At 44.5% G+C, this 130,300-nt stretch overlaps 1 protein-coding gene across 2 annotated transcripts; it reads left to right on the top strand.

The window, feature by feature from the left end:
* The first annotated feature begins 46,489 nt into the window (after window positions 1–46,489).
* SCARF1 (scavenger receptor class F member 1) lies at window positions 46,490–129,439 on the top strand. Of its 2 annotated transcripts, XM_044286986.1 has the most exons (11): window positions 46,490–46,740; window positions 64,160–64,221; window positions 85,735–85,836; window positions 94,208–94,733; window positions 97,307–97,525; window positions 102,246–102,374; window positions 104,030–104,133; window positions 114,511–114,631; window positions 122,366–122,490; window positions 126,556–126,693; window positions 128,266–129,439. In XM_044286986.1, exons 1-11 carry the CDS (start codon window positions 46,628–46,630, stop codon window positions 129,303–129,305), a joined length of 2,679 nt encoding a protein of 892 aa, XP_044142921.1. In that variant the 5' UTR covers window positions 46,490–46,627; the 3' UTR covers window positions 129,306–129,439. The 2 variants fall into 2 exon arrangements, with proteins under 2 accessions (XP_044142921.1, XP_044142922.1); XM_044286987.1 differs by lacking the exon at window positions 126,556–126,693.
* Window positions 129,440–130,300: the final 861 nt, after the last annotated feature.

Genomic DNA, 130,300 nt, shown 5'->3' with positions numbered 1-130,300 from the left:
TATACATCAGATAGTCCGAGAAGCTGTGTGGCCATCTTGGCTGACAGAAGAGGAACCTGGCTGATCTGCAGCAGAAAAGATGAAAAGGAGGGCACCAGGTAAGTGTTCTGTTTGTTCTCCAGTTAGTGTGATATATATATTTTTTTCACTTCGAGTCTTAATCATTTGATTATTCCTTTATAATGGAGAAGTTGTGGCCACATGTGAACCGCTATTGGGCTATCACAATGTTTTGTTGACAGAACTGTACAGGTGAAACTCAAAAAATTTGAATATTGTGCAAAAGTCCATTTATTTCAGTAATGCAAATTAAAAGGAATTGCATTAATGCAGCTTAAAATTAGAGTTTTGTGAAAAAGTTCAATATTCTAGGCTCAAAGTGTCACACTCTAGTCAGGTAATTAATCCATACTCACTGAGCAAAGGGTACCTGAGATTGTGACTTTGGGGTTTCATAAGCGGTAAGCCATAATCATCCAAATTATACCAAATAAAGCCTTAAAATATCTCGCTTTCCATGTACGGAGTCTATCTCATATGTTAGTTTCACCTTTTAAGTTGCATTACTGAAATAAACGAACTTTGCACGATAGTCACATTTTTCGAGTTTCACCTGTATATGTGCAAGTGGTGACCAAAATAATGTCCAAAGTCTGATAAAGGCTAGATCATCAATATCTGATCGGTGGGGGTCCGTCTCCCAGCACTCCCATAGATCAGCTGTTTTTTTTGTTTTTTTTTTTGTTTTTTTTTTGCTTTCAAAAAAATTATTGGGAAAACTACAAAACATTTGCAATAACAAGTTTTTACAATCTCTCAATTCTTAGTGACCCAACTAATTATATATAAATATAAATATATTCAACTCGTCTTTTCATAACATTTAGAAAAACCCTCCCCTCCCTCCCCCCCGATTTGTGGTGCGTCAAAGTAGGACCCCTATATATAAAACAACTTGACCTCAGCTAATCAGACCTCCAACCACCCCATATCCTACTCCATTGGTATTCAATTTCTCTCCGTCTATATATAATTTTCTCGTAGTTCTTTACCTTATCAATTAAATTTATCCATGTATTTATGTCTGGAGTGGATCGGGCAAACCAGGTCCGACTGATCAAAACTCTAGCCAACATCAGTATTCTACTCAGGAAGATCTTTTGATACTTGTGATTTTTTAGTTTGGAAAGATCATTAAGAACAAATACTTGTGGTTCAAAAGGAATTCGAATTTTTAGTTTATACATAATACAATTATTGATACTATTCCAGTAATGTATAAGTTCTGGACAGGTCCATATCATATGGAGAAAGTCTGCTCCTACAGTGTCACATTTGGGACAGTTGGACGTGTCTCTTAACCCGCATTTATTCATCCATAGGGGAGTAATATATAATCTGTGGCAAATATAGAATTGTATTAGAACATGGTTAAAGTTCTGGGATAATAAAGATAAATTCCCAAAAATATTCTCCCACCCTTCTATTTGTAAATTCGGACAATCCACATCCCACGCTTTTTGTCCTGGTGAGTGTATATCACTAAACCGTACCTTAAGTAATAACTTATATATATATTAAATTTTTATTCTAGAAAGTGTACCCCCTACCCAATCATTCAGAAAAGATGAATTATCTATATCCAACAACCGCTTATCATCCAAACTAGATAATACAGATCGCAATTGAAAATACCTAAACCATGAAAGATTTTTTTATATTATGTGTCATTTCTATAAAGGGTTTAATTTCTCTATCTTTAACTACCTGTGAAATATATAAAATTTTATTCTTCTGCCAAAATGTGTCAGCTGCAATTTCATCCAGCCTTTGTAAATACACATTATGCCAAAGAGGCGTAAATGTAAGTGAACCCTTAACCTTCAACCATGTCCTAGTTGTAGCCCACACCTTGAGGAGTAGTTTTATAGTCTCTTTATAGCCTTGCTCGTAACTCTTCAATAGGCCGGATTCCAACAAGGTAAAAATATTATTGTGAGCGTGACTAGATACCAACTTCCCCAGTAGTGCACTGTTCTCTGATTCATAGCACATCAATAACTGGGCTGCAATAAAATACCCCTTAAAGTAGGGGAGATTTAAACCCCCGCACTCCACTGATTTATACAAATATTCCAACTTAATTCGAACTCGCTTTCTTCCCCATATTAAATCATTAATTATTCTTTCCATAAGTTTAAAATGTTTGTCTTGTATCCAAATAGGTGTATTCCTGAGCACATAAAGAAATTGTGGTAATATCACCATTTTAACTAGTGAAACTCGATCAGCTCTAGATAGGGGAAGTTTCAGCCAGATTCCTATTTTAGCTCTAATCTTTACCATTATGGGGATCAAATTAAGTTCTAAAAATTTTTCGACCCGAGGCGATATAGTCAAACCCAAGTATTGAAAAGTATCAACAATATCCAACTGTGTAACAGGAACCTCTTTCTGTGGCAGGGGGTCTATTGGGAGCAGACTGGTCTTGGCCCAGTTTATAAGAAGACCAGACACCTCACCAAATACTTTAACCATTTGAATAACCCTAGGGAGAGTAGTTTCCGTATGATCTATAAAAAACAGAACATCATCTGCATATAATGAGATACGGTCTTGTATTCCTAGCGTACCAAATCCTTTAACCTGATCGTCCTGCCTGATGGCCATCGCAAGGGGTTCGATATACATATCGAATAATAAGGGAGATAGTGGGCAACCCTGACGGGTGCCTCTGTTTAAATCGATACTACTACTCAGAATTCCATTAAGACTCAATTTAGCCCTTGGGGATCTATACCACAACTTAAGAGTGCGTATAAACCTCTCTCCAAAGCCCATCCTAGCAAGAACCTTCCAGAGGAAACGCCACTCCACCCTGTCAAAGGCCTTAGAGGCATCCAATGACAGGATGGAGCGGGCGGTCCCCCCAGGGGCCTGGATATTAGAAAAGAGCCGCTGTAAATTATGATGTGTACCCTTGTTTTGAATAAAACCGCTCTGATCTGGATGGACAATGGAGGAGATGACCCTAGAAAGCCTTGTAGCAAGGACCCTCGCAAAAAGCTTTACATCTGCATTGAGCAGTGAAATTGGTCTATAAGATTCTAAATCTAAAGGGTCCTTGCCTTTTTTTGGAATTAATATTATTGTGGCCTCCATCATTGAATCCGGCAGCATCCCATCCTCCATTGATTCAGCAAAGACCTCCAATAATCTAGGAAAGATACAGTCCCCGTATTTACTATAAAATTCATATGGAAGCCCGTCTGAACCCGGAGTAGAATTGGCTGAACATAGTTTAATGGCTCCCTCAAGTTCCTGAATTGAGACCTCCAATTCTAGTGCTTTCTTTTGCGTCTCAGAAATAGTTGAAAAGTTGATCCTATCTAGATAGAGATCTATCTTATCATCTGTAATATTAGAATCAGCCTTATACAGATCAAGAAAGGCCTTCTCCACCGGGCCCTGTCTAGTGACTATCCTACCATCCCTCACTCGAACCTTGTCTATATGTTTTTTAGGTTGTTGATTGGAGATTACTCTAGAGAGGAGTTTACCAGGTCGCCCAGACTCTGTGAAATATTTTTGCCCTTTAAAAAAAAGGTTCTGTTGGGCCTTATCCAATAAAAACTTAGCATATATTTGTGTGGCTTTTTGCATATTTTCCCTATTCTTCTCCGTCTTGTTTGTGTGGAAGGATTCTGTCGCCAACACTACCTGTTTTTCTAGATTTTTCAGTTTTTTTCCATATTCCCTTCTAAGGTTCGTGATATTGCTAACCATCAATCCCCTCATGTATGCCTTAAAGGTATCCCATACCACTTGAATTTTTGCTGAACCATAATTAATATCCCAGAATCGGCCTATTTCATTTCGAATTATTTCATGTGTCTTTATAACTGATAGCCAATAAGGGTTTAGTCTAAAGGAAGGTTTTGGTGTATATCTTTCCTGAGATAAGCATAATTCAAGTAATAGCGGAGAATGGTCAGATATTGACCTTGTTTCATATTTCATTCGCTTTATCAGTTTCACATATTTACTATTTATCAGTACAAGATCTATTCTGGACAACGATTTACCTGCTTTGCTAAAGCATGAAAAAACCCTTTTCCCCTGTCCCAGATGTTCCCAAGCGTCCTCAAATCCAGCCTCCAGGCAAAACCGTGCGAGGGGAGACCCCTGGACCGGACAGTCTCTCCCGGCACTCATAGAAACCCTGTCACGTAAAGGATCGATTACACAGTTAAAATCGCCAATAATCAATGTTGGACATTCTGGCCATTTATCCATGAATAATAGAAGAGAATTAAGAACCGAAAAGGAAAATGGCGGTGGGATATAGACAAAGGCCAAAATACATAGCTTTCCCCCTAACCTACAGTATAAAAAAATAAATCTCCCCTGTTGGTCGTCAGAGGATGCCTCACAAACGAAGTCGATAAGTCTATGTATCAACACCGTAACACCTCTTGAATAATTGGAGAGGGTAGAATGATACGTATGCGCAGCCCATCCCCTGTCGACCACTCTAGTGGTCTCCTCAGTAAGGTGGGTCTCTAACAGACATACTATTGCTGGTAGATGGGCCTGAGTCAGGTCAAGAACCGCTGGTCTCTTACCTCCTTCTCCCAAACCACGTACATTCCAAGCAAAAATTCTAATCATCGTCATCAACAATGGTTAAATGGAGAAACAGGAGAGAGAAAGAAGAGAAAAAAGAAAAAAGTAATAAACTAAAAAAAAGGGAAACCACACCTACTTTGACGCACCACAACCCAACCCCACCCCTCACCCCCCTCCCACAGGCAATCCACCACATATTGTAGTAGATTTCTTTCCTATGACCAACCCTCCACACTCCCCCCACTCAGCCACCCCCATTAAGAAGCAAAGAGAACTACATTTAGGGGTATAAGCCCCTTATAGTACAAGTTGTTCCCGCCAAATCATAACTCAATTGAATTATCGATTATTTCGGTCAAGCCAGTCCGCGGCTTCTTCTGAAGTGTCAAAAAAAAGGATTTTATCCTCAAAAACAATCCGCAATTTGGCTGGGAATATAAGAGAATATTTTATATCCCTTTCTCTTAGCCTCTTTTTAACAATCATAAATGTGCGTCTCTTTTCTTGTATTTCTTTCGAGAAATCGGGAAAAAAGGCCAGTCTAATCCCGTTGTACACAACCGGTGAGGATTCCCTCGCCCTTCTCAAGAGGACATCTCTGTCCCCTGTGGTCAATAACTTAGCAAGGAATGTCCGAGGTTGTCTCCCTGGAATTGGTTTTCCTCCTGGGACCCGATGAGCTCTTTCAATCATAAAAAGAGGAGAAAATGACTCTTTCCCAAAGTTCTCAAGAATTAATTTCTGTACAAATTGGGTTGGATTTTTCTCTTCCACACCCTCTGGAATCCCAATTATTCTCACATTGTATCTTCGTGACCTATCCTCAAGGTCCACTACCTTTTTCTTCAAGAGATTATATTCTGCTTTAAATGTGGAGACTTCCGTATTTATTTTTTTGGATTCATTCTGTATAAGGGTGACGGAACTTTCAAGGTTGTGGACTCTGTCTCGCATTTTTGACAAATCATCTTTTATTAGTCCCACATCAACTTGAATAAACCCAAGTTGGGTTGTGACCGCCTGTATTAAATCCCCGTTCTGTTTAACCGCTAGGAGTATTTCTTCTAGCGGAGAAGAATTGTCATTAGGGATAACTTCCCCCATTATGCCGTCTTCTTCTTCGGGGTATCTAGCGACTTTTTGTGTTTCTAAGTCAGTTATCTCTGAGTCATCGTTTTTTTTTGCGAAAAATTCCTTTTGTCCGCCCCTCGTATTGACCCTAGGAGACCTCAGGAACTGGTCCAGTTTTGTTGGTTCAGCAGTTTTGGACCCGTGTTTCTGACCTGATAGATCAGTCGAGTGCCTAGGAGCTTTTGGGCCCATGTCTTATTCCTTTTTTTTTTTTTTTTTTTCTCCTCTCCTTTTTTCTTTCTTGCCCCTTATTCCGCCTCTTTCTCTCCTTTTAAGTATATATCTTTTCTTCTTTGCTCTCCTTCTTTCTCTTTTTTCTTTTATTTATTTATTTATTTATTTATTTATTTTATTTTTTCTTTTCTTTTTTCTTTTCTTTTTTTCTTATCCCCCTTTTATTTTTATTTTTATTTTTTTCCACTCCTTTCTTGTTTATTCTTGTTTTCTTTTCTTCTCTCTTTTCCTTTTCTCCCCTTCCCTCCCTTCCTTTTTCCCTTTTCTCTATTATGTCCCCTCTTCTTTATACTCTTTCTCCTCTCTTTTTTTCCCTTCTTTCTTTCTCCTCCCTCCCCTTCTCCACCTTATGCTTTAGACTCTATAGTTCACTTTCTTATAATCATAGGCACCTCATTTTTTATTTTATCTTTTTCCCCTAAGGTATTAACACCAGCAGCCTATCAGAGTAGGATCAACAGAATTAGTCCCAGCAGTATAGAGGGGAAAAAAAAAAAAAAGGAAAAGGGGAAAACAATAATCAGGAGGGGAAAAAAAAATAAAAAATACTGGACAGAATCCAGAGACCCAAAACGGAATTAGTTGTATCTTAGACTTCATACATACAGGCCCCTTGAAGAGTCCTCCAACAAGTTATCAATCTCCAGCCCGGGTTAGTTAGAATCAGCAATCACAGCAATCACAGGGAGGTTAATCACCGCAGCATCAAAGAGAAGAGGGGGCAAGTCGGTAAAGGCTAAAAACACGAGGGAAGGACCAGATCATGTGGAAAAACGTAAGGAGAGAGCAAGCAAGGAGAATCGGCAACGGTCCTAAATATGTTTCTTCAGCTTGTCCAGAAAATCATCGAGTAAGGGAAACACAGGAGGGGAACAGCGGATCAACGGAAACCGGAGACACACTCCACAAAAGAACTCCACATACCGACCTGTTCACGACGGCACAGAAGGTAGGAGAGGAGGAAGCGGCAGGAGCGGCAGGAACGGCAAGATCGAAAACAGGCAGAAAAGCTGGCCCCACGTCCGAGCACAACAATAGCAGTAGCAGTGGAAATAGCGTCATAGGCTGTAGCTGAGAGGCAGTAGAGCTGTAACGTGATAGCGCTTAACCCACGATCATGGAGAGGGTGCGGGAAGGGTTCGGCACAAAGACGCCAACATATTCTAAGCAGCGAGACAGCTGAGCCGGGGGGGAGGCGGGGAGCGCGACGTCCTCTACGTCATCACGTCATCACCCTTCGACTCCCTAGATCAGCTGTTTGAAGTGGAGGCGGCACTCGTACAACTTCTACTTCCTCTTTAACCACTTCAGCCCCGCTAGGTGAAACCCCCTTCATGACCAGGCCACTTTTTACACTTCGGCACTACACTCCTTTCACCGTTTATCGCTCGGTCATGCAACTTACCACCCAAATGAATTTTACCTCCTTTTCTTCTCACTAATAGAGCTTTCATTTGGTGGTATTTTATTGCTGCTGACATTTTTACTTTTTTTGTTATTAATCAAAATGTAACTATTTTTTTGCAAAAAAATGACATTTTTCACTTTCAGCTGTGAAATTTTGCAAAAAAAAACGACATCCATATATAAATTTTTCGCTAAATTTATAGTTCTACATGTCTTTGATTAAAAAAAAATGTTTGGGCAAAAAAAAAAAATGGTTTGGGTAAAAGTTATAGCATTTACAAACTATGGTACAAAAATGTGAATTTCCGCTTTTTGAAACGGCTCTGATTTTCTGAGCACCTGTCATGTTTCCTGAGGTTCTACAATGCCCAGACAGTAGAAAACCCCCACAAATGACCCCATTTCGGAAAGTAGACACCCTAAGGTATTCGCTGATGGGCATAGTGAGTTCATAGAACTTTTTATTTTTTGTCACAAGTTAGCGGAAAATGATGATTTTTTATTTTATTTTTTTCTTACAAAGTCTCATATTGCACTAACTTGCGACAAAAAATAAAAAATTCTAGGAACTCACCATGCCCCTCACAGAATACCTTGGGGTGTCTTCTTTCCAAAATGGGGTCACTTGTGGGGTAGTTATACTGCCCTGGCAATTTAGGGGCCCAAATGTGTGAGAAGAACTTTGCAATCAAAATGTGTAAGAAATGACCGGTGAAATCCGAAAGGTGCACTTTGGAATATGCGCCCCTTTGCCCACCTTGGCAGCAAAAAAGTGTCACACATGTGGTATCGCCGTACTCAGGAGAAGTTGGGGAATGTGTTTTGGGGTGTCATTTTACATATACCCATGCTGGGTGAGAGAAATATCTTGGCAAAAGACAACTTTTCCCATTTTTTTATACAAAGTTGGCATTTGACCAAGATATTTTTCTCACCCAGCATGGGTATATGTAAAATGACCCCCCAAAACACATTCCCCAACTTCTCCTGAGTACGGCGATACCACATGTGTGACACTTTTTTGATGCCAAGGTGAGCAAAGGGGCGCATATTCCAAAGTGCACCTTTCGGATTTCACCGGTCATTTTTTACAGATTTTGATTGCAAAGTACTTCTCACACATATGGGCCTCTAAATTGCCAGGGCAGTATAACTACCCCACAAGTGACCCCATTTTGGAAAGAAGACACCCCAAGGTATTCCGTGAGGGGCACTGCGAGTTCCTAGAATTTTTTTTTTTTTGTCACAAGTTAGCGGAAAATGATGATGTTTTTTTTTTTTTTTTCTTACAAAGTCTCATATTCCACTAACTTGCGACAAAAAATAAAAAATTCTAGGAACTCACCATGCCCCTCACAGAATACCTTGGGGTGTCTTCTTTCCAAAATGGGGTCACTTGTGGGGTAGTTATACTGCCCTGGCAATTTAGGGGCCCATATGTGTGAGAAGTACTTTGCAATCAAAATGTGTAAAAAATGGCCTGCAAAATCCGAAAGGTGCACTTTGGAATATGTGCCCCTTTGCCCACCTTGGCATCAAAAAAGTGTCACACATCTGGTATCGCCGTACTCAGGAGAAGTTGGGGAATGTGTTTTGGGGTGCCATTTTACATATACCCATGCTGGGTGAGAGAAATATGTTGGCAAAAGACAACTTTTCCCATTTTTTTATACAAAGTTGGCATTTGACCAAGATATTTATCTCACCCAGCATGGGTATATGTAAAATGACACCCCAAAACACATTCCCCAACTTCTCCTGAGTACGGCGATACCAGATGTGTCACACTTTTTTGCAGCCTAGATGCGCAAAGGTGCCCAAATTCCTTTTAGGAGGGCATTTTTAGACATTTGGATCCCAGACTTCTTCTCACGCTTTAGGGCCCCTAAAAAGCCAGGGCAGTATAAATACCCCACATGTGACCCCACTTTGGAAAGAAGACACCCCAAGGTATCCAATGAGGGGCCTGGCAAGTTCATAGAATTTTTTTTTTTTTCGCATAAGTTAGCGGAAATTGATTTTTTTTTGTTTTTTCTCACAAAGTCTCACTTTCCGCTAACTTAGGACAAAAATTTCAATCTTTCATGGACTCAATATGCCCCTCAGCAAATACCTTGGGGTGTCTTCTTTCCAAAATGGGGTCAGTTGTGGGGTGTTTGTACTGCCCTGGCATTTGAGGGTCTCCGCAATCATTACATGTATGGCCAGCATTAGGAGTTTCTGCTATTCTCCTTATATTGAGCATACAGGTAATGAGATTTTTTTTTTCCGTTCAGCCTCTGGGCTGAAAGAAAAAAATGAACGGCACAGATTTCTTCATTCGCATCGATCAATGTGGATGAAAAAATCTCTGCCCAAAAAAAAAAATGGAGGGGAAAGGCGTCTGCCAGGACATAGGAGCTCCGCCCTACATCCATACCCACTTAGCTCGTATGCCCTGGCAAACCAGATTTCTCCATTCGCATCAATCGATGTGGATGAATAAATCATTGCCGGGATTTTTTTTATATATATATATATATATATATATATATATATATATACATACAAAGTGCTTGCCAAAGCATAGGAACGCCGCCTCCTCCTCAGCTCGTATGCCTCGGCAAACGTATCTGTCACTGCAGAGGAGAAAATCCCGTCTTGCAGCGCCGCATACACCGACTTGCGTGTAATCTGACAGCAGCGCAATGCTTCTGTCAGAATGCACATCGGTGCTGCAGCTAGTAGATCGGTTGGTCCACCTGGAAGGTAAAAAGACAAAAAAAAAAAAGAAAAAACCAGGCCACAACGCAATAATTTTATTAACTTTGGAACAGAACATGTAACTTTAACTTTTGGAACTAAACATTAACCTGTTTGCTTACCTGTTTTTTTTTTTTTGGTTTTTTTTTTGTTTTTTTTACCTTTATAGAACAAACCTCTCCTTCCCCATGGGTCAATGTGCAAAGCGCAAATCGCCCAAAGATGTGGCGAAGTGCGTTATGCACTTTGTCCCATGTGAAAGGAGACGTTTGCAGCAGCTGTGAGTGAATGGGCCCTAATAGCCCTGTGTGCCTATCCTGGTGAGATGATCCCTATGCTAATAGTGTACCTGTGAGTGGTACTTCCGGAAACACTCTCCAAAGCATAGGGCAGGGTGGTCCGGACAGTCAGGACAGAAATAGCGGGTGTCGCGCCTTATTCCACTCCTGCTACAGACACGACATTTTTTTCGGGGTGGCGGTCGGTTTGAGGTACCAGCAACGACACTGGGGAAGTGTCGCTCGTGTAGACGGCTAACTACACTGGTGGATGGGGCCACGGAACCTCCTGGATACAGGAGGTTCGCGATGATCTCTTCCTGAAATTTGAGGAAGGATCCAGTTCTCCCAGCCTTACTGTAGAGAACAAAACTATTGTACAGAGCCAATTTTCAATTAAATATACAGACACCTTCTTATACCAGCGTCTGGTGCGTCGGGAAACTAAATACGGAGCCAACATCTGGTCATTGAAGTCGACCCCTCCCATGTGGAGGTTATAGTCGTGGACTGAGAGGGGCTTTTCAATGACACGGGTTGCTCGCTCAATTTGGATTGTCGTGTCTGCGTGAATGGAGGAGAGCATGTAAACGTCACGCTTGTCTCTCCATTTCACCGCGAGCAGTTCTTCGTTACACAGTGCGGCCCTCTGCCCCCTTGCAAGACGGGTGGTAACGAGCCGTTGGGGGAAGCCCGCGCGACTAGTTCGCGCGGTACCACAGGCGCCAATCCGTTCTAGAAACAAATGCCTAAAGAGGGCCACACTTGTGTAAAAATTGTCCACATAAAGATGGTACCCCTTGCCGAATAAGGGTGACACCAAGTCCCAAACTGTCTTCCCACTGCTCCCCAGGTAGTCAGGGCAACCGACCGGCTCCAGGGTCTGATCTTTTCCCTCATAGACCCGAAATTTGTGGGTATAGCCTGTGGCCCTTTCACAGAGCTTATACAATTTGACCCCATACCGGGCGCGCTTGCTTGGGATGTATTGTTTGAAGCCAAGGCGCCCGGTAAAATGTATTAGGGACTCGTCTATGCAGATGTTTTGCTCTGGGGTATAAATATCTGCAAATTTCAGGTTGAAATGGTCTATGAGGGGCCGAATTTTGTGGAGCCGGTCAAAAGCAGGGTGGCCTCTGGGACGGGAGGTGCTGTTATCACTAAAGTGCAGGAAACGCAGGATGGTCTCAAATCGTGTCCTGGACATAGCAGCAGAGAACATGGGCATGTGATGAATTGGGTTCGTGGACCAATATGACCGCAATTCATGCTTTTTTGTCAGGCCCATGTTGAGGAGGAGGCCCAGAAAAGTTTTAATTTCGGAAACTTGGACTGGTTTCCACCGGAAAGACTGGGCATAAGAGCTTCCCGGGTTAGCGGTTATAAATTGTGTGGCATATCTGTTTGTTTCGGCCACAACTAAGTCTAAAAGCTCCGCAGTCAAGAACAGCTCATAAAATCCCAGGGCCGAACCGATCTGAGATGTCTCAACCCGAACTCCAGACTGGGCAGTGAAAGGGAAAACTACGGGTGCGGCGGAAGTTGGGGACTGCCAATCAGGGTTTGCCAGCACCTCTGGGATTCTAGGGGCTCTACGGGCACGTCTTTGCGGTGGCTGCGACGGGGTCACTACTGCACGTTCCACCGTACCAGCTTCAACTGCCCTTCTGGTGCTCGCTACTTCACCAGGTTGTACGGCAGTGCTGGTACTAGGTCCAGGAAGGGCTGGGCTGCTGGTGTATGCCTCACCATGTAATCCGACAGCACCAGCCCCACTCTGCTGCTCTTGAAGCGGATCCTGCTCAACCTGCGGTCTAGCGACACAGGGCCGGGTACGCCTGCTGCCATCAGGGACCTCAGCCTCCTCGTCCGAACTTTGGGTCAGAGAGCCACTGCTTTCTACAGGTTCGTATTCTGACCCGCTGGATTCATCAGATGAGGGTTCCCACTCCTCATCCGACTGGGTCAGAAGCCTGTAGGCCTCTTCAGAAGAATACCCCCTGTTAGACATGTGGGCAACTAAATTTCGGGGTATTCCCTGAGACTACCCAAGAAAAAAAAAGCAAGCCTGTCTTACAAAGGGGAGCCTAGCGAAGTACCGGAGGCCGCTGCGGTTGATAAAAAATATCAAAACTGATTTTTTTTATCGCCGCAGTGCGTGTAAAGTGAATGTGCAGTGATCAAAAAAAAAATATTTTTTTGTCACTGCAGTGGGGCGGGCGTGGGCAAACGCACGTGTGGGCGACCGATCAGGCCTGATCGGGCAAACACTGCGTTTTGGGTGGAGGGCGAACTAAAGTGACACTAGTACTATTATAGATCTGACCGTGATCAGTTTTGATCACTTTCAGATACTATAAAAGTACAAATGCTGATTAGCGATACGCTAATCAGCGAATAACGGACTGCGGTGCGGTGGGCTGGGCGCTAACTGATCGCTAACTACCTAACCAAGGGACCTAAACTATACCTAAAACCTAACGGTCAATACCAGTGAAAAAAAAAAAAGTGACAGTTTGCACTGATCACTTTTTTTCCTTTTCACTAGTGATTGACAGGGGCAAGAAGGGGTGATCAAAGGGTTAATTGGGTGCTGGGAGGTGATCTGGGGGCTAAGTGTAGTGTAGTGGGTACTCACAGTAATGATGTGCTCCTCTGCTCCTCTCCTGGAACCAACCGACCAAAAGAAGGAGCAGAGGAGCACAGCAGCCAGATAACCCCATCATATTTACTAATATGATGGGTTATCTGGCTGCTGATTCGTTTTTTTGAAAATCATCAACCTGCCAGCCAATGATCGTGGCCGGCAGGTTGATGACGAACTTCTTCTTTGAATTTTTCCGGCCCGCGATGCGCATGCGCGGGCCGGCATACCCGGAAATCTCGCGTCTCGCGAGAGGACGCACCGGCGCGTCCAGCCAGAACAGCACGACCGCCGCGAAGACTCAATCCTGCGTACGGCGGTCGTGAGGAGGTTAACATTACACTGCGCCTCGTCTCACTTGCAGTGGCGGCACAGTGAAATTACAAGTACTTGTTCTATTCAAGTGAATGGAACAAGCATTTGTAATTACACTGCACCTCCGAGACAACTTGCAGGGGGTCTGGTCAGTAAAAAAAAAAAAAATATTGCATGTCACACTGCAGACCTCCCACTCCCATTATAAAATAATGCCAAGAACTGAACTTCCCTCAGTGATTGTGTGACATAAACTAAATTGGCTTGACAGTAAGGTCCTGTTAACCTCATGTTACTGATTAACTCTTTAACATGTCTACACTGGAAAAAATGTTCAGTGTAGACACTAAGGCCCCTTTCACACGGGCGAGTTTTCCGTGCGGGTGCGATCTGTGCGGCGAACGTATGGCACCCGCACTAAATCCTGACCCATTCATTTCTATGGGGCTGTGCACATGAGTGATGTTTTTAATGCATCACTTGTGCGTTCAGTTGAAATCGCAGCATGCTCTATATTGTCCGATTTTGACGTGACGCAGGCCCCATAGAAGTGAATGGGGTGTGTGAAAATCGGATGGCATCCGCAAGCAAGTACGGATGCCGTGCGATTTGCACGCATGGTTGCTAGGAGACCATCGGGATGGAGACCCGATCATTATTATTTTCCCTTATAACATGGTTATAAGGGAAAATAATAGCATTCTGAATACAGACTGCATAGTAAAACAGCGCTTGAGGGGTTAAAAAAATAAATAAATAATTTAACTCACCTTAGTCCACTTGCTCGCGAAGCCCGGCATCTCCTTGTGTCTCCGCTGCTGATGAACAGGACCTGGGGTGAGCTGCTCCATTAAATAGAGCTTAAGGACCTTCGATGACGTCACTCCGGTCATCACATGGTCTTTTACCATGGTGAATCACCATGGTAAAAGATCATGTGATGTACCATGTGATGACCGGAGTGACGTCATCGAAGGTCCTTAACCTGTATTTAATGGAGCAGCTCACCCCAGGTCCTGTTCATCAGCAGCGGAGACACAAGGAGATGCCAGCTTCGCGAGCAAGTGGACTAATGTGAGTTAAATTATTTATTATTTTTTAACCCCTCTAGCGCTGTTTTACTATGCATTCTGTATTCAGAATGCTATTATTTTCCCTTATAACCATGTTATAAGGGAAAATAATACAGTCTTCAGAACATCAATCCCAAGCCCGAACTTCTATGAAGAAGTTTGGGTACCAAACATGCGCGATTTTTCTCACGCGAGTGCAACGCATGACAATGTTTTGCACTCGCGCGGGAAAATCGCGCATTTTCCCGCAACGCACCCGGCTCTTATCCGGGCAAAAAAACTGCGCCCGTGTGAAAGAGGCCTAAGAGTATCTGTAATGTTCCATTCATCTGAAAGAGGTAAAAAAAAAAAAAGTTTCTTTTCGGCCTCTGGTGGACTAGGATACAACATTACACCCTAGAAAATGGTAAACTACACTATTCCCTAGAAATGTATACAATGCATATAAAGCATGCCCAATGAAGAGAATTTCAAGAGTAACTAAACTTTTATAATTTAATGTTATCCCTAATCCCCTAAATAAAATTTTTCTAATATACTTTATTTTATTTAGTATTTTTACTGTACTGTTCCATCCCTAAAGCGCACCATTCAGTGTGCGCTTGAAACGTAGTTCTCCCTACACCGCTGACAGCTCAGCGCTGTACTGAGTACTCATTTTATGAATGGGGCTGAGCGGAGTGGGCTCCTGCCTGTGCGTGCTCTGCTCAGCTAATCCTGGCATAGTACACGGGTACAGGGTTTAGTTACTTTTTAAGTACTCTTCTATTTGCCAATCTTTTCAGTCGGCCATTCAAAGGTATCAGAACCCCAGTTGGTATCTTCCCTGCCTCTAGAAATCTCAACCTCATAGCTGAGACTTCAGTAGCATTCACTGCTTCACCTTTCCCCTTCCATTTTCTTAAGAGAAACAGGAAGAGATGGCTGGCGGATGGGAAAAATAACTCTTTCCTTCCTCTTCTGATCCATTTCCTGGAACGGAATCAAATATGAAGCCAAGCATCTTCTACAATTAATTTCGCATTGTGCCACCAGATGGCGCTACAAGACGTGGAATCTATACTCCTTTTCTAAAAAATTCTTCAGCACCTTGTACAGATACTTTACCTTGTGTCCTACAGCTTATTGTGATTATTACTGTTAGGGTAAATGCACATGTTTAGGATTTATGTGAAGACAATCCGCACTGAAATACGCTGGTGTTCGCAGGGAAATCTGTGCAGTCAATCCGCATCAATTGGTACGGAATTTACTCTCCCCATTGATGTGAATGGTGAAAACCCGGTCAGAAAAAATAAAAAAAATTGCATTGTGTGCATGAGAATTTAAAATTCTCATAGAATACAATGTACATGACCTACGATGCAGATTTTCTGCACGAAATTCTGACGAAATAGGATACCAGAAGCTAAGTCAGTAGTCACAAAGCCAAATTCCGGAATCCAAAGCCAGGCAAGTTATAATAGAAGAAACCAGTAGGGGGAGACAGAGGACAGAAATTCACCAACACCTGCAAAATGCAGGAAGCGGCCTTTTATACTAGAAAAAGGGCAGTTCATGCCAGTGTGCCTGCACGCCCTTATGTTCGAGGGCAGTCCTGGGTCCAGGAACCATAACAGGGGTATAATATATATATATATATATATATATATATATATATTTTTTTTTTTTTTTTAAAAGACAGATTTTTTTTTTATTGTGACATCTGTCTATATACAGAGTATTTCCATTGTACAACCATGATACATAGCAAAAGTATACAGGCATATATCCATTAGTCACAATCAGAGATATTTTCCAACTTATATCCCACCCTTCCCTCATCCCAACTCCCCCCTACCCTTTCCCAACCCCACCTCTTCTCATTCTGGTCTCAGGTGCAAGCGTCCATCCCAGTCTCCTCTGTCCCACACCTAAGTAACTCTCAGAGTACTATTGGTTATCCATGGCAACCATAATTTGTCAAATTTAGACGCCACTCCCCTCTTGTGGAATACCGCCCTTTCTTGTATGAGCATAGAGTTCACCTTCCTCACAAACTGAACCTGTTAATGGTGGAAATGGTTGTATCCAGTGGTATGCAATGAGCTTCCTAGCAACATCGAGTAGTCTTCCTACAGCCATTTTCTCGTGTTCTGTCAAATGTAGATCCTCCACCAAACCTAGTATACATATCTTAGGGTCTCCATAACAGTCAGAGATTATCTTTAACACTGAATCCCAGTAAGAGATAAGCATTCAACATTGTCAGATCATGTGTATCATCCCTGCCCCCTTCTCCCCACACCTAGGGCAGCAATCGTCCGACCAAACACCTATCTTACGTAAATGGTGTCTTGTACACTCGGTGTATGATATACAATTGATACAGCTTGGCGCCTTCACACAGAGACATTTTGGGGACGGCTTCCCAAATATCCGACCGTTCAGCCTCCGTTATGCCTCGTACCTACTGCTCCTATTTTGTCATCCTGGATAATGGGTGTTTTATGAGAAACCGATCTAAAAGTAGTCAGTATACCAACAAAATCATTCCTCGGTTTACTGCACCTGCGCTCAACAATTTGAGGAAGGCATCCTCCGAGCACCTCACAGGGGGACTTCATGCATGGTGTCAAAAGCGTGCCTGAATTGCAAATACTAAGGCCCCTTTCATACGTCCGCAATTTCGTTCCACATTTTGCGGAACGGAATTGCGGACCCATTCATTTCTATGGGACCGCACGATGTGCAGCCCGGATCCGGAATTGCGGATCCGCACTTCCAGGTCTGCAATTCCGATCCTGAAAAAAATAGAACATGTCCTATTCTTGTCCGCAATAGCAGACAAGAATAGGCATATTCTATTAGTGTCGGCGATGTGCGGTTCGCAAAATGCGGAACGCAAAACATACACGGATGTGTGAATGGACCCTAATAGAAGCATATATGAGGCAGATGGAATTCCTCCTGCAACTTAGGCTACATGCACACGACCGCTGCGCATCCGCAAAACACGGATGGCGTCCTTGTGCGGTCCGCAATTTGTGGAACGGTGCGGACAGCCATTAATATAACTGCCTATTCTTTTTGATAAAACGGGCAAGAATAGGACAGGTTATATTTTTTTTTTTTTGCGGACCACGGAACGGAGCAACGGATGTGGAAAGCACTCTGTGCGCTTTCCGCATCTTTTGCGGACTCATTGAAGTGAATGGGTCCGCATCCAAGCCGCAAATAATGCGGCTCAGATGCGGACCAAAACAACGGTCGTGTGCAGGTAGCCTTACTGAAAGCTTTAAGGACATTATTCTCCAATACGTGACCCAGTCTAGTTATTCCACTTTTCTCCTACGCCTCAACTCTCTAGTACCTTAAATTCTGGGAGCTTATCATTCCTCCATAAAGGAGAGAAAATAGTATACATTGATATATCTCGAATCTGTCGTATTTTCCCCCATACCTTACCTAACAACTCAACAATTGCGGGTCTTCGACCTCCAGTAACTCCTTCCCCCCGCTCCTCCAGCCAACCCACTAGATCCTTGCAACCCAAGATAGGACATAGTATCTGAATGGAAACATCCCGTCTACTGGGGTTGCTCCAATATTGCATATGTTGACTTTGTGCTGCCAAATAATAAATCCAGGGGTTTGGCAGGGTTACGCCCCCCTCCGTCTTGTTATACTGCAAAGTTTCCAGTTTAATTCTGGCTTGTCCCTTTTTCCACACTAAGTCTCTGAAGATGGCATTAATCTTATGAAACCTATCCAGGGGAATCCATATGGGGGCATTGTGGAGCACATAAAGTAGCTGGGGCATCTTTACCAGGTTTGCCCTGCCTCTGACCGAGAGAAAAAGTTTACACCAGGCAGATACCTTCTCCTTAAAAGTTGTTAGTAAAGGAAGAAGGTTTAGTTTTTCATAATTATATACTGATGGAGAGACCTCTATCCCAAGGTACTTGAATTGGGGCACGCATGGAATGGACACTTCTCGGTGAGTGGAGACAGTGGACTGCCCATCTATCAACATCAAGATGGACTTACCCCAGTTAATGGTGAGGCCAGACAGGTTATGTCCATTGCTGCTGTCAAGGAAGTTGCCGTATTACCCAGAAATAGGGTATCATCTGCATACAGTGCTGCCTTACACTCCAGCCCCCCAGTTTTAAACCCCTGTAAACTCTGAGAGCATTGGATATATGCAGCCAGAGGCTCTATTGCTATGGCAAACAACAGGGGAGACAGAGGGCATCCTTCTCTCATTCCCCTTTCCAGAAAAAACTCTCACTCAGGCCGAGGGTCTAGAATAGAGAACCTTAACCCAGGATACAAAGCGGTCTCCAAAGCCAAAAGACCCCATCATTTGCCACAAGTACCTCCACTCTACACCATCAAACACCTTGGCGGTGTCTAGTGATAAGATTGCCCCGTCTCCGACTATACTTGCAAATTCATAAATACTCATAAATATTTATGGAGGTAGATTTGCCAGGCATGAGGCCCGTTTGATCTTCATGGATAATAGACAGGAGCACTCTAGCCAATCTATTGAGGAGTATTTTGGGCAGGATATTGATATCAGTGGTTAGGAGAGAGATAGGCCTATAGGAGTCTGCTAACTGAGGGTCTTTCCCTGGCTTAGAGAGAACCACTATCAGCGCCTCATGCATTGAGGATGGCAAAGAGCCCACCTCCAGAGAATAGTTAAATACATTCAGGAGATGAGAGGATAAAGAATTCCTATATGTTTTGTAGATCTCTATGGGCAACGCATCTAACCCCATCAGCCATCTCTTGTATTGCCAAATTTACCTCTTCAATAGTAATAGGGGCATCAATCATATCTCTGCTTTCCATCAATAGAGTAGGGAGTTGCACCTTAGTCAAAAAAACTGATATCTCTGCATCAGAGGGGAAAACTTTAGAGGTTTATAGTGTGGAGTAGAAATCTGCCAGTACTGTCAAGACACCCTCCTGATTAGATACCACCATACCTGACTGTCCGGAGCGAGGTTATATAGTTTGATTCCTGCTGCGCCCTTACCACAATAGCAAGCATATGTCCTGCCCGTTCTCCCTTTTCAAAGTGTTGTTGCCTATAGAACTGCCGCTTCCTATTTGCCATTAAAAGTAAATGATCATTCCAGTCATCTTGAGCCACCTTTAATCTTCCTCCATTATCAGACGAGGGGAGCTGAACAAAGGCCTCTTCTGCCTCACACAATGACTGTTGTAGCGCCCTATCTTTCTCTCTGGACTTCGACTTTAATTTATGTATGGCGCCTATATACAGCCTTCTGAGATATACCTTAATGGCATCCCACCCCATATGGGGTGAGGCAGTTCCCTTGTTGGTTTGGAAAAACTCCACCAGGCCCTCCCTAATTCGATCCTCGCCCCGTACTACCTTTATCAGCAAAGAATGCAGAAGCCATATTGACAGACCACAGGGCCCCTGCTCTCCCACCGACAATCTCAAGCTCATAGGAGTATGATCCAACAGGGACCTAGGTAAGTATTCCATAGTCCGCACCACAGGTAGAAAGCGCTTATTGGTCAAGGCAAGGTCAATGTGGGACAAGGAAGAATACTAGAGGAACAACAGGAGTACTGGTGTTCGTCACCTTGCTCTCCAGACATCTATTAAACCCACTTCAGCTACCAAGCATCCAAATGCGGTGTGCCCCACTGCCGCTACCCCATGTCTGTCCAAGGAGGTACTAATTACATTATTAAAGTCTCCCACAATCAGACAGAATACCTATGAATATTGAGCTATGAATGCCAGCACCCTTTTGGAGAGGCACACTAGTATACTGTGGGGAAATATATATATTGGCTAGTATCATCTGCACATCCTGTACAATACATAGCATACATATAAACTGACCCTCCGGATCCACCTCTACCCTCAAGCATTTAAACAGTATATTCTTGTGCACCAGCACGCTGACTCCTCTAGAATGACTAGTGTGCATAGCATGAAGAGCAAAGCCCTGCCAGTTTTTGTGCATTAAGTGTACCCTATCTGTTGCCATATGAGTCTCCTGAAGACAATATATTGCAGGAGCGCTGCGCAGCAGGAATTGAAAAATTCCCATCTGCTTTGTTGGGTCAGCCATCCCCTGGACAGTCCGACTAACAATTGATACCTGAGGCACCATAATGTCCTATAATGTAGTAACAGTACCATGTAGTTTTTCCCCCTAACCCCCCACCTCCCCATAGCAATCGCAACGAACCGAGACCAGAATGAGAATACCACCCACCCTCCCCCACAACAACTACAAAATTAGGTATGCGCTATCCATCAATGGGTGAGTACTAAATACCCAACTCATAGCGCAACACAAGTCCATAAACTGGAACCTTTAAGTCCAAAATAAACTGCAGAGTGAACTATATAAGGCACTGTCACTCCCCCGCTCCTTGCCATGCTATCCTCTTTCGAAACTAAAGAAGGCTAGCACGATATGTGTTGTAGTGCTGCACACCTCCCAAGCAGTAATGTAAAACATCAAATGTAACATAAAAGGATATGCTCTGTCCTTTCAGGTAGAGTCCACTCAGTGTCTAATTTGTGTCTCATGCTGATCCAACCGTTGCAGCTCCGACACTGGATCCTCGAAGAAATGTATTCCTCCCAACGTCACTATCCTCAGCTTGGCGGGAAAAAGCATGGGTATTGTATCTGTAAGGCCCTCAGCCGCTTCTTGATGTCAAGAAATTTTGCCCGTCGCTTTTGCACCTCCGTGGAGTAGGCCTCTATAGCCACCTCTTTGTTATCTTAGTAAGGGGGGCAATCGCATCCTCCATGTTTGAGACCCTTTTCTCCACCTCCTTGGTACTCTCTGCCACCTTGTGCAGATCATGTCGGATAAGAGACAAGTCCACCTTCAGCCCCCCCCCCATCTGTGCAGTGAGTAGTGACAAGGAGGGATTACATGTTGTCAGCGCCGCCATTATATCAGCGAAGGGGCAGAGAAGGGAGCGTGGTTACCTTGACTTGAAGCAAGGAGGCCGCTGCCCCCTTGACTTCAAGCATGTCTAGAAAGGCGCACTGGCAGGGGATAAAGGAACGTTTTCAGAGCTTTTGCCGCATCTGCATTTAGGAACAAAACAATCGTCAGAAACACACTGCTGGCTACTCTCAGGTACTGCTGGCAGCTTCAGATGGTTTATGGAGGTGACAGGTTCCCTTTAAATGCCAGGAATATAAATTTGTGAAATAGCTGCTGGGTCCCAGCAACAATTAATAATACTAAAATCCCACCATATAACTATTCCTTGTTTTGTAACTAATACTTATGGGTATGAATATAAGATTGTGTTCCAATAGTCTGCTCAAATAGTAGGCAATTGTAGTCTCATGACGCACCAATTAGGTACAAAATAAAATGCAACGCATCAATTAGGTAAAATGTGTGCTATAAAATACAGTATACCCCTACTAGCCAACTACTATGAATTTTTTACATTTTTTTGTTACATTTTTAGTTTTGTACAAAAAAAAGGTAAAGTGTTAAATCGATCGCAAGTGACCACAAATCATTTTATTTTTTTACAGCATAATAGCACAGTATTTCTGAGCTCACTCTCAAATCACCCCATGCAGGCATGAGGCGGTCAGAGCATAGGTACAAAAGAAAAACAGCCTTTTTTCTGCTACATCGTTCCTATTGGTCCTTCAGCTTTAAATGTCCAATGGCAGTGATCACCGGTACGGGACCACTGTGGTTTGTCCGGCGGCAGCAGTTCATAACAGGAGCCATCAGTGAATTATCACTCGTCACGCTTAATATGCCGTAAATATACAGCATGGGGCTCGAACATTCTGGTTGCCATGCCACCCATTTATGGCATAGTGCGGGAAGGGGTTAAACATGTGCATTGTATCTACTGTGCCTTTTAATTTGCTGAAAACGTTAATGCATGTGTTAAATGCGTTGCAGTGTTTTGCTTTGGCCACTAGATGCCCCTGTTTGAGCAGCAGCCAGGAGGAGATGAGGCAAGCGGCTGCTAGACAGGAAGTGGGGCTAGTGTGTGAGTTATGCTGCTGTGTATAGGTTAACTGGGTCACTGTGTCAGCACAAGGGGACAGAGGTCCCACAGTTTGTAGACACTGTAGTGGAGCATCACACCGCTCTTTCCTAGGGGAAGAGCCTAATTGATAAAAGGAGAGTTTTCACGCCACTGGGTGGGGATGACTGAGCACATGTAGTAGGATTTCTGGGCATCTGCACAATTGCAGGCGTAACTGCTGACATTAATGCTTTGTGCATCTTGGTCTTCAGTGACTCATTACCCAGCACCCAACAATTTAACGCTCTCACATTATAACAAAAGCTAATGGTAGTCACTTCCTGATGAGTGACACACTTCCTGTGCTTTCCCTAAAGTCTCCTTGGACCATTAAATAAAACAAGAGATCTCCCAGTGAATTTAATTTCCTTAGACGCACAGCTGACTATCCAAACTATATTTAGACTGCAATTTATTTTCTTTGCGATTTCATAATTTGTGTTCTTTAGAAGTAAGATGTGAGTTTTGGATCATTCTGAAGACTGGAGGGACTAGAAGAAATAATCTTATGTGCAAAGCTCAAAGAACAGAGTCCGGCTGCCAGGAAGACCCAGCCTGATCTGCTGATGTACGCAGGAAAAAGGTGCTTCCTACAAAACTGCTGACTACTGGGGCAGTAAAACCTGACAAGGAGAAGGAGTGGTAACAGCAATGATAGAAACATACAAAGCACATCAGGGAAATCCAGAGCTTTAATGGAACTATCCTGGGTCTGCACACATGTACTGACTGAAGTCTGGGCAGCTTGATGGAATCATAAAAAACTATGTGTGGGCACCTGACTTGAACCTAAATAAGCTTGTTGGACATTCCAGTCTAAGGCTACTTTCACATCTCCGGTTTTAATTCCAGCAGGCTGTTCTGGCAGAGAGTAGCGGACGGAATGTCCACCGGCCCCATTGGGTAGAATAAGGTCCGGCGGAGGTCCATACTTATTCTGGCAGACTAGTGAAGACGTGTCTGTGGTAATTTGTGCCCATTCATCCAAAAGATCATTTGTGAGGTCAGACACTGTTGTTAGATGTGAAGTTATGGCTTTGAATCAGCGTTTCTAGTCAAACATGTTGTTTCACCTGAAGTCACGTGAGACTTTGGTGAATTAATTCAGTATTAATTTCTGCAACTTTAAAAACATTTAAAATTAGGAATCCGAAGCCGGGTTTTGTACCGGCTGGTACCTCCGTACCAAACCCAACTTCAGATTCCTAATTTTAAATGTTTTTAAAGATGCAGAAATGAATACTCAATTCACCAAAGTCTTGCGCGACTTCAGGTGAAACTTATTTTGCCTACACGGAGGCAATGCATTTTAATGCTGTACAGAGACAGGTCTCAGACAGCATTAAAACCAGTGTGTTGAATGAATCGACTTCGTATCTCTGAAGCCTCATCTGGACAACCATTCAAGTTCCTCCACAACACAATTTTTCCCGTCATGTCTTCCTGATCTGTGCTTGGCACACAAGGATCGCAGTCATGCTGGGATAGGAAAGGGCCTTCCCCAAACTGTTTCCACAAAGCAACAATTGTGTAAAACACCTGTCTAGGCTGAAGCTATGCTGCTAATATTATGCTTTACTCAAAAATAAAGTGCCTATCACAAACCCTGAAAAACAGACTTCCTCATTGTCCATCCTCCAGCAAATTTAACAATTTTAATGAGGCACCTTGGGTTATGGTAAGTGGCATTCTCTTGGCATCTGTCAAACCCAGATTGTTACATAAGGTCATCGAGAAAATCACAAAATGTGATTTGTGACATATTTTCATGTCTCTTTCATTTTCATGTCTCTTTCATGTGCCCAGCTGAGGAGTATTATACATCATTTTCAACTGATGCTTGGCACTGTACACAGTGATCTTAGGCACAGAAACCCATTTCATGAAGACCCTGATGCACAGTTCCTGTTCTGATTTCACTTCCAGGGGCAGTTTGGATAAGTTTAGATGCATGAGAAGATCTTGCAATTCAGATCTATAACGTTGACCCAGTAACATTAAATCCATATTTCACTGCTCATACGGTATATTGTACAAATCTATTAATATAAATGTACCTGGCCTCTTTGTAATATTAACACTCTATGGGTATGGGATAATGTAGTTATTCTAGCCAGTGAACAGGATGAAGCTGCAATATCCTGCACTGACACTACCAAGTAGACAAGGTGCAGGGATGTAAAAAATGAAGAGGCCTCACGACTCACTTGGTCACAATGGCACCTGCAAAGAGCTGGGGGTGCCAAGAGTCAGACCCAAGCCAATATAATATTGATGGCCTAGCCGGATGATAAGTGTATTACCGTGAATTCTGAGATCTGGAAATAAATAGGCTTAACATGACTTAGTTGCATAAAAAGTTTACTAAACTATGATAAAAATCCATACAAAATATAACTAATGCAGAGTAAAGTAACAGCCACTAAAGCTGTGAACAAATGAGTGATGTCTCGACCAGTTCCCAAGATGGCATCTGAACGGCCAGAGCAAAGCGAGCTTCGGATCCTAGATGAATGCTGTATGGAGATCCATCTCCGTAGAGCATTAAAATGTACGGCCTATGATGAGACGAAGGTCAGGCTTCAGTTCTGATTGGTAGCTCGGAACCAAAGCCGAGTTGGGATCCAGGTTTTAAAATGGTTTTCCAGTTTAAAAATCAAATACCGAATTTATTCACCAAAGTCTTGCAACATTTTTGGGAATGACTGACTTTGCCTTATCAGAGGCTGTACATTTTAATGCTATACGGAGATGGGGAGGGAGTGGACAGCCAATAGCAGGCCGTGACGGGAACGAGCCTCCCTAGTCACCCACGATGCTAGGAAAGCTCGTCCCCGTCGCAGCCTGCTATTGACTGACCCTCTCCAGTCGCCGGATGTTTTGATGGGAGATGGAGCAGCGGCCGCGAGGGCATCAGGAGCGACGCGGGTGCCGAGGAGTGGGTAGGTATAACCTGTATGAGGTGCCCGGGCATTTTGGGGGGCATTTTGGATAACCCCTTTAAGGTCTTAAGTGTACAGCATACATATACAGTTACTTCAGACCCCAGGAACGTGGCTTGGTATCACTAACCGACTACATTACAAAGAATTAAAGGGAAAGAACCACTAAAAAAAATAAACCTTGGGCCACTAATATACCCTGAAAAAAAAAAAAAATTTAAGATTGCATTCACATAGACATGTCTAATGATGGGTCTAAGGCCCCTTTCACACGGGCGAGTATTCCGCACGGATGCGATGCGTGAGTTGAACGCATTGCACCCACACTGAATACCGACCCATTCATTTCTATGGGGCTGTTCACATGAGAGGTGATATTCACGCATCACTTATGCATTGGATGAAAATCGCAGCATGCTCCTCTTTGTGCATTGCGGTGCGATAATCCACGCAACGCAGGCCCCATAGAAGTGAATGGGGTTGCGTGAAAATCGCAAGCAAGTGCGGATGCGGTGCGATTTTCACGCACGGTTGCTAGGAGACGATCGGGATGGAGACCCGATCATTATTATTTTCCCCTATAACATGGTTATAAGGGAAAATAATAGCATTCTGAATACAGAATGCATAGTCAAATAGCGCTGGAGGGGTTAAAAAAATAAATAAAATTATTTAACTCACCTTAGTCCACTTGTTCGCGTAGCCCGGCATCTCCTTCTGTCTCCTTTGCTGAACAGGACCTGGGGTGAGCATTAATTACATTAACAGGACCTGTGATGACGTCACGCCGGTCATCACATGTTCCATCACATGATCCATCACCATGGTAAAAGATCATGTGATGGATCATGTGATGACCGGAGTGACATCATCACAGGTCCTGTTCATGTAATGAATGCTCACCCCAGGTCCTGTTCAGCAAAGGAGACAGAAGGAGATGCCGGGTTACGCGAACAAGTGAACTAAGGTGAGTTAATCATTTATTTTATTTTTTTAACCCCTCCAGCGCTATTTGACTATGCATTCTGTATTCAGAATGCTATTATTTTCCCTTACAATCTACAGAACACCAATCCCAAGCCCGAACTTCTGTAAAGAAGTTCGGGTTTGGGTACCAAACATGCGCAATTTTTTTCACGCAAGTGCAAAACGCATTACAATGTTTTGCACTCGCGTAGAAAAATCGTGGGTGTTCCCGTAACGCACCCGCACATTTTCCCGCAACGCCCGTGTGAAAGGCGCCTAAGTCTATAGGTCAGAACTGTCTGATTAGTTCCCAGTGTTTCTATACTGAGTAAATAGCACCAACATATTCTGCATCGCTTTACAGACATTTATTGCTCAGCAGCACATCTACACAATGGGGACTATTTTCATAGGAAGTCAATTATTCTATCTGTATGTTTTGGGATTGTGTGTGTGGGGGGAGGGGGAAACTGGAGTAACTAGAGGATATCTATTTATATACAGAGAGAACATACAGTATCTCACAAAAGTGAGTACACCCCTCACATTTTTGTATATATTTTATTCTATCTTTTCCTGGTACAACACTGAAGATAAGACACTTTGATACAATGTAAAGTAGTCAGTGTACAGCGTACAACAGCTTATAACAGTGGAAATTTGGTGTGCCCTCAAAATAACTCACAGCCATTAATGTCTAAACCGCTGACAACAAAAGTGAGTACACCCCTGCGCTCCCTCCCCCCTCGTGTGTGATGGGTAGCGGCGTCTGAGCGTCCGAGCAGGAGCGGAGCAGAGCCTTACCGTGGTGTTCTCCCAGAGGGCGCCCTGGAGCCATGCCTGGTGGTGAGATGCCTGATACAGCCGCGGTCGGACAGGACGTGAGCGGCGACATGCAGTGAGCAGCGTGAGCGGCGATATGCAGTGATCTCCCCGCTTCCCATGAAATGAAATGAGAAGACCGGTGCTGCTTCCCCCCCCCCCCCCCCCCCCTGCTGGAGCGAGGATCTGGACGTGAGACGGTCGGAGGCGCCTCTCTACAGGCTTTACAGGCTCGTATTAAGTGTTATGTTGGTGATCTACGGCTGTGTATGTGGAGAACTGGCCATATAGGTGCCGAAGTCATTGAGTTGTATGGGGTACCTGCAGGGGGGTCAGAGTTGCAGTGCTAGAGGGTAACCCCTGGTGGTATACCGCTGCGGATCTGAGTTGGAGAAGAAGGGGTTAAGTGGTTAAGCAGCACCGCAGCATTGCAGGAGTACAAGGTGAACCTGTGAGGTTCTTCATTAGCCGTAAAGTGGTGCAGCCCTTAAGTCCACACAAAAACGGTGGGGTATGCATATCTGAAGAACTGAGTACCGCGGTTAAAGAAGCTAAAGAAGTAGTATATTCGACCGAAAACGGGCTGGGGGCTGTGTCATTTGTTTGTACTCAATCTCATCCACAGCACCATTGAGTGGGACTCTGTACTGTACTGGGAGGATTTCGGACTGTACTTCGGGACTCAGCAGTTGCATCTTGGCTTATAAGTTTGATCTACTCTTTTTTTTTGCCCTTCCTCTCACCGCGGGAGTGAGAGCGCTTTTTGCACTATCAGAGTTGGGAAGGAGGTTAAATAGGAATGGACATTTTTGGTTCGGTTGATGAGTTGGACTGATAACGGAGAAGTGTCATCTGGATTGGAAGGAAAAAGGAGAGAGAACTAACTGGGTTTTCCCTCTTACTTATTTTTTTTTTTTTTTTTTCTTTTTTGGGGGGGTGAACCCACGGCACTCTTTGATTGTCCATTTTTTTGTTTATTCTGTTTGTTGTTTCAGGTTCTGGGTATAGCTCTGGGGTACTGTGTTGTAATTATGCCACCCAAAACATATAATAGAAAATCAGTGGGTACATCCTCGCCGGGAGGAGGAAAGGGAAATAATACGATGACAGGTTTAGAAAAATTCCTCAAATCCCCCCCAAAGAGTAGAGGTACGCTTCGGGGAAACAAGGAAAGTCAGAGAGAAGTTGGTGACGTACAGATCTCGGATAAAGGCATGGGGGTGGATAGGGGGACAGATAGCGGAGAGGGGATGGAAGAAAGAATAAACTCAGTGGATAGGAAACTGGTTGAAATATTGGGGGCAGTAAAACAGTCCAATCACAGTCTAGAGGAACTGACCTTAAAGATCGCATCAGCACAGGTGGACCTCTCCCTTATTAAAGAAGAGATGAACAAAGTCAGGGAAAAGGTGAAAGAGCTTCAGATTTCCTCAGGTGGAATGAAAAAGGATATGGAAGGAATAAAGAAAAGAGTTGAAGGTATAGACTGGGAAAAGAAAATCTTGGTAGATAGAATTACTGTAATGGAGGATATGTCACGCAGAACGAATATCAGATTAGTGGGATTCCCAGAGGGTGTGGAAGGAGAGGATACAACGGGATTTATTCAGCAGTGGCTGCGAGATAGTTTTGATAAAGAGATTTTCTCTCCATGGTTCCTAGTGGAGAGAGCACATAGGATACCAGGGAAACCGCCTCCGAAAGGGAGCCCGCCTAGGGCAATTCTAGCCAGAATCCTATGTTCCAAGGATAGAGATGCAATAATGAGGACTAAAAGGAAAATGCAAACTATAGAGTATAATGGAACAAATATAGAGCTTTACCCAGATTACTCTAGGGCAACACAGGCAAAAAGACGTGAGTTTAAAGAAGTAAAAAAAAGGTTAGCAGCTGCACAGATACAATACTCATTGATATATCCTACTAAGCTGCGTGTAATATATCGCGAACAAGTTAGCTTTTTTGGCTCCCCAGAGGAAGCGGTGGAATGGTTGGATGCCAAGGGAATAGGATTATGAATTAAGGTGAAACACGCGAGGGGGGGGGAGGTGAGGGGGGAGGGAAGGGGTATAGTGTAAGAGGTGGGGGGGATCTTCGATCTCGCCGATCAGTTGGGGGTAGAGGGGGGGGGGAGTATGGGAGGGGGAGGTGGGTGGGTGAAGCGTGGGCTGGTTGTCTTGGCGGGTCTAGTGGGGAGAGAGGGGGAAAATATGATATCACAGGTGGGAGGTACACATGAGTAGGATTGTGACATGGAATGTACGAGGTCTGGGAGACAGGATTAAGAGGGTTATGGTTTTTGACTTGGTCACTAGACATCTCCCGGCAATCGTGGGATTATTGGAGACACACAATACAAAGGATAAGACAAATTTATTTATGAAGAAATGGGCGAAGTACCAGTATCATTCATGTTTCTCTACCTACTCATGTGGAGTTAGTGTATATATCCATCATAAAGTAGACTTCCTCCCACTTGATCAGAAGATAGACGATAGGGGTAAATATGTTTTTTTACATTGTCAATGGAATGGGATAGTCTGTATTTTGGCCTTTGTGTATATACCACCGCCTTTCTCCCCATGCGTAATTCACCGTTTGGTGGAATTTGCTGACTCTCGAGGTAAATGCCCCATACTTATTATGGGAGATTTTAACAATGTCATGAACAGTAGGTTGGATAGATATTCAGTGCTCCCAAATGATAAATATGACACAAGTCAACCAACACTCCTTAAAAGAATATCCCAGGAATTGTTATTAATAGATGTGTGGAGGTATCTATACGAAGACAAGCGAGTGTATTCATGTTTCAGCCGCGGGAGTAAAATAATGTCAAGAATAGACATGGCATTAGCCAGTCCGGAACTGGTAGAGCAGATAGCAAGAATGAGGTATGAGGCTAATAGTATCTCTGATCACTCGCCAATTAGCCTGGCATTGAAAACGAATGCAGGGTTAAAAAGTCGAGAGTTTCGGTTAAATCCGCACTGGCTGAATCTACTAGACAAGGATGAAAGTATTATGGAAGACATTTCGGAGTATTGGAAAATTAACTTGGGATCTACACAAATAGGGTATGTATGGGATGCATTTAAAGCATACCTACGGGGCATCCTTGTTGGCAGAATAAAGGGGTTAAAAAGGGAATTTGCTAAAAAGGAGAAAGAGTTGGAAGAGAATATAAAGGAAATAGAGGAGACTCTCCAGGTAAAAAACCTCCCCGAAATGGTGGGCCAGTTAGAAGAGGCTAAGACTTTATTAAAAGACTATCTGATGGATAAGGCACAACAAAAAGTGTTTTTTGAGGGGGCACGATATTTCAGGGAGTCGGGGAAATCTGGGAGACTGTTGTCCTCACTTATACAGAATCAAAAGGGGGGCTGTAGAATCAAGAGTGTTGAGAGGAGAGATGGGGGGATGACATCCAATCTGGGAGAAATGGAGAAGGAATTTGTTAATTACTACAAGGACCTCTACTCCTCGGAGGGAGTGGGGGGGTCCGGAGATATTGAACTGTTTCTGGAGGGAGTGTCGCTCCCTAGACTCTCCGGGGAGGAGAGGGAATTGTTGAATGGCCCTATTAAATTGGAGGAATTATGGGAAACTTTGAAATCTATACAGGGGAATTCTAGTCCCGGGTTGGATGGCCTCCCCTTTGAGATATATAGAAGATATGGAAAGGTTATCCTCCCAGTCTTCCTGCAGGTTCTCAATGAATCAATGGATAGGGGTGAACTCCCGGCCTCTCTATCGGAGGCTGTAATAACCCTGATAGGGAAGAAGGGGAAGGATGAGAGCAAGGTGGAGTCGTATCGCCCCATCTCTCTTCTCAACACTGATTTTAAAATATGTGCCAAATTATTGGCAAATCGTTTGAAAAGAGTTATAGAAAAAATAATACACCCAGATCAATCAGGGTTTGTTCCAAAACGTCAGGCCCAAACTAATATTCGCCGGACCCTGTTGAACATCCAGATGAGCGGGGAGGGTGCCCATTCCATCCTGTCCTTGGACGCGGAAAAAGCATTTGACAGGGTGGAGTGGGCCTATCTCTGGAAGATAATGCACAAACTGAACTTAGGGGAAAAATTTATTAGCTGGGTACAGGTGCTTTATCGTCATTCGAAAGTGAGGGTTAAAATTAACGGTCAGATATCCGACTCGGTAATGCTACAGAGGGGAACTAGACAGGGGTGCCCACTTTCCCCACTGCTGTTTGCCTTATTTGTTGAACCATTGGCGTGTAAGATAAGAGCAGATGACAAAATCAGGGGGTTTGGGGGAAGGGGTGCATCAGACAAAATATGTTTATATGCGGACGACATTCTGTTTTTTCTGGAAGGAGACGTGTCGATAGTCCCATATCTGATGGGGATAGTAGAACAGTTTGGACAGATTTCTGGCTTTAGGGTCAACTGGACAAAGTCTGTTCTGCTCCCAATCGGATATGAAATAACGCGGAAGGATATAAATATCAAAACTTTGAAACCCACAGAAACATTTGATTATCTCGGAATAAAAATCAGTTCCAGGATTCAGGAATATATAGAATTTAATATCACCCCACTGATTAAAAAGGTTAAAAATAAAATAAGCACATGGCAAAGGTTATTGATTCGTCAGGCAGATCGAATTGCTATTGTTAAGATGGTTGTGTTACCGCAGATTCTATATGTTCTCTCCTCTTGTCCGATATGGATAGACGATCATTTCTTTAATGTACTGGAGGGATTGATAAATGATCTCATATGGGGGAGAAAAAGGGTAAGGCTGAAACAAAAATATTTATGGTTAGATGAAGAAGATGGTGGTCTGTCCGTTCCCTGTTTTCGTGGCTATTACTACGCATCCCAGCTGCAATGGTTAATGACGGAAGATGACAGACTGCGACGTTTTCTGCTGGATAAGCGGGAAGGTACACATTATAACATGGTTAGTGTCTTAGAGACAGGGATGTTAAAAATAAAGGGCAGGAGGTGCCCAATTAGCAATATGATATATTTAATATGGGTTAAAGTTAAGAAATTATTGGGTATAAACTACTCATCAAGGATTACCCCTATATGGGGAAATATACATTTAGGTGAGTTTCAGAGGTTAGATGATTATTTATTTTGGGAAAGAAATGGTATAAAGTTTATTTCACAGATTGAGGTGGAAGGAAAGATGAAGACACTAGAAGAAATTGGGCTTAGTATAGAGGTAGACACCCTTACACGATTTAGATATTACCGATTAAAACATGCATTTGAGTCAACTAAAAATAAAGAATATTTAATCACAAAATATTCAGAATTTGTAGAATTCTGTTATTATCGTAATGGGACTAAAATATCAATTTCACAGATATATAAAAAAAATCAAGAAGGGGTTAGGTGGGGTGATCAAATTTAAAAGTGAGAGTAAATGGGCACAGGAAGTGGAGTCTAATACTTTAGATTGGGGTGTTATTTATAAAAGTATAAAGAGGTGCACTATATCGAGTAATTTTCGGCTGATACAGTTTTTCATTCTCCATCGAACCTATATAACTCCCTGGGTGGTGAGCAGGATGTATAAAACCAACGATTCCAGATGTTGGAAGTGTAGAATGTACAATGCAGATTTCATTCATGTGATCTGGCACTGTCCTCGAATGCAGGTTTATTGGACCCGGGTATTCCAGGAGCTTACTGGAGTAACCGGGTGTAGTGTGCCACTGGAGATCTCGACGGCGGTGCTGGGCTACATTAAGGAAATTGGTTTGGATAGAAAAAGTGAAAGTAAATGGGAAAAGGGTCTAATGCTGGCGCGGGTTGTGGTGGCCAGAGAGTGGGGGGCGGATAGACCACCAAATATTGAAGAGTGGAAGAAGTTATGTGAGAGGGTGCAGAGATACGAATATGCCTGCAAGAAAACGAAATAGGAAACTTAATAGTATGAAAGGTAGGAAGAGTTTAAATCTGGAAAACCCAAATCCCCGATATGAGATCACGAACTCAAACTCTCTATAGAAACCACCAAGACAACCACGGGTGGGGGGGAGGGGGGGAGGGATAGGGTGGGGACACAGATGCTTTGTATATGAAATGAGAACTGTGTACTAAATATGCGAGCATATTTTTTTGCTGCATGATCAATTATCTTGTTCATGTTCGTTTGTATTTTTATATGTTGAAAATAATAAAAAATTAATTTAAAAAAAAAAAAAGTGAAAATTGCAAAACTGTGCCAAAAGTGTCAATTTTTGTGTGGTCACCATTATTTTCCAGCACTGCCTTTACTCTCTTGGGCATTGAGCTTCACAGGTTGCACTGGAATCCTCTTCTACTCCCCCATGAAGACATCACAGGGCTGGTGGATGTTAGAGGCCTTGTGCTCCTCCATCTTCGATTTCAGGACATCCCACAGATGCTCAATAGGGTTTAGGTCTGGAGACATGCTTGGCCAGTCCAGCACCTTTACCCTCAGTTTGTTTAGCAAGGCAGTGCTCATCTTGGAGGTGTGTTTGGGGTTGTTATTATGTTGGAATACTGCCCTACGGCCCAGTATCCGATGGGTGGGGATCATGCTCTGCTTCAGTATGTCACACTATATGTTGGCACTACAAGAAAATTTAGACTAACACAATCATGGTCACAGGTGCATATCCATCAAGCAAGCATATAGAGAACTAATAAAAGCATGGCTGCACAACATTTCACATGCAAACAATAGAACTGAGAAATGGGGGTCATTCAAAATGAATGTGGTATATTGCCATTCATGGTTCCCTCAATGAACTGTAGCTCCCCACAGCCGGCAGCACTCGTATATCCCCAAACCATGACACTCCCACCATCAGGCTTGACTGTAGGCAAGACACACTTGTCTTTGTACTCCTCACCTGGTTTCCACCACACACGATTGACACCATCTGAACCAAATAAGTTTATCTTGGTCTCTTCAGACCACAGGACATGTTTCCAGTAATCCATGTCCTTAGTCTGCTTGTCTTCAGCAAACTGTTTGCAGGATTTCTTGCACAGAGAAGAGGCTTCCTTCTTGGACGACAGCCAGGCAGACCAACTTGATGCAGTGTGCGACGTATGGTCTGAGCACTGACAGGCTGACCTCCCCCCACCCCTGTAACCTCTGCAGCAATGCTGGCAGCGCTCATATGTCTATTTTGAAAAGACAACCTTAGGATATGACACAGAGCACATGCACTCAATTTCTTTGGTCGACCATAGGGAGTGTCTTGTTAAACCACTGTATGGTCTTGGCCACCGTGCAACAGCTCAATTTCAGGGTGTTGGCAATCTTCTTATAGCCTAGGCCATCCTTATGTAGAGCATCAATTCTTTTAGTCAGATCCTCAGAGAGTTAATTGCCATGAGGTACCATGTTGTACTTCCAGTGACCAGTACGAGAGAGTGTGAGAGCGATAACACCAAATTTAACACATCTGAGACCTTGTAAGACTAATGAATCACATGACACCGGGGAGGCAAATGGCTAATTGAGCACAATTTGGCAGTTTCCACTTTTGTTGCCAGCGGTTTAGACATTAATGGCTGTGTTTTGATTTATTTTGAGGGCACACCATATTTACACTGGTATACAAGCTGTAAACTGACTGCTTTACATTGTATCAAAGTGTCACATCTTCAGTGTTGTCCCATGAAAAGATAGAATAAAATATTTACAAACATGTGAGGGGTGAACTCACTTTTGTGAGATACTGTACAAACAACATGCAGATCTGTAGTCTTTGAACACAGGACCCCTGTCTAACAGTGTCCACCAAAGATTGATTTTTTTATAATAATACTAGATGTGATTTAAGGTACGTTTACACGAGGCGATGAACATGTAAATTATTGTTAAATCGAGAGAAACTGCGCGATTATCGAGCAGTGTAAAAGCAATGAACGATAGAGCGAAAACTGACAATTGGTAGATTTCTTGTTGGTTCGCTCTTTTTTTGTGGGCACAAAAATCATCCGATCGCAATAACGGTTTTGTGAACGATAATTGGCGCGTCCAAAGGGTAATTGTTGAAACTTTCACTACACCAAGAAACGACTAGTTCCTCACTCAATCGTACCGATCATCGCCTTGTGTAAAGGTACCTTTACTCCTTTCTTTCTAAGACAAAAACGTTTAGGTTTTAATTTTAAGACTAGGGTGCCAAGGTTGTGGGTATTCCTAGCCTCACATGGTAGTACACAACATCTTACATACTTCAAAGCAGGGAAAACCATTGTAAGAAATGATAGAATTATACTTTCTAGGGTCAGGTTCACAAAGTACAGTTTAAGTTTTTTTTAAACTGATGACATCACGTTTGAGTCATCCTTCAGAGGTATATGCTGGTGAATGAGGGCCTATTGATAAGTTCAGTATCGGCACCGGGATCTTTCTTGGTGGACATGCCGAACTTATGGCATAAAAGGTATGTTTTATTCAGTTATGTAAGGTTATGTTTTATTTTTTTACTGGTGTAGAAAAAAAAAAGCCAAAAACAGCATCAGATTGAAGATGTTTCTTGTTTGTATCAGAAACAAGACTGTCTATTTCCAGCATGCTTTACACAGCCACAAAGCCCCCCCAAACACATTTTAGACAGTGGGATACTTTTAATGGGGGCAGACCACACAGCCGCTATGGGCCCCCAAGAGGGGGGGCCTGGAGTTGAACTTTTCCTTTTCTTCCTCATGTGAAAACACTGAATTTTCATGCAGCCTCCACTAGGAGCAGCGCAGTGCCAAAAAGATGACTGCAGCTTCTAATTCAGTCACTTGTAATTGCATTTATTCCCATGCCCTGAGCTCCCCCTAGTGGTGGCTGCAGGCAGACAACTTTTTAATAGAAGGGAAACAGGAGATTTGTCAGTGTATTTAAGCTAGTTGTCTGATGTTTATACATGGAGAAATATAGTGCTCAGAACAAGCATCATTTTTATGGAGCACCTGTTTCACTTTTTCCAACAAGTTGGATAAAGTGCATGAGATCAGGTGTGAATTTTTTATTACAGTTTTTTTTATTGGAATTTCCTTAGCTTCAAAAAACAAACACATTTATCAGAAATCTGGAGCATTGCACTTTGCATTCTGCAATGCCTCCCTGGAGTGATTGACCCATACATACTGGCATGGGTCAATCACTTTTCTATGCGGTATTATGAGATCTGTGTACACCCCTGATTTTAGATAATTTCAACCTTCGATGAGGATTCCAGTCCTACCACTGAGTACCCGGTTTGTTTACTTGCTGCACTTCTGGTCTGCAATGCAGCATTTCCGGATCACCCATCTTACTGTATATATCTCAGCCTGCAAAGCCTTGGCTTCTCAACCACCACCAGACCTGCCTACGATTGTACATTATAATAATCAAGCACCACCCATAATATGTTTTCCATGCAGTGATTGGGTAGACTCCACAGACTGGAAGAGCAAGCTAGAATGTGTGAATAGAACATCACCAGAAGTACCAAATTCCTCTGGAGACACGTTCATGTCACCAGCTTGGGGATCAACAATTTGCCTCATTATAGGTGTTGCAATTGAATATTCTTCCTATGTGAGAGAGCATGGCCATTATTTGATAGTTCCCAGAAAGCCCCTTTAATGCAGGCGTATGTTAGCATCCAAATTAAGTCCACAATACTTCCATGGTACTAGAAACATATAACTGTGAGACATCCAGATAATTTGGCCAAAAAAATGTTTCTTTTAGAATAATTGATAATTTCCAAAATACTAATATTATATAAACAAAAAGTGTTTATTATCCCACATTCCAAAATCCTGGTTACAGGTCATAAACAACCATATGGCAGCTAGTCTGTGAGAAGGTTAATGGACATCACTGTGGCCTCAAATTCCAGGACTTGAAGTCGCATTGATCTGATCATGCTGCTCAGTAGACTGAAGCCTTCCATTGTATTCTTATCTCTCATCCCTTGAACCCATTACACTTAGGTTCATACATTTAACTTGTGTTTCACTAGGGGAAACAAGCAGTAGAGGTCCTCCATTTCAGTGTATGGGGAGAACAGTATTATGTTATATGAATCTGGACAAGTTGGAGGCTTGAACACAAAAGTGGCAAATTAGGTTTTACACTTATAAATGTTTTACGCTAATTGGTAAAATGCTGGGTAACACTGACATGGAAAAGGACTCAGAAATTTTAGATGACAATAAACTTAAAGGGAACCTGTCATCAACTTTATGCTGCCCATACTAACGGCAGCATATAGTAGGGACTGGTGAGTTAATTTCAGCGGTCTGTCATTTATAAGTTAAAAGTAAGTGGTTACCGAGAACCAACATCACAATCCTTGCAGACTGGGCCTTCAAAAGAGTCACAGCCACCTGAGAAGAGTCCTGGTTATTCATGAATTCCTGCTCTCCCTGCCCAGCTGCAACGATTATGATCCCGGTTCTCGGCAAGCACTTACATTTAGCTTATGATTGAGCATAAACTTGATGACAGGTTCCCTTTAACTGTAGTAACCAGTGTCAGGCAACTGCTGCCAAGGCTAATAAGATAATGAGGTGCATCAAAAGGGTCATAGATGCACATATCCACATATTACGCAGTACTGTAGCTATAACAAAAGGGCATTCATAATGTGTAGAGAAGAGAACCTACATCACATTGGTGGAGATTCGTTACTGTAAGAGCAGTGAGACGATGAAGTTTGCTGCCAGGGAAGGTTTAATTCAAAGAGTTGATGTGTTTGGATGCCTTTTATGGGTGTAGTAATATTCAGAAGTTATGGTCACTAGATGACTTCAGTCAGGTTACTTATTCAGACTGCCATACAGCAGGAGCTGGAAAGGATTTTTTTTTTTAGGTAAAATTTGTTTGTGCTTTTCACTAGATAAATATTGCAGGATAATGGGTTGAGCTGGGACTTTTTTTCTGTCTGAAATAACTGATCTCTGACGGAAATGGATCAGACGGATGCCAAATGTGTTTAACTGATGCACAGGATCTGTTTTTGTTTTTTTACAGGATCTGTTTTTTTTTCGGATCAGAAAAACCGAAAAATAGTGGTGATATAAACTCTCCTTAGGATGCTACATATCAATAATACTAAGTTCACATCTCAATTAGTAGTCCAACAGGATGTTCCCCCTGGTTTCTGAGGGATTGCACCCACATCTACGCGGACTGTGCTGCTGTTTTTTTCTAGATAGATAGATACAAAAAACAACAGCAGCACAGTTAGAAAAAAGTCAATCGGGTGCAAGTCCTCAGGGAAGGTAGGCAACCATTCCACATTGTACAATATTTTAAAAAAAATGAGGCAGCACTCCAAATCAAGGTGAAAGGTGGTGACCCAATTTATTCTCAGGCAGCGTTTAAGACCACTCAATGAGGCCTTTGTCAAGCAAAACAATAGTGCCACACATGAGTATATATACCCAAAATTGATCACATGATACATAAGTGAATAATTGAGCATATGGTACATCAAAACAATTGGTCACATGATTATACACATTAGAGAAGTGAAGTCTGCATAACGAGAGATACATATTATACCTCTGCTGCGGTTTCGCTATCCCTTTCTGGATACATATCTGCTTTTAAGACATGCATATGTGCCTTGTCGGTATACTCGTACCGTATACTGACAATAGCCGTAGCAATGTCTCGCAGATAATCTCAAACCTATAAGAACCAGTAGAATGATCTTCACTAGATACTGGTCACTTTGAGCAGTACTGAATGTGATCCATGCTGACAGTGATGGGGGATGGGCGGCCACCTGGCTGATCAGACAATGGACATGACTCATCCTTCCTTATACAGGGATAGGGTGTGTGCATTGCACTGTTCGGCCATGTTGATGCCCTCCCCTGTCCTTTGACAAGTACCTGAACTTTCTCATCTTCCTGTATCCTTGTTGCATGAAGTAAGTGGTCGGGTGACTGGCCAGCCCCTTTTCTATTGTTACTGTGACTAAATAAAAGGTGAGCAGACTGCGGAGGATGGGCAGTTGCTCAGCAGAACATGAAAACACCTTTGTCTGACTGCGGTTGAGGGATTTTTACCTTTCCTTACACAAAGTTTGATGAGAGCGGATTTCAAATATTAATATTTCTACAACATACTCATGTGTGGCACTATTGTTTTGATTGACAAAGGCCTCATTGAGTTGGCTGAAACTAGTTAGATAGATAGATAGATAGATAGATAATGGAGAGAGAGAGATTTTGTAGGCCAAGGCCCAGTGAGGCAAGTCTGGTAGTGTAGGTTCCCATCTAAATAAACCACGTTGCCTTTGGTAGATTTACACAAAGAGCTTCAGATCTTCATGTATAGTGAGTATAGCAGTGACGCAATTCAGAATAAGCCATGTTTTCAGTATTTGCATTTGTCTTTGCACAGATAGATAATTAATAGGTAATCCTGTAAAATACTGTAGATCTATTTCCACAAATACTTGAAGGAACAGTCTCAGTCTTCTATAGTGTCAAATCTACAGAGTCATATATGATTGTTACAACAAGGGCATGAAATTGGTTGGCAACTTTTTCTTCTTGAACTCAGATACATTTTCATAAATTAAAATCTCGGTTACAGATATTGATAACCGATTCTCTGGGTAGGTCATAGGTCATGGGGAGTCTGACACTCAGCACCTCCACTGATCAGCTGTTCTGGGCAGCAGCAGCACCAGAAGCTATACAGTGTATTGAGCAGAAGCAGAAGGCCCCAGCATGTCCACTATACAATGTACAAAGACATCTGCTTCCATCTCTGTACACTGTATAGTTTCCTGCACAGTGGCTCCCAGAAACAACTGATCTGTAGGGGAGCCAGGTGTTTGACCCCCATCGACCTGATATTTTTGACCTATACTGAGAATAGGTCCTCAATATATATATATATATATATATATATACACATACAATCACCTAAAGAATTATTAGGAACACCATCCTAATACGGTGTTGGACCCCCTTTTGCCTTCAGAACTGCCTTAATTCTACGTGGCATTGATTCAACAAGGTGCTGATAGCATTCTTTAGAAATGTTGGCCCATATTGATAGGATAGCATCTTGCAGTTGATGGAGATTTGAGGGATGCACATCCAGGGCACGAAGCTCCCGTTCCACCACATCCCAAAGATGCTCTATTGGGTTGAGATCTGGTGACTGTGGGGGCCATTTTAGTACAGTGAACTCATTGTCATGTTCAAGAAACCATTTTTCCAGTCTTCAACAGTCCAATTTTGGTGAGCTCGTGCAAATTGTAACCTCTTTTTCCTATTTGTAGTGGAGATGAGTGGTACCCGGTGGGGTCTTCTGCTGTTGTAGCCCATCCACCTAAAGGTTGTGCGTGTTGTGGCTTCACAAATGCTTTGCTGCATACCTCGGTTGTAACGAGTGGTTATTTCAGTCAACGTTGCTCTTCTATCAGCTTGAATCATCTGATAGCATCAACAAGGCATTTTCGCCCACAGGACTGCCGCATACTGGATGTTTTTCCCTTTTCACACCATTCTTTGTAAACCCAAAAAAATGGTTGTGCGTGAAAATCCCAGTAACTGAGCAGATTGTGAAATACTCAGACCGGCCCGTCTGGCACCAACAACCATGCCACGCTCAAAATTGCTTAAATCACCTTTCTTTCCCATTCTGACATTCAGTTTGGAGTTCAGGAGATTGTCTTCACCAGGACCACAACCCTACATGCATTGAAGCAACTGCCATGTGATTGGTTGACTAGATAATCGCATTAATGAGAAATAGAACAGGTGTTCCTAATAATTCTTTAGGTGAGTGTAAATATATAGTAGAAACAGGTAAAAGGAAGCACTCCAGACTTGTAAGTGAAAAACAGATCCTTTTATTACACCATATGCAACGTTTCAGCTCATCTCATTGGAGCCTTTGTCAAGCAGTGGAAACAGTGCTCTTTACAAGTTTATATAGGTGAATTCAATAGATACATAATTGTTACCAAATAAAATCAATTTTTCAAAAACCATGATTAATACTCTGCCCCGGAATATTAGGTCAATTCACAACTTCTCCACCTTCAAACGTGCCTTAAAAACACATCTTTTCAGGCAGGATTATCAAGCTACCTAAAATGACTTTTCCCAGACTAAACCTCTCCCCCACCAACTCCTCTGGCCTAAACTCGATCCTCTAGCAGTCCCAAACCCGAAGCAGATCGGCCGACACCACTCCTGTCAGTTCAATAATGGCTCAAATCCTACTTATCACAATCGACTACCTTATGTGTCACTCACTTTTAACAAACAATTGTGCACTGTCTAGTGTAAGTTCAGCATTAGTAACAGCGCGAGTAACAGTATTTAGAGTAGGTATATTCTGCAGTTTTTCAAACATCACCTTCAATTTCACTAACCTAAAAAATCTATGTAAGTCAAGTTCTGCCAGGAACCAATCAATGTCTTTAGTAGGACAGAATGACAAGCCTTTTACAAGGACTGCAGTCTGTGCAGGTGAAAGTGGGAAAGAAGAGATATTTACCACTATGGTTTCTTTCTTTGTTTCATGTTTCTCTGGGGTTTCCCTTGTTTGTTTCTTCCGCCACTTTTGTTGTCGGCGGCCTCCTTCTCTGGGCCGGCTGGATCTAGACCTCGGCCTAAAAAATGGTTGGTGGAAATAGAAGTGTTAGTTTCTCCTGCTGATTTGTTTTGTATTAGTGATCCTGTTGTCACTTCTGTATTGGTCGCATGTCCCATATTTTTTGCTGCCCTTGGCTCATTTTTTAACAACATCGATCCTGAGGTCAAATTCACACTGGTATCATCATATAGTGAGATCCAGTTCCTAGATGTGACTGTAAAGAGAGTGGGTTCCCAACTGCATACAGCTTTATTTGTAAAAGCAACCGTCCTTGTCCTGCACTATCCATACTGTCTGTCCTTGTACTGTTCTGTTTGTGTCTGTCAAGCAACTGCCAAGTCAAATTCCTTGTCAATGCAAACTCATTTGGCCAAATAAATTGATTCTGAAATTGATTCTGAACAGATAGAAATACATTGCTGAGATAGAATAGCAACCATTCTAAACCCATATTGAGGTCCTTACCTTTTAGCCAATTACTCAGGGTAAAAAAAATTGTCAAATATACAGGGAATTTAGAGAAGAGAGTATTTGAGATGGTAAATACATTTTCCAAGAGGGGTTACCCGCGAAAATTAATACAGACACGCATGGATAAGGTTCGTTCCCTTCCCAGGGACACCCTTTAAAAAAAATTATAAAACCCAGAAAGTACGAACAAAACATATTCCATTTGTCGCCTGTTACACACCTATAAGCACTAAAATAGTTGATATTCTTAAAAAACATTGATCTTGGGAAGCAACTTCAGACAGATACCGGAGTTGAGTGTACCACTTCTGATGTCCTTTCGACGCACCCAGAATACTAATGACCAATTTATCCGAGTCGATATAGGCACTAAAAAACAAACGGTCCGTTCATATTTTGGTTCTACCAGAACAGGTAGTTTCCCCTGCCATAACTGTGTAAATTGTGCACTAATGTTGAGAGGTCCTACTTTTACACATCCAGATACAGGGGTTGAGATCAGGATTAAACATTACTTAACATGCGATTCATCATACTTTATTTATTTACTTGAATGCCCATGCCACCTCTACTATGTTGGGGAAACTACATGGGATGTAAAGACCACACTCAAGCAACATAGGTATAGTATCCGGGAAAAGAAACGTGATTTGCCAGTGTCTAAACACTTTACAGAGAAAAAAACACACAAAGAGGGACTTACGCTTTGGAGTGATAGATCAGGTTGCCATGCCCAGACGTGGAGGTGACAGGACAGCTTTACTAAAAAAAACTGGAACTTTATTGGATATACCATTTACAAACATTGAAACCAAAGATACTTAAAGTTGACTTTATAGTAATATAGCTGCTGGGGCCCTCTGGATGCACCCCGATAACTCCTGTATTGTAGAAATAAGACCAGTGCTTTTTCACCCCCTTTTCAATCCTTTATCCTTAATTTATTTTGTTTTTGTTTTATCCTAGGAAAACTTGAAGAAACTACAGAGAATGATCGTGAAATCGCCACCCATTATGAGGTCCTCCATGTGGGTCTATAACAAAAATAGTTTTGTCCTAACACTACTAATGTTTGTTAATCACTGTGCCTGTAATTGCAGGTCTGCAATTGGTTTCACACACCCCTAATGATAGTCCTTGGTTTCTCCCTCAATTCGACTTGGAGGGCGGACGACACTTAAATGTGCCGCCGGCCTTTCTTTTCGATAACTGGAGGGGAGGATCCTCCATTGAGGGGGGATCCTTACCCCTCTTGGGATTAACTCGGACGGTTTTTCCTGTACTCCCCTTCACTTGTGTGTATGGGGGATGCATGGAATGAAGAGTGGGGAAATTAGCGTGCCCCCATCTGCAGCCCCTAAAGGGTTAAGGCAAGGATCCTAAGTTAACTTGGGATTGGGAGCCATCCTGCAGCATCCAGACCCTACATAGTGAACCATGTTATTAATCCCTTATAAAATACAGTTAGTTATCACTTACGGAACCAGTTGTTTACTTGGTAGCCATGGCTACCTGTAGAATACATGGATGCCACACAGAAATGCGCACTGCAGGACTTAACAACAGCAAACTTTATTGTAACTTCCAGCGAGAGACATCGCACCGCTCCGTTTGCATAAGCACACAAACGATGCGCTGATCTTGCGGGATTTACACTGTGCCGACTCAGGCGCAGTTGTACTTACGATACCCCGAACTTAGGCCACATGGAGTCCAGATAAATAGGGTGAGCACACCACGATCATTAATTTTTAATGTGTCACAATTAATTCACTAATGTTCACTAAATTCACATCTGTACACAATATGTTTATTAATTGCACATAAACAAGTATTATACAATATCACGCATGTATGAAATATACACATGAATTTAATAACGGATTCTCAAAGATTATTGTTTGGAGACTAATACATGAAATTGTAAAAAAATGTATTCATATATCCTTTCTTAATAATCATGTTATTTAAAAATGTATTTTATTTGGTAACAATTATGTATCTACTGAATTCACCTATATAAAAAGCACTGTTTCCACTGCTTGACAAAGACTACAACGAGATGAGCTGAAACGTTGCATATGGTGTAATAAAAGGATCCGCTTTTGCACCTGGCACGTGTGTGCTGCTTACAGTATGTACCTTATCTTGTCTATATATATATATATACAGTTGCAAGAAAAAGTATGTGAACCCTTTGGAATGATATGGATTTCTGCACAAATTGGGCATAAAATGTGATCTGATCTTCATCTAAGTCACAACAATAGACAATCGCAGTCTGCTTAAACTAATAACACACAAAGAGTTAAATGTTACCATGTTTTTATTGAACACTCCAAGTAAACGTTCACAGTGCAGGTGGAAAAAGTATGTGAACCCTAGGATTTAATAACTGCTTGAACCTCCTTTGGCAGCAATAACTTCAACCAAACGTTTCCTGTAGTTGCAGATCAGTCGTGCACAACGGTCAGGAGTAATTCTTGACCATTCCTCTTTACAGAACTGTTTCAGTTCAGCAATATTCTTGGGATGTCTGGTGTGAATCGCTTTCTTGAAGTCATGCCGCAGCATCTCAATCGGGTTGAGGTCAGGACTCTGACTGCGCCACTCCAGAAGGCGTATTTTCTTCTGTTTAAGCTACCCAGTTGTTGATTTACCTCTATGCTTTGAGTCGTTGTCCTGTTGCAACATCCATCTTCTGTTGAGCTTCAGCTGGTGGACAGATGGCTTTAAGTTCTCCTGCAAAATGTCTTGATAAACTTGGAAATTAATTTTTCCTTCGATGATAGCAATCCGTCCAGGCCCTGACGCAGCAAAGGGCCATTCTTGTTTAGGTTTTTATGTATCGTAGATTCGCTAACAGAGATGTTAGCATATGCCAGAGACTTTTGTAAGTCTTTAGCTGACACTCTAGGATTCTTCTTCACTTCATTGAGCAGTCTGCACTGTGCTCTTGCAGTCATCTTTACAGGACGGCCACTCCTAGGGAGAGTAGCAGCAGTGCTGAACTTTCTCCATTTATACACAATTTGTCTTACCGTGGACTGATGAACAGCAAGGCTTTTGGAGAAACTTTTATAACCCTTTCCAGCTTTATGCAAGTCAACAATTCTTAATTGTAGGTCTTCTGAGAGCTCTTTTGTGTGAGGCATCATTCACATCAGGCAATGCTTCTTGTGAAAAGCAAACCCAGAACTGGTTTGTGTTTTTTATAGGGCAGGGTAGCTGTAACCAACACCTCCAATTGGACTCTGGTTGGCTGACACCTCACTCCAATTAGCTCTTGGAGATGTCATTAGTCTAGGGGTTCACATACTTTTTCCACCTGCACTGTGAATGTTTACATGGTGTGTTCAATAAAAACATGGTAACATTTAATTCTTTGTGTGTTATTAGTTTAAGCAGACTGTGATTGTCTATTGTTGTGACTTAGATGAAGATCAGATCAAATTTTATTACCAATTTGTGCAGAAATCCATATTCCAAAGGGTTCACATACTTTTTCTTGCAACTGTATATCTCCCAAACAACTTGTCCTTCTGTGATCCCTTAAACAAGTCTTCATACATGACCCCTCGTATCAGTGTACCTAAAAATGCTCAGTTACACTTAACCCAAATATCTACAGGTGAAACTCGAAAAATTTGAATATGGTGCAAAAGTCCATTTATTTCAGTAATGCAAATTAAAATGAATTGCATTAATGCAGCTGAAAATTAGAATTTTGTGAAAAGGTTTAATATTCTAGGCTCAAAGTGTCACACTGTAGTCAGCTAATTAATCCGTACCCCCTGAGCAAAGGGTACCTCGAAATTGTGACTTTGGGGTTTCATAAGCTGTAAGCCATAATCATCCAAATTATAACAAATACAGGCTTGAAATATCTCGCTTTGCATGTAACGAGTCTCATATGTTAGTTTCACCTTTTAAGTTGCATTACTGAAATTAATGAAGTTTGCATGATATTCTAATTTTTCGAGTTTCACCTGTATATCTGTTGCTATGTTTTGGCATTTACATTTTATTGCACTTCAAATCCTGTGTCACTTTTCCCCCTCCCAGTAGATGGATTCAATAGCAGGAATTCTGCGTCCCCTCCTTTACTTCCTCAGGAAAAAAAATCAAGAAGGAACTTGATCCCAATGATAGGGCATTCACACTGGGATGGATACTGCAGAGAAGAGTTCACTCTTAGTCACAGCCTGTGACTATGATGGAGGCATTCCATAGGCGCTCCTTGCTTGTCTACCAGCCTCTCTAGGATCTTCTTCTCCTGGCTTCTCACTTATTCCATGAAGCAGTACAAGGAAAATGACCAGTTATAGCAGAAGGCTGAAACTGATGCTGATAATGTGGACCTGGCTTCCAAGACTGAACTCTCAGGACCTGGATCCTGCTGGAAAAAATGTCTGCACATCTGACAGGTAAGCAAGCATGTTAGAGACTACACATAATTCTCCAGCTGCTCCGGCTCAGAACATGACTACTGATATAATATCATTGCAGTACTATGTTACACACAGGTTATCAGGCTGTGGTAATAGGGAAATGCTGGGGAGCAATAGTGGAGCTGTATTTTATATGTATATAAAAATAACTATATCTGCTACCATGGTTTGCTATAATATTACAGAACGTCGCATCAGGTGCATATTATACTGCCATATACTGTATATAAATATATTTCATTAATAGTTGACCCTTCATTGATTGTTTCGAACAATTGTAAAAATACCGGAAAGGCAAAATTAAAAAAATTCTTAATAGGTTAGTACTATGTGGAAACCTGTTTGCAAATTAGGTCAAATGAGACCATAGACCAGACTTCAGTCATTTTTATTAACTCCAGCGTTTCTTAGATTATTTTACAAATTAGGACCTAAGCTTTTGGGGAAGGGGGGTGTTTGACTGGCTTTAAAGGGGTTGTGAAAGAATGGGGGGTTTGGCAAACCGCCTACTCAGCCAGACTCTAAAGGAAATGGAGGATGACTTACCTGCGTCCCGGCGCTGGATCCATGCTTCTTCTCCTCCAGGCCTGCAATGCTCCACTGGGCTCCCTTGATGTCAACATCCGGTTTGACATCGCCACAGCAAATCACTAGCCATGGTGGAAACCAGATCACCATTATTTTTATGATGTAAGGGGAGCCAGTCACCGCCGCAGCTGGTGATTGGCTGCGGTGATGTGTAACCGGATGTTGACATTGAGGGAGCCCAGTGGAGCTTTAATGGGGTTGTTCAACTTTGAGGGCCTCTCAGGCAGACCCTCCCAGCATGGTCAGATCTGCGGAGTAAATTCTCACTGCTTGGTTCAGTCTCCTTTTTTCCCCCTGGGCCATGGAAACTCTCAGGTCTCTCTGCGTCAGCATCTGGTTTGATGCGGGTCACATGGGCACTCCAGCCAATGACTGGCTAAAAGAGTGAAGTGTCTCTGATGTGACCCAGTGACATGATGCATGGGACACGTCACTGCTGCAGCCAGTCATTGGCCATGTCAAACCGGATGTTGAAGCGGGGAGACCTGAAAACTGCAGCGGCCCAGGTTGAACCGGAACCAAGAAGTCAGGTACGTATGATTCCCTCTGCAGGTCCGGCCACAAGTGAGAGGTCTACCCAAGAGGCCCCCCAGGGGTGAACAACCCCTTTAAGGGGTGTCAGAATCTTTATTTTCTGCTCTGGTAGCCACTTTTGCACAGGTGACAACAGGAAGTGTAGCCATATTGGATCTCACTTTTCTATTAGCTTTCTAGGAACTGTTGATAAAACTGTGACTCTGTTTTTGATTCGACAAGAAGTCACAATGATAGTCAGTCTACAGTTGCTGAGATAATTTATGGCCGCACTTCAGTTTGTCACTTTTGATAAAATGTCCACCAAAACAAAATATAAAAATGCCAATATCTCCATTAGTAAAAACACAAACTTATAGCATAGATTGTATACCCTTGGACTCACATCCTGTTTGTGTTCAACCACATTTCCTTTCCAACAATAGGGAAATCCATTACTAGACTTTCTCAGATTTCAGAGACTGCTCAATATACAATTCTAAAGAGCTGTAAAACCAACATTCACAAACATAGATGTAGACATTGAATAAAAATACTGTCCATGAGAAAACCTCTTCCTCAACATCAAGTAGGTGTCCTGAAAGGAAGTCAGTGTTGTTTAAGACAACTACTAAAGTCAATAGTGTTGCTGTTCATCAGGGCTTCCCAAACTTGTTCCACTGGGGCCTTACTAACTAGATTCCGGGGCCTCACCATTCATTATAAACCATGGCCAAGTATCTTTAATTTGTTTAATAAACTCAGTAATTAGATGTTGTTGCACTAGATATAAAATAGTTGTCATGCTTTGTGTGTTACTTCTGATAAAATTGGCGCCATGGAAACAAAAGATTGACAGCAGAAAAAGATCACCTGGTCCATCTAATCTGCCCTTATCTTATTTATTTTCTATCTTAGGATAGAAATGTTTTTCTCAGGCATGTTTAAATTCACTTATTGTAGATTTCCCAACCACATCTGCTGGACCTGGCCAATTTTTTGTTTTTGCATTTTCGCTTTTTTCTTTCCTTCCAACATCCATAACTTTCTTATTTATTTTATTTGTTGTATATTTAAATGGTGCCATTTCAATATTTGTAACATGAAATTAAAAAAATGCATTTCTGCCATGTTTTTTTGTGGTTTTGTTTTTATGGCGTTCACTATACACTAAAAAGGACATGCTGAGTTTATTTTGCCGGTCAGTATAATTATGGTAATACCAAGTTTATGTAGTTTTTTTTTAATGATCGATGCACATATAACTTTTGTTCACTTTTTATTCAATTTTTTGGAAAGGGCAAAGTGACCAAGAAAATGGCAAATCATTCATTTTTGTTCTCCATTACGGCATTCACTGCGCAGGAAAAATATTGTTATAATTTAATACTTTGAACATTTTCAGACACAGCGATACCTATTATGTTTATTTTTATATTTGGGAAATAGAAGGTGATTTGAATATATATATTTTTTTTTACAACATTGTGTACTGTAATCTTTAGCCCCTTTGGGGGACTTGAATATGTCATCTGATCTCTTTTACCATATAGAGAAATAGAAAACTATTGCAGTCTATGTAATTTTCACTAGCTGCCTGTCAGGCCATGCTTCGGGCATGGCTTTGTAGGCAGCTCACTATGTTCAGCCTGGGAGCCTTAATAACGCCCCAGGCTGTCATAGCAACAGGTTGGAGCCTCGTGATTTCGTTGCGGGGGCTCAAATCAAAGGACAAATGGATACCCAGCTCTCTGTCTAACCACTCAGATGCTGCAGTTGCTATTGACCGGGACATGGGCTGTTTCCCACGAGCGGATGCTCGTGTGAAACGGTGACAACATGGTGACAACTTTATCTCACTGAGATTTTGTAGTAAAGAGATCACAGAGAGGCACGGAGCATTATCAATCATGTTAATTCTCCGTGCCTCTGCAGTCCGCATCGGGTCTTGGCTGTCATTCACGCAGCGGATGTCACGCACGGCATCCGCTCGTGTGAAACAGCCCTAAGAGTTATCACAGATCCAGGTCATTGTGGCTGAGTGCCAGCTGTATTATACAGCCAAAGCCCACCGCATATGGAGTGGGATTAGCTGATGACACTTCTCCATACAACTCTTTTGCCCTGCTGATGTACTATTACAGGGGTTGCAAAGAGGTTAAATTCCCTTTTCCGAAAATGTTCTCTGTCCAGAGCTTAAAGAAGTATTCCAGGATCGGGTCCTTTTTAAAGTATGACCCCTAGAGTGAGGTACCAAAGGAAAGAATTGTACTCACCTGTTCCTCAATCCTGGTCCTGCACCCTGGCTCCGTTTGGTGATCTTCCATTCTCTGGCTTGTCTATATCCGGCCAGTGCACAGATGGGGTTACATGCACCACTGCAGCCAATAACTGGTCTCAGTTGGGCCTGAAGTATCTCTCACAAAATTGTGGGTTATAAACAGTAATAATCACTATTAGTTTATTATTCCCTTGTAAATATTTGCTAATGATATAGTGTCTACTTATGACATTTTCAGCTACTTTCAAGTGAATGAGTCTGAAGGATCAGCTGACATGACCTGATATCAGATGACAAGGTTGAACAGTCAGCTGCTTAAAAAGCAGTTTGAGCTAGGGCAAGACCCCCACATTAGCAGATTATTATTACTATTATTTTTTTACCATTAATTCCATGGCAGTGTACTTTAAAGCTGTCAGCTCCTACGACCAGTGTTGAAGAAAGGCAGGGACATAACAAATTCACTTCAATCCGGTTTATTGATAATTCCAGCCAACTTACAGCGCAGCACAGCTGGGTCAGGTAGTAAGTCCACAACACAAGAACAGAGGGATACAGGCTCGGGTCTCCGTTAAGGCTCATGCACACAACAGTATTGCTTTTTCAGTGTTTTGCGGTCCGTTTTTAACGCATCCGTTGTTCCGTTTTTTGTTTCTGTTGTGTTTCCATTTCCTTTCCGTTTTTCCGTTCCATTTTTCCGTATGCCATATACAGTATACAGTAATTACATAGAAAAAATTGGGCTGGGCATAACATTTTCAATAGATGGTTCAGCAAAAACGGAACGGATACGGAAGACATACGGATGCATTTCCGTATGTGTTCCGTTTTTTTTGCGGACCCATTGACTTGAATGGAGCCAAGCACCGTGATTTGCAGGCAAGAATAGGACATGTTCTATCTTTTCACGTCACGGAAATACTGAAATACTGAAACGGAATGCACACAGAGACACTTGAAATGAATGGTTCAGTATATGTTCCTCATACTGAACTAAAAAAACGGCCAGTATACTGAACACAAAATACTGTCGTGTGCATGAGCCCTTACTCAGGCCAGTGTTGCTTCACCCATGCCTTGTGCTCTGATCTGGAAGCCTCTCACTCAGACACCTTGCTTCTGCTGCTGACTTTTGAATCAGAACCGTGGACATGGGCCACCTGTGAAACCCAGAGTGGATTGTGTGGAATAAGCACCCTGCTCTTTGCTTATTCCCAGTAAAGCCAGGCCTGGATTAGCTGATACCAGCTATACTAAGTACCAACAGCTCCACTATCTATCCTAGTGGACACACTAGCTCCTGGCTTTTTACTCCACCAAGGCCGGGCATCTTAGTGACACGTCTCAGGTGGAACACAGCAAACCATGATATGCAACTCCTCTAATAGGTTTCCTGCACCATTCTAGGAGACACATATCTTCCCTCATATATGAGGCCTGTCACTGCCTCACAGTTCATATCATAAAATTAATGAGAGCTGCAGAGTAAGTCTACTTTCACACTGGCGTTTTGGTTTCTGTTTGTGAGACCAGTTTCAGGGCTCTTACAAGCGGTCCAAAACGGATCAGTTTAGCCCCAATGCATTCTGAATGGATAAGGATCCGCTCAGAATGCATCAGTTTGGCTCCGTTCCGCCTCCATTCCGCTCAGGAGGCGGACACCAAAACGCTGGTGTCCGTCTGACGATGCGGAGGCAAACAAATTAGTCCTGACACACAATGTAAGTCAACGGGGATGGATCCGTTTTCACTGACACAATCTGGCACAATAGAAAACGGATCCGTCCCCCATTGACTTTCAGTGGTGTTCAAGACAGATCGGTCTTGGCTATGTTACAGATAATACAAACGGATCCGCACCAAACGCGAGTGTGAAAGTAGCCTAAGCTGGCATAAAGAGATTGATAGTCTCTTAGTGCAAAAGAAACAATATTCATTTTAGGATTCTATAATGATTGCTTCATAGAAAAGCAACAGACAGACGTTCTTTAGAGGCGTTGTCTCAATTCAGTAAATGGGATTTATCATGTAGATAAGGTTAAAGGGCTTCTGTCACCCCCAAAACCCTTATATAGGGATCTTACCTTTGTCTGTGGCTTCTTTTCATTAAAAAACTATCTTTTAAAATATGCAAATCGCTTCAGTAGGGCGTCTACTTGTTGGTAGCCGCTGCAAAAAACCGCCCCCTCCTCTTGTTGATTGACAGGGCCAGCAGCGATCTCCTCCTCCGGCTGGCCCTGTCAGCATTTCAAATCTTGCGCCTGTCTTCATTCGGCGCAGGCCTTTAAGAACTGGGAGCAGAAGGTCCTTTCTGACTGGCTAGCGCAGAGGGTGGGAATCATAGGTCATTCTACTCTTGAGGAACACTGAAGAGTGATGAGAGAAGGAGCCAAGCCGGTATGTATGAGGCCTTCTGCAAGTGATGGTGCCGACTGCTGACTGTACCTATTACGTATCTACTATATCTGTACTACAAATTGTATATTGTTGTGCATTGTATATGTTATTGTTATTTGGCTAAGTAATAGTTGGCAAAGGTTGGCAGGGAACAACCCTTTTCCTCCCCTCTTAAGAGTGGGCTGGAACTGCTCCCTGCCAAGAGGAGGAATCCGTGAGTAACCTCAGAGAGGAGAGGAAGGAACCTGCAAAGCTCCTGCTCCCGTTATAGATTTTCCAGAAAGAACTACTCTGATTGTCCTCAAGTAAAGCCTGGAGGTTCTAGTTGGCAGTGTGACCTGCTAACGTCAGCATTGAAGACACTGCTGCATGGTGTGGCATTACATTTTTAATGAGAATATAATTATAATAAAACACACACAACTTCTGTGTCAGAAAATGTGGAACTGGTGCTTCATAAATATGGCACTCACTCTGAACACCATTTTTCTTACACTAGACAGCTGGTATAAATGCAATGATAAATCTGCTTCCTTCCACACAGTATATTATAAAACTGTCTGTCTTCAGCCACCACTAGGGGGCAGTTTAGTGCATTGGAATGTAAACAGTTACCATTGATAACAATGGAAGTTGTTAATAATTGTTCAGTGAATCAACTATCACAGCATCCAGTGGTGGAGAGATCCATAGCCTAATAGTTACAGGTCTAGGTATGAAAAGGTCATCACAAAGATCTGTGCTTTGATATTGTTGTAGACTATAATTGATGACTTATCTTTGAACAGCAATCCACTCTTAATTAGCTTGGTCTCTCTCCTCTGCACGCGCTCCACGTATGTGGTCTGACTAGTGATTTGTAAGAGGAAAAACTTGTCATGAATATCTATGCCTCTTTCTATGCATCCAATTACGTTATTTGCCTTGGCAGCAGCTACCTGGCATTGGTTGCTAAAGTTAAAGATGACCTATCGTCTGCAGCCTTCCCAAGGCCGAGTGACGACACGTTCAACCGTCACATGGTCTAGGCGTAGCTCAGCTCCATAGCAGTTAATGGGACTAGCTGCGATACCAAGCACAGTTGCTATACAATGTACGGCACTGTGCTTGGTGAGCAAGGAAAAGGCCACGGTGCTCACAGAAGCAATGGTGCCTTCTCAAACAGCTGAGCGGCAGGGGTCCTGGGTGTCGGACCCCCACCAATCAGATACTGAAGAGGATAGGTTATTAGTATTTAAATCTCGGAAAACCCTTTTAAGTATACCCAAGGTCTTAAAGGCAGTGTTACCCTATGTTTTTCTAATAGATCATTGTAGAATTTGTTCTCTTTACCCATGTGCATAATTCCACATTTATTCATATTAAACTGAATTTGCCATTTCTTGACCCAAGACTCCAGCTTACCGAGATCTCTCTGTGATATTACATTACCCTCCTCTGTATTGATTACCTCTCAGAGCTTGGTAACATCTGCAAATATTAACTCCTTAGTGACCACCCATACGTGTCTTTACTGCGGTCACTAAGGGGCCTTAGGCTCAGTCTAAGCGCTGCACGGGTCCCCCATGCAGCCGGGAGCGGTGACCCAGCTCTTACATGCAGGGGCGTAGCTAGAAATGACTGGGCCCCATAGCTCCTCATGCACTTGCGACGGTTACGTGTAGGACTGAGCACAGACAGTTGGTCACTGGCAACACATTTGTGCCAGTGTAGGAAATGTATGAATTTAAATGTCTGTGTATTAAAGAAGATTGTTAAATTGTACAGGGGTCTGTAACACAAGAAGGTGAAAGTACATATCGTGGGGTGTGTATGCACAACCTGGCAAATTTTTTTTTTTTTAAACCTTCAGGGCCGGACCGCCGATCACCACAGGCGGCGCGGCCCTGGATGTAATTGCGGCGGCGGCAGGGGGGCCGGGGGGGCAGTAGGAGATGAGCGCTTCCATTGTGGAAGCGCTCATCTCCATATCTGTGCTGCGGCAGGGGAGGGAGAGGTGTGTCCCTCACCTGTTCTTCTGATAGGCCGCAGGCACTAATGCCTGCAGCCTATCAGAGGCCGGCTCTGGCGGCGCGATGACGTCATCATCGCGCCGCCTGAGCCGGGCAGCACACAGCAGGGACACGGGCCGGAAGAGGCTGCATCGCATCGCTGCTGGTAAGTATCGGTGTATTTTTTTATTTTTTTTTGAGGGGGGGAGCTGGCACTATGGGGGCACTAAAGGGGAGAACTGCACTATGGGGGCACTAAAGGGGAGAACTGCACTATGGGGGCACTAATGGGGAGAACTGCACTATGGGGGCACTAAAGGGGAGAACTGCACTATGGGGGCACTAAAGGGGAGAACTGCACTATGGGGGCACTAAAGGGGAGAACTGCACTATGGGGGCACTAAAGGGGAGAACTGCACTATGGGGGCACTAAAGGGGAGAACTGCACTATGGGGGCACTAAAGGGGAGAACTGCACTATGGGGGCACTAAAGGGGAGAACTGCACTATGGAGGCACTAAAGGGGAGAACTGCACTATGGAGGCACTAAAGGGGAGAACTGCACTATGGGGTGCAGTAAAAGGGAGAACGGCACTATGGGGGGCAGTAAAGGGGAGAATGGCACTATGGGGGGCAGTAAAGGGAAGAACGGCACTATGGGGGCACTAAAGGGGAGAACGGCACTATGGGGGGCAGTAAAGGGGAGAACGGCACTATGGGGGGCAGTAAAGGGGAGAACGGCACTATGGGGGGCAGTAAAGGGGAGAACGGCACTATGGGGAGCAGTAAAGGGGAGAACGGCACTATGGGGGGCAGTAAAGGGGAGAACGGCACTATGGGGGGCAGTAAAGGGGAGAACGGCACTATGGGGGGCACTAAAGGGGAGAACGGCACAATGGGGGCACTAAAGGGGAGAACGGCACTATGGGGGCATTATTTGGGGGGCACCATGGGGGAGAGGAGCACTATGGGAGCTTTAAAGGGGCTTTTTTTTTTTACACATTATGGGGGGGCACTATAGGGGAGAATGGCACTATGGGGGCACTAAAGGGGAGAACTGCACTATGGGGCACTAAAGGGAAGAACTGCACTATGGGGGCACTAAAGGGGAGAACTGCACAATGGGGGCACTAAAGGGGAGAACTGCACTATGGGGGCACTAAAGGGGAGAACTGCACTATGGGGGCACTAAAGGGGAGAACTGCACTATGGAGGCAACTAAAGGGGAGAACTTCACTATGGAGGCACTAAAGGGGAGAACTGCACTATGGGGGGCAGTAAAGGGGAGAACGGCACTATGGGGGGCAGTAAAGGGGAGAACGGCACTATGGGGGGCAGTAAAGGGGAGAACGGCACTATGGGGGGCAGTAAAGGGAAGAACAGCACTATGGGGGCACTAAAGGGGAGAACGGCACTATGGGGGGCAGTAAAGGGGAGAACGGCACTATGGGGGGCAGTAAAGGGGAGAACGGCACTATGGGGGGCAGTAAAGGGGAGAACGACACTATGGGAGGCAGTAAAGGGGAGAACGGCACTATGGGGGGCAGTAAAGGGGAGAACGGCACTATGGGGGGCAGTAAAGGGGAGAACGGCACTATGGGGGGCAGTAAAGGGGAGAACGGCACTATGGGGGCACTAAAGGGGAGAACGGCACTATGGGGGCATTATTTGGGGGGCACCATGGGGGAGAGGAGCACTATGGGGGCTCTAAAGGGGCTTTTTTTTTTTACACATTATGGGGGGCACTATAGGGGAGAATGGCACTATGGGGCATCTGGTGGCACTATAGGGGCATTATTTGGGGGCACTAAGGGGAAGTGGGGGCTCTAAAGGGGCCTTTATTCTTATTGGCACATTATGGGGGCATTATTGCATCTGGTGGCACTAAGGGGGCATTTTTTTACCGGCACATTATGGTAGGCACTATGGGGGAAAGGAGCACTATTGGGGCATATGGTGGCACTTAGAAGGGGCATTTTTTACTGGCATATTATGGGCGACACTATTGGGAAGGGGAGAGGAGCACTATGAGGGCATTTACTGGGGCACTATATAGGGGTATTTTATACTGGCATACATTATGGGGACATTAGCTCAACAGCGGGTACTAAGCGGGGGTACAATCATTTTTGGGGGACATTATCTTTATACTATTAGTGTCTGGGCGCAGTTATTTTTTTAGAGCACTGTGTGCCAATAATTGTTGAAGGGGGCACTATCTGTGTGGTAGCAGTATTTCCAGGGGGACTGTTTCTGCAGTATAGTATTGGGGGCACAGCGGGCACAGTATTGGGGCACTATCTGTGTGGTAGTAGTATTTCCAGGGGGACTGTTTCTGCAGTATAGTATTGGGGGCACAGCGGGCACAGTATTGGGGCACTATCTGTGTGGTAGTAGTATTTCCAGGGGGACTGTTTCAGCAGTATAGTATTGGGGGCACAGCGGGCACAGTATTGGGGGTGGCAGGAAAGGGGTTCAGAAGATGTGAAGATGATGGAAATGTGGGAAACTAATGTCTGTTTGTTAATCTCTGCAGAGATGGGAGATGGCTGAAAAATCATCATGGCGGTCTGGTCTGAATGGAGAAGATGAGGAAAGAGAACATCTACAACAAAGGTGACATCACTGGATGTAAGAGGTAGGGGGCGCTATGTAGGAGAGGAGATGCTCCGGCTCCTCCCCTGCCATTTGCAGAAGGAGGATTCAGAGCTGGGTGAGGACGGCCAAAGGGGGCAGCAGGCAGATGGTGGGGGGAACCACAGGCCTTGAGCAGGATCTGGGGAGGGAGGAGAGCGGAGGAGCTTCCTGGCTGCAGCCGGCTGTTTATTGTATGATGTGAAGCAGGCAGTGCAGCCAGGACAGACCCCCCTCTCTCAGTATGATGTGTAGAGACAGGCCGCAATTATAGAATGTCAGCTGTACAGTGTTTGTTGGGAGTGGCCTATTATATGTAGGAGGGGCTTTTAATAATGGGCGGGGCCGCATTGTTCTTTTCCTGCAGAACTTTTAGAATCGCCAAGTAAAAGAATCAGCGCAACACACTACACCCCCGTCCCTGCAGTTTTAAATATAAAGGGGGCTTTGAAAAATTGAATTAGCACAGCGCACTACACATGCCACATTTTTTTGCCTTTCGGACCCCCCCTAGACAAAATTCCTGGGTGCTCCCCTGTGTGTATGTGTATTAGACAGAAGGTAGGGATATGTATCTTGTGTAGTTTGGGTATTTGGGAGCGTAAGGGGTATATATCTAGTGCTGATACACGTGTAGGTGAAGAGCCGCTCTGACATAATTTGTCTCTTTCATATTATAAGCTCCCCTTATATATAATTTACTTACAGTTCTGAAGACTCAGGGGTGCTGGCAGGCTTGTCCTCTGGGGTGTTGGCAGGCTTGGCCTCAGGGGTGCTGGCAGGCTTGGCCTCAGGGGTGCTGGCAGGCTTGGCCTCAGGGGTGTTGGCAGGCTTGGCCTCAGGGGTGCTGACAGGCTTGGCCTAAGGGGTGCTGACAGGCTTGGCCAAGCAGAAGGAGTGTGGGAGACTGTGATGCCTTTTTTCTCCAAGCTGCTCGGGAAAAAATAATCATTACACCTCAGGTCAGACCCCCAATCAGACCCCCAATGTTAATCAGACCACAGCTGACAGCCCCAATAAGATCCCCAATGTAAATAAGACCCCAATAAGACCTCAGATCACACCTCAGCTCAGACCCCAATATGAATGAACCCCCAATCAGACCTCAGATAAGAGCCCCATGCCTCATAGCAGCCCTCAGTAGCTTCATAGCAGCCCTCAGTAGCCTCTCCATCAGCCCCCAGTGCCTCTCCATCAGCCCCCAGTTCCTCTCCATCAGCCCCCAGTGCCTCTCACCAGCCCCCAGTGCCTCTCTATCAGCCCTAGTGCCTCTCACCAGTCCCCAGTGCCTCTCATCAGCCCCCAGTGCATCTCCATCAGCCCCCAGTGCCTCTCACCAGCCCCCAGTGCCTCTCCATCAGCCCCCAGTGCCTCTCCATCAGCCCCCAGTGCCTCTCCATCAGCTCCAAGTGCCTCTCACTAGCCCCCAGTGCCTCTCCATCAGCCCCAGTGCTTCTCCATCAGCCCCCAGTGCCTCTCACCAGCCCCCAGTGCCTCTCCATCAGCCCCCAGTGCCTCTCACCAGCCCCCAGTACCCTCTCCATCAGCCCCCAGTGCCTCTCACCAGCCCCCAGTGCCTCTCCATCAGCCCCAAGTGCCTCTCACCAGCCCCCAGTACCCTCTCCATCAGCCCCCAGTGCACCCTCCCCGGTATTAAACTCATTGGTGGGCAGTGCACCCCACCTCGGTATTAAAATCATTGGTGGGCAGCGCACCCTCCCCCCCCCTCGGTATTAAAATCATTGGTGGGCAGTGCACCCTCCCCCCCCTCAGTATTAAAATCATTGGTGGGAAGTGCACCCTCCCCCCCATTGTATTAAAATCATTGGTGGGCAGTGAACCCCCCCTCGGTATTAAAATCATTGGTAGGCAGCGTGCCCCCCCTCTCCTGTATTAAAATAATTGGTGGGCAGTGTGCCCTCCCCCCCAATGAGGGAGGGGGGGCCCTATCGCACCGACACTCGCACCGACATTTGAATTTTATTTATTTTTTATCCTCAGCCGGCAGCCCGGGCCGCCAGTGGCATAGGGCCCCATAGCCATTGCTATGGCTGCTATGGCGATCCCTACGCCACTGCTCACATGAGAGCCACGGCCCTGCTCTAACATCCCGGCCCGCCGCATGTAAACTGCTGACAGAGGGAGCGGACTCCCTCTGTCTCCCATCGGCACCTCGCAAATGCGATCGTGGGTTGCCAATGTGTGTGAAGGATGCCTGGGGTCTGATGTAGGCCCCAGACCAGTCTTCAGTAATTTCCAGCAGGCTGCGCCTGTTTGGCACAGCCTGCTGGTCAATGTTAGAATAGCCAGGGCCGTCTTTGCCAAGGGGCAGCTGCCCCGGGCCCAGTTGCTCCTGGGGGGCCCAAGGCAGCTGCCTCTTGAGCCCTGCTAGCTACTGCCCCGGGTGTCAAGCTGTCTGTGTACTTTAACGTTGTAATCTAGGACCTTAATGACATCATCACCATGTGACCAGTAACCTAGCAATTACTGGTCACATGGTTATGAGATAATCACAGGTCCTATCAGGAGTGTTGCGGAAGTTAACTGTGGAGCTTTTTTGTGTGAAGATTACATCAGGAAAAGGTGACAGGGGCTGTTATGTTAATATACTGTAAACTACTGTATAGTGGGGTGCTGTATATTGTGGGGGGGGGGGCTGTATATTGTGTGGGACTGTATACTGTGTGGTGGGCTATATACTGTGTGGGGCTGTATACTGTGGGGGGCCTGTATACTGTGGGGGCTGTATACTGTGTGGTGGGCTGTATACTGTGTGGAGGCCTGTATACTGTGTGGGGGCCTGTATACTGTGTGGTGGGCTGTATACTGTGTGGTGGGCTGTATACTGTGTGGGGGCTGTATACTGTGTGGGGGGCCTGTATAGTGTGGTGGGCCTGTATAGTGTGGGGGGGGGCCTGTATAGTGTGGGGGGCCTGTATAGTGTGGGGGGGGGGCTGTATAGTGTGGGGGCCTGTATAGTGTGTGGGGGGCTGTATATTGTGGAGTGCTATACTGCTGTACTGTATACTGTGGGGGGTCTGTATACTGTGGATGCGGTATAGTGTGGAGTGCTATATCCAGGGGGCCCAGGGGGCGGGATCCAGGGGGCCCAAGTAAATTTTTGCCCAGGGTCCAATCAATATTAAAGACGGCCCTGAGAATAGCATAGTGTATTGAATTTTAAAAGCAATCAAAAAGCTGTCTGTTATACACTCACCTAATGAATTATTAGGAACACCATACTAATACGGTGTTGGACCCCCTTTTGCCTTCAGAACTGCCTTAATTCTACGTGGCATTGATTCAAAAAGGTGCTGATAGCATTCTTTAGAAATGTTGGCCCATAATGATAGGATAGCATCTTGCAGTTGATGGAGATTTGAGGGATGCACATCCAGGGCACGAAGCTCCCGTTCCACCACATCCCAAAGATGCTCTATTGGGTTGAGATCTGGTGACTGTGGGGGCCATTTTAGTACAGTGAACTCATTGTCATGTTCAAGAAACCAATTTGAAATGATTCGAGCTTTGTGACATGGTGCATTATCCTGCTGGAAGTAGCCATCAAAGGATGGGTACATGGTGGTCATGAAGGGATGGACATGGCCAGAAATAATGCTCAGGTAGCCCGTGGCATTTAAACCATGGCCAATTGGCACTAAGGGGCCTAAATTCTGCCCAGAAAACATCCCCCACACCATTACACCACCACCACCAGCCTGCACAGTGGTAACAAGGCATGATGGATACATGTTCTCATTCTGTTTACGCCAAATTCGGACTCTACCATTTGAATGTCTCAACAGAAATCGAGACTCATCAGACCAGGCAACATTTTTCCAGTGTTCAATAGTCCAATTTTGGTGAGCTCGTGCAAATTGTAGCCTCTTTTTCCTATTTGTAGTGGAGATGAGTGGTACCCGGTGGGGTCTTCTGCTGTTGTAGCCCATCCGCCTCAAGGTTATGCGTGTTGTGGCTTCACATATGCTTGGCTGCATATCTCGGTTGTAACGAGTGGTTATTTCAGTCAACGTTGCTCTTCTATCAGCTTGAATCAGTCGGCCCATTCTCCTCTGACCTCTAGCATCAACAAGGCATTTTTGCCCACAGGACTGCCGCATACTGGATGTTTTTCCCTTTTCACACCATTCTTTGTAAACCCTAGAAATGGTTGTGCGTGAAAATCCCAGTAACTGAGCAGATTGTGAAATACTCAGACCGGCCCGTCTGGCACCAACAACCATGCCTCGCTCAAAATTGCTTAAATCACCTTTCTTTCCCATTCTGACATTCAGTTTGGAGTTCAGGAGATTATCTTGACCAGGACCACAACCCTAAATGCATTGAAGCAACTGCCATGTGATTAGTTGACTAGATAATCGCATTAATGAGAAATAGAACAGGTGTTCCTAATAATTCTTTAGGTGAGTGTAGTCCCCTTGTGGGACTATTAAATGGTAAAAAGCTGTAAAACAAAAAAACAAATTTATTCAATAAAAAAATCCCATAAAAAAATAACAGGGGCAAAAAAAAAATCTGCCCCATATGTTTGGTATTGCCACGTCCGTAACGACCCGGACTACATAAATATCATGTAAATTATTCCCTATGTTGAATTCCGTAAAAAAAAAAAAAAAAAAAAAAAAAAGAAGAAGAAGAAAAAAATACAGAATTGCTAATAACAAGTGAGCAAAAAGCACCATTTTCTCCAAAATGATACCAATAAAAGGTCGTCCCGCAAAAATCAAACCTGCATACAACTCCATAGAAAGAAAAAGTTATGGGTCTTGGGAAGCGGCAATGCAAGATAATTTTTTCCTTTAAAAAAAAAGGGGGTTTTATTGCAAAAAAGTAGTAAAACAGAAAAAAAACTATATGTATTTGATATCACTGTAATCGCAGTGACCTAGAGAATAAAGATATTATGTTATTTATACCTACAAATGAACGCAATAGAATTTATAACGTAAAAACCCAGTGGCAGTATTGCTGTTTTTCCCATCTCCCTCCCAGAAAGAGTTAATAAAAGTTAATCAGAAAGTTATGTGTACTCCAAAATGGGGTAAAAACTACAACTTGTCCCGCAAAAAAACAAGGCCTCATAAAGCTATATAGACGGAAAAATAAAAAAAGTTATAGCTCTTGAAACGCGACAATGAAAATGGAAGAAAAACACTTGGTCAGTAAGGGGTTAAAATTATACTTACTACTGTAAGCCTTCTACAAAGTCATTAATAAGCATATTAATGGTTTTAAGTTGATACTGCACTACTTCTCCTTGTGTTAAGGAGGTAACACTGAATGACGTATTTAGATTAACCCTAATCATGTCATCTGTCTTTCCATTTTCTTGCACGTTGCATCTTCCTTTACCAACACCCAGATTATATCTTAGAAGAACAACATTTTTAGTTTTAAGTTTCTATTTATGTATATAGCTGAATGAGTTCCCTTTGGACATTATACTTTATAATATCATGTACAGTTAAGGCCTGAGAAAAGTCTAAACCTGTTGCCAAAACATAGGCTAGTTCAACAACTGAATCTTTGAATAGTGCTCAGTGTGAAATTCAAAGGGGTTGTTCAGGACTTTGATATTATTGGTCTATCCTTATCATAAACCATCCATATCAGATCAGCGGTGGTGCACCCCACCAGTTGGCTGTTTTCTTACAGCTCCGGTGCTGGTAATCGCAGTGCAGCTCCCATTCACTTCAATTGGATCAGCTTTGTCCACCACACAGTGGATGTAGCTCTGTAGTGCTGGCGCCAACTTCTAGTGCCAGAGCTACAAGAAAAAAAAGGTTGATCGGTGGGGCTACAGGTGACAATCTGATATTGATGACCTATCCTGGAAAACACCTTTAGGCCTCCTTCACATGAGCGTGTCCGGATAAGGTCCGGATGCGTTGCAGCAAACCCGCGCCAGTAGGTACCCAATTGTAGTCAGTTATGACTGCAATTGCGTTCCGTTGTTCAGTTTTTATCGCGCGGTGCAATGCGTTTTGCACGCGCATGATAAAAAACTGAATGTGGTACCCAGACCCGAACTTCTTCGCAGAAGTTCAGGTTTGGGTTCAAGGTTTTGTATTATTTTCCCTTATAACATGGTTATAAGGGAAAATAATAGCATTCTGAATACAGAATGCATAGTACAATAGGGCTTGAGGGGTTAAAAAAAAAATATAATAATTTAACTCACCTTAATCCACTTGTTCGCATAGCCGGCATCTCTTCTGTCTTGTTCTGTGAGGAATAGGACCTTTGATGACATCACTACACTCATCACATGGTCCGTCACATGATCGTTTACCATGGTGATGGATCATGTGACGGACCATGTGATGAATGTTAGTGACGTCATCAAAGGTCCTATTCCTCGCAGAACAAGATAGAAGAGATGCCGGCTGCGCGAACAAGTGGATTAAGGTGAGTTAAATTTTATTTATTTTTTAACCCCTCAAGCCCTATATTCAGAATGCTATTATTTTCCCTTACAACCATGTTATAAAGGAAAATAATTAAGATCGGGTCCCCATCCTGATCGTTTCCTAGCAACCGTGCGTGAAAATCGCACCACACCCGCACTTGCTTGCGGATGCTTGCAATTTTCACGCAGCCCCATTCACTTCTATGGGGCCTGCATTGCGTGAAAAACGCACAAAGTAGCGCATGCTGCGATTTTCAAGCAACGCACAAGTGATGCGTGAAAAAAAAACACTCATCTGCACAGCCCCATAGAAATGAATGGGTCCGGATTCAGTGCGGGTGCAATGCGTTCACCTCACGCATTGCACCCACGCGGAAAACTCGCCCGCGTGAAAGGGGCCTTACGCTTTGGCAAGATCTTGATATGTAAGTTGATGAGAAGTAACTGAATTAGGGAAGATGCTTTACACAGTCTGCACATCATCTGCCTAGTGTTGATTTCAGGATGTAATCAAAAGAAAATGGTGAAACTAATCAACTTCCTGCTTTTCCCTTTCCTTTAGTGTCACCAATGGGCTGGTGTGCTGCCCAGGCTGGAAACAGGAAGGGAGAGAGTGCACAGCTGGTAAGCTATAATCATCCTAGAAAGTTGACAGGACAACTGTCTGCCTCATATCGATCTATCATCTTTCTATCCCCAATAATGGTTCCCCCCAGCGTGTCCTGTGAGCATAGAGGAAGCTGGAGAACCTCCGTAGATACCTACTGTAGTCTCTGACCACACAGGTCGCCTCCGGCAAAGGAATGAACTGCCCCAATAGGGTCTGGTGTTCTTATACAAGGGCCATCATTGTGATGTCATCTTTGTGATGCCATTGAATGCTGTAATGTCATCAGGGGCGTAGCTAAAGGCTCATGGGCGCTAGTGCAAGAGTTAAGCTTGGGCCCCCCTTCCCTCAGTGCTTTGTGTGTCTTCTTATGCAGCACAAGGGTCTTTGGGCCCCCTCAGGCTCCTGGGCCCGGTAGCGACTGCTACCTCTGCACCCCCTATAGCTACGCCCATGGTCTCATTTGCATATGAAGCTGCCAATCTGCTGTTATTTAAACTCTCGAAAACCCTTTTAATTGCCTCCCAGACTGAAAACTTCTCACCAAATGGATCCTGTCGACACAAAATGGGTCCAAGATCAGCTATCAGCTACTAGATAGGCATATGTTAGAAATGGTCGTACAGTGCACCTCACATCTATCTCTTATCCAACTATCTATCTAATATCTATCTCTCTCATGTCCAGCAGATGACTGGTCCACCAGAGGATCCTCTAGTTCAGTGATGGTGAACCTTTTTAAGACCGAGTGCCCAAACTGCAACCCAAAACCCACTTATTTATCGTAAAGTGCCAACACGGCAATTTACCCTGAATACAACAGTCTAATATAGTATATCTTCCATGTACTTTATCATTTAGCTATAATAGCTTAATATCCTACATTCAGTGTGCTGCCTTTGCTGTTCGTAGTGCTCCCTGCACTAATGAATGGCAGGAAAAGTCTAAGGCATATTGGTACACTATAGACTTTTTCCAGGGTGTGGGTGCCCACAGAGAGGGCTCTGAGTGCCACCTCTGGCACCCGTGCCATAGGTTCACCAACACTGCTCTAGTTGGCCAAGGCTCTGATACCAGTCAGCTACTAGGGGCTATTTCTTTGAATCAAAGCATGTTATACTTATTAAAGGGGTTCTGCAGTTTGTTTTAACTGATGATCTATCCTCTGGAAATGTGGCACCAAAATTATATATTTTTTTTCTGGCAGTTAAAGCGGTTGTCCTATGAATAATATTTTATGGGTGTCGGACCCCTGCCGATCAGATGCTGATGATCTATCCAGAGGATAGATCATCAGTTAAAACAAACCGCAGAACCCCTTTAATGAAACAGGGCTTAGTACCTGAGAATAATTTCCACTGCTGGACACAAGGAACCCCAATACAACTCTGTATACATAATGCACTATATAAGGCTACTTTCACACTAGCGTTCATGGGTCCGTTCGTGAGCTCCGTTTGAAGGAGCTCACGAGCAGACCCGAACGCCTCCGTCCAGCCCTGATGCAGTCTGAATGGAGCGGATCCGCTCAGACTGCATCAGTCTGGCGGCGTTCAGCCTCCGCTCCGCTCGCCTCTGCACGGACAGGCGGACAGCTGAACGCTGCTTGCAGCGTTCAGCTGTCCGCCTGGCCGTGCGGAGGCGAGCGTATCCGTTCAGACTTACAATGTAAGTCAATGGGAACGGATCCGCTTGAAGATGTCACCATATGGCTCAATCTTCAAGCGGATCCGTCCCCCATTGACTTTACATTGAAAGTCTGAACGGATCCGCTCAGGCTACTTTCGCACTTAGAATTTTTTCTAAGTTATTAATGCAGACGGATCCATACTGAACGGAGCCTCCGTCTGCATTAATATGATCGGATCCGTTTAGAACGGATCCGATCAAGCGCAAGTGTGAAAGTAGCCTAATGTAAATGTATACAACATATTATGTAATTGAGTGTATTATAACTCTTTGTTGGGAACCACATAGGTATCCTGAGATCTACTGATCAGTTATTTTTTCATTGTTGGCTTGGAGACCTTTGGGATTATATCACATATTAAGCATAAGGTCTTTAGGTATGTAGTGGAAGACCATGCAGAAATAGCCGTGCTCTGCAGACCTCATGGGCAGAAGCAGGCAGGGGAGAGTTGGTGCAGCTGCTGCAGAGGACCTTTCATGGTATTATGGGTTACAAACTGGTATGCTTACCAGATACGGCGGCCCCTACAGATGCCAGCACCTCATATGTTAATTTAGAGTATCGGAACAAATATAAGGAGACGACTGGGTTTCTCAATGGGCATCTCCTTCTCCCTGGCTGTAACGTAGGAGAAAAAAACTGCTCACCTTCTCCCTGTACTGATACTCTAAATTAACATATCAGGCGCCAAAACAGCGGGGGACACAGCGCCGGAACGGAGGGGTATGTTAGAGAAAAAAAAAGGAGCTGGCATCTGTAGGGGCTGCCCTATCTGGTAAGCATACCAGTCTGTAACCCATAATCCCATGACAGGCCCTGTCAGAACTAACTAGGTAAGTGGAGGTGACTGGTAGTGGAAATAAGGGTACAACACCTTAGGGAATAGGTAGGCATCTAAATCGAAATGCCACAGAGGAGCTGAGGGATAAGCTGCTTAGTCTGTGCATCATGGAAGAAGCCAAGGCCTGAATAAAAGACAGGCCTGTAACGAAGATCGACCTGTAAGCAACACTGTGTGAAAGACTGTGTGCAGCGTGGAAGGAATGTCGCAATAGATACGAGTCTGCTCATTGGTTGTGAAGTCAGAGATAACACACCCTGGGACTGCCTGTCAGAAAAGTTGGGGAAGATGTACCAAAACTGGTGTACAGCAAAACTGACTTAGTTGCCCATAGCAACCAATCAGACCCCACCTTTCATTTTGCACAGGAGCTCTGAAAAATGAAAGGTAGATTCTGATTGGTCACTATGGGCAACTATACCAGTTTTCTTCACATCTCCCTAAACTCTCCCCCTGTTCAGATTGTGTGGTACTGTGCTGTGGTGAAAACTGCAGATACAGACATCTACAATGCTGCCATTCTGAAGGGACCAATGAGAACATGACAATGCCCAGGGAGTTGGGTGCAACTCAAGTCAGAGGGAAATTGAGCTGTTACAGTGATATACAGTGATATACTTGTCCATGTGGCACCAAAATGTTTTTTTTTTTTTTCTGTCAGTTAAAGCGGTTGTCCTATAAATAATATTTTACAGTTTTCAAACCAGCACCTGGATCTGACTTTTGTAACTGCATGAATTAAAAAAATGAGTATAGACAACTAAGTAATTCAGTAAAATGCATCTGTACAGCTCCACCTGCTGTCTGTTTTTTTTCTTATATTTTTTTGTCCGGCTCACTGATATGGCCGCACATGCTCAGTTTCATCCTTCAACTGCCTCCTGAGCTGTGATAGGGAGAGCTGAGACACGCCCCCTGAGCTGCAGCAGAAAGACACCCCCCCTGAGCTGTCAGCCTGATATAAATCTAGCAGAGCAATGAATGGGGAGATCTCTGGATCCATGTGAGGTACAGGGCTGGTGCTAGCTTTGTTAGAAAGAGACGGTCATGTACTACACTGAACAAAAATATAAACGCAACACTTTCGGTTTTTCTCCCATTTTTCATGAGCTAAACTCAAAGATCTGAAACATTTTCTACATACACAAAAGACCCATTACTCTCAAATATTGTTCACAAATCTGTCTAAATCTGTGTTAGTGAGCACTTCTCCTTTGCCGAGATAATCCATCTCACCTCACAGGTGTGGCATATCAAGGTGCTGATTAGACAGCATGAATATTGCACAGGTGTGCCTTAGACTGCCCACAATAAAAAGCCACTCTTAATATGCTCAGTTTTGCCTTACTGGGGAAGGGGGGTCAGAAAGCCAGTCAGTATCTGGTGTGGCCACCATTTGCCTCACATAAGTGCAACACATCTCCGTCGCACATCAGGTTGTTGATTGCGGCCTGTGTATGTATAGGTCCACTCCTCTTCAATAACTGTGCGAAGTTGCAGAATATTGGCAGGAACTGGAACACTCTGTCGTATACGCCGATCCAGAGCATCCCAAACATGCTAATGGGTGACATGTCTGGTGAGTATGCTGGCCATGCAAGAACTGGGATGTTTTCAGCTTCCAGGAATTGTGTACAGATCCTTGCAAAAAGGGGCCGTTCATGGGTGGCAGAGTACACATTTTCTGAAACCGTATAACCTTAATTAATAGATAATTAAAACACGAGACAATTCAGTGTGGAATAAATAGGCAGTGTTGCTTTATTTGGGGTTTTACCAAGTTATCATACCAATTTATCAAAATACAGAATTAATAAATATCAATAAATAATCCAACCATAAAATATAAATAATTGAATAAATACTTAAATCTCATTAACTTATGGACCATTAAGTCCACCCAGCACGAGCTGGGTGACCGATCACCCCCAAACTTGCAACACGACATTAGAAAATGGGAGGGAGGGCGGAGCGCTGCTCCTTGAAGGGTGCTCCACTGGAACTGACAGCTGGATACCTGTGCGCTGTCACCTTTATTCACCTGGATTCCCGCTCAAATTGACAGCTGCCAATCAGCTGTCCAGCATTTCCCGCTTTCAGAACAGCTGGCCAATCCTGACAGCTGATCAAAGCGTCCCGTTACCAGGCAGATCACTAGGGGAACCAGCCAAAACCGGATTCCTGATGTCATGGAACCATGAACCAGACGTACAACAAGAGATAAGTGGAAATAAGAAGGCTTTATTGAAAATCAAGCTGTAAGCAAAAGTCCAAACGGATGGCTAAACCGAAGCAGGGTCTTGCGTAGACAGAGGTCAGGAACCAGAAGGGTAGTCAGACGAAGCCTGGATCAGGAACCAGCAGGGTAGTCAGACGAAGCCAGGATCAGGAACCAACGGGGTAGTCAGACGAGGCCAGGATCAGGAACCAGAAGCAGCAGCAGTCTTAGAAGCATGTGAACACAGGAGGACCAAGCAAGGAACTGAAGCCACAGGCCTCCTATATATATGAGCTAGGCATCCAGCTCCTCCCAGTGGGAAGAAGCCGCAGGGTGGGAGGCTACAAGAAACCCAGAAACCAAGATGGCCGCCAGCACATGTCAAACGAAGGAGAACAGTAAGAAGGTAAGACCATGACAGTACCTCCCCCTCAAGGGCCCCTCCTCCGCGGAGTAAGGAACGGTTTCTGAGGGAAGCGTGCGTGGAAGGCTCGGAGCAAAGCAGGAGCATGGACATCTGCGGAGGGAACCCAGGAACGCTCCTCTGGACCATAACCACGCCAATGGACCAAAAACTGCAACCGACCGCGGACCAGGCGTGAGTCCAGGATATTGCTCACCTCATATTCCTCACGATTGCCCACTTGGACCGGACGGGGCCGAGGAACCGAGGAAGTGAAACGATTACACACCAATGGCTTCAACAGGGAGACATGAAACACGTTGGAGATCCGCATGCCAGGAGGAAGCGCAAGGGCATAGGCTACCGGGTTTACCCTGCGAAGCACTCGGAAGGGACCAACAAAGCGAGGCGCCAGCTTGGGAGTGGGCACTCGAAGTTTGAGGTTGCGGGTGGACAACCATACACGGTCTCCGACCTGGTAGGAAGGAGCGGGCGCTCGTCTGCGATCAGCCTGGAGTCTCTGGCGCTGCGCAGAGACCTCAAGGGACCTCTGGATCTGTACCCAAGAAGCACGTAGGACGGAAAGGTGATCCTCCACAGCCGGAATATCCTGGGGAGAGAATACCTCCGGTAACACGGCAGGTTGGAACCCATAATTGGCCATGAAGGGAGACGTCCCAGAGGAAGAGTTCACCGCCGTGTTCCTGGCAAACTCAGCCCAAGGCAGGAGGTCAACCCAATTGTCTTGGTGATCGGAGACATAGCAACGAAGGAATTGCTCCAAGGCCTGATTGGATCGTTCTGCGGCCCCATTGGACTGAGGGTGGTAGGCCGAGGAGAAAGAGAGATGAATCCCCAACTGGGAGCAAAAGGCGCGCCAGAACCTGGACACAAACTGACTCCCCCGATCCGACACAATCTCCTTGGGCAAACCGTGCAACCGGAAGACCTCCCTGGCGAAAATCGTGGCCAACTCTTGTGCAGAGGGTAACTTCTTGAGAGGAACACAGTGGCACATTTTGGAAAACCGATCCACAATCATGAGAATGACCGTATGGCCTCGGGATGCAGGGAGGTCCACAATGAAATCCATCCCCAGGTGTGACCATGGGCGCTCCCCGGTGGCTATGGGTTGCAAAAGGCCCAACGGAAGGTGCCGAGGGGACTTACTCTGGGCACAAACGGAGCATGCCGCTACATATGCGGCGATGTCGGAACGTAGAGAAGGCCACCAGAACAGAAGTGAAACAGCCCAGGACAGCTGATTCTTTCCAGGATGCCCCGCGGCCTTGGAGTTATGGTAGGTTCGCAACAACCGAGTGCGCAACTCCTCAGGCACAAAACACCTGCCGTTGGGTCTCCCAGAGGGAGCACCAGATTGAGCCGCCAAAATCTGCTCACCCAGGGGAGAGGTCAGGCTGGTGCGAATGGCGGCCAGGATCTGATTCGGAGGTATGACCGAAGTCGGAATCGACTCCTCCCCGGACAGCTCGGAGTACTGCCGTGATAAGGCATCCGCTCTGATGTTCTTGGAACCGGGTAGGTAGGAGACCACGTAATTAAAACGTGACAAGAACAGAGCCCATCTGGCCTGACGTGGTGTCAATCTCTTGGCCTCAGAAAGGTAGGTCAGATTCTTGTGGTCCGTCAGGATGAGAACCGGAACCACCGAACCCTCGAGCAAGTGCCTCCATTCTTTAAGGGCCTGCACGATGGCCAATAACTCCCTGTCACCAATCTGATAGTTGCACTCCGCGGAAGACAGTTTCCGGGAGTAAAACCCACAAGGAAGCAGAGGACCCTCTGGTGTTCTACGCTGAGACAGAAGGGCGCCTACTCCCGTCTCAGACGCGTCCACCTCGAGGACAAAGGGCAACCCAGGGTTGGGATGCGACAGAATCGGAGCCGACACAAAGGCGGACTTTAGAGCCTCAAAAGCTCGGATGGCCTCGAGCGGCCAGACCTGGAAATTACTGCCCTTCCTGGTCAGATCCGTGAGAGGCTTGGCTAGCATAGAAAAGTCCCTGATGAACTTCCGATAATAATTGGCGAAGCCCAAAAAGCGCTGCAGGGCACGGAGACCACTGGGCTGGGGCCACTGTAAGACAGCCGAAACCTTCTCAGGATCCATGGAGAACCCCTCAGCGGAAATGATGTAACCTAAGAAGGTTACCTGGGATCGGTGAAATTCGCATTTCTCAAGCTTACCGAACAGCCTGTTCTCTCGTAACCGTTGCAACACTCGTCTGACATCCATAATGTGGGCCTCCATGGATTCAGAATATACCAAGATGTCATCCAAATAGACCACCACACACTGCTGCAACAGGTCACGGAAAACATCGTTGATGAATTCCTGGAAGACTGCGGGCGCATTGCACAACCCAAAGGGCATAACCAAGGATTCATAATGACCGGTCCTGGTGTTAAACGCGGTCTTCCACTCATCGCCCGCCTTGATCCTTACCAGGTTATATGCCGCCCTCAGGTCGAGTTTGGTAAAGACCGTGGCCCCTTTGAGGCGATCGAACAGCTCGGAAATCAAGGGTATCGGGTAAGCGTTCTTGATCGTGATGCGATTGAGACCCCTGTAATCGATGCAAGGCCTCAACTCACCGCCCTTCTTTTTCACAAAGAAAAATCCAGCCACTGCCGGGGACGAGGATTTGCGAATGTGTCCGCGTGAAAGCGCCTCCCTCACGTACTCCTCCATGGCCTCATTCTCCGCTACCGACAGTGGATAGACTTTGCCACGAGGAGGAACGGCACCAGATTGTAACTCTATGGCACAATCGTATGGGCGGTGCGGAGGTAGGGCAACCGCGCGCACCTTATCGAATACATCCCGGTACTCTTCGTATTCAGGAGGCAACAGAGAGTCCGAGGAAGTACACAGCAACTTGACAGGCCCATGGATGCAACTAGCCCCACACTGCGGTGACCACGAGAGGATCTCGGCCGATCTCCAATTGAAAGTCGGATTATGCTTCTGGAGCCAGGGGTACCCCAAGACCACCGAGTAGTGTGGAGACGAAATCACCTGGAGACAGACCGACTCTCTGTGAACGGCACCAATGGCTATCCCCACTGGAAGGGTCTCATGAGTCACGTGTGGCGGCAGAAGGGGTCTGCCGTCTATCGCCTCAAGAGCCAGTGGGGAACCTCGAGGCTGCAGAGGAATGGAATTGGCGGCAGCGAACACACTATCAATGAACAAACCACCAGCACCAGAGTCCACCAACGCCTGGGTTGTCACCGAGCCCCCGACAACAGTGATCAGTGGTTTGTCAACACGGGAAACCAGGGACGAGGAGACTCCACCCAAGATCTGCCCCCGACAGGATCTCAGGTGCGAGGGTTTCCCGGACGGTTCGGACATGCCAACCGAAAATGCCCACCGAGACCACAGTACATGCATCGGCCCTCGCGTCTCCGGAGTACCCTCTCCCCCTCGGACAGGTGAGCAAACCCCAGCTGCATGGGTTCACCCCCAGACGAGTCATCCCCAGGAGGTGTGGGAGGAGAGGGAGGCACGGGTGGGACAGCAAACGTAGGCGCCAATCTGTTAGAAGACCTCTGCAGGCTCTCCTTAAAGGAAGGTCTCTCCCTGAGTCTGGTGTCAATCAAAATCAGGAAAGAAATAAGAGACTCGAGCTCCACTGGTAGGTCCTTAGCTGCAACCTCATCCTTCAAGGCATCCGAGAGACCATGAGAGAAAGCAGCGACCAGAGCCTCATTATTCCAGCCCACCTCTGCTGCCAGGGTACGAAACTCAATGGCGTATTCAGCTACGGATCGTGAACCCTGTCTGATGGACATAAGGAGCTTCGCAGCAGAGGCAGCACGAGCCGGCACATCGAATACCTTCCGAAGAGAAGCAACAAAACCGGAAAACTCGGCAACCACCGGATTGTTGTTCTCCCATAAAGGGCTGGCCCAGGCCAAGGCCTTGTCCGAGAGCAGCGAGATCAAGAAGCCCACCTTTGATCTCTCAGTAGGAAAGGCATGTGGCAGCAACTCGAAATAAATGCCCACCTGGTTAAGGAAACCTCGGCACTGAGTTGGCTCTCCCCCAAAGCGCTGTGGAAGGGGGGCAGAACCGGTCATACCCCGAGACACCGCAGGCGCAGCAACAGGTGTCGGGGTAGACTCTGGCGCAACAACCGGAGCGGCAGTAGGAGCGGGCCCAGGAGCGACAACCGACCCATCGGCAACGGAAGCGAAATGAGCCGTGCGTTCAAGCAGGGTTTGCAACGCCACAGCGAACCGACCCAACAGGTGATCCTGCTGATCAAGTCTGGCAACCAGCGTAGGTAGCGAGGATGGCCCTGTACCGTCAAAATTCATGGCTTGGTCCTAATGTCATGGAACCATGAACCAGACGTACAACAAGAGATAAGTGGAAATAAGAAGGCTTTATTGAAAATCAAGCTGTAAGCAAAAGTCCAAACGGATGGCTAAACCGAAGCAGGGTCTTGCGTAGACAGAGGTCAGGAACCAGAAGGGTAGTCAGACGAAGCCTGGATCAGGAACCAGCAGGGTAGTCAGACGAAGCCAGGATCAGGAACCAACGGGGTAGTCAGACGAGGCCAGGATCAGGAACCAGAAGCAGCAGCAGTCTTAGAAGCATGTGAACACAGGAGGACCAAGCAAGGAACTGAAGCCACAGGCCTCCTATATATATGAGCTAGGCATCCAGCTCCTCCCAGTGGGAAGGAGAAGCCGCAGGGTGGGAGGCTACAAGAAACCCAGAAACCAAGATGGCCGCCAGCACATGTCAAACGAAGGAGAACAGTAAGAAGGTAAGACCATGACACCTGTCAGCAAAACCCTATAATTGAAATAAGAAAAAAGGGGGGGGGGGGGATGGGGAGAGAAATCCTACAAACCAACATCAATAATCAAAAACCCATATATTGCCTCAAATAAAACTAGTGCCCCTGCCACCATGTGTCCCCCAAGCTATACGCTCTGGGGGGGCCCCTCATGGGTGGAAGAGTACACATTTTCTGAAACCGTATAACCTTAATTAATAGATAATTAAAACACGAGACAATTCAGTGTGGAATAAATAGGCCGTGTTGCTTTATTTGGGGTTTTACCAAGTTATCATACCAATTTATCAAAATACCGAATTAATAAATATCAATAAATAATCCAACCATAAAATATAAATAATTGAATAAATACTTAAATCTCATTAACTTATGGACCATTAGGTCCACCATTAAGTCACCCCACAAGCCAATGCCTAACAGGCATGCCCCCCCCCCCCCCCCAAACAAGCAACACAGACCAACTTCTATACTGCTTTGCAGCCCAAGATTGAAAATGTCCAGACCGATATCTGATAGATGCACATTATCATATCTGAACAACCCTGGGACGAAACCCTCTAAATCAATGTGACGGTAGCTCTGACCCCCAATTGATGGCATGAACTTACATATAGCTCTATTAACTCTTATCCTTATTTTTTCTAATTTCCGTTGTTCAGTACCAGCCCAAACCATCCTTTGAACAATTTCGGAGAAAATCAAGAATGTATCGGGAAATATGCCTTTAATTAAGGCTAAGTCCTGCTTCATTCTTGATAACAAATCTACCGTCTTGACCCTCCCAACATCATTGCCACCTAAATGAAAGACAATAATGTTAGGCAAAGGCCATTTTGAACATAACTTCTGCATTACAGTAATTAAGTCATTCCACTGTAAACCCCGTACACCAAACCATAAAACTAAACATTTTTTAACATCCAATGAGAGATTTTCCGTGTACTGCCTCTTCAAAGCTCTCTTCCGAGCCCAATAAATAAAAGAATGTCCCACTAACCAAATAACCATACGAGAACCTGCAAAACAAGATATTTTTTAGAACGATAATAATTGTGGTCTAACATATAATTTAAACCTATTAGAAGCCCATCTACCAATTCTCTTTATGACTGCATCCTCAAGGCCAAAATTTACAGCCTCAGTGGCAGCCCCTATACGGAATGAATGCGAGAATAAATGTAAATGATCCATCTTGATTGCCTTCAAGCATTTCTTAAAAATGGAATTAAATAGAAATTTCGTCAATGGACTGTGATCTTCATGGATTAAGAAAGCCCCATTAACTTTAGGCCGAACTTCCAACCACGAAGACACTGTACCAACAGGACAAAGCGGAAGATTGAACCATTTGTTTAGTGTGATTATCTGACCACGACCCATTTGATCAGTTTTAGACTTACTAATTCTGATCCTAACATTCTCTTGACCCAAGGATACGTCAGAAAGGAGCAGACTCGGAACCGCTCTTTTTGATTCAGCCACTAACTCGCCTATCCTAAAGTGTCACGACCCTTGGTCATGGTCGTGACTCTTTGAGCCGCATGCAGTTGCCCGTGGTTTAGTGTTGTGTCAACCGCAGCTGGGGGCACTTAGTAGGTTGCCTCAGGTGCGGTTGCCGCGGACAACAGGCATGCGTGCGGTTGCCTTTTGGCAACGTGTATTGTGTGTACTTCCCCTTTAAGTTGGTGTTTTCCCTTTCCTGTGGTGTTGGAAGGGTTAATTCTCTTCTCAGTGTGTGTGATGTCACTGGGTGTGTTCTGACCGGTGGGTGTGGCCAATTAGGCCTATAAAGCCTGTGTCTCTGACTTGGCTCAGTAGGTTGCTTTCAGCCAGGCATAGCTGGAGCAGCCTCCTGTATTTTACCATCTACCAGTGGGGGCCTCCCTTCTGGTCATAAATCTTTGTTACCTTGTCTGATGTTATGTTTTATGTGTATGTGGTTGCTGGTTTGTTGCACCTTATGGTTTCCTGGTTTCCCGTGTGATGTATGGTGTGTGCTGTTGTCATTACTGTTGTTGTGGACAAACAGCACTTTTGCATGGGTTCCAGGCTGTGTGTCTGTGGCAGGTAGGTGAGGTTGTAGTTTCCACGTACCTGCCACTGCCATAAGTTGTATTGGATTCCCCTTAATTACAGCTTGGCCATTCTGGGAATCCTGCTCCTCCCTGTCTTGGAGGAGTGGGTTGTCCTACTCTGTCACCTAGGTCAGGGCCGACTTGAGGGCTTGTAGGGACTTTAGGTTCCGGCGTATGAGCCCTCCTACCATCAAGGTCGGCTCATACTGACAGTATGACCAGAATGGCACCTAACCTGGTTTCCCTCGAAAGAGGGTGTAGCATGCATTGCCATAGGCCGATGGGGTGCATGCGCGTTCTCCGGAGGGAGAGCGTTATGGGGTTCACCGTTAACGGCGCGGTTGGTGGCTTTTCCCCGGCACCTTGCTAACCGTGTCTGTGTTGGTGACCCCTCGTCCCTCTCAGGGTTCCTATCTCTGGTCGTCTGCTGGCAGCATTCCTTTGGTGTTCCGGCAGGTGTGCTGGTTGGGGAGTGTCTGCTGGCAGCGACCTGGAGTAGGAACGTCCTCCTGAGTTGGACGCGGTGTCCAGTGTCACTCCTCCAGACTGCTTTGTTGGCTGGCGACCTGGGACTGTTGTGTACGGTCCAGGTCTGTTGGCGGCAGTTCTGGGGGGAGATACGGGCATCTGTCTGGCAGTGCCTCCAGTTGTTCTCTCTTCCAGTCTGCTTTGTTGGCTGGCGACCTGGGACTGTTGTGTACGGTCCAGGTTTGTTGGCGGCAGCTCTGGAGGGAGACACTGGTGGTTATCAGGCATTGCCCCTCCCCCCTCCCTGTTGTTTGGTCCCACCAGCTTCCCTTTTCGGTTGGGGGGGGCTTTGAGGGGAGGGAGTGTCACGACCCTTGGTCATGGTCGTGACTCTTTGAGCCGCATGCAGTTGCCCGTGGTTTAGTTGTAGTAGGTGAGGTTGTAGTTTCCACGTACCTGACACTGCCATAAGTTGTATTGGATTCCCCTTAATTACAGCTTGGCCATTCTGGGACTCCTGCTCCTCCCTGTCTTGGAGGAGTGGGTTGTCCTACTCTGTCACCTAGGTCAGGGCCGACTTGAGGGCTTGTAGGGACTTTAGGTTCCGGCGTATGAGCCCTCCTACCATCAAGGTCGGCTCATACTGACAGGAGACAGGGTCAGCGTTAGGGACGCAATAGGAGGTGACCTGCTCCCTAATGCTGTGGTCCTGGCCTTGCAGCGACCAAACATCTTCGGGTACCGCACGGCTGAGGGTTTCCCCCACCCCTCAGCCGTGACATAAAGGCTCCAAAAAAGGCGAGAGTAAAAGCATTTTTAAATAATGATGCTTCAAACATATTCTTTGTAACCGTACTTAGCACATTGACTAGCTTTAATAGAAGGCTTAGAGATATTGGACATCGCTTATCCTTCTTTTGATTGCTCCTCTTTACACCCCTCAAGACCTGCTTAATAATAAAAGAATTTGCTAAACATGGCTGACCGTACAATTTTTGAAAAAAGGAAACTCCCGCAACTGTCTTTGAAAAGGAGCAATCATCCTCTAACATAGATGAAATGAAGGCTAAACCTTCATTCTCAGTGCTGACATTCCTCGTCCCACCTTCCCTTTGATTAAAAGAAAGCCACCTATTCCATGCAGATGAATAAGCATCCCATGTTCTAGGTGCCAGAGACCTTTGGAGACTTTTAATTATTAGATCATGACTAGATCCCACAGATGCTCTGGGCACAGAAATCCTTCCAAGTCTGCTTCTGGCGCGAGCTCCTGGAATCTTTTCCACTGAAATCGAGATAATGCATCTGCAATGTCATTCTTTTTACCTGGAATGTATTTAGCCTTCAACCAAATGTTAAACTTCATACAGCATAATACTAAATGTCTCAATAAACGCACCGTTCTCTCACACTTTGAGGATAACGTATTCACCGCAAAAACAACCCCTTGATTATCCGTGAACAAAAGAATCCGCCTATTACTAAAATATGAACCCCATATAACAATAGCTACAACTACCGGGAATAACTCCAATAAAACTAAATTCGATACAAACTTATTTACAATCCAAGACTCAGGCCATGCCCCAGCGCTCCACTTATTATTCCAAAAGGCCCCAAAACCTACACTACCCGCTGCATCTGTAAACAATTGTAACGCATCTGAATCAACAAACTCTTCCTGAAAACAAATTATACCATTAAAATTCCTCAAAAATTCTAACCACAACAATAAATCGTCCTTTAAAGGTCTAGAGAGTCTAATGTGTGCCTTAGGGGACTTTAAACCTCTTGTGGCAAAGTATAACCGCTTCGAAAATACTCTCCCCATAGGAATTATCCTACAAGAAAAATTTAAAGAACCCAAAAGGGATTGAAGCTCCCTCAACGTACATTTATCTTTTGCCAATAACCTTGAAATACACAATCTAAGATCAAGCAACTTCTTCTCAGGCAAACGAAATTCCATTCTAACGCTGTCCAGCTCAATACCCAAAAATTCTAAACAGCAGCACAGGTATATAGTCTTTTTTTGAGCTATTGGAATGCCAAATTTCAAACACATGCTTAGAAAACCCTGCAATAACTGCTCACAACACACTGAGCTAGCAATGCTCTATGACCGTACCTCCTCAACAAGTCTACCGCCTCATCAAAGGAGGCATACGAAACAGCCGCCTCTTCCTTGGCAATTTCGTCATTCAAAGAAGAATCCTTGGGATACGATAAGTGGTGTATCAACCTAAATTCCCCCAGATTCTTCTTTGGGACTACACCCAGAGGGGATAATCTGAAATGGACCCGCTAACCTACCGTACTCTAATTCTTTACTAATCTTATCTCTAACTACCTCAGGAAAAACATAAACAGACTTCAAATTATCAACAAATATACAACCAGAACCTTTAAACTGCGGAATATCAAAACCAGATAAAAAAAAACGTTAAAAAGCAAACTAGCTTTCTTCCTGTCTGGGTACTTGTTTAGCCATGGAACCAACTCTATTAATCTCACTGGCGTCCATGCTTTTTGATAATTGCTCCTTGGTAGCAAGAAAGGAAGGCAGATTTTTCTTAAAACAACGTAATAAAAGATGATTGCCCCCACAAAGGGAGCATTCATGTTTATAGCGACAACTGGCAAGCCACTTGCAGGTGGATTCGTTAAAAGCGAAACAAACTCCCTTCCTAAGAGATTGATTCGCAGGAGTCTGCCTTTGCTGCACAGACCTCTGTGGCAGCATCAAATTGATCCACAAGCCTATGTCTTTAACACCGAAATTTAAGGACGGATGGATTGGCAGTTTTTGCCTAAACGTCTCATCATACTGGAACCATGCAATACCGCCAAAGTTCTTGTATGCTTCCAGTATGATATCGAGGTGCTGGAAAAGGCCCGAGCACTTCCCAGGATGCCTTTCTCCCAGCACCGCAGCATATATACAAAACGCCTGCAACCAATTGTTAAAAGATCTTGGCTGCAGGCGCTTTCTTACATCCTCACTTTTATCATCCTTTCTCTCCACATTTTGTTCCCTATTAGAAGGAAGCAAAGATAACAAATCTACAAATTCAAAGCTCCATATCTTCTCTTTGATCCCATTAGACAAATGGAAACCCAGAGGAGATACTTCACAGGGGAGAACCTCTTTTATACAGAGTTCTGGAACCCCTGAACCTTTCTCTAAAATGGGCAAGTTCTTTGACTGCGGCGCTGGCAGGGATGACCACACACCCGCAGCCGCAGTTGTAACCTTATTCTTTAAAAATTCAGCAAACAAAGAGTTAAGACCTGCAAGAAACTTTTCATTGTTAAACATGACATCAATGTTTGCATGCTCACCACTGGAATGGACCTCCTGCCTAGAACCGGACTGAGGAATCTTCATCCGGATCTTACCTGGATAATGGCCGGATACCTTAATTGGATGCTGCACGGATGTGCGAGCCTGTCCCCTGTCGCCCTCTTCATGCCCTGCTGCCAGGGGGCACTCGGTGCCATAGCTGCCTGCTGCTGCGGTGGAGCGCCGCCGGCAATTCCTAGGTGCCTTGCCGGCCGACGCTCTTTGATGACGTCGCCGGGCCGTGACGTCATCAGCGGCAGACGCCGCTTGCCGCCGGGCGCATGGTGATGGTCCGGCAGCGTTGACGTCTTCAGGGGGCGGGGTGCCGGCGCGCGCATGTCTTTTAGCTCTTTTGCTGCGCGGCGCCAACACCTCCGCTTCCCCACTGGCCACTTGAAGGACGGCTTCTTCATCTTCCCCCGGCTCCAGCGCGTCTTCTTCCTCTGGATTCGCCGCCTCTTCTCCGCCGCCAGGTACAGGCTGAGCGAGGCAGCGCCTCAGCCACTCTTCTCCTCCCGATGACTCCTCTCTCAGGATCAGGCTGCGAAGTAAGTCCTCCATCCCAGGTCTTGACAGGCGCTACTCCTTGAAGGGTGCTCCACTGGAACTGACAGCTGGCAGATTCCTGCTCAAATTGACAGCTGCCAATCAGCTGTCCAGCATTTCCCGCTTTCAGAACAGCTGGCCAATCCTGACAGCTGATCAAAGCGTCCCGTTACAGGCAGATCACTAGGGGAACCAGCCAAAACCAGATTCCTGTCAGCAGAACCCCATAATTGAAATAAGAAAAAAGGGGGGGGGGATGGGGAGAGAAATCCTACAAACCAACATCAATAATCAAAAACCCATATATTGCCTCAAATAAAACTAGTGCCCCTGCCACCATGTGTCCCCCAAGCTATACGCTCTGGGGGGGCCCCTCATTATCATGCTGCAACATGAGGTGATGATCGTGGATGAATGGCACAACAATGGGCCTCAGGATCTCATTACGGTATCTCTGTGCATTCAAAATGCCATCAATAAAATGAGAGTAATGGGTCTTCTGTGTATGTAGAAAATGCTTCAGAGTTCAGCCCATGCAAAATGGGAGCAAAACCGAAAGTGTTGTGTTTATATTTTTGTTCAGTGTATATGATGTCTTATTTTCATTATTTACATTAGTCATTGGATAACCCCTTGAAAACCAGATAGCACGTATCCTTTTTTCTAATCTGTTTTTCATTTCTGCTTATAGATTTTTTTTAAATTCTATTTACTGAACATTATTATGGGGGCAGCCATCTTGCCTGAGCTGTTATTAAAAGCATTTGGAAAGCATTTAAAGAATTGCTTTACGGCAGCTCCATGGTCCATAGACACAATGGTCAGGAGGGGACCTCATTGACTTCTATGGGAGAGTTTTCTAGGCATGTTCTGTCACCTGTGCAGGGGTCATTGTACAAGGAAAGAATAGATAAGCTTTGACAATCACCTATTGTGAATGGTGGATCCTGCCTTATGTATACACAGAAGTGATATCATTACAGGCAGGATTAGAATGACAGATAAGCAGATAACTGTAGTAAAGTGATTGCACGTACCAAAAAGTGTTGCCTATTATTAGGCTTAATGTCCGGTGCGTAAACTGCAGGATTTTATGTTTTTTGTTTAAATATGAATATTGACATGGAAAATTAAAAATAACATTATCAAAAATGTGTTTAACATAAAAATGTGATTACAACTATTGGTCATTTTCTGACGACACATTCCCTTTAAAGAGACAGTGTGCAAATTAAACTGTTGCCTCTAAGCCTGTGTCCTCAATGAGAGTCTGTAACCCATGTCAGACAAGTAAAGTCGCCTTGTTAAGTTCCATTGATTTCTTCCACCATTCTAGTGTGGGGAGCCATGTGTATCATGCAGCATCAAAAAGATCCTTTTCTGTAAGGTCTGACCCCTTATCAGTATGACATTATTTTAGGCCTCTAGTATGTAATTATATGAACATTTATGATACACTAGTATTTGTGATGTTTTATTTACTGGTGATTTGTGTATCTGTGGGTTGGGAGGGCAGTAATAGAGAGTCCTGTCCAGAGTACCATCTATCCTAAGGTCAGCCCTGATGTCTAATGACAGTGTCACGGGTAGAGTCAGGGGAATCAAGATAGAGTGGAGGTACACCCCCTTAGCTGCCACCCGGTCCCCTGTCCCTGCCTACTTGCACCACCCGCCCTAGGTGACCGAGCGCAACTGGGCGACAGTCCCTAACCTACTAAGTGCAAGCAGAGAGAAAGAGACAGCAGGGAAGAGGACAGCCACAGAGAAGTTACTATAAGCAGACAAGAGGTAGAACAAAAACGGAAGGCGAGGCGGGTCAACTAGCCGAGGTCAGTCCAGGAGGTCACGTCAGAACAAGGGAAGAGGCAAAGACAAATCCGTAAACAAGCCAAGGTCAAAAATCCGAGAGGCAGCGTCAAAGTACAGGGAACAGGCAGAAGAGGTGTCAAGAGGCGGATCGAGGTTCAATTCCAGAGGTAGCTTAATAACAAGTACGCAGCCTATGGGACGAAAATCACGCAACCTGTAGCCAGCAGGCTGCCTGTATTTATAGTGGGGAGTGTGGGTCATGTGATGTGGCCAGTGTCACATGACCGACAGACAAAGAAGTCGAGCACCGAGTGATCAGCTTGGCGCTCAAGGCAGACCTAGAAGCAGGGAGCCTCCCAGCTAGCAAGGCCGCCCTGGGAACGAGGCCAAACACAGATCCTCGCTCCCGAAGCTAAGCAGCAGGTCTGCGGCTGATGGGAGACCGAGCTTCTGCTCTAATGGCTGTGATCAGAGGAATCTCAGAGCCTGGGTTTTTAAACTTTTAGATGTTACAGTTGTTATGTGGTCTACAGAAGAAGAAAGTTCCTGCTTAAGCCCATTAGTGAGGCCACCCCCCCCCCCCCCCACCAATGCAGGGTGTTGATGAGTTGCCAATGCAACTGTGGGCCTAAAAAAGGACCCCGACTCTGCCATTGATATTAGCATAATAGGCTGCCTGGCTCCAGGTTCATGTGGGCCCTTGGGCGATAAAGTCTCAGTGGGTCCCCTTGTGGCATTTTGCACGGCGCTTACAGCAATGAAACTGCATGTATTATAGATTAAATACCTTACACACAGCCTGCTACAGAGCGGATATATGTGAATCAGTCCTTACGTGCTTACTTTTATTTTCTACCCAGTGTTTCAGTCCCTCAGGTCTACTCACAGATATGTCCTCAAGCAAAAATCCCAGCAGTCGTACTCACAGATATGTGCCCCCTCACAGTAGATATGCCAAGATGTGTGCCCCCTTAACAGTAGATATGCCAAGATATGTGCCCTCTTACGGGGGATATGCCAAGATATGTGCCCAGATGTGCCCCCTTCACAGGAAGTGAAAAAAAACAACAATAAATACTCCTCACCTCAATCACCTGGCTCCTCCCATGATCTGCGCTCCCCATCAGCAGCAGCAGGATACTGTGACACATCGCGCTGCTGTGTAGGAGGCGCAGAGGCTGATTCCTCACCTGCCCCGCTCCTCCTCCTACACAGATCAGCAGGACTGGCTGACAGCTCAATGGTGGAGCAGGGAGCGAATAGTTCCCTGCTTCAGTGGCATGCCTAGGGTGTTAGTAGAAATTCTCATTGTGCCCCCTTCACATTAGTAATGCCCTCGGTCCCCCCTCCATAGTAGAAATGCTTTCTGTGCCCCCTTTATAGTAATAAAGTCCTCTGTGCCCCCCCCCCCCCATAGTAATAAAGACCTCTGTGCCCCCTGCATAGTAGAAATGCCCTCTGTGCCCCCTCCATAGTAATAAAGACCTCTGTGCACCCTGCATAGTAGAAATGCCCTCTGTGCCCCCTCCATAGCAATAAAGACCTCTGTGCACCCTCCATAATTGAAATGCCCTCATGGCCCTTCCATAGTAATAAAGCCCTCTGTTCTCCCTCCATATCAATAAAGCCCTCTGTACCCCCTCCATAGTAATAAAGCCCTCTGTGCCCCCTCCATAGTAATAAAGTCCTTTGTGCCCCCTCCATAGTAATAAAGTCCTCTGTGCCCCCTCCATAGTAATAAAGTCCTCTGTGCCCCCTCTGGAAAAACAAAAACAAAAAAAACTAAACACAGTAACTACTCACCTTGTCTCGTTCCTGAAGCTCACAGTCCTCTCTCCACTGCAGGCACAGATCACTCTGCAGCAAGGTGTGGGCGGGGCTTATTCAGATTTCTGGGCTGCAGGCTCCACCCACACATGACGGCAGCGCGATCTGTGCCTGCAGGCTGAATGGTGAAGCTGGGAGAAGTCTTCCTGCTTCACCATTCAGGGCGCCGCTGGCCTGATGGAGGGGAGGAGTGCGGGGAGCTGAGCGGTGAGTGACAGGACCCAGCTCCCTGCGCTCCAGCAATGAGCGTTTCTATCAGTATTGATGGAAGCGCTTATTGCTTCTTTGTTCTGGCACCCCCTGAGAGCGGGCACCCCCCTGAGAGCGGGCACCTGGAGTGGACCGCCCCACCCCTTAGCACACCACTGCCCTGCTTCACAATTATAATCAGCTGTGCAGTGGGTCCCCTCTCTTGCCCGGGTATGCCAGGTGCTTACACCGGCCTTGCTGCCCGTCAGTATAAAACTAGCAGGCATAATACACTTCCGATATTACATGGTCAAGACCCACTGTAGGACTCATAAATATTGTCCCCCTTGGAATATATCTATTCACATCCTGGGAAGTTGCACTTTCTATTATTATGTGTGTCAGAAAGTGGTTAAAGCCCAAAAAAGGCTGGTCATGAAGGGGTAAACGAGCACTCCTCACTGTTTGTGCATCTTAAAGGGGTGTTATGTTCGAGCAAATAAAGAAAATTCTTTATACAATACAAAGTACACCATTTGCCATATACTTTCTGTAAGAATTCTTCACAATTTACAAGATCTCTACTTGTGCTCATCCTAAAGGAACCAATATTTACTTCCAGACTTAAGACTGTATTACACCAACAGATTATCTGACCAATATCTGTCCAATCAGACCAATCGTTGGTGTGTGTAACAAAAGATCTGTGTGTGTAATAGGCCATCTGACCAATGATTGGCCAGAAAATCGGTCAGATAATCTGTTGGTGTAATACAGGCCTTACCCTGGTGATCTACACTGCATCGAGACAAGCGATTGATACAGGGATCGCATGTCCCCCATATGAAATCAGATTCTGCTGCACAGGAATGATCGTTTTCTGTGCTGGCAGAACGACCCGATCACCTGATGAACAAGTTCATTGGGGGATCAGGACCGCTGGCACCTTTTACACTTAAAGAGCGTTTATACAAATGATAATGAGATCATGGATCTGGTAAAAGGAATTATACACTAGTCTCCTGGCACATATTAGCACAAATGTGCTTATCCAGCTATGTCATGCCGCTTACCACCCACCCCCTGATGACTTTTTGTAAAATTGGAGAGCAGTGCTGGAAAACCCTCAAAAAGATGGAAAATTGCGTGTGCCAAATTTTGCAACTTTTTAGTGCCTGTTTTCTAGTGTAGAGGGGATAGTAAATGCCTGTCCACCTTTGTGCTTTCAAGAATTGTAAATGTCCACCTTTATGCTTTTAACGTTGTCTTTCCTTTCACCCCAGCAATCTGTGAGGGGGCCGATGCCTGCAAAACAGATGAGATCTGCATAAGACCAGGAGTGTGTCGTTGTAAACCAGGTTTCTTTGGTGCTGATTGCAATTCACGTAAGTACAGCTCCCTGGACGTCTGGAGTTTATAACTGCTGAGGTGGTTTACATCTACTAGAGCCATCTTCACTACAGCCTGACTATCCCCTTCCACACGGACCTATATATGTGCTATGGTAATGTGCACCGTTTTTCACATGGTTCCATCCATCAGACTGTAAATCTGCTGCCTAGTCGGCTATGGGGTTGCATTAAAATGTGGAGTAATGTGTGGATTTCACATTGCAGACTTTTTCTGCAGCATCTAAAGGTACTCTTAGGCCCCTTTCACACGGGCGAGTTTTCCGTGCGGGTGCGATGCGTGCGGTGAACGCATTGCACCCGCACTGAATCCTGACCCATTCATTTCTATGGGGCTGTGCACACGAGCGGTGATTTTCACGCATCACTTATGCGTTGCGTGAAAATCGCAGCATGCTCCTCTTTGTGCGTTTTTCACGTAATGCAGGCCCTATAGAAATGAATGGGGTTGCGTGAAAATCGCATGCATCCGCAAGCAAGTGCGGATGCGGTGCGATTTTCACGCATGGGTTCTAGGTGACAGTCTATTCACTGTATTATTTTCCCTTATAACATGGTTATAAGGGAAAATAATAGCATTCTGAATACAGAATGCTTAGTATAATAGTGCTGGAAGGGTTAAAAATAATAAAAAAGTTAACTCACCTTCTCCTCTTGTTCGCGTAGAGGCCGGTCTGTTCTTTAGCTGTGGCTGCAGGACCTTTGATGACGTCAGATCACATGCTCCATCACCACGGTGATGGACCATGTGATTGGAGCATGTGATCTGACGTCACCTCAGGTCATTCAGTCCACAGCTAAAGAACAGACCGGGATCTACGCTAACAAGAGGAGAAGGTGAGTTAACTTTTTTTTTTTATTTTTAACCCTTCCAGCACTATTATACTAAGCATTCTGTATTCAGAATGCTATTATTTTCCCTTATAACCATGTTATAAGGGAAAATAATACAATCTTCAGAACATCAATCCCAAGCCCGAACTTCTGTGAAGAAGTTCGGGTCTGGGTACCAAACATGCGTGATTTTTCTCACGCGAGTGCAAAACGCATGACAATGTTTTGCACTCGCGCGGAAAAATCGCGCATTTTCCCGCAACGCACCCGCCTCTTAGGCCCCTTTCACACGGGCGAGTTTTCCGTGCGGGTGCGATGCGTGCGGTGAACGCATTGCACCCGCACTGAATCCTGACCCATTCATTTCTATGGGGCTGTGCACACGAGCGGTGATTTTCACGCATCACTTATGCGTTGCGTGAAAATCGCAGCATGCTCCTCTTTGTGCGTTTTTCACGTAATGCAGGCCCTATAGAAATGAATGGGGTTGCGTGAAAATCGCATGCATCCGCAAGCAAGTGCGGATGCGGTGCGATTTTCACGCATGGGTTCTAGGTGACAGTCTATTCACTGTATTATTTTCCCTTATAACATGGTTATAAGGGAAAATAATAGCATTCTGAATACAGAATGCTTAGTATAATAGTGCTGGAAGGGTTAAAAATAATAAAAAAGTTAACTCACCTTCTCCTCCTGTTCGCGTAGAGGCCGGTCTGTTCTTTAGCTGTGGCTGAAGGACCTTTGATGACGTCAGATCACATGCTCCATCACCATGGTGATGGACCATGTGATTGGAGCATGTGATCTGACGTCACCACAGGTCATTCAGTCCACAGCTAAAGAACAGACCGGGATCTACGCTAACAAGAGGAGAAGGTGAGTTAACTTTTTTTATTATTTTTAACCCTTCCAGCGCTATTATACTAAGCATTCTGTATTCAGAATGCTATTATTTTCCCTTATAACCATGTTATAAGGGAAAATAATACAATCTTCAGAACATCAATCCCAAGCCCGAACTTCTGTGAAGAAGTTCGGGTCTGGGTACCAAACATGCGTGATTTTTCTCACGCGAGTGCAAAACGCATGACAATGTTTTGCACTCGCGCGGAAAAATCGCGCATTTTCCCGCAACGCACCCGCCTCTTATCCGGGCAAAAAACATGACGCCCGTGTGAAAGAGGCCTTAGGCCCCTTTCACACGGGCGAGTTTTCCGTGCGGGTGCGATGCGTGCGGTGAACGCATTGCACCCGCACTGAATCCTGACCCATTCATTTCTATGAGACTGTGCACACGAGCGGTGATTTTCACGCATCACTTGTGCGTTGCGTGAAAATCGCAGCATGCTCCTCTTTGTGCGTTTTTCACGTAACGCAGGCCCTATAGAAATGAATGGGGTTGCGTGAAAATCGCATGCATCCGCAAGCAAGTGCGGATGCGGTGCGATTTTCACGCATGGGTTCTAGGTGACAGTCTATTCACTGTATTATTTTCCCTTATAACATGGTTATAAGGGAAAATAATAGCATTCTGAATACAGAATGCTTTGTATAATAGTGCTGGAGGGGTTAAAAATAATAAAAAAGTTAACTCACCTTCTCCTCTTGTTCGCGCAGATGCCACTCTGTTCTTTATCTGTGGGCTAAAGGACCTTTGATGACGTCAGATCACATGCTCCATCACCATGGTGATGGACCATGTGATTGGAGCATGTGATCTGACGTCACCTCAGGTCATTCAGTCCACAGCTAAAGAACAGAGTGGCATCTGCGCGAACAAGAGGAGAAGGTGAGTTAACTTTTTTATTATTTTTAACCCTTCCAGCACTATTATACAAAGCATTCTGTAGTCAGAATGCTATTATTTTCCCTTATAACCATGTTATAAGGGAAAATAATACAATCTTCAGAACATCAATCCCAAGCCCGAACTTCTGTGAAGAAGTTCGGGTCTGGGTACCAAACATGCGCGATTTTTCTCACGCAAGTGCAAAACGCATGACAATGTTTTGCACTCGCGCAGAAAAATCGCGCATTTTCCCGCAACGCACCCGCCTCTTATCCGGGCAAAAAACATGACGCCCGTGTGAAAGAGGCCTTATCCGGGCAAAAAACATGACGCCCGTGTGAAAGAGGCCTTAGGCCTCTTTCACACGAGCGTGACGGATTAGGTCCGGATGCGTTCAGGGTGCATTCAGTGAAACTCGCACTACTTTGCAAGCAAGTTCAGTCAGTTTTGTCTGCGATTGCGTTCAGTTGTTCAGTTTTTTTCCGCGCGGGTGCAATGCGTTTTGATGCGTTTTTCACGCGCGTGATAAAAAACTGAAGGTTTACAAACAACATCTCTTAGCAACCATCAGTGAAAAACGCATCGCACCCGCACATGCTTGCGAATGCAATGCGTTTTTCACGCAGCCCCATTCACTTCTATGGGGCCAGGGTTGCGTGAAAAACGCAGAATATAGAACATGCTGCGATTTTCACGCAACGCAGAACTGATGCGTGAAAAACAACGCTCATGTACACAGCCCCATTGAAATGAATGGGTCAGGAGTCAGTGCGGGTGCTATGCGTTCACGTCACACATTGCACCCGCGCGGAAAACTCGCTCGTGTGAAAGGGACCTTAGACAAGAGCATCGTTGGAGCCTAAGGCTGAGTTCACACGAGCGTGACAGATTTGGTCCGGATGCGTTCAGGGTGCGTTCAGTTAAACTCGCACCATTTTGCAAGCAAGTTCAGTCAGTTTTGGCTGCAATTGCGTTTAGTTGTTCAGTTTTTTCCGCGCGGGTGCAATGCGTTTTGATGCTTTTTTCACGCGCGTGATAAAAGACTGAAGGTTTACAAACAACATCTCCTAGCAACCATCAGTGAAAAACGCATTGCATCCGCACTTGCTTGCAGATGCAATGCGTTATTCACGCAGCCCCATTCACTTCTATGGAGCCAGGGCTGCGTGAAAAACGCAGAATATAGAACATGCTGCGATTTTAAAGCATTGCAGAAGTGATGCATGAAAAAAAACGCTCATGTGCACAGCCCCATTGAAATGAATGGGTCAGGATTCAGTGCAGGTGCAATGCGTTCACCTACTGCATTGCACCCGCGCGGAAATCTCGCCCGTGTGAACTCAGCCTTAGGCCTCTTTCACACGACCGTTTTTTTTTTCCGTTTTGCGGGCCGTTTTTTGCGTTCCGTATACGGTCCGTATACGGAACCATTCATTTCAATGGTTCCGCAAAAAAAACGGAATGTGTTCCGTATGCATTCCGTTTCCATATTTCCGTTTTTCCGTTCCGTTGAAAGATAGAACATGTCCTATATTTGGCCGCAAATCACGTTCCGTGGCTCCATTAAAGTCTATGGGTCCGCAAAAAAACGGAATGCATACGGAAATGCATCCATATGTCTTCCGTATCTGTTCCGTTTTTTGCGGAACCATCTATTGAAAATGTTATGCCCAGCCCAATTTTTTATATGAAATTACTGTATACTGTATTTGCCATACGGAAAAACGGAACGGAACAACGGAACGGAAACGGAACCACAACGGAAGCAAAAAACGGAACAACGGATCCGTGAAAAACGGACCGCAAAACACTGAAATGGACATACTGTCGTGTGAAAGAGGCCTTAGGCCTCTTTCACACGGGCGTCATGTTTTTTGCCCGGATAAGAGGCGGGTGCGTTGCGGGAAAATGCGCGATTTTTCTGCGCGAGTGCAAAACATTGTCATGCGTTTTGCACTTGCGTGAGAAAAATCGCGCATGTTTGGTACCCAGACCCGAACTTCTTCACAGAAGTTCGGGCTTGGGATTGATGTTCTGAAGATTGTATTATTTTCCCTTATAACATGGTTATAAGGGAAAATAATAGCATTCTGACTACAGAATGCTTTGTATAATAGTGCTGGAAGGGTTAAAAATAATAAAAAAGTTAACTCACCTTCTCCTCTTGTTCGCGCAGATGCCACTCTGTTCTTTAGCTGTGGACTGAATGACCTGAGGTGACGTCAGATCACATGCTCCAATCACATGGTCCATCACCATGGTGATGGAGCATGTGATCTGACGTCATCAAAGGTCCTTTAGCCCACAGATAAAGAACAGACCGGCATCTGCGCTAACAAGAGGAGAAGGTGAGTTAACTTTTTTATTATTTTTAACCCCTCCAGCACTATTATACAAAGCATTCTGTATTCAGAATGCTATTATTTTCCCTTATAACCATGTTATAAGGGAAAATAATACAGTGAATAGACTGTCACCTAGAACCCATGCGTGAAAATCGCACCGCATCCGCACTTGCTTGCGGATGCATGCGATTTTCACGCAACCCCATTCATTTCTATAGGGCCTGCGTTACGTGAAAAACGCACAAAGAGGAGCATGCTGCGATTTTCACGCAACGCACAAGTGATGCGTGAAAATCACCGCTCGTGTGCACAGTCTCATAGAAATGAATGGGTCAGGATTCAGTGCGGGTGCAATGCGTTCACCGCACGCATCGCACCCGCACGGAAAACTCGCCCGTGTGAAAGGGGCCTTAGGCTGAGTTCACACGGGCGAGATTTCCGCGCGGGTGCAATGCAGTAGGTGAACGCATTGCACCTGCACTGAATCCTGACCCATTCATTTCAATGGGGCTGTGCACATGAGCATTTTTTTTCATGCATCACTTCTGCAATGCTTTAAAATCGCAGCATGTTCTATATTCTGCGTTTTTAACGCAGCCCTGGCTCCATAGAAGTGAATGGGGCTGCGTTAATAACGCATTGCATCTGCAAGCAAGTGCGGATGCAATGCGTTTTTCACTGATGGTTGCTAGGAGATGTTGTTTGTAAACATTCAGTTTTTTATCACGCGCGTGAAAAATGCATCAAAACGCATTGCATCCGCGCGGAAAAAACTGAACAACTAAACGCAATTGCAGCCAAAACTGACTGAACTTGCTTGCAAAATGGTGCGAGTTTAACTGAACGCACCCTGAACGCATCCGGACCAAATCTGTCACGCTCGTGTGAACTCAGCCTAAAGCCTCATTCACACGTCAGTGTTCGGTCAGTGATTTCCATCAGTGATTGTGAGCCAAAACCTGGATTGGAGCCTCCACAGAGATAAGGTATAAAGGAAAGATCTGCACCTGTTCTGTGCTTAGAGCCGCACCTGGTTTTGGCTCAAAATCACTGATGGAAATCACTGACCGAACACTGACTGTGTGAATGAGGCCTAAGGCTGAGTTCACACGAGCGTGACAGATTTGGTCCGGATGCGTTCAGGGTGCGTTCAGTTAAACTCGCACCATTTTGCAAGCAAGTTCAGTCAGTTTTGGCTGCAATTGCGTTTAGTTGTTCAGTTTTTTCCGCGCGGGTGCAATGCGTTTTGATGCGTTTTTCACGCGCGTGATAAAAAACTGAAGGTTTACAAACAACATCTCCTAGCAACCATCAGTGAAAAACGCATCGCATCCGCACTTGCTTGCAGATGCAATGCGTTATTAACGCAGCCCCATTCACTTCTATGGAGCCAGGGCTGCGTGAAAAACGCAGAATATAGAGCATGCTGCGATTTTAAAGCATTGCAGAAGTGATGCATGAAAAAAAACGCTCATGTGCACAGCCCCATTGAAATGAATGGGTCAGGATTCAGTGCAGGTGCAATGCGTTCACCTACTGCATTGCACCCGCGCGGAAATCTCGCCCGTGTGAACGCAGCCTTAAAAGGTCCAAAGGTTTATGTTTTGCCACCCCTCGAAAAAAGCATTGGGTACGACCACACAGTCAGGTTTCTGCATGGAAGCCAAAACAAGGAGTGAATTCAAAAAAGAGAAGTCGTATCTGTCCTTTCTCTCCTTTTACGATCCACTCCTGATTTGGCTTCTAAAACTACACGCAGAAACCTGATCATGTGGGGCACTATTAGATATTGCGCCCCAGCAGTACAATGTTCCTTAAAATAAACAATATAAAAACAATCTCCAATTTTTGGTGTACTTATCGGCGCTGCAGATCCACCAAGCGACGTGAGTATAGGTCGCTTCACAGTTAAAATGTCCACAAGTTTGTTGATCGCGCTGCCTTCTGAGTGCAAAGTTCCAATCCCAGACCCTCTTTTTTCTCCAATGCTCAGGTTGTTTCACTTTGTAGCCACACAAACGGTTACCAGAGGCTAGGTGCACTCACATACACCTGCGCCCTAGAGGGAAGTATTAGTACAAATAGTGAAGTTCCACCAGGTATTTATCGCAATCAGCAGGTTTTATTCTACTTACAAAAAAGTCTAAAATCTCAGAATGGGTGGATCTGTGATGAAAAAGACTTGTTTTTATGACTGAGATTTTAGACTTTTTTGTAAGTAGAATAAAACCTGCTGATTGCGATAAATACCTGGTGGAACTTCATTATTTGTACTAATACTTCCCTCTAGGGTGCAGGTGTATGTGAGTGCACCTAGCCTCTGGTAACCGTTTGTATGGCTACAAAGTGAAACAACCTGAGCATGGAGGGTCTGGGATTGGAACTTTGCACTCAGAAGGCAGTACAATGTTCCTGAATATTACTGTAATTCTCTCTTTTGTCTGGACTTTTAGCACAGCAAATAGCCTCTTTATGACCATTGAGACCTTTCACGGCATGTGGGGAGGTGGGTTCGTTGACTCAATTAGAGTGTCACACATTACACTGATAAACCAAAGTTCTTTTGTCAGCAACTTTATCTAGGCCTCTCAAAAGAATAATAGAGCTGTCATAATTCTACACCTACTATCATCATGACGATTACTCTTCATATAACATCTTCCTCTCACAGCAGCAGTAAACTGACAATGGATTACCTATCCATAAAGAAGGCCTTATCAGTTGTGTTGAAATTTACACAAGGACAATATTTTGTATTTGTAGTGATCCGTACAGTGAGAAAATCAATAAACATACATGATTGCCAATCAATATATAAAGCGTTCACAGTGTGTGGCAATCGCAAATCGATTAAAACATTAAAAAACCTTGACTGAGTCACGTTGAATCATAGAGACATGGTGGAGTCTGCTGGCGTCCGTATGTTTATAGATTTTCTCACTGTACGGATCACGATATGCACTTTATATGATCATGTTCACAATTATTTGAGATATAATCATGACGACAGATGAATTGTATTTTTAACATTGCTATATTCTTGATGCACCTGCACTTTATTGTTTAATCATCGATTTGTGATTATGAAATTGTTTGCACTACTTATGTATGCCACCATGCACGTGTTATTCAGCTGGACAAAGGCTTTAATGAGAGAGCTGAAACATTGCTGATAGATGGGTGAATAAACCGTCCCCTTTTTTTCATCAATTTTGGAGTGCTGCCTTTTTTCTTCTATATGTACTTGGGACCTTGGTCACAGGCCCCCGGGAGGATTTGCACCCACGTTTAATGTGTGCTGCTTTTTTTATTTTCTTAGATAGATAGATAGATAGATAGATAGATAGATAGAATTAAAATTTTTCTCTTTATTTTGTAGCATGCCCTGATCAGTACTGGGGTTCCGATTGCAAGCAGAGGTGTTCATGTCATCCCTTTGGAAAATGTGATGGGGCGACTGGCAAATGTACCTGCTATCCTAAGAGATGGGGGCCTGCTTGTCAGAATCCCTGTCACTGTGGCCCACACGGGTCCTGCGACCAACTCACTGGATCGTGTAAATGTGAGCCAGGCTGGTGGGCTCAGCACTGCAATAAACAATGCGTGTGTAACCCGGACACGTCTCACTGCAACCAGACCAATGGACAGTGTATGTGCTACAGCGGATGGTGGGGGTATCGATGCAGCATCAAATGTAACTGCAACGGATCTCCCTGCCTACAAACAAAGGGAAACTGCATGTGTCGGGAAGGCTGGTATGGACCGGGATGTGAACACCAGTGCGACTGTGTGAATGGGAAATGCAACTCCAAAAGTGGTGAATGTGAATGTTACATGGGATACAAAGGAAAAAGATGTATAGATACGTGTCCTGCTGGATATTACGGACCAAAATGTGAAAAAAGGTAGGTTAAGGTGCAGCTAGAAACGTATATTCCTCGCACTCACACTATAAGTACCATGAACATGAACTGCAGCGTGATGACTCTAATATCCAACTAAACATAAAACATGCATATTATTATAATAATAATAATAAAAAAAATATATAATTTTAAAGTGCCATTAATTCCATGGCATTATACATCAAGAGGGGGTTACACATACATAATATGAAAAAAATACAAATACAATAAACATGAAACTATTAACAGACTGGTACAGAGGGGGAGAAGACCCTGCCCGCAAGAGCTTACAATCTACATATGTTGTAGCCCTACCAGAAATGGCACAAATATGCAGCCAGACAATTCTATTTTAATGCACAAAGTCCCATCTTCATTAGCAGCAGCATCTTCCTTGGAGATCTCCGCAGTATATTTTACTCGTTCGGTGCAGGAAGGGATTAATATACATTATTAACAGCTCCTGGTAGGTGACAGACCGTGTTAAAACAGGTGTTTAATGATTCTAATGGCAAATACATACAATAACTCTTCGCAATTAATTTTATAAACTTCCTCTATGACTTTTAATTAATTAGACAGTAAGTTTTATTAATATTACTTAAAGAGGTATCCAGTTTTCAAAAACTATGGCTGCTATTTACTGAAAACACCGGTCCACAGGTTGTGTTTGGTATTGCAGCTCAGCCCAATTCAATGGAGCTCAGCAGCAATACAAGACACAATCCATGGACTGGTGTGTCGCTGTTTTAGGGGACAAAAAGCCATTTTTCTAATCCTGGACAACCCCTTTAATAAGAACCTTTATCTTTGGTGTTTGTTCAGCATGTCACCAGTGGAATTATATACTAACTGAGCAAACACCTAGTCCAGTGATGGCGAACCTTTTAGAGACCGAGTGTCCAAACAGCAACCCAAAATCCACTTATTTATTGTAAAGTGCCATCACGGCAAGTTAACCTGAATCCTACAGTCCAATATGGTATATCTTCCATGTACTTTATTATTTAACTATAATAGTCAGCCTGCATTCAATGCGCTGCCTGCGCTGTTCATAGTGCGCCCTGCTCTGATGAATGGCAGGAAATGTCTAAGGCATATTGGTACACCATAGACTTTTTTCAGGGTGCGGGTGCCCAAAGAGAGGGCTCTGAGTGCCGCCTTTGGCACCCGTGCCATAGGTTCGCCACCACTGACCTAGTCTAACATTGAGTAAGGGTCCTAGTACACTGACTGATATTCAAACAGGACGAACGTCAATAGGCAATAAACACATCGATCGGCGCTGGTTTGCATCGGCATATTACACAAGCCAATGCAAAGTGAATGGGGAGGAATGATTGCCATCACAGTTGTCACTCCCTCATTCGGTTCTATTGATTATCCCTCATTACACAGGAAGATGTGCTGCCGATATTGGGCATCTTTCATCCTGATGAAAGATGCCAATTAGCCGACAAATGAGCATTTGCTCGTATATATTACTGAGCAGTGGCACAATTATACAGGGCAATCATCAGGAATGAAGATTCCTAGAGAAAGCTTGTTCCCGATAATTAACCCTAAAATCATTTGGTCTAATAGGGCCTTAACCCTTTGAGCCCTGGAGGGTTTTTTTTTTGCTCAGAAATTAATCTTTCGCACACACACTTCGGCTCTCCCGGGGGGAGCCGGAACACAATCGGAAGCGCACGCTTCCAGGTTTTTGCGCCTCCAGATGCCGTGGTCACGTTTGAACATGGCATCTGAGGGGATAGAAGTCAGTAATCGGTATTACTGCCGGTCGCAGACATTAGGCCCAGATGTCTGCTGTGTCAAAAAGCAGGCACCCAGTTGTTATGGTGCCATCTTAAAACAAAAGACATGTAATGTACTATTAAGTCACATTTTGGGAAGGGGTTAAAGGGGTTGTCTCCCTTCAGCAAATGGCATTTATCATGTAGACAAAGTTAATATAAGGCACTTACTAATGTATTGGGATTGTCCATATTGCCTCCTTTGCTGGCTACATTTATTTTTCCATAGCATTATACACTGCTCATGACCTGGGGTTATACCCACCACTGCAGTGCAAATACAAGATGGCTGGAATGAGAGCTGCTGCGCATGCGTGCCTATGCACACTCCCATGGTCCCGGCCACCAGAGAGGCTGGTGCTTTTTCCTATAGTGTGCAGACACAACCACCGCTGTATTACAGGGTGGTCATAACTTCTGGATAAAAGAAGTGTATTATGTGATAAAAAAATAAATCTCACCAGCAAAGGAAGCAATATGGACAATCACAATACATTAGTAAGCGCCTTGCATTAACTTTATCTACAGGATAAATGCCATTTGCTGAAATAAGACAACCCCTCACTGCTCTATTCATTGGCTAAGTATAAAATATCTGCAATTGCAAAAATAAAATACAATCAGTATATATTATGATCGTAAGAAATACATACAGTTGACTAAATAATAGTTTGTCATTGCTGCATTTTACATATATGCCACCCTGAAATTATTTGCTGGAAAATTCACGAATACAGTATGTGCTACATTTTATTCTTATTATGTTCAATTTACCAGATGTGGAAAGTGCAAACTGGGCCAAACATGTTCCCCTTTCAATGGCTCCTGTGCGTCCTGTGAGCCTGGCTGGACGGGAACACGCTGTGATTTGCCTTGTCCAACGGGATATTATGGAGAGAACTGTACACAGAATTGTCCAAAATGTCTTGGGGAAGAAGAATGTAGTCGAGAGAATGGAACCTGTTTAAACTGCGATCCTGGGAAGACAGGATCCAGGTACATTTGTTCACTGCTTACTTAAAATATGGCATATACTACGGGTACGACCTCACGGTCAGGTTTCCTGATGCAGCCTTGGAAGCAAAAACCAGCAGCAAATTCAAAAGAGTGAAGTTGTTTCTGTCCTTTATACTTTATCTTCTTTTATGATCCTCTCCTTCTGGCTTCCAAACCTGCATCAGAAAACCTTACCGTTTGGCCGTACCCTTAGGCCCCTTTCACATGAGCGAGTTTCCTGCGCGGGTGCAATGCGTGATGTGATTGCATAGCACCCGCACTGAATCCTGACCCATTCATTTCAATGGATCTGTGTACATGAGCGCTTAATTTCACACATCAGTTCTGCGTTGCATGAAAAACGTAGCATGTTCTATATTCTGTGTTTTTCACGCAGCCCTGGCCCCATAGAAGTGAATGTGGGCTTTAGTGAAAAATGCATTGCATCTGGAAGCAAGTGCGGATGCAATACGTTTTTCACTGATGGTTGCTAGGAGATGTTGTTTGTAAAACTTTAGTTTTTTGATCACGAGCGTGAAAAACGCATCAAAACGCATTGCACCAGCGCAGAAAAAACTGAACGCAATCGCAGGCAATACTGACTGAACTTGATTGCAAAATGGCGCGAGTTTCACTGAACGCATCCGGACCTAATCCGTCACACTCGTGTGAAAGAGGCCACCCAAGAGATCTTGAGTAAAATGAGGACTAATGAGAACTAATTATTGTCATTAATTGATTAATAAGGTACAAAAAGACTGACTTTTTTTTTTTACAGAGAAGTTGACATATCATGGTGTCATACAGCACTTAGCTAGAAAGGTATTCCCAGCCTCTCATATATTGCATAGGATATAGAAGCTGATGACCTTTAAATTGGTTGTGCCACTATCCGCAGGACAGGGGATAAGTGTGTAACCTCTGGGCATTTGACTTTTGGGACCAACAGCAATCACCTCTAAGGGACTACTTTGAGCACTGTACTCTGCAGTCCCATAGTGAAAAGAGTGGCGGACACATATGAGCACCACTGCTTCATTTTTTGGGGGAGTTCAGCAGAACTTGTGGACCATCATTCTTCCAATTGTTTGGGATCCTAAGGGATAGACCCCCAGAGATCAAATACTTTTCCCCTGGATAGGGGATACGTTTTATTAAAGGGGTTCTCTGGGAATTAAGAAAATGAAAATACTTAAATATTACTTCATTATAAATATATTCCCAAATACCTAACATTAGTTATAATGCCTTGTTTTGTCAGGGGAGCAATCATTAGGAGAAACAAAATGGCCGCTGTCCTATTAGTACACACAAAACCTGTCCTAATCACACAGCAGGACAAGTTACTTCACAACACTGAGATAAAGAGCTGCCTCATCCTCCTCTCAGCTTGTCTGGGATTATGATCTGAATACAAATAAGATCTTTAGCTGAATCTCTGTTGGAATTGAGTTCATGAGCAGATGTGGCTAATGAACAGCAGCACTTGTATGCAGTCTCCATTACTACAGTCTGTCCTGTCTGTCCTCTCTGTACTTCATGTCTCCTCATGAACTCCATTCCCACAAAGATTCAGCTGAATATCATATTAAACTGTATTCAGGATCATAATCCCAGGGAGCTTTGCACTTTGGATTGCTGTGTTGAGACTCTTAAATGAGGCTCCACAGTGTTTTCTTTAGCTGGTCTCCCTAAGATCAGCCATTGTTTTGTTTGAGTAGTCTCCAAGGCATTGCTCCTGGTTATCCAGAATCCTACTCCACACTGATGAGGGACAACACCCCGAAACAGCTGTCTGTGGATAGATAACGGGCTCGGGTCTTCCCCGTCACATCCTTAAAGCTTGTAAAAGAGCAGGATTTTGACATAGGGGCCACTTAATATGATGGATTTGGTGATCTCTGTAATGGAGACACCCCTTTGCTCGGTTTTCCTTCCTTTGAAGGATATCTGGCTTTCTCTGTGTTGAAGACGCATAACTGGGGCTCCACAGTTATTTTGCAAGTAAGAGAGGAGGATGAAGCAGCTTTTTACCTCAGTGTTGTGAAGTAACTTGTCCTCCTGTGTGATTAGGACAGGTTTTATGTGTGCTAATAGGATGGCGGCCATTTTGTTTCTCCTAATTATTGCTCTGTAGACAAAATGAGCCATTATAACTAATGAAAGGTATTTAGGAATATATTTAGAATAAAGTAATATTTGCGTATTTTCATTTTCTTAATTCCCGGTATACACTGTAGTATATAGTGATGACCACAAATATGGGATTGTTGCTGAAATTTTGCAGACTCAGCTTAAAGGGGTTGTCTCACTTCAGCAAATGGCCTTTATCATGTAGAAAAAGTTAATACCAGGCACTTACTAATGTACTGTGATTGTCTATATTGCTTCCTTTGCTGAATGGATTCATTTTTCCATCACATTATACACTGCTCATTTCCATATTTACGACCACCCTGTAACCCAGAAGCAGTGGTCGTGCTTGCACACTATAGGAAAACGTGTCGGCCTCTCTGGTGGCTGGGACCGTGGGAGGGCACAGAACGCATGCACAGCAGATCTCATCTCAGCCACTTCGTATCTGCGCTGCAGCGGAGGTCATAACCCCTGGAAACGAGCAGTGTTTAATGTGATGGAAAAATTTATAAAGCCAGCAAAAGAGGCAATATGGACAATACAGTGCCTTGTATTAACTTTATCTACACAATGAATGACATTTGCTCAAGTGAGACAGCCACTTTAAAGCAGGGTTGCACAGTATTTTCCAGTCTGAGGGCCACATTGTCACATTGAGGGCCACACTGTCAGACTGTACCATTACCAAGAGCCATAACTAAATTTTAACTGGTATTCTAGGACATTTATAGCATATCAAAAGTATAGGCCGTAAATGTCTGAAAGATGGCCGTTCCATCTCTTGGGAGAAAAGTGGTCCACTTCTGCCCCATTGGCACTTCATAAAAGGAAGACACCATGCATACAAGCTTCTCTCTCCTTCGTAGTTTATGCAAGGCCACCTCTCCATGGCCACACACTGCATTAGCACTTACCTGTCCCTGCCCCACATTACACATGCCTTCTTTCTGACCTGGAAAATACATGTGAGCAGACACAGAATACAAAAACTTCAGCTCACCTACAAATCTCTGGTGCTGGACTTGTTTTCTTGGATTCCTTCGTTTGCACTACCATAAACAGACAAGCATGTCTGTGACCAGATATACTGAGGCTGGGTCATTGAGGTCCCCAGGCTGCACCTGTGCACACCTGGCCTAAAGGAAAAGCCTACTATTGTGTATGGGGTTTTCCAACTCTTCCCAACAACACATGCAGATCCTTTGTTCCCATGGGAGATAAATTGCTACTCTAGTCTCACTGACAAAAATAAACACACTAAGCCAAACCAAGCATGCTTATGGTAGATGTGGAAGATTTAGCTGTCAGCTGAACAAGCTGTGCTGATTCTGTCCCAGTATACACAACTAAGCTGAAAAATCTACTGTGGAAAACAGACTGGCAGAACTAATATATTTCAAGAATTTGTGTACATTTATTAAAACAAAAATGAAAAACCCTACTGCTATATATTACAGTATGGCTGATCAGATGCAATAAAAGTGTTGAATTTACATTTCCTAATTTTTCTACTGGAAATCAGACATTCACCCCCATCAATTATCTAAAAAAATGAAGAAAATACTGCAGGCGTGGAGTGGATTTTGGGAGATCATGTCCATATAGCATTCTAATTTAGGCTACATGCACACAACATGAAAAATGGGTGTGTGGTGGCCATTTTTTGGATTGCCATCACATGGCCGTTTTCAGAATCTATGGGGCCATTCACATGGCCATACTTTTAGCAGCCAGTGCATAGCACCCGTCAAAAAAGACATCCTATTTTTGGCCATTTTAATGGCCAGAATGGACCCAATTGGAATCAATGGGACCATTTTTAACGGCCACTTAGACAGGAGTGCACCCATCTAACGGCCATTAAAAATGGGTACACTAGTGCAACATGGCCTTTTAGGAGTAAAAAAAAAAAATTGCTCACTTCGTCCACTTGCAGAGGCAGTTGCTCCTCTCTTGATTGTGAAGGACCTACCGAAGGACCTGATATCAACACGCAATCCTGCTGGGAGTGCGCAGTGACATTATGCTTAGCGCTGATCCTTCATAACCAAGAGAGGACTGACTGCCTTTGTGTGTGCAAGCAGATGAGGTGAGCGATTATTTATGTTTATTTTTGCTAAAAACAAGCATTACAGCTGAGGACCATTCTGCGCGACATTGGGGGCCACTATGAGGGACATTATTACTGCTGGTGCCACTATGAGGGACATTATTACAAATGGTGGCCACAATGGGGAGGCATTATTACTGCTGGGGGCCATTATGAGGGACATTATGTATACTAAGGGCACTGCAGGGGTTGGGATTTTATTTAAAAAAAAAGCCAAAGAAATTCATCTATTTTTAATAGCCATTAAAAACGGCCAGGCGGACAGAAAATGGGTGGTCATGAAAAACTGACAATGTGTCCATTTTTAATGGTATATTTTTTTTCCGCTGTTGCGTGCATGTAGCATTAGAAGTCACAAGAAGTCTCCAAATAATGCAATTTGCTGTTATGTACAACCAGTCAATTAATATCTGGAAGACCTGAAATCTGTTTTCTTAGCCTAATATTAGTTTATTGTTGTACTTATCTCCAAAGGTGTGAGTTTTTTTGTCCTGCTGGAAGTTATGGGAGCAGATGCGAGAACTTGTGCCCACTCTGCATCCATGGGAATTGTGATCCAGTAACAGGGGAGTGTGTCTGTGACTCTGGATACTGGAAACCAAGGTATGCCATTCATAGAAATATGCAAAAGGTAGGCAGTCCACCCCTTCATGGCTCGAAAGTGGTCTAAATCTATACCAGCAAGCGAACTGTCAGAGATTTCGAAGTGGCAGTGGATCTGCCGAAGTTATGTAGAGGCCGGCGTCTCTACATAACTTCGGTAGATCCATAACCAGTATAAGGCCTTATTAATATGATATGTCAATAATATTGATATGTGAGCACCAGGGGCGGACTTGCCATAAAGCCTACAGGAAAATTTCCCAGTGGACCAATAGCCAGGGGGCCGACTAAGCCTTCCTCATGGCAGCCAGCCAGGTACATAAAGATCTGATCCTCTCAGCATTAATTAATGTAGAAGCATCAGGCCTACGGCCTGAATTCAATGATATTGCCATCCTCAGGACCGTGATACAGTTAAGTACTGTGGCTCGAGCAGACGTAATTTGTGTTGTACTGTGTTATTTGGTTCTGCTGGGGCAGTATTTTGTTCTGCACTATGGTATTGTGGCCCAATTTACGTCTGTTGGCTGGGCCTACTTTTGTTGATTCACCTTATGTCAGTTTGGACCCATCTACAACATAGGGCCACTTTTAGTTTTTTTTTCCAGGGCCTCTTTGAGTTCCCAGTCCGTCCCTGGTGAGCACACTATGTCATTATGTAAGCAATGTAGGACTCTACGTGGGAAAATGTCATACGCTCTGGCTGGGGACTGTTTAGATCTATGTGAGCACTTTGTGAGTACTGATTACTTGTATCTGGCCCCTGTGTGACACAATGTGGTTGCTTATTGGCACTTTGGTCAGTGCAGTTTGAACTATACACCTGGACAAAGTATGGCACTTAATAGACACTCTATGTACGATCTGTGCTTTCAAGTCACCTCATATACTGGATCTTAATATCTGTGCACCACATGGTTCTCTCAGAGCAATATTTTTCCCCGAGCACTCAATATTTATCTGGGTGATTTTGATTTGGGGGCATTATCAAGGGCACTGATTGTGTGTGTTTTTAAACTTCTTCATATGTCTGTGTCTATCCATCTTTGTGTATATGACTTGGCTTGAGGAAATCCTGCATATGATCCTGACATCAGTATTGACCAAATTATAGTTTTGGACATTTTTTTTTACCATGTTTTATTTTTTCATAAATTGTATGGAACAAAACTAAACATTTTAAACTTGGCTGCCAGCATTGCCACATGGCAATAGATCAGAGGTCTGTTGGCAGCTAATAATAATGTCATACTATGTGGTCATGCACACGACTGTATTTTTCTTCAATGTGCTATCTATTTTAAAACTGATAGCAGAAGGACCCATAAAAGTCAATGGGGCCATGTAAACATCCATTTTTTTTATGGATCCATGTGTCTGATCCAAGAATCTCACCACAGGACCTATTTTTGTATTTCGTTTTTGCATTTCCCTTTCTATTTATGGGAGGGAGAAGAAGAAAAAGAATGCAAATGGAAGCTATCCGTTTTTCAAGGGTCCTTTTTTGTGGTTTGAAAATCAGATACAACTGTGTGCATGATGACTAAATCAAATATGTAACAGAGAGATCACTGTATACACCCATGTGATTATACTGTATTATACCCAGAAAAGATACAAAAATGTTAATTGTTTTGTAATTCCTATATCTACAGCTGCAATGAAACATGTCCTCATGGATATTATGGATCCAACTGTTCAAGCATCTGTGATTGTAGTGATGGCATGTGTGACCTAAAGCATGGAAGATGTCAACTAAGTAAGTATGCTCTCTACTGTCAAACTCACATCTTCCTGATTTCCCTCATGTGCTGTACTCTTAGGATATTGCCATACAGTCGGTTTTCTTCATGTAGTTTTAGAAGTCATATCTGCCCTTACTTTCTCTTCTTTTATGATCCACTCCTGATTTTGGCTTCCACAACTGTATGCAAAAACCTGACAGTGTGCCAGTTCCCTTAGGCTCCATTCACACAGCCGCAATTCTGTTCCTCATTTTGCGGGGCCGCACTTCCGGGTCCGCAATTCCGTCCCCCCCCCAAAAAAGAACATGTCCTATTCTTGTCCGCGATTGCGGACAAGATTAGGCATTTTCTATTATAGTGCCGGCTATGTGCGGTCCGCAAAATGTGGAACGCACATTGCCGGTGTCCATGTTTTGTGTACCCGCGGATCCGTAAAACACTTACGGACGTGTGAATGGACCCTTACAATATCATTCATCTGACAATGTCTCCAGTGCAAACTTCTGCCCCTCTATTTATCACTACATTTTGCGTTGTACGTCTATAGTCATATATCCAGATGTATTTTTTTAAAGCTTCATGCGTAGTAGACAGGAGAATACGCTTTGCCTTGATCAGTAATCTTGAGAAGACAATCATTAACTTAAACTAGAAACTTACTAAAAAAATGCTTGTTGGAATCGGAATAGAATGATCACACAGGTCGATGATCTATCCTTGAACCACGTACTGTTTTGTCATAAGGTCAAACTGATTGTATAGTGGTAAAGTGGATAGCAAACTGCATAAAATGTCCTTCACAACCACATACAGTCATGAGAAAAACAAAGTGCACCCTCTTTTGATTATCTGGTTTTACGTACAGTGCCTTGAAAAAGTATTCATACCCCTTGAACGTTTCTATTTTTTCACGTTAACTTAAATGTATTTTATTGGGATTTTATGTGATAGACCAACACAAAGTAGCAAGTATGTGTGAAATGAAAAGAAAATTATACTTGTCAATTTTTTTTATGAATAATATCCTGGAAAGTGTGGCATGCATTTGTATTCAGTCCACTTGAGTCAATTATTTGTACATCTTTCGCCACAATTACAGCTGCAAATCTTTTCGGTATGTCTGTACCAGCTTTGCACATCTAGAGGCTGACATTTTTGCCCATTTTTCTTTGCAAAATAGCTGAAGCTCAGTCAGATTGAATGGAGAGTGTCTGTGAACAGCAATGTTAAAGGGAGGGGGACATATGTAACACCGCAGAGTTGTGTTACAACATGCCTCTACCATGCTACTATCTCTTAAGAGCCTTTACCTTGTCATCTGATATGATTTTGCTTATGTCTTCACAACTGTAGATTTTAAACTTTGTTAAATGTGAATTTCATTGTAATTTTCCATGTTCACCAGCAGGTGGCAGCAAAGCGTTGGTAAGGACCTAGTTACAGTTTAGTGTATCTAGGCTGGAATGGTTTATTCCAGCTTAGCTCCCCCTCTGTGGAGGTGTGGACTGTTCCCACATCCTGCAGTATGGGAGGGGAAGGAAGTTAGAGTCAGTGTGCCAGCCACCCCTGTTGGGGAATGCTGTGTGATAGCCTTCAGGAGATCCCCTGCATAGTGAAGAAAGCCAGGATCTTGTCTCGGCTGAGACATTTGTAGTGTCCCACTAGGTAAATGTGGGCACTACACAAGGGTCAATTGGGCCACGTTGTCCTCCTACTCCTGTGGAACAGTGGCATTGTATTTTACAGTCCATTTTAATGTATATTGCTATGCTTTTATGTGTATTTTTGCCTGCTATGTGTGTATCAGGCCTATCAGGGTGTAGTTCCTCCTCCAAGACAGTAGAGGGAGCTAGGGAACCCCTAGTATAAATAGTTAGGTCCTGTTCAGGTAAAGGAGTCTGTGTAGTCAGGAGTCTGTGTACAGCCAGAAGAGAGTGTGCACTTCAGCAGAGAGGAGCTGAGGGCCACCTCCTGACATGCAGCTAGACAGCCAAGGCTTCTAGTTGCCACCAGGGGAAGAAGTTACCTCCTGGGAGAAACCTGCAGTTCCCACAACCAAAGTACAGAGCAGAGCAGAAGTGTAACCAGCTAACCTGAGGGCTGAAGGGCAGAAGGATCTTACTTAATGCAAGGATATATATATACCTGAGGAAGTTTTGGTGACCAAGGATAAAGCCATCAATAGGGCATACGGGCCTTGGGATAAAGACAGAAAGGAGTTCTGAGGAATAGTGCACAGGATTTCTGAGGAAAAGTGCAGCCTGATCTGTAAGTTTTTTAACCCTCTAAGTATCTTACAAGAACATTGTGCCTGCCATTTGTAAAAGCCTGCTTATTATTGCTACTGCCATGTGGAACTGAACCTAGACTGTAAATAGTTGACTGTTTCCAGTAAAAGGAAGTTTTGGTTCACCACAACATCGTGTTCCTCAATTATTCCTCTCATAAAATCGGTGTGTCACCGTTACCGGCACTGGCGTCACGAATCTTAAAGGGATCTTGCCACCGGCACATTAAACACCTGCAACATCCAGGGCACCTCATCTACCATCAGGCCAGGTCCCTATACACAGAGAGTGCCCCAGAGGTCCCCTGTGCCAGCCTCTCCATCACCGCTGTATGCCTGCCCAGGGTCTTTCAAGAAACTGTGAGTAACCCAGAGCAACCCTCGTTTGCCTAAGTAACCGTGACCTCACCATCGCAATACCCTGCAGGGCTTCGTACTGCACATTGATCAGCTCCCCAGCCTGGGAACCCTCAGCCTCGGCTGGATAAAGAAAGCAGACAATCTCCAGAGTTCCAGGACAAAAGTATTCCCTGTGAGCCTATCTGTGAGTAAAGTCCAGAGACCTAGGAGAAGCCATATTCCTCCTCAGCTAGTCAGTCCCCATACAGCAGAAGATAAAGAGAAGTGCAGAAGCTAAACTCCTGCCACAGTTACAGAGCTAACAAGCAGACATCTATCCTGCAAGCTCCTGATTTACAGTACAGAAGATTTATTCCTGCCAACCATTGCCAAAACCTACTGGGACCTAAGACAAAAGCTGTACAGTGCTTGGATGAACGTTATCTTCAGTAAAGACAAGTTAAACTTCACCTAAAAGTCTGGACATCAATTTCTGCTGCAAAATCCCTCTATTACTCCTACTATCACTACACTCAATTTATTGCAAGTGAGCCAGGAGTCCAGCCGTACCCAGGTAGGAGACACAGTTGACACAACTATCACCACCTATAGAGACATTATAGGCAATTACACCACTCTGGCATTCCTAACCTGGGACGTGCGTTATAACACCTTGGGAGGGCCCTGTGATAGTACCCTGCACACGCTGCAATTGGCGTCACAAACAAACTATAGACTATTATCCACCCTTATCCTGACCCACTGCATAAGTGGCGTCAGCGTACCCGTTCCTGGTCATTGCACATACCTATATTTTCACCTAGGCAGCCCCCTGACTTGACCATCGGAGCATTTCATGCTCTGATTCTCACCTTTGCCCTGCGCTGAACCTCACAGGGCAAAGGCATTTTCAGGAGTTCCAGTGATGAACTAGGCTCTCCTTAGGGCTGCCAGGTGGAAGCTTCTGCCCAACAGTAAGCCCGGTGTCATCACTGATGGGCGGGCTTTAGCCCTGCCCTAGCCTGTAAAAGGGTTAGGGCAGCGCTAGAGCCGGTGACATCACCAAACACACTTCTGGGTGGAAGCCTCCGCCCGGCAGTGTGTTGTTGTGAATAAAAGAGCCCTTGCCCTGCGTGATCCTGTGCAGGGCAAGGGAGAGCATCAGAGCATGAAATGCTCCGGTGCTAACATCAGGGGGGCTGCCTGGGTGAAATTATGAATACACTTATAAAGAAAACCGCAGCACTCTCCAGTCTTCAATTTCCAAAGGTTTATTAACCGACACAATGCGACGTTTCGACCTGTGTGGTCTTTTTCAAGCAACGAGCTCAGGACTGACTCCTGACACGGCTGGCACCACCACATTAAGGAACGGTATTTACCCTCTTTTCCGTTGTGCTGCTACACTTTGTTTTTTCACATGGGTGAAATTAGGGGTATGTCCGGGTTCAGCTCTGTACCCGGACAACCCCTTTAAGTCTTGCCACAGATTCTCAATAGGATTTAGGTCTGGACTTTGAGTGGGGCATTCTAACACATTAATATGTCGCCTTGATGTCTTTTTCAGCCTCTACTAGGCTTTCCTCAAGGATTGCTTTGTTTTTATCTCCATCCATCTTCACATCAACTCTGACCATCTTCCCTATCCCTCCTGAAGAAGAGCATCCCCACAGCATGATGCTGCCACCACCATGTTTCACAGTAGGGATAGTGTGATTAGGGCGATGTGCAGTGTTAGTTTTCCACCACACATAGCGGTGTGCATTTAGGCCACAAAGTTCCACTTTGATCTCATTTGACCAGAGCACCTTCTTCCACATGTTTGCCGTGTCCCTTATATGACTTGTGGCACGCTGCAACTGGGACTTTTTATGGCTTGTTTGCAAAAATGACTTTCTTCTTGCCACTCTTTCATAAAGGCCATATTTGTGAAGTATAGTTGTCCTGTGGACAGATTCTCCCACCTGAGCTGTGGATCTCTGCAGCTCCTCCAGAGTGACCATGGACTCCTTGGCTGCTTCTCTAATTAGTGGCCTCATTGTCTGGGCTGTCAGTTTAGGTTGATGGCCATGTCTTGGTAGGTTTGCAGTCGTGCCATACTCCTTTCATTTTTAGATGATGGATTGAACATTGCTCCCTGAGATGTTCAGAGCTTGGGATATTTTTTTATAACCTAACCCTGCTTTACATTTCTCTACAACTTTATTCCTGACCTGTCTGGTGTGTTCTTTGTTTTTTATGATGCTTCTTGATCACTAATGTTCTCTAACAAAACTTTGTGGCCTTCACATAACAGCTGTAGTTATAGTGAGAATAAATTACACACAGGTGGACTCTATTTACTAATTAGGTGACTTCTGAAGGTATTTGATCACATTAGATTTTATTTAGTGGTATCAAATACAGGGGGCTGAATAAAAATGCATGTATCATTTCCTTTTCACTGAACACATATTTGCTACTTCGTGTTGGTCTATCACATAAAATCCAAATCCAAAACATTGAATGTACAGTGAATGTATTGTAATTACATTGCACCACCTCTATAAGAGAGACAACGTGCAGGTAATACTGTGGAAGTGAAAGCAGCACTCACATGGCTTTTCCATTTTGGCTTTATTTTTGTAGAATAGATAATAAAACAGTGTGATCTATTGTGCTCTGTACATATGAGGTTGTATTTACCTAATTTTAAGACCTTCTAAGGGTCAGATATTTTTTTTTTATTATGTCCTAATACATAAAACCATAAAATTCAAAGAAGGTGTAGTTTGTTTTCTCGTGGCTGCATCTTTATTTTATGTGCAAATTACCTTACAGTTCAAATATGCAATAGAATTAATGTACTAAACAAGCAGCAGATCCAGGTGCTAGTTTGAAAAATGTAGAATATTTTTCGTGGGACAACCCCTTTAAAAAGAATTAGAAATCTACATTATCCTTAGTTGTTATTGTTTTTGTTTTCTAGTATTGACCACTGTGCAAGAGAAAATGTAAAGTGGTATAAATTTTGCAAAGTTGAAATGCAGCTTTGGGTACTATTGCAGAAGTTTTGAGTGCCAGAGACAGGGCCGGATTAACGTAGGGGCTGATGGAGCTGCAGCTCCAGGCCCCTACCATATAATAGGCCCATCCGAATCAGGCAAAAGGCCGCCGGGAGCGGCCCTAAAAGTCCTCTTAGATTTGTACAGGCATCGCATGGTGCAGGAGGGATAACAGCGGGCGCACTGAGTTCCATATCCGGCAGGCCGCGTCATTACAGGAACAGCACCAGCTGCTCTCACGTCCTGCCACTGCCACCGGATATACGTCACAGCCGGATATCCGGAGGCAGGACGTCAGAGCAGCTGGTGCGGTTCCTGTAAATAATGCCGGCCCGCCAGATATGAACTCAGTGTGCCCGCGATTATCCCTCCTGCACCACAGTTTCGACCAGGCCAGCACAGGATGGTGACGGCCCACAGCCACAGCGCTCGGCCACAGGCAGCCCACACCACACGGAGAGTTGGAGGCAGCAGCAGGAGCTTCTGGAGGCAGGCTGCAGCAGGTGTGAGATCCCTTCCCTTCCAACTAGTCAACTAGATGAGTGTATCAGGGCAGTCATAGTGCTGTTATGATTTATGGACACAGCTCTCAGCAGGCTCAGAAACAGCCTGTGGACTGTGACTCTCAAGAAGCACAGCTAGATAGAAGGCTGGCTAAGCATACTGAGAGCTGTGTCCATAAATCATAACAGCACTATGAAAATTACTGACTGGCTAAGGCTACTTTCACACTAGCGTTCAGAGCGGATCCGTTCTGAACGGATCCGCTCATATAATGCAGGCGGTGGCTCCGTTCAGAACGGATCCGTCTGCATTATGTTGTCAAAAAAAAAGTCTGTGAAATTAGCCTGAACGGATCCGTCCAGACTTTTACATTGAAAGTCAATGGGGGACGGATCCGTTTGAAGATTGAGCCATATTGTGTCATCTTCAAACGGATCCGTCCCCATGGACTTACACTGTAAGTCTGGACGGATCCATTTGCCTCCGCACGGCCAAGCAGCGTTCGGGTGTCCGCCTGCTGAGCGGAGCGGAGCCTGAACGCTGCCAGACTGATGCATTCTGAGCGGATCCGCGTCCACTCAGAATGCATTAGGGCTGGACGGAAGCGTTCGGGTCCGCTTGTGAGCCCCTTCAAACGGAGCTCACAAGCGGACAGCCGAACGCTAGTGTGAAAGTAGCCTAAGCATGCTGAGACTGAGCTCAGTCTAAATAACATAACACATAAAGAAATTACTGTTTCTAGCTGCTAGTCCACAGTCCACAGCAGCTAGAAACAGTCACCAGGTTTCACCCCTCAGCTAAAAATATGCTGATGTTCAGGGCGTCTTCACGATTCCTAATGTGGGCTTATAAATGTAATCTGTGGGCTTATTTAGCTAAAAAAAACCTGCTTTTACTAACCTGTCAGTCAAACAAATAAGGTGCCCAAGGGGATGTTAATGGATGCAAGGTGCCGTCTGCACCCGCCGCCGTTCGTGCCCAGCGCCGCCTTTCCGGACTTCTGCGCCGCCTCCTGCCCTCCCTCCCTCCCCCTTCTTCTGCTGTAAGATTTTGCGCACAGGGCTCTGCCTGATGCGCCGTGCGGACTTCTCCATTTGGCTTCTTACAGCGAAGTGCTCATGCGCCGCCACTTCGCTCAACCCCTGTATGCGCGAGATCTTACAGCAGGAGGGGGAGGACGGGAGGCGGCGCAGAAGTCTGGAAAGGCGGCGCTGGGCACGAACGGCGGCACCTTGCATCCATTAACATCCCCTTGGGCACCTTATTTGTTTGACTGACAGGTTAGTAAAAGCTGTTTTTTAGCTAAATAAGCCCACAGATGACATTTATAAGCCCACATTAGGAATCGTGAAGACGCCCTGAACATCAGCATATTTTTAGCTAACAGGGGTGAAACCTGGTGACGGTATCCCTTTAATGTGTTATGTTATTTAGACACAGCTCTCAGCCTTCTATCTGACTGGCTAAGCATGCTGAGTGCTGTGTCCATAAATCATAACACAGCTCTATGAAAATTACTGTTTCTAGCTGCTGTTGTCCACAGTCCACAGCAGCTAGAAAACAGTAATCTTCATGTTAAATGATTATGTATATATTTCCATAAAAAGGCCCGGCAAAATCCTCAGCACCAGGCCCATGATGCTCTTAATCCGGCCCTGGCCAGAGACCAGTGGCCTGCCCATTTCTCTGGCACCCCCCCATTCCCCCCCCCCCCCCCCAATACTTGACCACATACCTCTTACATCCAGGGACATCTCCTGTCCTGTAGACCTTCTCTTTCCTCTTCTCTTCCATTAGACCACCATGAGAAATTCTTTCAGCCGCATCTCGTCTCTACAGAGTTTGTAACCCAGAAACCTTAGATTTCTAAATTTTTCCATCAACCTCCCATCCTGGTGTCCCCACAGTGTCCTCCTGCTGCCACCCCCAATACCTGTGCCCGTTGTGCCCCCCAATGCCCCAGGTACTATACTGCTGAAAAAATAGTGACCCTAATAGACATAATTGGGGTCATTTATCAAACTGGCGTAAAGTAGAACTGGATTTCCAAAAGAGCTGTCAAATATAAAAGGTGGCATCTGATTGGCTGCTATGGGCAACTAAGCCAGTTCTACTTTACAACAGTTTGATAAATGACCCCAAATGTCCCTATAGTGTCTACAGCAGCTATAATGTCCCCTAAAGTGCCCCCACTAATAATAATAACACCCTATATTGTGCTCTAGGTAATAATCCCAGTATAGTGTCCCCAGAAATAATAGAATGGCCCCTACAGTGCCTCCCCAATAGAAAGGCCCCCATGCTGCCCCCCACACAGTAATTCCCCCTCCCACTGCCCCCCCACACAGTAGTGTCCCCCACACAGTAGTGTACCCCACGCTGCCCCCACACTGTAGTGTCCACCACACAGTAGTGTCCCCCCCATGCTGCCCCCCACACAGTAGTGCCCCCCACACAGTAGTGTCCCCCACACTGTAGTGTCCCCCCACACAGTAGTGTCCCCCACGCTGCCCCCCACACAGTAGTGTCCCCCACACTGCCCCCCACACAGTAGTCCCCCCACGCTGCCCCCCACACAGTAGTGTCCTCCACGCTGCCCCCACACAGTAGTGTCCCGCACACAGTAATCCCCCCACACTGCCCCCACACAGTAGTGCCCCCCCACAGTAGTGTCCCCCACACAGTAGCCCCCCCACAGTAGTGTCCCCCACATTGCCATCCCTCCTATAATAATTCCCCCCCACTGTGCCACACAGTATCCCACCATATCCCCCCCCCCCCACGTCCTACTGTATGCATCCCCCTCATGTCCCCCAAAGTTGGCACATTATAAAATAAAATAAAAGTTTGCCCCCACACAGTATCCCACCATATTTTCCCATGTCCTGTTTCCTATGTCCTGTGTGCACCCCGGCCCCCTCATGTCCCCCAAAGTTGGCACATAAAAGAAAAAAAAACCCTAAAAGCTAAATACTTACCTGTGCTTGCTCGCAGAGTCCCAGCACTGTGCTGCTGAGTCCCGACACAGGCGTGCGCGATGACGTCATCATGCGCGCCTGTGTCAGGATTTCACTACCGCATAGGCTTCAGGCCTACTAGGCCTGAAGCCTATGGCGGTGATCGGTGGCGGGGCAGGAAACTATGTGCTCCGCTCCCTGCCCCGCCGCAGTATGTAGGACTTGGTCACGGGTGTCAGTGCTTCAGCAATGAGCGCTTCCATCTGTATTGATGGAAGCGCTCATTGCTTCTGGGCCTGCTAGCACCCCCGTCAGAGCCGGCACCCGGGGGCGCAAAGCCCCCCCCCCCCACCCCCCAGAGACTTCCTTGTAGTAATATTTTAGGGGCAGAATGCCTGCAAATGTGCCTATTTCACTTCATGCATGTCAAGGAGCTATTGTAGAAAGGTGTACAGTAGCTGTAGATGGTCAGCTCTTTTTTTTTTATTCACTTCTGGTTTTGGCTTCAAAAACTGCATCAGGAAACCTGACCATGTGACCATACCCCTAGGGCTCATGAACACAACCGTTGTTTTTGTCCACACCCGATCCGCATTTTTTCGGGCTGGATGCGGACCCATTTACTTAAATTTGGCTGCAAAAGATGTCCCCATGCATCCGTATGTCCATCCACAGCACCCGCAAAAAAATAGAACATGCTCTATTCTTGTTTGTATTACGGACAAGGATAGGACAGTTCTATAGCAGGCAGGGCATTCTGTTCTGCAAACTACAGGTTGCACACGGCAGGTATCCGTGTTTTACAGATAGCAAAAATGGCTAAGGCTGTGTGCATGAGCGCTACATATAGATCCTGTATGTTGTGTAATCAGAAAGGCCAGTACACAAAGGGGGAGACTTATCAAAACTGGTGTAAAGGAAAATTGGCTTAGTTGCCCATAGTAACCAGTCAGATTCCATCTTTCATTTTCCAAAGGGGCCCTAAAAAATTAAAAGTGGAATCTAATTGGTTGCTATGGGCAACTAAGCCAATTTTCTTTTACACCAGTTTTTATAAATCTCCCCCAAAGTTCTCACCTGTCTGGTGGTGGGTTTTTGCTCTGGATCAACTGGAGAATCACCTGAAAATCTGTAATTTATTCCAAGCAAAAGATAGAAAAACGGAAACATAATAAAATGGAAATAAGCAGGAAATACTTCTGTCTTCTATACATGTAACTTGCCGCATGTCCTTTTACTCCTGTGTGTGTTCTGTTGTAGCATCCAGCCAAAAAGCAGCCATAGTCGCTGGGGTTCTGGTTCCTCTCTGCTTGTTATTGCTCCTCTGCTGCTGCTGCTGTTGCTGCTGCTGTGGGAATAATGAATCCGAGGGTAAAGACAGGTAAATCCTATGTATTTTAAGTAGTCACAAAGTGAAAATTATAGAGGAAATGTTCTTGGCAAGGAAATGCATGTGATTTTCCCATCAACCCGTTTATCAGTTATCCAGGGCTCTACCCCAGTGAGAATTAGAACGGGGGGCCCTTTCCTGCACGACCATGTCAAAGAGGAGCTTAGTGTGTGCCTGTGCTGCGGACCGCAAATAGTGTGCCCGCTGTTTGCAGATGTGAACCCATTCACTTGAATGCGTCCCCGATGGTCCATAGTGCTTCCATGGGCTTCAGCTCCATGCCTCCGCTCCGCACCACTCCGTATCTTGCAGATTGCAGACCCATTCAAGTGTGGACCGCAATACGGGCAAAGGCCGCACATAGTCGTGTGCATGAGCCCTAAAGGAGTTTTCCAGGAACAAAATATTGATGACCCATTTAATACACATTCATGTTCAGCCGGGCTGAATGTGTAAGTGTATGGAGCAGCAAGGAGCGGGTCGAGAGAGGTAGTTGTCAGGTCAATGATCATTCGCCTGACAGCTATTGAATGTGTATGACCGCCACTACTTATTGTATGTTCTTCTCCTCAGCTTCATATAACAGGAGTTGATTTTATTGATTATGATAATAATAATAATAATATTGTAGAAACATAGAAGAATGATGGCAGAAAAAGACCACATGCCCCTCCTAGTCTGCTCTTATAAAGGCAGCTTTACATTCACTTATTGTGGATTTTCCGACCACTGCTGGACTTTTGTTCCAAGCATCTACTGCTCTTTAACCTCTACAGGACCGTCGCACGCAGGGATGCGTCTTTGCGGCGGCTCTGCAATACCTCGTGGACAAGCCGGCGCGTCATCTCGCAAGACGCGAGATTTCCTGTGAACGCGCGCACACAGGAACTGCAGGCAGGCTGTAGATGCGATTTTTTTAACCCCTAACAGGTATATTAGACGCTGTTTTGATAACAGCGTTTAATTTACCTGCTACCTGGTCTCCTGGTGGTCCCTTTTACTTGGATCGACCACCAGAGGACACAGGCAGCTCTGTAAAGTAGCACCAAACATCACTACACTACACCTCCCCTGTCACTTATTAACCCCTTATTAACCCCCTGATCACCCCATATAGACTCCCTGATCACCCCCCTGTCATTGATCACCCCCCTGTCATTGATTGCTCCCCTGGAAGGCTCCATTCAGATGTCCGTATGTGTTTTGCGGATCCGCGGTGTCTGTGTTTTGCGGATCCGTGGATCCGCGGATCCTCAAAACACATACGGGCGTCTGAATGGAGCCTTACAGGGGGGTGATCCCCCATATAGACTCCCTGATCACCCCCCTGTAAGGCTCCATTCAGACGTCCGTATGTGTTTTGCGGATCCGATCCATGGATCCGCGGATCCTCAAAACACATACGGACGTCTGAATGAAGCCTTAGAGGGGGGTGATCACCCCATATAGACTCCCTGATCACCCCCCTGTCATTGATCACCCCCCTGTAAGGCTCCATTCAGAGGTCTGTATGTGTTTTGCGGATCCGTGGATCCGCAAAACACGGACACTGCAGATCCGCAAAACACGGACACCGCAGATCCGCAAAACACGGACACCGCGGATCCGCAAAACATGGACACCGGCAATGTGCTTTCCGCATTTTGCAGATCCGCACGTTGCGGACAAGAATAGGACATGTTCTATAGGCTTTACAAAAAACGCAGTGTTCGCCCGATCAGGCCTGATCTTGTGCGCACACTTGCGTTTAGTCCGCCCCACTGCAGTTACAGAAATATATATTTTTCTGTTCACTGCAAAAACACCGTAAAATCGCTGCAGCGCTATAAAAAGATCACTTTTTGAGGGGCATGGCGAGTTCATAGAAGATTTTTTTTTTTTGGGCACAAGTTAGCGGAAACTGATTTAATTTTTTTTAGTTTTTTCTTACAAAGTCTCATTTTCCACTAACTTGTGACAAAAAATAAAATCTCACATAAACTCACCATACCCTTCACGGAATCCAAATGCGTAAAATTTTTTAGACATTTATATTCCAGACTTCTTCTCACGCTTTAGGGCCCCTAAAATGCCAGGACAGTATAAATACCCCACATGTGACCCCATTTCGGAAAGAAGACACCCCAAGGTATTCCGTGAGGGGCATATTGAGTCCATGAAAGATTGAACATTTTGTCACAAGTTAGCGGAAAGGGAGACTTTGTGAGAAAAAACAAAAAAATCAATTTCCGCTAACTTGTGCCCAAAAAAGAAAACTTCTATGAACTTGCCATGCCCCTCACGGAATACATTGGGCTGTCTTCTTTTCAAAATGGGGTCACTTGTGGGGTATTTATACTGCCCTGGCATTTTAGGGGACCTAAAGCGTGAGAAGAAGTCTGGAATCCAAATGTCTAAAAATGCCCTCCTAAAGGGAATTTGGGCCCCTTTGGGCATCTAGGCTGCAAAAAAGTGTCACACATGTGGTATTGCCGAACTCAGGAGAAGTTGGGCAATGTGTTTTGGGGTGTCTTATTACATATAACCAAGCTGGGTGAGAGAAATATCTCTGTCAAATGACAACTATGTATAAGAAAATGGGAAAAGTTGTCTTTTAGAGAGATATTTCTCTCCCCCAGCAATGGGTATATGTAAAAAGACACCCCAAAACACATTGCCCAACTTCTCCTGAGTACGGCGATACCACATGTGTGACACTTTTTTTGCAGCCTAGGTGGGCAAAGGGGCCCAAATTCTAAAGAGCACCTTTAGGATTTCACAGGATATTTTTTACACATTTGAATTTCAAACTACCTCTCACGCATTAGGGCCCCTAAAATGTCAGGACAGTATAACTACCCTACAAGTGACCCCATTTTGGAAAGAAGACACCCCAAGGTATTTCGTGATGGGCATAGTGAACTCATGGAAGTTTTCATTTTTTGTCACAAGTTAATGGAATATGAGACTTTGTAAGAAAAACTAAAATAAAATCATCATTTTCCACTAACTTGTGACAAAAAATAAAAAGTTCTATGAACTCACTATGCCCATCAGTAAATACCTTAGGGTGTCTAAATTCCGAAATGGGGTTATTTGTGGGGTTTTTCCACTGTCTGGCCATTGTAGAACCTCAGGAAACATGACAGGTGCTCAGAAAGTCAGAGCTGCTTCAAAATGCGGAAATTCACATTTTTGTACCATAGTTTGTAAACGCTATAACTTTTACCCAAACCATTTTTTTTTACCCAAACATTTTTTTTTTATCAAAGACATGTAGAACAATAAATTTAGAGAAAAATTTATATAGAAATGTAGTTTTTTTGGAAAAATTTTACTATTAATTTTGATTAATAACAAAAAAAAAAGTAAAAATGTCAGCAGCAATGAAATACCACCAAATGAAAGCTCTATTAGTGAGAAGAAAAGGAGGTAAAATTCATTTGGGTGGTAAGTTGTATGACCGAGCAATAAACGGTGAAAGTAGTGTAGTGCAGAATTGTAAAAAGTGGTCTGGTCATTAAGAGTGTTTAAGCTAGGGGAGCTGAGGTGGTTAAGTAACATAATATTTTCTGACATTTCTTCTGATTTCCCCCCAAGGTCATTTCAGATTGTGCTTTCAGATTCCTAATAAAACCCCCTTCCTGTTGAGCCTCCTTTAAATCTTTAACAATTTAAAGGTTCTTTTCACGTCTCCCCTGTCTAATATCCACAGGATATGCCACAAATGTCTAAAATGTGTCGGATCCGCTCCTCTCTGAAGACCCTAATGCACATGGAGAGGGCGTCACACATGCTTTGTGTAAGAGTAAGCGTACTTAGCTATTTTAGGAAGTCCCATAGCAGTGAATGGAGACAGTCGTGCATGTGTAGACTACTTTCTATTTACTGCAGTGTGCGATGAGGTCCTGTTCTTTAGATAGGAGTGGGTCGCACAGGTGGTACGTTTATGGAATATTCAGTGTCCATGTCATAAAGTTTTTCTTGATTAGTTTTTTCCTTAAGACCTAACACCATTTTGGAAGCCCATCTTTAGACCCGTTCTGTTTTATAATGTCTTTCTGCAGGTGAGGTCTCCAGAACTGAACACAGTCTCCAGATGTGGTCTCATGCTATACATCTAGGTCACAATCTACCGCTTACTACTTGTTAAACCTCTTAATACGCAGCCCAGAATCCTTCTCTCTTTTCCTACTGCCCACACCGGTGATTGATCTACTATCTAGCTATATCTACCTATATCTATCTATCTGTCTGTTTGTTTGTTTGTCTTTCAATTTATTCTATTTGCATTTAATTTTTGCCATGAGAAACACATAATAAAATATTCTTCTTCATGTATTGACACTAGTCTGCCCCCCAGTGGTGACAGTATGAAACAGCTCATAATCATGCGGTGGTATCAAGTTTTTGCTTCTTTACATATTAAACCTTCTCTCCCCCCAACTGCAATGTTGGTAAAGACAAATCTGTGCAAAACGTACCTCTACTTCACTGTATTTAGTTAAGAAGGTTGAGGTTTGTCAATGTAGCACACATGCATACACATGTCTCCAGTCACAGCCTGTGCCCCTATAACAAAGTCACAGCGCACTTCTACCCACAGCTGGTTTTAGAGAATACATGCTAAAATAGGGCCCTCTGGCCATCTTTTAGATATAGTGTATAAACTGTAATTAGTTCTCCCCTAAGAAATTTCAGCCCTTGTCAATTGCCTAGTTAGCCACTCCATAAACCAGTGCACCTGCCTCCTCTATCCTTCGGCACTGCTTATCAGAAGTAATATGTGATCAGCTGATGCTACAATAACTTCTAATTCACCCTGGTAGATGAAATCTCAAAATTTAGGCCTCTTTCACACAGTAATGCCTTAGGCCTCATGCACACGACCGTTGTTTGTTTGTTTTGCGGTCCGCAATTTGTGGAACAGCGCGGACAGCCATTAACATAACTGCCTATTCTTGTCCGCAAAATGGACAAGAATAGGATAGGTTATATTTTTTGCGGACCATGGAACGGAGCAACTGAGTGCTGTCCGCATCTTTTGCGGCCCCATTGAAGTGATCGGGTCCGCATCCAAGCTGCAAAAACTGTGGCTCGGATGAGGACCAAAACAGCGGTCGTGTGTATGAGGCCTTATTCACACAGTCAGTGCTTGGTCAGTTCTTTCCATCAGTGAGTGTGAGTCAGATCCAGGAGTGGAGGCTACACAGAGATAAGGTAAAATGGAAAGATTTCCACCCTGTGCTGTGTTTTTGACCCACAGCCCGGTTTTGGCTCAAAATCACTGATGGAAATCACTGATCAAACACTGACTATGTGAAAATGGTCTTAGGCTGCTACTGAAATAATCAGTTTGTTAATATTTTTTATAGCAACATTGAAAACATTATTATTATTATTTATTATTTAAGCGCCATTCATTCCATAGCGCTGTACATATGATAAGGGGTGCACATACATAATACAGACAATTGCACTAATCATAAACAAAATGAGTTACAAACTGGTACAGAAGGAGAGAGGGCCCTGCCTGTGAGGGCTTACAATCTACATGGTATGGGAGAAGGGCACAGTAGGTGCGGGTTAAGTTGGTCATGGCGGTATAGAGGCAGCAGGGTCACTGGTTGTAGGCTTGTCTGAAGAGGTGGGTTTTCAGGTTTCTTTTGAAGGATTCCACTGTAGGTGAGAGTCTGATATGTTGGGGTAGCGAGTTCCAGAGTATGGGGGATGCACGGGAGAAATCCTGGAGTCGATTGTGGGAAGAGACAATAAGAGGAGAGGAGAGAAGGAGGTCTTGTGAGGATCGGAGAGTGCGTGTGGGGGTGTATCGGGAAATTAGCTCAGAGATGTAGGGAGGGGACAGATTATGGACGGCCTTGTATGTATTTGTAAGTACTTTGAAGTGAATTCGTTGGGCAATGGGGAGCCAGTGAAGGGATTGGCAAAGGGGAGAGGCAGAGGAATAATAGGGTGAGAGGTGGATTAGTCGGGCAGCAGAGTTGAGGATAGATTGGAGGGGTGCGAGAGTGCTAGATGGAAGGCCACAGAGGAGAATGTTGCAGTAGTCTAGGCGGGAGATAATGAGGGCATGTACAAGTATTTTCGCAGATTCAAAGTTAAGGAAAGCGCGGATGCGGGAGATGTTTTTGAGTTGGAGACGGCAGGTAGTGGAAAGGGCTTGGATGTGCGGTCGGAAGGAAAGGGCAGAATCCAAGATCACTCCAAGGCAGCGGGCTTTGTTGACTGGGGATAATGTGCAGCCATTGATCGTGATAGATAGGTCTGTTGGGGGGGTTGAACAAGATGGGGGAAAGATTATGAATTCTGTCTTATCCATGTTAAGTTTAAGAAAGCGAGAGGCGAAGAAGGATGATATAGAAGATAGACATTGTGGGATTCTAGATAGTAAGGTGGTGATGTCTGGACCAGAGAGGTAGATTTGTGTGTCATCAGCGTAGGAGTGATACTGAAAGCCATAGGACTCTATGAGCTGTCCCAGGCCAAAAGTGTAGATAGAGAAGAGCAGGGGTCCTAGGACAGAGCCTTGCGGGACACCAACAGAGAGGGAATGAGACGAGGAGGTGGTGCGGGAGTGGGAGACGCTGAATGTCCGGTCTGTGAGGTATGATGTGATCCAGGAGAGGGCCAGGTCAGTGATGCCAAGAGATGAGAGAGTTTGCAACAGAAGGGAGTGGTCAACAGTGTCGAAGGCAGAGGACAGGTCAAGGAGAAGGAGGACAGAGTATTGTTTCTTGGTTTTGGCTGTGAGTAGGTCATTGGTGACTTTGGTAAGGGCAGTCTCGGTCGAGTGGTGGAGTCGGAAGCCAGATTGTAGGCGGTCAAAGAGGGAGCAGGAGGAGAGGTGGGAGGACAGTTCTGAATGGACATGTTGTTCAAGTAGCTTTGAGGCATACGGAAGAAGTGATATGGGGCGATAACTGGACAAGGAAGATGGGTCAAGTGAAGGTTTTTTGAGGATGGGTGTAATGGTAGCATGTTTAAAAGCAGAGGGGAAGACACCAGAGTTTAGTGATAGGTTGAAGAGATGAGTTAGGGCTGGGATAAACACTGCAGTGAGGTTAGGGATGAGGTGGGATGGGATTGGGTCAAGTGCACAGGTGGTCAGATGAGATTTGGAGAGTAGAGTGGAGAGTTTACCTTCTGTAATGGGAGAGAAGTGGGTTTTGGGAGAAGAGGACCGAGCAGTTGTGTAGAGGGTCTGTGGGGACTGTGTAGTAAAGCTTTCTCTGATGTGGACTATCTTTTGTTTGAAATATTTGGCAAAGTCCTCAGCTGAGAAGAGAGGAGAGGGTGGGGGCGCTGGGGGACGGAGAAGGGAATTAAAAGTGCTAAAAAGTTGTTTAGGGCTGTGGGACAGGGAAGATATGAGAGATGAGAAGTAAGCCTGTTTTGCATCAGCGAGTGAGGATTTGAATATGAGGAGGGATTGCTTGTATGCGGTGAAATGATCTTTAGAATGGGATTTCTTCCATTGCCGCTCAGCAGCCCTGGAAGCTTGTCTGAGTTTTTTGGTCAGGTTGGTGTGCCAGGGTTGTCTGTTGATTTTCCGGATTTTGTTGTGTGTGAGGGGGGCAACAGTGTTTTATAGCAACATTGAAAACATTGATAACAAATTGAAAAAAATATTACATATATGGCATGTTTTGTCACCCAATACATTAATAATTTATAATAATAAAAATATTATATGCCCATGGACATGCATTTTATTTTTTATTGCAGAGTATCCAACAGTGACAGAGGATGTTTATCAAGAATGAAGCACAATTTCCAAGGAGCCCTCGTTAACGTAGGCTCCTTTATACCATGCTGTTCTGTTGGGAATGATAAAGTTTCCTGGGTTACTGGTAAGGAATTTGTAAAAACTATTTACAGACTTTTATTCTATATTTTTATATTTATGTTGAATACATGAAAATAATTCCGGTATACACAGAAAGCTATAGGCCACTTACACACCTTGTGCAGTCAAATGTTAGAGTGTATTCCTTCCCCAAATTGTGGGGGCAATACCTTTGAATGGGGTATTTTATGCCCCATTGACATTTTCCGGGGAAAAAACCTGCAGAATAATAAGAGCTATGGATTTGTGCCATGCCATTTATCCTAAAAATATACTGCCGATTTGTCTACTGCAAACACTGGTCATACATACCCATTCAATGTGAAAGAAGCAGTCACTGCCTAGGGATAGGTCATCAATATTATTTCAAGGATAACCAGTTAATGTAAGTGGATCCTAGTGGATTTCAGTGAGATCTGAGGGTCTTAGTCGCATCATGTTCGAACCCTGTGTTTGCCGTACACATTGAGAAAGCTACTGGGGTATGCAAATGTATCCAAAGGGCTCTATCGATTCTCCTGATGTACACTTCCAATAGAAGACTGTGAATGGAGAATGTGATATGTTATGGGGCCTCCTGACAGTACAAAATGAGGATTAGGCATATTGGATTTAAAGGCTATATACACCTTTGGGAGCAAATTTTCTTTATTATTGCATTGTACTTATGAGGTAAAAAAAAATTTTTAATTGGTCTTTAAAAATATGGAGCAATTTTCTATGTTCTCCCTCTTCCGTCAGACAGGGAGCTGACGGGCTCTTCATCTCTGCTCTCTGACCTTATAAACACTCAGCAAAGCTCAATCCTTATCTTACTGGTAAGAATGGGGCTTAAATAAGTGTTTATGACCTCTCAGTAATTTAGAGATAAGGGTTATTAGATGACTGGTTGAAATTAGGAAGATTAAAAATGTGACAGAACGGTTCAATATTTTTAAGAAAGACCAATTGAAAAAAAGAGTTTTTTTTAGCCCAAAATGAATAAAATGCAATCATTAAAAAATTGCCCCTGAAGGGATACATAGCCTTTAAAGGGAACCTATCACATTGAACATGATGTCTGAGCTGATGGCAGTATGTTGTAGAGCAGGAAGAGCTGAGCAGATTGATATATAGTGAGGTGGAAAAAGATTCAGTAAAACATATAATTGATACATTTCTATTCCTGCTGATTCTTTGAAGTCAAGGAGGCGGTCCTATCAGTGATTGACAGCCTTCACTTTATGCGTATACAGAGATAGCGGTCAGCCACTTATAGGACCACGTCTTTGACTTTAAAACCCAGAATGAGCAGCAATTGCAAGAATGCAACAATCTGCTCAGCAACTCTTGTTCTGTAACATGGTGCCGGTAGATTCATTAGTATTTTCGTGGTGACAGGTTCCCAATGTTTGGAAGATAATGCAGCAAATGTTTGGAAACAACTTATCTTTCTTTCCCCTGTTGAAGACATTTATATTGAGAGGTCAGGGTGTGAGATTAATGAAAAATGAACATCTCCCTTTCTTTTCTCATAGAATAAAAAAAATATTAGGTTTAATGCAGATGTATTGTCTAACACAGTGTTTCCCAACCAGTGTGCCTCCAGCTGTTGCAAAACTACAACTCCCAGCATGCCCGGACAGTCTTTGGTTGTGCGGGCATGCTGGGAGTTGTAGTTTTGCAACAGCTGGAGGCACACTGGTTGGGAAACACTGGTCTAACATGTTCCAGTTCACTTTATGACTCAGTAAAAGTATAGAAGCAAACCTCAAATCCCTGATGTTAGGTTGAATTATATTTATTTTACTGTGACTAGACTAAAACCAAATGGATAGAACAATTTATTGCTTTGCACTTTTCCAGGTGTCACAAACAAATCAGCGGTACCATTCCTATGCTACCTACACATTTCTAAGGCCCCTTTCACACGGGCGAGTTTTCCGTGCGGGTGCGATGCGTGCGTCGAACGTATAGCACCCGCACTGAATCCTGACCCATTCATTTCTATGGGGCTGTGCACATGAGCGTTGATTTTCACGCATCACTTGTGCGTTGAGTGAAAATCGCAGCATGCTCTATATTGCCCGATTTTCACGTGACACAGGCCCCATAGAAGTGAATGGGAAGCTTGAAAATCGCATAGCATCCGCAAGCAAGTGCGAATGCTATGCGATTTTCACGCATGGTTGCTAGGTGAGTCTATTCACTGTATTATTTTCCCTTATAACATGGTTATAAGGGAAAATAATAGCATTCTGAATACAGAATGCAGAGTATAATAGTGCTGGAAGGGTTAAAAAATAAATAAATAAAAAGTTAACTCACCTTCTCCTCTTGATCGCGTAGTTCCCGGTCTCTTTACTTCTTGAATGAGCTGTGGGCTAAAGGACCTGTGGTGACGTCAGATCACATGCTCCATCACCACGGTGATGGACCATGTGATTGGAGCATGTGATCTGACATCACCACAGGTCATTTAGCCCACAGCTCATTCAAGAAGTAAAGAGACCGGGAACTACGCGATCAAGATGAGAAGGTAAGTTAACTTTTTTTTATTTATTTTTAACCCTTCCAGCACTATTATACTCTGCATTCTGTATTCAGAATGCTATTATTTTCCCTTATAACCATGTTATAAGGGAAAATAATACAATCTTCAGAACATCAATCCCAAGCCCGAACTTCTGTGAAGAAGTTCAGGTTTGGGTACCAAACATGCGCGATTTTTCTCACGTGAGTGCAAAACGCATGACAATGTTTTGCACTCGCGCGGAAAAATCGTGCATTTTCCCGCAACGCACCCGCCTCTTATCCGGGCAAAAAAACTGACGCCCGTGTGAAAGAGGCCTAATAGTGTTTTAGGTCTAAAACTTAGCTGTGGATGTGGTGGGTGAAACTACCACTGTTGTAGCCATAACAGATACTATGAGACCTGCAATATTGAGGGGGCCTGGCCACTATCTGGAGTAAGGGGGGCTGTTTTAATCTGCTCTATTTCAGGCTGTATAACAAGGACCAACCATAATACTAAAACAGAGCCTTTAGAAATCAGTTTGAGAGTGAGATCTGCATACAGTACCTGCAGATCTCATTCCTGACATAGTTTTTAAAGTTTCTATTTCTGGCTTTATGGTGGCTGGCACTGCAATCCTTGTCTTGTTTTAAAGCTTAGATTGTCAACTTTACAAGACTGCAAGATGGCTTACATCTCTAGCTTATTATCTCTAGCTGCTAGACAGCCTGAAATAGAGCTTCCTTCAGCTGGTTATCCAGCATGGAGGAGGAGAAGGGGAGACAGTGGGGGACATGTTGACAGACTGCAGAAGGAAGAGAGAGATATAACTCCTCTTCACCCTAAGTTACTACTGTACATGACTCCTGAGAGAGGGGTAACATGAACTTATCTGCATGTTATCCCTTCCTACCATCAATCTCAGAGAATACATGCTCTCTTACTGTCAAATAGGGAGGGTCTTTTTTTCCAGAACAGGATTGAAAAGTTGAGCGCTTGCCCATCTAATCACCCCTTCAGTGCCTAATTAGGCCCATTTTATTGACTTTACGACCCAGAAGTGTCCGTATTACGGCTTAAAATAAGTCGCACTTGCACCATGCTCGCAGAGACATTAATTAAGTTTACATTTTACACTGTTCCTATCTTGACTTTATTTCCATGAAATGTTCTATTATTGCACAACAGTAGGTAAAAGGTTTAAAGTAATCTATGCATATTTAGTATCACTGTAAATGTACCAACCAAGAATAACACACTATTTATGCCATGTGGTGAGGAGTGTGAGCCCATTCACAGGTTTGCTATGGAGCTCAGATTTCTGGTTACATCCTTGTGGTTATTTGAAATAATATATCTAACACAACATGAAATGCTTTGAAGATATATTCATTTCATTCAATGTAACATTGCTGACTAAACTGTTCTAGACCACCAGTATAAAGTTTGTGCTAGAATGCCTAGAAGTCATTCATGATAGAAGATCCCTAGGTATGACGATCTATAAGAAATGTGAGTTTCATAAAGTACATTTTTAATAAGTCAGTTTTCCCTTCATGATCCTTTATCTTCTAGTTTCTCATCATGACACAGAACTGCCCTTCAACCACAGCTTCATTGAATCCCCCTCTACAGGCTGGTTATCTGAAAACTCCTTTTCTTCATTTGAATCAGATGAAGATGGACCTGTGTACTGTGTTCCTCCAAGAGAAGGTGACTTATCTGCATGTAGACCTACCCAGGAAATATTATGATAACTTGCTCTTGTTCTAGTCCTAGGTTTTCCTCTATCATGCCATTAACACATGTCCCCATTGTAGCTACAGTGCCCCAGTCAGCCACGGTGTACCTCTATCTAGTCATTGTAAGGTACCACCTGAATTTATTTATTAATCTTTTTTTTTTTTTTTTACGTATAGTCAATAGCACTGAACAAGAATATTGTTCTTCATTCGCATATCTGGTAGTCTCAGAATCAAGGTGGCCTGTTGATGCACACATCCACACATTAGATGCAGTTTCATAGCAATATGTGTGACTATGAAATCTGCACTCTGCCTGAGTAGTATGGTGTGCAATGGAGGACTCATTACAGTCCAGCAATGTTAGGTAGATCAATGGCACACAAAATAACCCAGGTAGGGTCCAGAGAAGCAACTGTATAATACACAATATCAGTACAGCCATTTAAAGAGAACCTGATACATCGGTCCTAAGTGAACCTTTTCAATAGTGACTCTGTGGCAGAGAGTTGTAGTGTATACGCAGCCTGTCCAGGCTCCACATACACAGAAACAATGGCAAAAATGGTCAGCAGAGACCAAAACATCAGGTTTTCTTTAAAGGGCTTCTGTCACCCCCCTAAAGTCATTTTTCATTTTTGGGCGACTTAAAATCCTTATACTGTGATTTATCAATATATAGTGCTCCTACCCTTTTTCGTTCAGTAGTTTCTTCAAAAACTGCACTTTTATAATATGTAAATTACCTCTCTGCCAGCAAGTAGGGCGGCTACTTGCTGGTAGCCGCCGCATCCTCCTTTCATAAAAACGCCCCCTCCTCCTGTTGATTGACAGGGCCAGCGAGCGCTCTCGTCCTCTGGCTGGCCCTGTCTGCGTTCTAAATCTCGCGCCTGCGCCATACCGGTCTTCAGTCGGCGCACTGAGAGGAGGATGCTCGCTCGGCCGCTCCTTCCCTAGTGCGCCTGCGCCGATGACATCACATCTACACCTGGCGCAGGCGCACTGAGGAAGGAGCGGCCGAGCGAGCGTCCTCCTCTCAGTGCGCCTGCGCCATACCGGTCTTCAGTCGGTGCAGGCGCACTGAGAGGAGGACGCTCGCTCGGCCGCTCCTTCCTTAGTGTGAGATTTAGAACGCAGACAGGGCCAGCCAGGGGACGAGAGCGCTCGCTGGCCCTGTCAATCAACAGGAGGAGGGAGCGTTTATTTGAAAGGAGGATGCGGCTGCTACCAGCAAGTAACCGCCCTACTTGCTGGCAGAGAGGTAATGTACATATTATAAAAGTGCGGTTTTTGAAGAAACTACTGAACGAAAAAGGGTATGAGCACTATATATTGATAAATCGCAATTTTAGGTCGCCCAAAAATGAAAAATGACTTTAGGGGGGCGACAGAAGCCCTTTAAGTGGTTGTACTGATCTTGTGTATTATACATTTACCTCTCTGTATATATTCTGGAGTTCATAGCAATCTAATAATCTAATTTAAAAAATGTGTAAATCAAGAGCTATAATTTACCAAAATATACTATCTTTCTATCTTATAGGAATGTCTGTTGCTGACTTGGATGGGTTTCAAGAAATAAGTTCCAAATGCAATGTATTCCCTGATGCCATGGCTTTAAACACAGATGATGTATCCGCTCCATTTTCTATCCCTAGAACTTCTAGCAATGCAAAATCCAAAAGACCATCTGTATCATTTGCTGAAGGAACCAAGTTTGAGAGTAGATCATCTATAACGGACACACCCCACCTTGTTCGGAAACCAAAACTTGCTTTGAGTCTCCCTAAGTTGTCCTCTATACAGTCACAGACAGTGAATGCAGAAGAGTCACAAAAGGGTGAATATAATAATGAGCATTATGATACAATAAACTGTAATCCTGAATCAGAGGACCATCCCAAGCTCCAGAGAAGTGGTCCAGTTGGCCGCCGGAGGACAATGTCTAATGCTCAAAAGGCATCTTTTAAAGAAGTGACAGAGGTTGGCTTAAAAGAAAACTCTGAAATGAAACGGAAGGTTCACAATATTTCTACTCTTTATGTGACTGTTGGTCATCCAAGAAAGCCTTGTAAGCCTCGCAGAAAGTCAGAAGGCAATGTGGATGGAGCAGTACAGGCAGTGTTGAAACGGTTTGGCAGTTTTCAGAAAGGAATCCCAAAACCTACAAGGAGAAGTTTGTTACAGTATTCAAACTCAAAAGTTACTCAGCCAAAGGATGTTTATCCAGAAGAGGTCAAACTTATGGCCAAAAACTCTTCAAATGATAAAGTACAAGACAGACAAACAAATCAAATAGTTCTTCCAAGTTCTTCTATCATTAAAATACACTTGTCTGATGGTAGCATAGAGAAAGCAGGCAATCCTGATAAACCTGAGAACATGTATTCCAACTTGCATGATCCAGAAATGCTGGAACAAGCCCAAACTGTTGATCACATTTACCAAACTGCAGATGGTAGAGAAGATGTAGAACCAAAGTATGAGAACATAAGTATATCAAACAGTTGTGTGAACAATGAACTGGAACCATCTCCCTTATATGAAGATGCAGAAATGAACTGTGATAATCCTAATTCTTGAAATATTCTGTACATAACAAGCATACAGAAGAATATTAGTGATTGTCCGTAGCCTTTTAATCAGTACTATGTTACTTGAGCCATCCCGTAGGCTGTTTTATATGAATTTGATAATAAAACATGACTTGTAATATGTTGGGGTATTCCTGTAGAAGTCACTACTTATTATTTGAATGAGCTGCTGCCTTGAACTTGGCTGTTTCAGTGACTCTCGTAGAAGTCAATGTAAAGATAAGCCTTCATCGCACCATTTATTCACTAATTGTATGCGGAACCCAGAGATGGCCCCATCAAGTGTGGACAGGGGGGTGGGGGGCATAGCAATTCCTGTTGATGTGAAATGTCTGAGAAATACCCTTGAAGTTTTCTGATGATTCTCAATGTGTACTTATCATTACAGATGTGCGTACATGAGGAACATATCTTGCTATATATTACTTTTTTAACCAGTTTTTCTCTGCAGGCTCAATTTCTGTTTGTCAGTTTTCCATGAGTTCTTTGGTAGAGACTAGCTGCTATGATGTCTCCTATATATTGCACACAAAAAAGATCAGATCCTACTCCCCTAACTATCGTCAGCACATCTTCATAAACAGCAGCAGTCCAGAAATCATTATACAGCAGTATTGAGCATTTTAGATGTGAACCAAGAGCTAGCATGAGGCAGTAAGCCACTTACTATACCCAGCAGCAGTGTCTGTGTCAGTGTCTGTCTATCCGCCTCTCTCCAGGAGCTTCTCTCTTCTCCTACTCCCTCTTCCCCTCTCCATAGACTTTTATGCTCTGCAGATGTAATCTGATTGTTCAGTGAGCTCCTAAAGCTGGATTTACACGGCCCGATGTTCGCTCATTCCTGATAATCTGCCCATCTAAAGTTGAAACAGTCATTCCTGCAGGCAAGTCAATTATCGTTTCTGTGCAGCAGATCGAGCTGTCTAAACAGGAACAATGATTTTGTATGGGGATGAGCAATAGCAGGAGCCATCACACATCAGC

This window comes from Bufo gargarizans, chromosome 3, assembly GCF_014858855.1.
Source record: "Bufo gargarizans isolate SCDJY-AF-19 chromosome 3, ASM1485885v1, whole genome shotgun sequence".
In the NCBI taxonomy this organism is placed as follows: domain Eukaryota; kingdom Metazoa; phylum Chordata; class Amphibia; order Anura; family Bufonidae; genus Bufo; species Bufo gargarizans.
This window is presented reverse-complemented; position numbering and strand designations above follow the sequence as displayed.

Bases quoted from the DNA above. Each gene is read 5' to 3' on its own strand.
- SCARF1 (XM_044286986.1), top strand. From the start codon at position 46,628: ATGACCAGTTATAGCAGAAGGCTGAAACTGATGCTGATAATGTGGACC. The intron at 46,741-64,159 runs GTAAGCAAGCAT...CCTTTCCTTTAG, and splicing joins AATGTCTGCACATCTGACAG to TGTCACCAATGGGCTGGTGT. The intron at 122,491-126,555 runs GTAAGGAATTTG...TTTATCTTCTAG, and splicing joins TAAAGTTTCCTGGGTTACTG to TTTCTCATCATGACACAGAA.